At 35.6% G+C, this 139269-nt stretch overlaps 8 protein-coding genes and 2 pseudogenes across 12 annotated transcripts; 5 read left to right on the top strand and 5 right to left on the bottom strand.

Moving 5' to 3' along the window:
- Nucleotides 1-2233: 2233 nt before the first annotated feature.
- LOC105058362 (exocyst complex component SEC6) lies at nt 2234-16224 on the top strand (the record flags this gene model as incomplete). The annotated part of the gene is given in 13 exon segments (XM_073249368.1): nt 2234-2342; nt 2533-2673; nt 2761-2940; nt 4756-4839; nt 4930-5016; nt 7595-7639; nt 10547-10625; nt 11308-11377; nt 13778-13859; nt 13965-14060; nt 14317-14433; nt 14615-14677; nt 15576-16224. Coding segments are annotated over 13 exon segments (1288 nt in total), but the record flags the coding sequence as incomplete, so codon positions are not given.
- Nucleotides 16225-21237: 5013 nt separating this feature from the next.
- Nucleotides 21238-60045, top strand: LOC105058364 (protein HEAT INTOLERANT 4). The gene is made up of 14 exons (XM_073249449.1): nt 21238-21617; nt 22086-22124; nt 22278-22331; nt 22464-22527; nt 23003-23061; nt 24459-24583; nt 24683-24742; nt 26527-26585; nt 57523-57596; nt 58379-58417; nt 58614-58676; nt 58933-58980; nt 59096-59224; nt 59567-60045. The coding sequence occupies exons 1-14, from the start codon at nt 21402-21404 to the stop codon at nt 59612-59614; spliced, it is 1077 nt and encodes a 358-aa protein (XP_073105550.1). The 5' UTR covers nt 21238-21401; the 3' UTR covers nt 59615-60045.
- Nucleotides 60046-62259: 2214 nt separating this feature from the next.
- LOC105058365 (nuclear transcription factor Y subunit B-1) lies at nt 62260-63405 on the bottom strand. Its single transcript, XM_010941269.4, has one exon. The coding sequence runs from the start codon at nt 63300-63302 to the stop codon at nt 62583-62585; it is 720 nt and encodes a 239-aa protein (XP_010939571.1). The 5' UTR covers nt 63303-63405; the 3' UTR covers nt 62260-62582.
- A 4043-nt stretch (nt 63406-67448) lies between these two features.
- Nucleotides 67449-73797, top strand: LOC109506670 (putative MYST-like histone acetyltransferase 1). Of its 5 annotated transcripts, none has more exons than XR_012137089.1 (5): nt 67449-67743; nt 68715-68784; nt 69141-69197; nt 69729-69884; nt 73232-73783. XR_012137089.1 is itself a non-coding variant. In XM_073248978.1 (4 exons), exons 1-4 carry the CDS (start codon nt 67616-67618, stop codon nt 69804-69806), a joined length of 333 nt encoding a protein of 110 aa, XP_073105079.1. In that variant the 5' UTR covers nt 67449-67615; the 3' UTR covers nt 69807-73797. The 5 variants fall into 5 exon arrangements, 2 of the variants coding, with proteins under 2 accessions (XP_073105079.1, XP_073105078.1); XR_012137088.1 differs by having other exon boundaries at nt 69701-69884; nt 73232-73782; XM_073248978.1 differs by having other exon boundaries at nt 69729-73797.
- A 2187-nt stretch (nt 73798-75984) lies between these two features.
- Nucleotides 75985-85796, top strand: LOC105058366 (LRR receptor kinase BAK1). The gene is made up of 11 exons (XM_010941270.4): nt 75985-76325; nt 77836-77968; nt 78069-78140; nt 80172-80315; nt 82016-82087; nt 82189-82260; nt 82353-82462; nt 82982-83116; nt 83198-83539; nt 84063-84457; nt 85312-85796. Exons 1-11 carry the CDS (start codon nt 76232-76234, stop codon nt 85624-85626), a joined length of 1884 nt encoding a protein of 627 aa, XP_010939572.1. The 5' UTR covers nt 75985-76231; the 3' UTR covers nt 85627-85796.
- A 7773-nt stretch (nt 85797-93569) lies between these two features.
- Nucleotides 93570-99462, bottom strand: LOC105058367 (uncharacterized). Its single transcript, XM_010941271.4, has 6 exons — nt 99251-99462; nt 98628-98760; nt 98340-98443; nt 95206-95377; nt 94977-95117; nt 93570-94900 (listed from the first exon to the last, which is right to left on the bottom strand). The coding sequence occupies exons 1-6, from the start codon at nt 99298-99300 to the stop codon at nt 93860-93862; spliced, it is 1641 nt and encodes a 546-aa protein (XP_010939573.1). The 5' UTR covers nt 99301-99462; the 3' UTR covers nt 93570-93859.
- An 894-nt stretch (nt 99463-100356) lies between these two features.
- On the bottom strand, nt 100357-100827 carry LOC140853985 (secreted RxLR effector protein 161-like). Its single transcript, XM_073249106.1, has one exon. The coding sequence runs from the start codon at nt 100825-100827 to the stop codon at nt 100357-100359; it is 471 nt and encodes a 156-aa protein (XP_073105207.1).
- A 2608-nt stretch (nt 100828-103435) lies between these two features.
- On the bottom strand, nt 103436-109478 carry LOC109506659 (receptor-like protein kinase THESEUS 1; annotated as a pseudogene).
- A 12-nt stretch (nt 109479-109490) lies between these two features.
- On the bottom strand, nt 109491-110054 carry LOC140850784 (receptor-like protein kinase THESEUS 1; annotated as a pseudogene).
- A 23527-nt stretch (nt 110055-133581) lies between these two features.
- On the top strand, nt 133582-135009 carry LOC105058368 (transcription termination factor MTERF8, chloroplastic). Its single transcript, XM_010941272.3, has one exon. It carries the CDS (start codon nt 133616-133618, stop codon nt 134834-134836), a length of 1221 nt encoding a protein of 406 aa, XP_010939574.1. The 5' UTR covers nt 133582-133615; the 3' UTR covers nt 134837-135009.
- Nucleotides 135010-139269: the final 4260 nt, after the last annotated feature.

A 139269-nucleotide genomic window follows, 5' to 3' on the forward strand; every position in this document is an offset into this window, starting at 1 on the left:
TCTCTCTTCCTTCTCTCTCTATCCCCCTCCCTTTCTCTCTCTCTCTTTTCCTCTCTCTCCTTCTCCAATTATTACAAGTGCTGGTACTGGTATTGCATACCTTGGCTAAGCATTATTTTCAGAATCTTAGGACGTAAGATTGAGATTTAAGTATGATTTTGATCATAAATCTCAGTCAAAATGATCCTAACTTATTTGGATCTCATCATCATGGGATCTAGATCGAAGAGGATCCTAGGATCTAGATTGTTCTCTTGAATCATATGATTTATTAGATCACAGGATCTAAGTTGATCATGCTATTAGCATATTAAACCAAGTGGAAGGTACAAATTGTAATATTATATGTTTATGTTTTCAACTTTTTGGTATTTAAATTTTTTCATTTATTATTAGTTAGCCTTGACATTAAATGTTGATGATTCTTTTGAGTCTTTTACTTCTAAATGTTGAAGGAAAATAAATCTTGGAGTTCATGGCACCAAAGGAAGAGGTGAATCTTCTCATTCTTGCAATTATTTGTCAAAGTATGATTTTTCCCTAAATAATTCTAGTCAAAGAAAATAGAATTTGTACATGTGGAGTGGTGGTATATGAGTATCTCTAACATCTAGACATGACATTCACTCAGTTTTATGTGATACATGTAAGGTTGGGATGAAATTTGGCTTCTTATATTCATATATAATTTTTAAAGATTCTTCATTCATCTATTTTACAATTGGATCCTTTTTCTTTTACATTCCTTGCCTTATATTTTTAATTCTAAAAGAATTCAAAATATTCTTATAATCCATTATCCAATCCAAACACTTCTATGGATTATGATTTAATCTGGTTTTGACATTGCTGGCCCTTAGCATTGTCAATTGGCCAGGGTTGCTACAGCAGCACAAAGACCTGGTGGTAGAAAATTTGGGCTAGCATGTTTCAGTAAAGTCCCATAGTTTGAAGTTCATGGTGAGGATATCTAGAAAAGTTGAAGTTCATGGCGAGGATATTGAATAGGATCGCACTAATGATGATGGAAACTACAACTTTACTCCATGAAGAGAACTTCTGATATAGAACATTGAAGTGCAGTTGTGAATGATGATTACAAATTTACAATAGAATCTTTTGAGCAAGGTTTGCAAAATCAGTACTGTACTTATATGCTATCGGTTCGATACAGTATGGTGTGCACCTCCATATCGACACATGCTCTAATAATTTTTCTCACTCCTACCTTGGAGGGTCGATACCGGGCAGTATGAGACAATTCTGCTTGGGTCAGGCTGATACGGACCACTTTGGCTCATATAGTGATCCAAACCTCGGTACCATATGGTTTGGTACTATTAGAAGGGGTCAGTACAGCAAACCTTGATTCAGATATTTTAGTTGCAGTTGAATCCCATCAAGTTGCATAGGAATTAGAATGAAAACGTATATTTATTTCTATCTTGCATGGGGCAAAAAACCAGGATTGTCAACAAATATTATATCACAATTAAAACACATACAAAAATGCTATACAGGTACATAGGTATGTGTTTGCATGTGCATATATGTACTGAAGGTTTCGAATACGAGTACTGGATCTCATGTCAGTTTTCTGCCACAACAGTACGGTATTGAGTATTGACAGATGGTATGGACTGCATCCCATAACCTAGCATACTTACTGGTGCTGGAAACATGCTGGAACAGTATGTTACAATTTGTATAGTCCCATTCTGGTGGTATTTGAAAGTTGAAACCTTTGTATGTATCTGTGTGTGCATGTGCATTAGTGCATATGTGAGAGAGAGACTTTGACCCTTAGTTTATAAATGTGGAGCCTTTGGTATCAAAAAGCATATACTGCATCCTTAGTTGACTTTATACGAGCACAAGTTTGAGGCCAATCGTCTCAATTTTTGAATGTATTAAAATAATTTAATTTTTTAATTGGAACACCAATTAATGCCCACCTTGATGTTAATCATTGTAATTATAGGAATTGCTTTCGTCTTTCAATATGTTGATCAGCAAGCATTTATTTGATCTATTCTTGAATTAACATACATTTGCTCACATAAGATAGTTTTAATTGGATTTTTTTTAGATGTCTTCTTTGAGATTGTTGTTTTCATTTACCTTTGAGTGGCTATGTGGCTTGTCATTTTACTGTGGCAAAATATTGAAAAAACCCTCCATGGATTATTTGCTTTATTTTCTACCACCTTTATAATTTCTTTCTTGCTTGCAGATATGAAATTTTCCAGCTCATGGTTAATCTGTATACTGAAAGATTTATTCAAATGCTTAGACAGCTCAGTGACAGAGCAACTACATTGACAAATATAGAAATCTTAAAGGTAAAGAAGCTTGACTGGCTCAAGAATCTTGCTCGTCCAATGTTATCTCTTCATGACATGGTGTAGTGACATGGCCTATAAAGCAGTATGATATGGTTCTTCTGCTTATATCATTTGTTGAGTACTACCATCAAGGAATTTTGAGTTCTTTTTAATGTGTTCAAAACTTCAAATAGTTGCTTTTTTGCAGGTAACCGGTTGGGTTGTCGAATATCAAGATAATCTGATTGGTCTTGGTGTTGATGAGTCATTAGCTCAAGTTTGTTCTGAAAGTGGTGCAATGGATCCTCTTATGAATGCATATGTTGAGCGAATGCAAGCAACAACAAAGGTAGTTTTCTGCCATCTGCCTGTAATTTGTTAAAATTGATATTTGGAAAAGTGTATACTGGTAGAAATTTCATTTTATTTTTAATAGAAATGGTACACCAACATCCTGGAGGCTGATAAGGTACAACCACCCAAGAAAACAGAAGATGGTAAATTATATACCCCAGCAGCTGTGGATTTATTCAGAATTTTGGGGGAGCAGGTGCAGATCGTGAGGGAAAATAGCACAGATCTCATGTTATACCGAATTGCACTTGCAATAATTCAGGCAAGCCTTAAATTTGTGATCTTCAATAATTATGTTTAGTATGATGATCTCTCCTATAACTAATTTTTTTGGCCTTGTCTTTCCACTGCAGTTATATGGACCCAAGTACTTGCTTTAGTAACATATGCAGACATTCGTAACTGCTTGCACACTGTGATAGTCATGTATATTGTTATAGCATGTATATCCCATTTGAAGCATGCATGGTTGCATACCTGTTTATCTCATTTGAAACCGGTCATAGTAATCTAAATGCACAAGAATTGGCACTGATATAAATTTCTTTTGGGAGTACATGTGCATCAAGACTGGTGCACAAGGGTGGTAATCTTAAACATGTGAAAATCCCATCAAATTGTTGCCACAATCGTGATGCATGTCTCAGGCCAAAAAATCGTTGGTTTCTTAATCAATGAAATAATGAGATGTGCGCATTTGCTACTCTATAATTTTATATTGTAATTTTATAATGACATGTTATTGTTATCCTTTTAATTGATCAAGTTACCCATGTCCTTGGTTATTCTTGTTGTACTAAGCTGATCTTCTATGAAACTCGAGTCACAAGAAATTGCATTACCTAGCTGTCTAAATCTTAGATGAGCTTGTACGGGCTTAGAGAAACCTCTTCACTCTTGGTGATCCTCCTCCATAATTACTTGGAAGCTTTTGGCTGTTAAGCTTGTGGGTGGAACTTATCAGGAAAACATGTATTGTCCTTTATAAGATGATAAAAGGAGGTAAAGAGTTCAATCTCTGAATCACTTTTCACATTGAATTTTGCAGTATTACTTGGCTAACTAGGAATGGTAGATTCTTGACTTTTAAAAAAAAAGTTAATTAAAAAAAAAAGAATGTAAGAAGTATACTCTTACATATTGTGTATTGTAATTATATTCACCTTTCAACAATTTCCAGTATGTGTATCGGCTTATTTGCATATTAGTAGCTTTGGCTTGTTAACCATGCTATGCCTAACACCATTATATTTCATAACAGTAACTAGCAAACAACTGTTAGCTTGGTTGGCACCTCTCCCCTGAAGGCTTGACCTTGGTGGTGAACCCTGGGTACTGCTTGAAAAATTTGTAATAGAGAGATAAGGGTCGTACGCAGCAGGTAGAGCGAGTAAACTTTTTCAGTCAATGTCCATGCACCTGAATATTTCAAGTTCGGCATTTAATCAAACAGTAAACTATAGATTTTGAGACTACCTGGAAATGAAGTTCTTGTGCATCTTGAAAATAATTTTAAAGAGGTTTTAAACACCCTGTGTGATCCTTTAAGAGGAAGGTTGCCTGAGGAGGGAACTTGTCAGAAAAAATCTGTAGGAAGTGAATCTATACCTTGTGCATCTTAAGCACAGTTCAAAGTAGCCTGGAGATACTCGAATGTTTGAGAAGAGAGACAATGAATGCAGAGGAAATCAGCTGGAATGACACACAAAAATAGATTAAATATTTCAGGAGAAGAGTAAATGTTGAAAAGATAGGGGAGAATGAAAGTTGAAAGATATCATGATATATTTTATAATTTCTTTCTCTGATTTGGCTTTGACATGATGAAGAAACATTGAAAATGCAAGATAGCTGAAAATATGGTGGATTAGATGTGCTTCACCATTCAACCCAGTATTTCCTTATTGCCATGTGTAACCATCACTGGTGATAATTTATAGAATGAAGATGTTGTTTTTGGCACCACCTGGAAGCTCTGAAGTAGAAAAGGATCTGTTTTGTTAATCTGTATGCATACTTGATAAATCTTTGAATCATCTTATCTGTTATCTTCCTTTTCTCCCTTGTCCATGTCCAGGTAATGATTGATTTTCAAGCCGCTGAAAGGCAGAGGCTTGAGGAACCAGCTTCTGACATTGGCTTGGAGCCTCTGTGTGCCATGGTTTGTGGAAATTATAGTATCAACAAGCTTTCTGAATTTTCTGCTTTATAGTATGCAGTATGAATTAATGTATGTATTGTTTGATATCAGATCAACAACAACCTTCGTTGCTATGAGCTTTCATCGGAGCTCAGTAACAGCACAATGGAAGCTCTTCCACAAAACTATGCGGAACAGGTGATAATGAATAGTTAAATCCCAATTTGTTATTCCTGTTTCCATGAAGAGTTTTTTCAATATTTTTGTTCAATGGATCACCTACCATGCATACTTGACAGATTGCATTATAGTTCTCAGTTGCAGTTTCTCACTCTTGCTCTTGTACACTGCATTAAAATATTGAGTAACATGAGTTGTTGTGAGCATGATTATATTGGTGCAGATTTATACACTTGGTTTTTACTCATGCCATATCTGGCCTTTGTTATCTCCATTGGTTTATAACTTTATATAGTTTTTCACATTTACAAATTACATACCAGATAGCTGCACTAGTCAAAGTATTAGATGATATAATCCTGTCTGAGAATCAAGACATTGTCAGATTATAGTTATCTGAATTGCACTCATCCTAATGATTGGGTAGTTGTCATGTTTCAATATTACTTTGACGTCAAATACACTGATTGTTCGCAGTTGTTTGAATAGAAAAATAACAATGAGAAAATTACCCAAAGATAGGTAGATGGGTCAGTTAATTGAAGAATTGCCATCTCTTATTGAAGGAGAACTAGAAATCAATGTGGTCTTCAAGTGATCATGGAAGACACACCACTTCCTAGAAGAATAAACTGGAATTGTCAGTAACCCAAGATTTTATAGTTAAACTAATATTTCTCAAAGAGGAAACTTTCTTCAATAAATTTCTTCTATGCATTCAATAATCCAGAATGCTCGATGCCATATGCTTGCTCTTTGTACATAGTTTACACTGAAAGAAAAGCTAATCCTTCCTAGCCATCATGAAAAAGGGGAATATAACCAGCAAAATTGAAACTGAAAATCCTAACTTACCCTATACTTCACTGAAACAAGGAGCCTAAATTCCAATTTGTTACAGTAAGAATGATCTCAAATTTAGGCATAATACTAAGTTTCATATGGCAGCATAGGCTTATGTTATTTCTAATGGTGTCAATGGCAAATCTATGGTTTCAGCATAATTTATTCTCAGAATGGTGACCAAAAGGTTTTTTTGCTGAGTTCTCAATTTAAGCTATTCAAGATATGCCAAAAATTGTTCTGACGCATGATTTGTTGGAAGTTTTTTCATTTTCAAATTCCATATCTTGCTAATTTGCTTAAGATGCCCAAATGTTTGTACTGATGCTATACAGTCCTAGATTTTAGTCATAAATCCACACTTCAGATTTTCATAATACCTGCTTTGATGGAAGTGCTGTATTCTTGTTAGACCTCAGGCCATTGGTAAACTTCACATTCATGTTTCTTGATTTTTTATGACTTGTGAATCTCAGCTTAATAGAGCTTAAATGACTTCTAGTTCTATAGCTTGCTCCTGTCTCTATCCCTTTGGTGGCCATGAGTGTTTTACTCGATATCAAATTTTTCTACACGATTTGTATTGCTCTCTTGTAGGTGAATAGATGACTAGTTGTTGGTTCATAAGAAAAAGCTAATTGCTAATTTAAAGTTTTAGACAAAAATCTAAGATTTGAAGCAAATACGTAAAAACCAGTAGGCTGAAAATAGAGTTTGGATTGCATGGAAGTAGAATGAAGATGAAGACCTGATCAAAAATGATTGGTGGGATTTATTAACTGTGACTGGTTTCTTTATTTGATATAATGTCCAAATGAATGGAATGATAGATAAAGACATATAATAATAGAGCAAGAGTTAGATGAAGTCATATATAATTTGCTTAGGGCTTTAGTGCATTGTGCTCATTATTGGGATTCTAAAATGAAATTTTCCTTGGTTAGGAATACTCTTGGATTAATCTATTTTATGTTAGGCCATCATAGGGATGGGTTGGGTCTAAGTATGACTTAGACCCACCAGGAGGTTTGGATTTAACCTAAGTATATCCTACCTATGCGGGAATCTAAATGGATGTATTTTATAATACAAGTCAGGCCTAGGTATGTTAAGACCCCTATGCTACCTGGTACTCATTAGGTTCAGGTTGGGCATGGATCATGTCTATGTCCGAGTCTGGGTCCCAAGCAGGTAGCAGCATTTGTAAGTTCAATTCATTCATGCCCTTGAAACAATTCACTAGTGACATAATTATTAAAGTATAATTAATCATTTTTATGATAAATGTGAAGGGTCTAGGAGGAAAGTTATACTCTGGATCCGTGCTGATCTATTGGGATTAGTTTGGGTTCACAAAGATCAGTCCCCTGTCCTAGTGTATTATGTGATCAGGTTGGGCTGAGCTGGTTTTATTAGACCCAGACCCTGACCCAAAATGTTTTATGGGTCTTTGAACCTATGCCTGTCCAATAGGTTTGTGGGTGTGGATCAGATCCAGGTTAGTAATCTTCTTGACAGTATATAATACTTTATGAACAAAAATAGCATATGTGGATCTGTTTTTTGAAAGTTTATTCATTAATTATTTGACATTTTACCACTCCCTCATTACTGTGAAAGCAAATACATGGATATTCTTTTTTTCCCCAAGTTTTCAACTTTCTTTCATTTTAGCATGTTTGATTAAATGCATCAATGTCCGTAAGATCATCAACATGGTTCTGTTCTAAATTGATGTTCTTTGCTTTAATAGATCAATTTTGAAGATACCTGCAAAGGTTTTCTTGAGGTCGCCAAGGTTTGTGACTCTGCAAACTTGTGAATAGTTTTTTCATTCTAATGCTTTAAAAGTATGTCACATTTTCAAGGCACTACCAGAAAATTTCTAAAATATAAATATTTTAAGTATTGGGCTGAAGTTGGAAAGACTTAATAACCAAATGCAACCAACCAGTCGTGGTTGAGCAGATGAAAAAACTTTGCAGTGGGTTTTTAAGATCTTGTATCATTTACAGAGATTTGAACTTTCTGGAATTGCAGAAGACTTATTTCATTCAGATTTGGATGTTGCAGAAATGATAATGTGCTATCATATGGAACACAACCTTTGCTATTTACTTGCTATTTAATATTAGAGTCAAGCTTTATAATAGATATAAAGTTTTTTTACTAGCAGTTATATAATGCAAATTGTTATTATATGGAATATTTATTTCAGGCTAGTTCATATAAATATTATTTTGTCCTTTACTAAGACACAATTTATGTGGACTGATGGAGTATGTCTTTTGTAAATGCAAAAATATCAAATTATATACAAGCAAACAATTTCATTAAGTCTTCAAGAATTGTTTGGTTGCAACATCAGATAGTATGAACACTTCATAGGACACTGAAGTTGAATTAGATGGGGCCCATTGATGAAGCGTACATCCTTGATACACTAGGGCAAAATTAGGGTGACTAGAGCCCATATACATATATTTTCATCAAGCCTCGTTGTAGGAACTGAGATTGAATACAGGCTGTGGCTCTTAAGATCTTTGAGAAGCTCATCAGATTTTTCCTTGTAATATGAAGAAGGAACTTTATTTAGAAAATAGTGTTGTAATGACAAGTTTAGCATGATGATACATGGATTTTATCTGGCAGTTTACATTTAGCTAGATATATGCAAGAAGGGATTTCTTTTGTTTATATTCTTGGGTCAATGAATATGGAAGACTCTTCAGCTAAATAGGGACAAGGTGAAAGTTTGTGGATGAAACAAGTCCAATTGTTCTCTAGTAAAGTTTTCTATTTAATTATGATTGAGAAATTGTAGGTTGATATTTTCATTATCTAGTGGCTATTTTTATGTTTTGATGTACTGCATAAGAATTGGAGAAGAGAGAGAAAGATTACAGGAGGCCGGATGGAAAGAAACTTAAGGCTACAGCAATTTCTTTTGAGCTACAATGAGGACAAAAGTATGATAGTGATCAGATTTTGCAATAAAAGATGGGTACATGCATGTAAAAGTGCAGTAGAGATGCAGTTGTTAGGGTTTTTTGTGGATTAATAAGAAAAGAGAATGGGAAATACTGAAGCATGAGTTGCATTGATATAAAGAACCCTAGATGGAAATTAGGGCAACTATTTCTATAAGATTTGCATGGAAAGCGGGTATAGCCCTAAATAGAAATGACTAAACATAACTCTATGGGCCTAGAATTGAATCAATGATAATTACATGTTATTATGACTTAAGATGAGTACATAATAGAAACAAAATCTAATTCAAATTAGAAACTGAATCCAACTGAGCTAGGCTGCTGGATACTAACTTATGTAAAATGTGATTAGCTTTTGAGGAAAATAAGAAACGTATGGTAAAATTAAGAATGCTGAGTAAGAATATATTCGGTGGAACATACCACAGCACAATAACATATAATTGAACAGAACTAACATGATTTAGTTACTTTATCTTGTGGAGGCATGATGATTTCACAAAGCAGAATATTTTCTTATAAAAAAACAGAGTTGTCTCTTTTTTAGAATAGAGCACGATGCATGAACAACTAGAACAATGTATATGGGAGTCTTAAACGGCTATCATCACAATCGTAAAAAGTGAAGTTTGTATATCTTCTTCTTTGGACTTTCAAACAAGATCCAGTAAAGTTTTGTCACTCTGTCAACAGTATATATTGAAGCAGTACCAGATTTAGCAAACTACCAAAATAATGTGATATTTCATAGGATGATCTAGAGCAAATAAAAGTTGGCTTTTCCAAGCATTAATTATTAGGCTAAGGGAGCATTTCTACTTGATGCCCTTACATAAAAAGCAAAAAACTTTGTTAAGCAACATGATAACCAAGGTTTTAAATCCTATGGGATGGGGTTGTCCCGGTTTTCCCATAGAATGGGATGCATCGCTGTTCTATCCTGTTCCGACACTTGGGACAGGAAATGTCCTAAGATGTTCAGATTGGGATGTTAAGGCGCCAGCGGGATGGCCTTGTCCCGACACATGGGACGGTACTCCGTCCTAATGTCCACGCGACGTCCCATTGGGATCTGAATCCTTGATCATAACTACATGATTGGAAGTCACTCTTGTAAAAAATTTTGTTTGTCTTCTATTCTTTAATTGCATAATATAAAACTAATTGAAACACTTGAACAGATAATAGTGTGAATGAGCTTAACAATTCTGGATCTTCAGTCTATGTTAATGATTGGAAGATATCAGAGAAATGGCAATTTTGAACTTAATCTCGATCTTGCTAAATGCTTCATATGAGGGTGAAGTAGCATTATTATAGATATTAAAATAAGGTAGAGTCACACATTAGAGGGAAACTACATTGGAAGCCTTAGAAGTGTATTATCAGTGTGCCGGTGGTGGAAAAGATGATGGTGAGCAGAGCAATTAGGGGAGTGCTTGAAAAATTTTGGAAGTTTTGGAAAGTAGGAGGGTTCTGGAAAAATTATTTTGGGGGGTTGGGGAGGGTGTGAGGAGGTTTGAAATAAGTAATATTAGATCTTATGCAGGCAATAATGTCTCATTATAGTTACAACTTACAAGCTTTGGTTATCTTTTCCATTCCCTAAGGGCTATATTCTTCCTGGTTTTCATGGGAATTGCATATATCAAATGATATGCATGAGTAACACATTTAAAGTTAAAGAGTGTTAGACTTGTTTTCAAATGCAGGAAGCTGTGCATCAAATTGTTAATGTTATATTTGAAGATCCAGGTGTACAGGAGTTACTTGTGAAGCTTTACCAGAAAGGTATTTAGTAACATCTTTTACATGAACAGAAGCTCATTTTTCATCTTTCCTTTTAATGCGTAATCCCCAGTGTCAGATAATTGATTGTTATGGTAACCTTCCTCTCTTTGATAGCTTTTGTGCTCATACAAATGAATATTGCCGGATCCTTTGTTTGTGAAAAAAGTTCTCAACTAAGCATGTTTCCAGGTTTTACATGTATATTGAATGCTTGTTATCTTATTCTGAAAACTTAGAAACATTTGATTTCAATTATGTCAATCATGTGCAAGAAAATATTTGATAAATGTACTGGATTCACAATTAAAATTCAGAATTTAAATGTTTCTGGAAAAAATAAATTCAGATTTTATATGATCATCACAGAACAGCTTCTCATAAATTTTATGTGGTCTTGTCTTCTCTTTTGTGGAGCCTTGTTGAGACTTCGATTTTCAAATTGCATGCATGAATTTATGGATATATTGTTCTGTTGCAGTGCGCTTATTTAGATTGCATGGTCAATTGTCTAATTTTTCAGTAGTGAAGGTAATTCAGCTTCACTGGGACCCGTAATATGGTGACATCTTAAAAGAGGCACTCTAGTAATGAGCCCACCATGGATGTTGCAAACTTGCAATTATTTAAATGAATGCTCATTTTTTTCATTTGACTTACTGGGGATTTTTTTCATTGATTTCAGAATGGTTAGAAGGATTGGTCACTGAGTATCTTGTTGCAACATTTGGTGATTATTTTGGGGATATCAAGATGTAAGCCTTCTTTCCTTCAAATGAGAAGAACAATTGATGCAAATTTGACAATTCAATGCTTGCTCAAGTTCTTAATTACATGACAGTGATGTTGAAGACCATATTCAAGGCCTTGTATTGTCATATGATAATATCAACAAGGCTTGAATATCATAAATGTAAACCCTTGTGAGTCCTATCACTAACATTCGTTTATGTCTGAGGTATATCCGGTGTTTGCCAAACCATCTTGCACTAGATGGTTTGGGGTGTACCGAGCCATACCAGCGGCTGGCTAGTAGGGTTCTGGCAGTAAAAACGGAAACCAGGTGAGGAGGAGAGGGAGAAGGAAAAAGAGGAAAAGAGAGGGGAGAGGGAAGAAGGGGGAGAGAGAGGGCCTCTGGAGGCCATTGGAGAACAGCTGATATCGCTGCACACAATGGAAATTGGAGGAAGACGAGGGAGGGAAAAAAAGGGAGCGTGAGAGGAGGAATCCGGAGGCCATCGAAGGCCTTTGGAGGGCCAACAAGGCCGCTCTACCGCTGCCGAGGCTGCTGAAGGCCTCTGCCCCTCTCACGATGAAACAAGAGCTTTCCATATTATTATTTTTTTCGAGTGATTAATCACATGAAGTCGGCAACTATGTTGCCGAGGTCATCATTTTTTTTTGGTATTTTTGGTTGAGGTTGGCAATCCGATCGTCAACTTCAACCAAAAATACAAAAAAAAAAAAGAAAAACCAATGAAGTGGGCAACTACGTTGCCGACTTCACTTGATATAACTCGAAAAGAGGGACGAAAAAGGGGCCAAAGCCCTTGTTTTGAACTGACGCCCAGAGGCCTCCAATGCCCTCGGTGGGCCTTCAGAGGCCCTCTCCCCCTCTTCCCTCTCTTGCCCCCCCCCCCTCTTTTCATCTTTCCTTCTCGTCCACCCCCCCTCTCGCCAGCCCTCCAGTGGGCATCGCGGCCCTCTGACGGCCTCTGACAGCCACTAGAGGTTTTTTCTCTCCCTCTCCCTCTCCTCTCCTTCCCCTCCTCCCTCCTCTCTTTCTTTTCCTCTCTTTCTTTCTCCCTCTACCATGCTGTGTCAGTTTGAGCCCCGGTATGGTTCGATTCGGGGGCATACTGAACTGTGCCGCTGGCCGGCTGGTATGGGGTCGGATTTCAGTTCATTGATCCTTGGGTATACCTATACTTTTCCCAAAATTACAAGTCTCAAAGCCTACCAACTTGGTAGGTTTTTCATCACTGTATCAGCCGCCTGCTTCCTCTATCTCTTTCCCTTCTTTAGCTTCCTATAATTTTTCTTTACAGATAATCAGCATGTGGTGATCACACAGAACTCGATACATCGCTACCATGTTTACTTTGCTTGCGACATTTAGACTGCATTTGCTTAATTCCTCGTTGCTTTGTATAAAGTATCAGAAAGAAACAGATAACTCCAGTATAATCTATAGACTTTAGCGGTCTTATTTTCTTCTTGTTTGAAGCTTTTCTTCACCAGACCAATCTAGATTGACCATTCTCTTATTTGTTCCATTAACAATCAATGTTCAATAGGTAAATAAATACAACATTGTCATGTGACATCAATATTTCATCTAAAGCAAAAGGCAAGTAGGCAACTATTTGGCATTGCGCCAAATAGTTGATCAAATTTCTCTTTTTTGATGGCCACCAGTTTTGTAATTACAGCAAGATTTTCTTTTGTTGAATGTTGAAGCTGCCTAGTTCATATAGGATATTTGTTTCCAGCTTGATGCACCAAGGCCCACAAGGAGGATCTCGCACACATGGATTGAAGTGCTGGCCGCATTCCATTTACCAAGACAATGCCTTACCATCACTCAGCTCTGAAATGATACCAGCTCCATATCGATACTTGGCATGCCATGATGCCAATGCATGCCAAGCACTAGAATGACAGAATACATAACATATTAATGCCAAGATGGCTTGTCATAGGCATGCAGTACCTCAATCCTTCTCTCAGACAAGAACTAGCCACCAGGTCAAGAACTGGTACTTCAATCTAAGTGGATGCTTGTCATCTAGTATCTTAGGTCAAAACTTGCCATTTCATGTCCAAGCATTCATTAATGTTGGCATGCGAGTTATATGAATGATATCAATATTCTTTTTTTTTATCTAAATCGTTTGTCCTTATTCAGAAACATGTAAAAAACACTATTTATCATCAAGTCCTTGTAGACTTATGACAATTACAAAAGAGCAAAGCGGAACTTATATAAACTTGTACTGTACCATCTGAAGAAAATAAACTTTATTCCAATTTACTATCTGTAATGTTGGCTTTCTTTTTTTTTATTGACTCCACTTTTTCGTACTTTGACTAGGACGTAAATCTCCTTCTTTTTGATCAACTTTGTTGAAGTTCTGGTATTTTGTTTTCCTAAGGTACATTGAAGAAAGATCATTCAGAAGGTTTGTTGAAGCTTGCTTGGAGGAAACCATTGTGGTTTATGTTGATCATTTCTTACACAGGTTTAATTTGTCTTTCTTGATTAAGATGGCCTGTTACCAAAGAAGTTTAGATTTTCAATAATAATGCTCATGGCATGTTCAACTGTGGGTATCTTTTTTCCTGCAGAAAAACTACATTAGAGAAGAAACCATTGAAAGGATGAGGTTAGATGAAGAGGTTATTATGGATTTCTTCAGAGAGAGCATCAATGTAACAGTAAGTAGCATTTGTTCCTATTATATACTACTTAATGGGTTATTTCTTTTATTTATTTGTTACAACCTGTGTTAATATGTAAATGTTATTTGTGTGCATTGATATAGCTGGTTAGACTATGATATTTTAAGTTTCACCCTAAGTAATCCATTTGGCTGCTCTTTCACTGATCTTTTTATGATATATACTTTTCTGCTTTAATCAAGTCACGGTAGTTTGGTTTGCTGTTCACCTGTAATTTTGGGTTTTATTGCAGAAAGTTGAAAACAGAGTGAGGATTCTCGGTGATCTAAGGGAGCTAGCTTCAGCTGAGAGCTTGGACAGTTTCACTCTCATCTACACAAATATTCTTGAACATCAGCCAGATTGCCCAGTAATTTTTACAGCCAAATAAAAGCCCTCTGAATATTTTGACTGCCATTCAATTGTTCAATTACCAAATATGATGTCATAAGCTGAACAGGATATTTTTGTTGTTTCTGTCATTCAATAATGCTGTATATGTGAGGTCTTCTGTTACATTACCCTAACATGTGTATTATGCTGGCCTGCAGCCTGAGGTTGTGGAGAAACTTGTTGCATTGCGAGAAGGCATACCACGCAAGGAAGCCAAGGAGGTAATGTGGCTACCATTTTGCATTGGACAAACAGCAATTGCTCAAAATTTGTGCAATATTAGTTTGTATGACATTCAGAAAGCTATTTTAAGAGGATTTACAAAATTTCTATTTTAAGAGGATTTACAACATTTTCTTTATATTATTACATATTGAATCTTTTGAACTAGCATGAACTAGGACTTTGATTTCACTACAATCTGTGGAAATTTAAGTTTGCAATTTGTTTAGGATATAGATACTTATATTTTTATTGTTTTTTTTTTTTTCTTTCTCTACTTGATAGTAGCTTTTCCATCTATAATATTGGCAGTCACCCTATGTTTCATTGTTTTACCCTAATCTAAGTCTTGGACGCTAGATACAGCCTTTGTAAGTTTGGTTTTGATCACAAACATTCAAGTGCTACCTGTGAGGAGCAGTGCTATGCCTCCAAATTGTTCATGCATTGAGGGTGTGGCAAAAAGATGCTAAGATCACTACGTGACCGTATTTGACTGAGTACTGATTTCACATTGGAGAACTCTTCTTTCCAATAACTATTTAAGTAATAAGTAGGCATATACGTTGCAGAGTTGGAGATGCATGGAATTAACTGGTGTACTGGAAGATGTAGATAAGAAGTGACCAGGGAACTGAAAATTGAAATGTCGACCTAGTATAATGCAGTTTTGCCTTTGAGCATTGATTATTAGTGGAAAGCCATTAAGGAAGATGGTGCATAAAAGGTTAGATTTTATCTGAATACTCAGACAGATCCACAGTTTTTTGGCTGTGTTTGAAAAGGCTGCTAGTGTCAAGTGTGAAAATCAGTATTTCAAACACCAATTTCTATAGGCATTGGACAATCGAAGTTATTTTGTGAAGGCTTTGATATTAGTTTTCTTTCTTTGATCAGGTGGTACAAGAGTGCAAAGACATATATGCGCATTCCCTTGTTGATGGCAACCCTCCAAAGGCAGGCTTTGTTTTCGGAAGAGTGAAGTGTCTAGCAGCACCTAAAAGCTATTTGTGGAGGAAGCTTGCCCACTAGCAACAACCTTTTTGATGTTGTTGTGTGACTGAAAGAAATCCACTCAGTTTCAAAATTTTGCCTAGGTTTGGCATTGTTTGTTTGTTGTCTGGTGTAGTCCTCGTTTTCTCAAATGTTGGGGCTCCTCTGTAAAGGTAGATGATCTTGCAGGAGCTGTGATGTTTGTTGTGGATGAACAGTCAGGTTGAGTGTACAGGAAAATGAGTGTCTTTTTTAAGAAGAGAAAATAACAGTATCTTAATCTTTTGGATCATCTGGCTTTTTGTGAGCCTGGCAACCTTGCAAAATTATAGTCCGGAAGCTCGTGCGATTCTAAAGACTTGAAAGGTAAATTTGACGCCCCATGGTAGCTATTGTTGCTCTTTTATTATGTGAACCAAGACTTGGCATCTCAAATTCTCGAACTTATCTGATATTTGTTGGTGTCTGTGTCACCAAGGGCATGTCATTCCAGATGTATTACATAACTAGTTGAAACAGTACTTTGATATGTTTGAAATAGTTGAAAGGATCCCATCCTTGTTCTCCGACCAAACTAAAAATCATTTGATATTTTGTTTTATACCAGAGTTTTTATGCTAAAGGCAGTTCTTTTCTCCTGTCAATAAATTGCACTGGTAATAGAAATCATAAACATCAAAAAAAAAAAGGTCTAATGGCCTCGTGGTGGAGACTTGTAAGCATGATGAAATCTTTGTGATCCCGTCGTGGTAGAATTCATGCCAAACCCTTCTCCAAAGGATAGGATTAGATTGATGCAGCACGTCCGCCACTGCAACCGCTTTCCAAGCTGCCATTGCTGTTTTTATATGAAATTCTACACCACCAGCATCATAACAGGGTTTTTTTTTTTTTTTTTTTTCTAAATAAATATTAGAAGAAAATTGATTAATTTTTTTATTGACTAATTTATTCATATTTTAATATTTTTTAAGATGAATAAATTATTTTGTTATAAATAATATTTATCGATACAATGAAAGAAAATATTATCCATTTAAGAGTGACTAAATCATTTTTTTAATCAGCTATAGGCATTTAAATTTATTTTTAAATTGTTTCATCCTCATTTTCAATGTTTCTATCGTTCAATGTCCAATAACTCAATAATTTTTTTTTAATTTAAAAAATATAAAAAATAATATAAAAAATATGGATAAATTTTGTAACTCAATCAAGTAATGCAAAAAAATATGAGTAACATTTTGAAGCCATTTTTTCATGTGTAAAAAAATATAGATAAATTATTTTTTTATTTAAATATTTTTTAAAAAATATTTATCTACAAAAATATAGATTTCTATATAAATTTTATATCCACAAAAGAATGGAAGGTAAAGGCAAAATGATTTTGAAGGTACGTAATGATTATATTTCAATGTTGTTGTTTGCTTCTTGCATTTGTAATTCGATTGTGTGACTCATTTTGATTTTATATATGTATATATTTGCTAGCGTCCTTGTTCATGGTGGTCTGTATCTCGTGCTCAATGGTTTAACCTCTTTAAAGTCCATCCGGTTTGCTCAATAGAATATTTTACAAGTTTTCTTTGATGTTGGATTGCAGGTTTTAAGTCATTGCTGTCACTTTATATGAGTTCAACTTATAATTAATTTATTTGACTTGGATGTAGATTTGTTTGGGTACTTAAAAACGAGGTTTAAGAATTTGAAACGCAAAATTTCACCAATATATGTAAATATATCAGTAGGCAAACAATTGCCCAAAAGTATTATGGTGTATCTGCAGAACACTCACAGATGACACTACTTATCTGGGGAATATTAGATAACAAGTTGACTAATATTGAACTATTTTCAAATAAATTTATCCTTCTTCTTGACTTACAGCATTTATAAAATCAACCTGATGATTGAATTAAACTGTACATCGAAATATAAACATAGCAACATGGTTCTAGTAACAAAATTGTAAGATCCATCGCTCGAAGGCATAACATGTTGAAAAGAAAAGAGTTCCATGAGACAAAAAACCATCAAGATCATTAAAGGGAGGTTATGGCGGATATCTATTGAAAAACAACAAGGAAAGTTTTTTTCTCAATATTCCAATGAAAAGATAAGGAAATCATCTCAGGGATATAGCAACCGGCTGCCCATTGCTGTAAAAAGGAAATCATATTACAGAACATTTCCTTTCCCTAAAAGTTCAGAAGTTAAAGATAAATAGAAGGAATAACAGGCAACGGAACCAACGCAGATCCGAACTAAAAACACAATCACCATCCAAAAGAGGCATGCTGAAGGCTGACATATCTCCATTGCAAGATACATGATATACTGATACAGAATTCCGAAGATTGTCAGCCTACATTTTTTTTTTTTGGTCCTCATACGGTAACCAACCCAACAACATTTCCTTTCCATAGAAGTTCACTTCATTGCATAGGTCATCATTCAAGACATTTCTAAACTAAAGCCCTCGCTGGCCTTAGAGATTCATAATAAAGTTGTGCATGGAAGAAACCCTTCTAGAACAAAAAGGAACCATATATTTTAAGCAACTCACAACAAATGTATGGCGGCCATGTTTGATCAGAGTAAATGCTTCTATTCCCAGCAGCTCAAATATTTGAAATAAGATCGTGGCTTGCTGTCAGATGGTCCGCTTCCATTAAATAGATAATTTAGCTCGACCTATAACAAGTTGAAACAAGTTAAATGGGTTAAATGGTTAGGTATCGCCACCCTTAAAATTGAGGAGGAATAATTATAAGTCTAACACAACTGCTAGACATGAATTTAAACATTCCAAATCGAAGTGGATATTTATGGTTATGGTATTAATATTGTGCTAAAAACTAGATAACTGAAAGCATTCAGTGGAGTCTTTTGGTGAATAACAACCTACTTCTACAACAAACTAAAATATATGCAACAATAAATGAAAATTATTCGTTTAAGAGCAAACATTATTTTTCTTCTTCTTTGGATTTTTTGTGGACATCCTATTATTTTGTTCCTCTTCGGATTTTTTCCCAGCAAAACTGCCATTTTATGCTCCCTTTTGGTAGGGACAACATGGTTTGATTTGTATTTGAAGAGGGATTCAAACAAGCACTTTTAAGAGTATATTTTAATAATCTAATCTAATATATATATATATATATATATATATATATATATATATATATATATATATATATATGTGAAAGTAGAAATTAAGAGAAAATAAAGTAGTCAATTAAATTGTCCATGTAAGCAGCAAATTTTTATCTATGAATATCATATGGATCAAAATCAATTTCAATATGCTACATATCTAGTCTATCCTATCTAACAATCCTTCCAGCATTAAATGAAAGCATTATATCATTAATAGATGGAATTGAAATCCACTTATGTATATTTAATTATGCTATTAAAATCTGTCGTTATTGATATTAGGAATATGAATGGACATACTGTTACTATTTATAAAAAATATGTTTTTAATAAATGATCAATTCTATGATGTAGAACTTGCACACAATGCATGGGCTCACAACTAGTTTGAGAAGAAAGAGCAAGCATGGTTGACAGAATTAAGACATATCATGTGCGTCCGCAAATGAACGTATTCATGGTCTATTGGGCCCTCTAATGGAGAATTGCTACCAATATAGTAGTGTATTAACTAACTCGTGCTGGGCTATGATTGGTTGAATCAATTCATATGGCAAATCAAAATATGTCCGATGATAACTGGAAAATAATATGCCGATGCATAACGTGATAGGTTCATCCGTACAATTATGTTATAGCATATTTACTAAGGCTTTAGCCACGAATTTTCTAAGGTTGCTTTTTCAGAACTCTTTACGGGCCTCTTTATTCTTATACAGTCATGATATAGTTGGTGGTGGTGGTGATGGTTATAATAATATATGCAACAATAAATGAAAATTATTCGTTTAAGAGCAAACATTATTTTTCTTCTTCTTTGGATTTTTTGTGGACATCCTATTATTTTGTTCCTCTTCAGATTTTTTCCCAGCAAAACTGCCATTTTATGCTCCCTTTTGGTAGGGACAACATGGTTTGATTTGTATTTGAAGAGGGATTCAAACAAGCACTTTTAAGAGTATATTTTAATAATCTAATCTAATATATATATATATATATATATATATATATATATATATATATATATATATATATATATATATATATATATATATATATATATATATGAAAGCAGAAATTAAGAGAAAATGAAGTAGCCAATTAAATTGTCCACGTAAGCAGCAAATTTTTATCTATGAATATCATGTGGATCAAAATCAATTTTCAATATGCTACATATCTGGTCTCTCCTATCTAACAATCCTTCTAGCATTAAATGAAAGCATTATATTATTAATGGATGGAATTGAAATCCATCCATTAATCTATTAAAGTTTGCTGTTATTGATATTAAGGACATGAATGGATATGCTGTTACTATTTATAAAGAATATTTTTTTAATAAATGATCAATTCTATGATGTAGAACTTGCACACAATGCACAGACTCACAACTAGTTTGATAAAAAAGAGCAAGCATGGTTGACAGAATTAAGACGTATCATGTGCATCCACAAATGAATGTATTCATGGTCCATTGGGCCCTCCAATGGAGAATTGCTACCAATATAGTAGTGTATTAACTAACTCATGCTATGATTGGTTGAATCAATTCATATGGCAAATCGAAATATGGCTGATGACAATTGAAAAATAATATGTCAATGCATAACGTGATAGATTTATCCGTACAATTATGTCATGGCATATTTACTAAGGCTTTAGCCACGAATTTGCTAAGGCTGCTTTTTCAGAACTCTTTACGGGCCTCTATATTCTTATACAGTCGTGATATGGTTGGTAGTGGTGGTGATGGTTATAATAATATTTGAAATATGAAAATACATGAAGAGTGGCTAATGATTTCATTATTTTAGTATCAATTTTATGGTTGAGAAGAATTCATATATCAATAAAAAAAAAGGTTTTATCTTTCTTTGTACGAATTCATTATTGGATTATCTATTGATTGCTTTAACATCTGTGCAGATGGATGGTTCTTTGAGAGTCGTGTAGGTGGATGAACGAGGGAGTCTCGAGCACTTTCAAGTCTAATGCAGTGGGTGATCGAACCGTGGCTTCGAGCAAAGGAAGATGAAACACAACCCTGTGCCGACCCGTGCCCTGCACCTTAGCCCATATGGGGCCATTCCCCAGAAATAGGACCGGTTCAGCCGGTCCATCCTATTAAACTCGAGCCCGGTCCGCAGAACTTTCAAGATCTGGTAGAATCCCCCCACCTAGATTTATCCGGGTGCCAACCAAATTTTCAAATTTCGTCAAAGAGGCACGTGGCCGGCCGGCCGCACTAGCCGATTCCCCAACACCGCACAGATCAGACGGCCAAGATAGCGTCAAACTTTAGATCGGACGGCTTCGATTCCAGGCAAACCGCTCCTCAAGCCCTCCCTCACGCCCCGTTTGTCCTGCAAATTGGACACTATAAATAGCCTTATTTTCTCTCTCTCCATTCTTCAAATTCGGATTGCGACCGCGGTTTCTCTGCTCACAGATCTCCGTCATATCCCCTTCTCTCTCACTCTGTAGCTCTTATCTGTCTCCAACTCGCGCTTTCTTCTCTCCAAACCGTAACCCTAATCCGAGCCGTAATTCGTTTGATCGGAGATGAGAAGGCCGAGGGCGACGCCGAGGGGGAGGAAGAAGAAGGCTGCGGCGGAGGCGGCGGAGAGAGAGGAGGGAGGCAGCAGCAGCGGCGGCAGCAAGTCGCCGGAAGAACTCCCCAAGGAGTCCAAAGCTTCAACCAGAGGGAAGCGGGTCAAGGCACCCGCCGCCGCCAAGCCCAAGACGCAGCCCGAGTTCTTCCCCGAGAAGAGGAATCTGGTTAAGTTCCCTCTTCTGACCGACCGATTTTCTTTTTATTTTTTGTTTATTGATTTTCTGCGGATTTGGTGGGCTTGGGAGGTTAATGCGGGGTGATTGTTGGTTGGCAGTTCGTTGGATTTGATGTTGATTGGTTCTGGAGTTTGGGATTCCTGAGATTCGTTATGTTGATGGGGGCTTTTTTCTGTTAGGTTGTATTCCAGTTGTATTTCTTATATGGGATGGATGTATTAATAACTACTTCATTGCTGAGACCCTTTTTTCTTTTTTTTTTTTTTCCTTTTTGGAATGTCCAATTATACTCTAGCTGGCATGGATTTTTCTACTTTGATGTTAAGTTTCTTGTTGGCATCATGGCCTAAATTTCTCTGTAGATGTTGTGGTCTCATGTATTTTTCCCAATTATTTTAGTATGTTATGCTTTCTTACATTAGACTGTTGAGCTAAAGAGTGGTTGTTGTTATGCAGGAGGATCTATGGCAAGCTGCCTTTCCTGTTGGAACTGAGGTCTATTTCAACATCAAACTTTTATTTGACATATCTTAAGATAACTTTCGGAAGATGCTGTATCAAATAGGCATAAAGTAGCATGCTTGATAATCTTTGTTCTCTTTTGTTATCCTGAGTTGTTGCGAACCTTTGAATGTTTGTTGATGACAGTGGGAAAACATGGATAAAATTTGCGAGATCAATTGGAATTTTTCAAATTTGGAGGTATGATTAAGGGATCTTTTTAAGTATGGGATTAAAGCTTAGTCGAGTTAATATTAAGGGATTTGTTTTTAGAAGCTTTAATTTTGATCAATTCTGTTTGGAATGAACTGAATTCTGTTTTGTTATGAATAGAGAGCTTTTGAGGAAGGGGGACAGCTTCATGGAAAGAAGGTCTACCTGTTTGGATGTACCGAAGGTAAGTTGTTTATTTGGTGTTTGTTCCCTTTACGTGCACTTTATTCAACTTCGTGCTTCTTAATTACTAGTGGTGGGACACTACATTGTTAGCACTTAGCAGCATGAAGCCATAGGCATTGAATTTATATTAGTTCCCTATGTGATCTTCTGCCATGACATGATATCAACTTAACTTTAATTCTCTGCATTTTTAATCTGATCCTGGAACCTCTACTATGAGTTTTATTTGTGCTTATACATACCTAGTTGTTATCCGATGGTCAAAAATGAATAGATCATGATCATGAAGCCTTTGAGCTTGCATTTGCATGAAAAAACTCTTTCGTGCTTCCTTCTCTTTTTTATTTTTTTTTCTTTGAGCTTTGAGTATAAAGAATATGGAACTTGCATATGTTTTCTTAATTGCTTGTCAAGCTTATAAAAGATTACTGTCTATACTAATAAATTTACTTGATCATTTTTGCCTCTTTCAGCTCAGTTGTTGGTTGTAAAGGGTGAACAGAAGGTTGTACTTATTCCCATTGTGGTAGCTGTAAGTAAATTCATATTCTCTCTTCCCACACTTGGAGTTAATTTTTTGAACTTTTCTATTTGTTAGATTTTGGCGTATTCCATTGCTGGTTAAGCACATTGCCAAATGTATGATCTGAATCGCAATGATCCATCTGATTAATTCATAGGGAGATGAGAGTGGTTACATGTGAAATACAGATGTTCTTTGTGGGGCCTGCATATTTTTGGTTCATGGCAAACACTGCTGTTTGGTAATGCATGCTGATAATCAAGTACTTGATTTTCATGTGGGGCCTCACAATTGCAATTCTAGAAAACATTGGTTGGCCTAATATCAAATGTGCCAGTGTGCCATAGTCCCACATTGGTTCAACATAGTACTTTCGCAGTCCAATTTATTCCAGAAAATGCTTAGCTGAACATATTGTGTCTAACTCCAAAATAATGCAGTGATGGCCTTGGTCTGTAAGACAACTGCATGAGACAGTGGGCCCTGGGAAGGGCTTTGCTTGACAGTTCTAATGTGAAATGGAAAAAAGTAGGTTAGCTTACATACGAGGTGATTTGTTTATGAGACTGAGAAAGGGTCACAAGCAGCTGAAAATAACTGATTAGGATTTGTAAGGTGGGTTGTGTCAAGGTGGCTCAGTGGAGACATCATGTGCAGATGAAGCCTCTAAATGACCATTATTTATATAAGCACATCGATTTTAGGGACTAATATATTAGACTGGATGTGCATCCATTTGTTAACTATTCTAATTTTTGAGTTATACATAGAAATGAGTGTGTAAGAACATAACTAGTGCAACTTCAATGTTGCCTGATGGATGGTTTTTAGCTCTGCCCTTTCCAAATTCCAGCGTAGCAGCATATGTGCTTCTAGATTGACACTGTGGAACATGGTATACATAGTTATTTGTCTCCTGCAAATAGTTTCTGCTGCAATTGCAGTGTGTGTTGGCATTAGAAAGCTGCATTTTATGTTTTAAACAGCTTGCAGTTTATCACACCAGAATATTTTAAGCATGGTTTCAGAGCCACCAAAATGGGATTGTATGACCGGTACTGTACTGTTCAGGCATGAAACCTTCACTGGTGTGGGTGCAGGGATGCTGAAAGAGCTGTATATTTATCACTGGTCATGCTGGTCTGTACTGGTCCATCTGGTGCATACTGGCGGTACTATAGTGTCCGTGTTGATGGTATCGTATTTTTCAATTTTTTGGAATGTATCAATTTGGTATATAATGTTGGTACTGGTACTGTAGTGATATCATACTGTTCTGATTGAAAAATGGTATGCAGGTATTATCAGTATTGAAAACCTTGATTTAAGGCTTTATTGTTCATATGAATGGTGCTATTATAAATGGACAAACTTTTTACTCTTTTCATTAAAATAATCCTGAGCAGGTGATTTCTCCTATCCCACCATCAGATAAGATTGGTATAAAATCTGTTCAAAGGGAGACTGAAGAAATAATACCAATGAAGGCAATGAAAATGGCATGGGTTCCATACATCCCGCTAGAAGACCGGTACCACCGATTCATTCTTCATATTTAGGATCTTGAAACTTCAAATACGATTATACAAATGGAAGATTGTATTGCTTAGTTTGGTTCTCTCTTCGACAGGCAAAGTCGGGTTGACAGATTGAATACTCAAATATTTACCTTGGCCTGCACCCAGCGAAGGTACATCTGTGTTTTTTTTTTTTTCATTATTTTATATGGATTTTGTTCTGGTCAACTGCTGAGATTGCACAGGATTTTCCTTACATACCATCATTGAATGAATTCTATCCGATGTAAACTGTGTTTCTATTTACTATGATTATTTAGTATTTACGTTCCTTCAAGTGATGATCGCAAAATAGTAATATGGTAGGTCTATCTACGAAAAGAATAGTGTCGATATGATCGATTGTAGTCACTGGTGTCTATGCTGATCTCCATGAATCTAGACACCTTGCTAACAAGTGTTCATTTCAGGCAATTAATATTCAACACATCAATTGTTTGAAAAATATAAAAATTAGCATTTAACATCAATATAGTTCTTGTTATCTTATTGATTGTTATTTGCTTGTCGTGCTTCATTTGTAATGGCCTATGGATAAATTTTAATTAATATACGTGCTTCAAATAAAGTGGCATATGCATTTCTCAACATACATTACCATGGTATTACTCTTTCGTACAAATGTTTTGCTGTCACTTCCTATTCTATGTTACAATTGGATGCATGCATTTATATGCACTCACACCCTTGAACTTGATTTATATACCTTGTTTGATAATACATGTACTGTTAGTAATGGTTATTTCAGACTTATATAAGGGAAATTGCATTTGTATACCAGGTTCTATGATAAACTATATGAAGGTCATTGCCTATCAATTTAATTCTTAATCTTTCGCTTGAAAAATATTTTGATCCAATTCAAGTTTTTAGAAATTTAAAACATCTATCATGTTTCAGTGATTAGAAAGTAGACTTTGATATACAACTGAGTAAACTTTAAGCATGAAGAGCTTATACGATCTCTTATACGTTTCTGCTTTTTATTGCGAGGTGCTTTGTTTAGTTCAGGTTGTAACTACATATTAATTGATGGTTCTTACTTTTGTTTGATTGAATTGTACCCTTATTTAGTTCTTGTTTTCATATTACTTATCAACCAAAATAATTTATTCTCTTAATTGCACATACTTGACCAGCTTTCTTGCTTTTTTTTTTTCCTCTTCATCTCCTCACATTCTCTTCCTGTCAGCTATTCCAGTCAGATGTCAATATCCTAGCTGGTTATCATTGGTCTACTATTTGTTATCTCAAATTCTTGGTTGTGTGATTCAGGCATTGCTTTGGACAACCGTCCTCTTAATGGTTCTGGATCATGTGTTTCTATTTTCGTTTGTATCCATGCCTGTACCATGGGATTCTGAAAGCGTTTTTTTTTTTTTTTTTTTTTTTTGTGGGGGGGGGGGGGGTGTGTGGGACTATTTAAAATGTTGATTGGAATACATGTTGTTCAGTTTTGTGCTTGATTGGATGTGGATGTATTAAATGCTTTTGGAGTTATACACAAACATTTCCTTGATCTACTTTTTACTATTGGTTTCTTTCTTTTGTCTACCTAATTGAAGCCTGTCTTGCACTTTATTCAACATTTTTCTTAGAAGAACTTACTGGATATGTGAACTATAAAACTATGGTATAAATTTTGCATGGAGAAGCAATACTGGTTTGCTTGGCATTAGGATAATTTAGTTCTTCATGATTCTTATCATGAGTCACGAAATGTCTCATGTAGCTTTCTTTAGTATTTTTTCCTTTTCTTTTTTGGATTTCATATTATCATTTTGCTGGATGAAACTAATTACTTTTCTTTGTCACTGACCTCTATTAGATGCTTTGATCTTATCAAAACATATCACAACTTAAATTATGATTATATAAACTGGATACTATCATGCAGATCTGCTTTAAAACATCTGAAAATCGAGCGCATCAAACAATATGACTATTGCCTTCCTTGTGAGTTTTGTTTACCTTTTTATTTTTTCTTATTTTGTGCAAAAAGTTGTTGCAACCCTTTGAAATTTATACATTGACAAATTCATTTTGCAATGATTTTCTATGCCTCAACATCTTTTCTCTTACTATGTATGGTGGTCTGTGATTTGAGCTTTTGTTCCCTAATGTTGAATGTAAGATAGTTGCATTGAATATGAAAGCATCAATGTAGATTATTTTTTTATGGATTTTGTTCATCATCCATCCTCATCAAGGTCAATATGAGACCATAAGTGAGCTTTCTTAAAGCATTTCTTGTAGCTATATATCTCCCTGTCCAAAATACCTGATTGTCTTTGAGGTAGAAACGAGGTGGTTGCTTAAGTGGTATTCATGCCCGGTACATGTGAAGGGACTGAATGTTGAATCTGGTCATGAATATGTTGTGTGTTTAAGCATGTGAGCTATGAGTACTTGCTCAATTGTTCAATTTAAATTCTAGTAGATGGTAGGAAAACTAAATAAGCAATATATTTGAAAGGAGAATTTACAAAGTATTGCAATATTGTCTAAATATCTGAAGACAAAGACCGAAAACTAGGGACATCTTCAAGTAGCTGTAATTTTGAAGTGCTTAAAATAGTTAAGTATGATGTTAGTTTTGAGTATAGACAGTTAAGGGCTTTTCTTCCAAAAAAAGGATTTCCTATATACAACTTCAAGTTCTTAATTTGGTTATAGCATGAGCCAATCAAAATTTATTATAACATTTTGAGAATTTAACCATTATGGCCAGTGCTAAATTGTTTAAGAAAATGCATAGGATTCATGGACGCTAGAATCAACGTAAGGGGTGGGGTTAAACATCTTAATAGGATATCCTGAACATTGAACTTTATACATGTTGAAAAGTTATGTATGCATTTCTATTAGGTTGTTGACAATTGAGTCAAGTGACTGAGATTTTCCTAATACATTGGATAATATTATAATTAAACCTACATATACCATAATGTTATCAAAGGATAATGTTGAACAATATTTTGAAATCCGATCATATTCTTTGGCTGGCTGTGATGGCACCAGTTAGAGCTTCAGGCAAGGCTTCAAATTGACCTAGAGTACTTTCATCAAAAAAGAAAAAAAAATCTGAACCAAGCATTTCATTTAGGTATTCTTGATTGGTTTTGTTTAAGGAAACAAATGTGTACCAGGCAGCTTCCTTTAAAGAGCTCCCCAAGGCCATGCATGACTTCATTGGAACATAGACAGGCTGGGGATAGTTATAGGAGGGGGCTAGAGGTGGGTGTTGGGTGAGAGTGGGGTGACTAAAAGAGTATCAGCTAGGGGCTAGGGTGTTAGGAGTAAGTGAGCTAGGTACGCTAGTTAGGCGAGGCTAGGAATGAGGTTGATGAGACAGCACAAGAGGGGAGGACAGTGGATCATGGTAAGGGAACTTGGATAGAGGGAGGTAGTGTTTGGTTTGGGGAGAGTCCACTTTCCTTATTTGGTTTACACTAAGACGGTTTGATGGCCAACACAGTTGAACCAGTTTCGAGTAGTCCAAACACAAGCAGTTTGACATCTAGTTTAATTTTGTGGTTAGGTATGATAGGAGCCTGAATAATTACATAATGACTTCAAATCTACTCTCCTTCAGTGTCAAATACTTCATAAGAATCTTTGTTAGATGAAAATCCAAAGTTTTCCTTTTCTGATCTATCGACTTTTTTATTGTAACTGATCTAGTGACTTTGTTATTGTAAGGTCTAACGGTTCTCATATCTGTTTTTATATATGTATCTATGTGTGTATGCATGCATCAAATACTTCATAATAATCTTTGTTTGATGAAAATCCAAAGTTTTCCTTTTCTGATCTATTGACTCTGTTATTGTAACTGATCTAGTGACCTTGTTATTGTAATATCTAATGGGTCTCATATATGTATGTATGTGCATATGCATGCATGCATGCATGTTTGTACATATGACTTTCTTATATATGATATATGTCTTCTAGATCCTGTGACTATAAATTGAATATGAACTTCATAGATGCTGTTATGCACTCAATCCAGACTCCCAGATTACTACTCATATGTAGTTACATTCCAGATATCAGTAGCTGATTCATAATCTTTTACCATTTCATATTATTGCTTCTATCTGATTATTTTGTGAAGTTACAACTTCGATTGACGATCATGATATTAAATCTTGAACAAATGTTTGCTGCAATTTAGCAAAAATGATGCTCTAATCCTAAGTAAACTGTTGCGGAACAAGTCGATCAGGATATTCAATCTTGAACAAATGTTTGCTGCAATTTAGCAAAAATGACGCTCTAATCCTAAGTAAACTGTTGCGGAACATGATCGTTGACCATTTTATCATAAACTTCATCAAAATGACGTATCCCATGTTTTGTTTATGGATAATGATATTTCATTCAATTGAGACCTATGTAGATCAAGATATTGTCAAGAGTTTTTTTTCTTTTTTCATAAATTCAATATCATAGATCTCTTTGTGCTTTTCTTGGTCGTTGCACCCTCTTTATAGGCCCTTCAACTAGAGCTTGAATGCCCTCTACCATCTAGTGTTTGGTAGTGAGTTCTAGTATTTAGAGTTCTTTCCAAGTCCAAACCAGAATTCATCTCTATATCATTGACTTATGGTACTCCAAAACTCCAGTTTGCTAGTTTTCTTCTTCCAACTATCTTGCCTTCACCATACTTCCTCATCCACATGCTAATTTTTCCTATACATGTATGTATGCAATTTTTTGTCAAAACCTTGATATTCAGCCATACAACCTATCATTGCATAATATGTATCTCAATAACGAATTCATGTAACATTTTAATAGTGCTTTTTTTTTTTTTGTTCCATTCATTCGACTCCAGTTTTACTAGTAAAAGCATCTTTTTAATCTTCTTGTCCTTTTCTTGGTAATTTAGCATTGTGATGAAACTAATTGTTGTTAGCTTTCTATGGTATTGATTTGGACCATAATGCTATCTCACTGTATCTTTACAGCCAGGTTTTCATCTCAGTTAGATATTGGTTTGTATTAGATATCAGGGACCCATGGATATGGTTTATGTAAAATCTTAGCTCTTACTATATTGGATGAAATAAAATAATATATTCAAATATACCAGCTGATGCAATATTAACAGTTTGTCTGAGATTTTTGTGTCTTCCTTTTACTATCTGAACTAAATAAATATCAGATTCAAAGTCGAGAAACAATTGTTAACCTCAGTATTGTGAATTGATGATATTGTCTGAGATATTGATAGCTCAGTTTTTATACATGGGTTGAGGTTTCCAATGTGTCAAATATTTTCCATAATCTGCCCACCTTCCATCTTAGCCAAGATATTGATAACTCAGTTGTTATAAGTTGGTTGAGATTTCCAATATATCAAGATAAATCAAGATCTCGGTTCATATAATATTGATTTCTCACCATGATGGCCAGCATCTCATGGATTTGAAAAACCTTGCTTTCATCACCATGCCAAAAAAGAGGAGTTGCTTTTCACCAAATTTGTATTGTATGCAAGTTGACTTTTCCATATGCTTATCCAAGACTATGCACTTCAACACTCGTCCTAGATTTTTGGCGATAGTTGGGAGACAAGTGAATCATATTGGCCCAATATATAACTGGTTCATCATCAACATTCCACTGGCTTGCCACTATGATTTCATGAACTACCTGTCCAGGTTAGCACAGTTGGTATTTAGGTCTCAAACTTCTCATCTAGTTGGAGCAAGCAGCCATGGCCAATAAAAAGGCTATTTGACTTGTTTCTGTGGTCAGATTGAGTTCAAATGTTGAGATTAGGTAGATAATCATCATAGGAGGCTCATATTGTGAAATTATTCCCTAGCCAATCCAAATATAACATATTAATAGTTGTACGAAGTTGTTAATAGGGTTATTAGGTCCTTTCTGTGAAAAGTAGTAATATGCTTTTGTTAAGCACACTTTTGATAGCTGATGTTAGTGTAGTGGAGATACGCATAACAACCAAATACATGAGCTCTCGGCTTCCATTTAATGTGCCTAAGTGACATTGTTTATTGCACAATATATTTGTTAATCATTCAAGGGATTGATAAGCCCATGGAATACGGATATTTCACTGGATTACCCATGTTTGTATCCAATACATATCTGATTTACGCTTGAAATGTCATGATCTACAAAGCATGGAGACAGATACGGCATATGGATATGACAGGATATAGATATGCTGACACATCAAAACCTTAAAAAAGTAGGAAACCATACTGCTATATATATATATATATATATATATATATATATATATATATGTATGGGTCTTACCGGAACTAGGGTGAAAGTTGGGTATTTCATAGTAGAAAAAAACAAAGTAAAGGTTAAATAATAGTAGATTAAACTAGATCTTTTAGTTGCAAATATATTTTTTATCATGTTATAGTATTGCAGGGCATGGTTGCAACTATGAGCCTTGGGTATACTGATACCATGGGGGACCGGCAGGATCGACGGGGGGAGCCTCCTGGTTAGAGGAGGAACCGTAGTATACCTAATCCTAATCTTAAGGTTTATGTACTGGAACTTATGAGTTGGATCTTGCTCATTCTAAGATAACAGAGAGCGAGGCCTGCTAAGACACTACTAACAGATTACAGATTAACTATGAACTATAAACTAAACCTTTAAAGACTAAGGCCCAAGTTCAGGACTTTCACAGCCATTAGTCTCCTGAGGTACAGTTATAGTACACAGTTCAGTTAATCTAGATTAGCATACACTAAACTATCTATATCTATTCTAGATCTATATTAAGACTAACTAGCTAAATCTATTCTACCAGAACTTATATTATAATTCTAATCTATACTACTATGGCCTTATTTATCAGAACTAGGACCCTACTCTATGAAGACTTATCTAATCTATCTATATTATCTAATAAGTTACTTATTCTATGGTTATCTAATCCTAGTTGGGTTGCCTAATCCTAGACTGTAGGTATTAAGGGTGGGCTATGGTCATACTACTGGGTAGATACTGGACTATAGCTCTTCTAAAGATAAATCTAAAGATAAACTCTAAGGTTGGACGATACTAACACCTAAGGTTGGATACTATGGGTGAACCTAAGATTGGTCTATACTATGGGTGAACCTAAGGTTGGTCTCTAAATTTGGACACTATGGGTGGATGGACAACACTAAGGCTAGACACCTAGGGTTGGACACTAAGATGGGACACCTGATACTATTGGTGAACACAGAGTGGAAGCTACTAGGTGGGCACTATGGTGGATGACAGAGTGGATGCTACTATGGATGCTATGGTGGGCACTATGAGGTGAACACTGTAAGATGAACACTACGGGGTAAACTCTACAGATTGTCCTAAAATACCTAAGGGTTACCTATCTAAGGTTACCTATGGTCACACTATGGGTTATCTAAGGGTGACTCTAAGGTTACTTACAACTAAGCTACCTAAGGGTGGTTTCCTAAGGTCATGCTAAGGTTTCCTATGGGTTACCTATGGGTTTCTTAAGGGTTACCTAAAGGTTTACCTAAGGTTAACTAAGGGTTACTAAATTACAAACTAAGTTTCCTAAAGGGTTAACCTATGGTTATACCAAGAGTTATATTATGGATAATTACGAGTTAGACCTAAGTTATCTAAAGTTTACTTAGCTAAACTATAAGTTACCTAAGGTTACTTATTAACTAAGTTATCTACAGGTTATCTTTTTTGATTTTTTAATTTTTAATTTTTTGTGTTTTTTAGTAGTGTTTAATCTATGTTCAACATTATTTATTCTATTATTTATGTGTAAGTTACCTACTTACTACAATTTTTTTATAATTTTTTTAAATAGTAATTAAATAGTACTGAAATAGTTTGCAAATAGTATTTTTGAAATAGTATTTTGAAATGGTGGGTGGTGAGAGAATGATGAAGGGAAGAATATGAAATATGCAACTAGTGTTTCTACTATGCAAATAGTATGTAAATAGTATTTTGCGAAATAGTAATTCCGCAGAAACAGTAATGAATAATACTATGAATAGTAACTATGAATGCAGGATACATGCAACGATGGAAGAGGATGAAATTAAAGTTTATTCTAAAGGTAAATAACAAATACTAAAGATTTAAAACAACATTTAAACAGAATAACACAAAAAAAATAAAGAAACTAAAATTTTATTAAAACATGCATGGGTATGTACATATGAAAATACATGGAAAACTTACACAATGAAGGAAACAAAGAAACATATGGATTTACAGATGGAGATATCTTGCGGGGGCTTGTTTTCTTCGACTATGGACTACTTGATGCAAATTTTAAATTTTTGTATAGGACTCTTAAAAAACACTCAAAGGACTATACAAAGGACTATACAAGGAACTATACAAGGGGTACAAGATAGGAGGAAGAAGAGGATTATTTGGTAGAACACTCCCTCTCTGGCTTATAACTTTTACCTGACATATGATCTTCAATAAGCTCTCCAGGGAAGCCACTGGCTCTTAGGATTGCTCTTGAAGCACTGTCGAGGCTCTCTTTCAATACTGGTATTTGGGATCTTTTTATAGAAGCTTTGACGGCCATCTTGCTTGGCGGTGAAGTAACTTGGTGCGAAAGTAACTTGGTGATTAATCAACTTTGTGGGACGAAGCAACTTACTGGCGAAATAATTTGGTGAGGAATCAACTTTGTCGATGAGGTGGCTTACTGATGAAGTGACTTGCTGGTAAAATATCTTTGTTGGTAAGATTGCTTGTTTGGTGGTGAAGTTGCTTTTCAAAAAAAATAGTTGAGCTTGTCTTCTTGTTGAAGTATTTTTTTTTGAGTATTTGCATACGGATGTCACTTGATGATGGTGAGTAGGTAGTATTTGTCCAGATGTGCTATTTTTTGGATATTGGAGTCTTTGGACTTGATTTTGGACGGGATGATGAACTTGTGCTGGATGCTGAATTATTGACTTGATTTGGTTGCTGTGGTGGTGTGGTTTTTCTGCATTCTGACTTGCTTTTATAGACATCCTCAAATTTAGGAGGAACTAAGGGGATAGGTGATTGGGTGACTACCAATCGTACAACCACTGTGCTTCTCGGACTAAGCTAAAAGTTTTTACCAAAACTCTACTACTCGGACCAAGCCTGAGCGTCTAGATTGAGGCCCCTACTGCTCCTCAAATCGAGATCTTACTATACTTCCCCCATGGCTCTGAGGAGCACAGGAATTTTCTCTTCTATTCCTCTTCTTATTCAGAAAAGATGGATTTGTTTAAAAGTGAAAGAGGTGGAAAACAAACTTGTTTTTCCTGGATTTGAAGATGTCTATAGAGGCAAGCTAGGATGCAGAAAAACCACACCATCATTGCAGTCAAATCAAGTCAATAATTCAGCATCTAGCACAAGTTCATCATCCAGTCCAAAATCAAGTCTAAAGACTCTAATATCCAAAAAAATAGCACATTTGGACAGATACTATATATATCATCAAGTGACATCCATAAGCAAATACTCAAAAAAGAAAAAGTATTCCAACATGAAAACAAGCTCAGCTATTTTTTCTGAAAAGCAACTTCACCACCAAACAAGCCACCTTACCAACAAAGATGTTTCACCAGCAAATCACTTCATCAGTAGGCCACCTCATCGACAAAATTGATTTTTCACCCAATTACTTCACCGGTAAGTCGCTTGATCCCACAAAGTTGATTCATCATCAAGTTACTTCTGTATCAAGTTACTTCACCGTCAAGCAAGATGACCGTCAAAGCTTCTATAAGAAGATCCTAAATGCCAACATTGAAGGAGGAGCTTCGACAGTGCTTGAAGAGCAATCCTAAGAGCCAATGACTTCTCTGGAGAGTTTATTGAAGATCATATCTCAGGTAGAAGTTACAAACCAGAGAGGAAGTGTTTCACTAAATAATCTTTTTCTTCTTTCTGTCTTATATCCCTTGTATAGTTTCTTGTATAATCCCTTGAGTTTTTGTTCAAGAGTTCTGTACAAAAGTTTGATGTTTGCATCCAGTAGTCATAGTCGGAGAGAAGCAAGCCCCCGCAAGCTATCTCCATCCTCTGTAAACCCATACTATTCTTTTGTTTCCTCCATCGTGTAAGTTTTCCATGTGTTTTCATATGTACATATCCATGCATGTTTTAATGAAGTTTTAGTTCTTTGTTTCTTTGTGTTATTCTGTTTAAATGTTGTTTTAAATCTTTAATGTTTGTTATTTACCTTTAGAATAAGATTTAATTTCATCCTCTTCCATCGTTGCATGCATCCTGCATTCATAGTTACTATTCATTACTGTTTCTGCAGAATTACTATTTCACAAAATATTATTTACATACTATTTGTATAGTAAAAACACTAGTTGCATGTTTCATTTTTTTTCTTTATCATTCTCCTGACCATCCACCATTTCAAAATACTATTTGCAAACTATTTCAATACTATTTAATTATTATTTAAAAAAAATAATAAAAATTATAAAAAATTATAAAAAATTATAGTAAGTAGGTAACTTACACAGATAATAGGACAAGTAATGTTTAACATAGATTAAACTCTACTAAAAAGCACATAAAAAATAAAAAATTAAAAATAAAAAAGATAACCAGTGGGTAACAAGTAACCTTAGGTAACTCATAGTTTAGTTAAGTAAACCTTAGATAACTTGGGTCTAACTCATAGTTATCCATGGTATAACTCTTAGTATAACTATAGGTTAACCCTTTAGGAAACTTAGTTTGTAATTTAGTAACCCTTAGTTAACCTTAGGTAAACCTTCAGGTAACCCTTAAGAAATCCATAGGTAACCCGTAGGAAACCTTAGCATGACCTTAGGAAACCACCCTTAGGTAGCTTAGTCTGTAAGTAACCTTAGAGTCACCCTTAGGTAACCCATAAGGGTGACCATAGGTAACCCTTAGATAGGTAACCCTTAGGTATCTTAACCTATAAGCAACCTTTAGGATAACCTATAGAGTTCACCTTGTAGTGTTCACCTCATAGTGCCCACCATAGCATCCATAGTAGCGTCCACTCTGTCATCCACCATAGTGTCTGCTTAGTAGCTTTCACTCTGTGTTCACCAATAGTATTAGGTGTCTAGCCTTAGGTGTCCAACCCTAGGTGTCCAGCTTTAGTGTTGTCCATTCACCATAGTATTCAAATTTAGAGACCAACCTTAGGTTCACCCATAGTATCCAACCTCAAGTGTTAGTATCGTCCAACCTTAGAGTTTATCTTTAGATTCATCTTTAGAAGATCTATAGTCCAGTGTCTACCCAGTAGTGTGTCCATAGTCCACCCTTAGTACCTATAGTCTAGGATTAAGCAACCCAATTAGGATTAGATAACTATAGGATAATAGCTTGTTAGGTAGTATAGATAGGTTAGACAAGTCTTAGTAGAGTAGGGTCCTAGTTCTGGTAGAATAAGGTCATTGTAGTATAGATTAGAATTATAATATAAGTTATGGTAGAATAGATTTAGATAGTCTTAATATAGATCTAGAGTAGATATAGATAGTTTAGTGTATACTAGTCTGGATAGATCTAGAATAGATATAGATAGTTTAGTATATATTAGTTTGGATTAATTAAATTATGTACTATATCTGTACCTCAGGAGACTTATGGCTGTGAAAGTCTGAACTTGAGTCTTAGTCTTTAAAGGTTTAGTTTATAGTTTATAGTTAATTTGTAATCTGTTAGTAATGTCTTGATGGGCCTCGTTTTCTATTATCTTAGAGTGAGTAAGATCCTACTCATAGGTTCCAGTACATAAATCTTAGGATTAGGATTAGGTATACTATGGTTCCTTCTCTAACTAGGAGGCTCCCCCGTCGGTTCTGCCGGTCCCCCATGATATCAGAGCCCCGTTGGTCCCTTATGGTATCAGAGCCATGGTTGATCTAAGTCCCCCGTCGGTCCTGTCAGTCTGTCGGTCCCTAGGTTAATTATAACTATACCTATGGAGGACCGACGGGAGGTGCCTCTTGGTTAGAGGAGGAACCGTAGTATACCTAATCTTAATCCTAAGGTTTATGTACTGGAACCTATGAGTAGGATCTTGCTCGTTCTAAGATAACAGAGAGCGAGGCCTGCCAAGACATTACAACAGATTACAGATTAACTATGAACTATAAACTAAACCTTTAAAAATTAAGGCTCAAGTTCAGGACTTTCACAGCCATAAGTCTCTTAAGGTACATATATAGTACATAGTTCAGTTAATCCAGACTAGTATACACTAAACTATCTATATCTATTCTAGATCTATATTAAGACTAACTATCTAAATCTATTCTACTAGAACTTATATTATAATTCTAATCTATACTACTATGGCCTTATTCTACTAGAACTAGGACCCTACTCTATGAAGACTTATCTAATCTATCTATATTACCTAATAAGTTACTTATTGTATGGCTATCTAATCCTAGTTGGGTTGTCTAATCCTGGACTATAGGTACTAAGGGTGGACTATGGTCACACTACTGGGTAGACACTGGACTATAAGTCTTCTAAAAGTGAATCTAAAGATAAACTCTAAGATTGGACGATACTAACATCTAAGGTTGGATACTATGGGTAAACCTAAGGTTGGTCTCTAAATTTGGACACTATGGGTGGATGGACAACACTAAGGCTGGACACCTAGGGTTGGACATTAAGGTTGGACATAAGGCTGGACACCTGAGGATGGACACCTAATACTATTGGTGAACACAGAGTGGAAGCTATTAGGTGGACACTATAGTGGATGACAGAGTGGATGCTACTATGGATGCTATGGTGGGCACTATGAGGTGAATACTATAAGATGAACACTACAGGGTGAACTCTACAGGTTGTCCTAAAGGTTGCTTATAGGTTAAGATACCTAAGAGTTACCTATCTAAGGGTTATCTATGGTCATACTATAGGTTACCTAAGGGTGACACTAAGGTTACTTATAGACTAAGCTACCTAAGGGTGGTTTCCTAAGGTCATGCTAAGGTTTCCTACGGGTTACCTATAGGTTTCTTAAAGGTTACCTGAAAGTTTACCTAAGGTTGACTAAGGGTTACTAAATTACAAACTAAGTTTCCTAAAGGGTTAACCTACGGTTATACTAAGAGTTATATTATGGATAACTGAGTTAGACCTAAGTTATCTAAAGTTTACTTAACTAAACTATGAGTTACCTAAGGTTACTTGTTACCTACAGGTTATTTTTTTTGGTTTTTAATTTTTTACTTTTTGTGTTTTTAGTAGAGTTTAATCTATGTTAAACATTACTTGTCCTATTATTTGTGTAAGTTACCTACTTACTACAATTCACCATACTTACTACAATTTTTTATAATTTTTTATAATTTTTTAAATAGTAATTAAATAGTACTGAAATAGTTTGCAAATAGTATTTTTGAAAGTGTTTTGAAATGGTGGGTGGTCAAGAGAATGATGAAGGAAAGAATATGAAACATGCAACTAGTGTTTCTACTATGCAAATAGTATGTAAATAGTATTTTGCGAAATAGTAATTCCGCAGAAACAATAATGAATATTAACTATGAATGCAGGATGCACGCAACGATGGAAGAGGATGAAATTAAATCTTATTCTAAAGGTAAATAACAAACATTAAAGATTTAAAACAACATTTAAATAGAATAACACAAAGAAACAATGAACTAAAATTTCATTAAAACATGCATGGGTATGTACATATGAAAACACATGGGAAACTTACACGATGAAGGAAACAAAGGAATAGTATGGATTTACAGAGGATGGAGATAGCTTGTGGGGACTTGCTTCTCTTCGACTATGGACTACTGGATATAAACTTCAAACTTTTGTACAGGATTCTTGAACAAAAACTCAAGGGACTATACATAGAACTATACAAGGGGTACAAAACAGGAGAAAGAAGATTATTTAGTGGAACACTCTCTCTCTGGTTTGTAACTTTTGTCTGGCATATGATCTTCAATAAGCTCTCTAGAAAAGCCACTGGGTCTTAGGATTGCTCTTGAAACACTGTCGAGGCTCTTCTTTCAATGCTGGCATTTGGGGTCTTCTTATAGAAGCTTTGGAGGTCTTCTTACTTGGCGGTGAAGTAACTTGTCGACAAAGTGGCATAACTTGTTGGTGAAGTAAAGTGACTTTGTCGGTGAAGTGGCCTTCTGATGCAATGACTTGTCGGTGAAGTATCTCCTTGGTGAGGTGGTTTGTTGGTGGCTTGGATGTCTTGCTGGTGGAGAAACAATTTTTGTTGGTGCAGAATCAACTTTTGATGGTGAAGTGACTTTGCTGGTGATAAGGTGAAATGTTCTGGATGGAGCATCTGCTAATTTGGACGGAATCTCTACTAGTTGATGAAGAGACAACTTTTGTTGATGAAATGTATTCGAATTTGAAAAGTTATTTTTTGTTTTGGCTATTGGAATGCGTCTTTTGGAACTAATTATTTTGGAAGAAAGATTAGCATAGTCTTTTTTTTCCTTCTCTTGATTGGAAGAAAGATTTAGCGTAGTCTTTTTTCCCTTCAAATATTTGATTGTAATAGCTTTAAGAATGTTATTGTTGAGGTGGGAGTCGGAGATGATGATGATTTGCTTAGAGGAAGATAGAGAATAAAGAATTTCATACCTGTATAGAATGATATCTCCTTCTGATAATTCTTTTGGTCAGAATTTGTGGATGGATTTGGAAAAACTCTTATATGGAATTTATATTTATATTCATCTTGTTCCTCAAGGAAGGTCATGGTAGAAAGGGAAAGAAATTTGTTTGTGGAAATCCTTTTTCGAAAGAGATTTTAAATAAATGGAAAATGTAAATCTTGTTCTAAAATTCTTCCAGTATTTCCTTCATCATCTATATAAAGTGGCTTAGTTAGGTTGAGAATAGTGTTCCTAAAATTACTAATTGATTTAGATTTTTTACTAAAATGAATGAAGTTTGGACATCAATATTATCATTACAGATTTTGACATTTGTTAACTGATAATCTATATTGAGTTTTGAGCCACTAGCAGTTCTTAGATTTTCATTTGTTTTTTCAAAATACTTTGTTGATATCTATCCTTCATGGATACAGTTTAGATCAACTCCAGAGTCTATTAGTGCTATGGTGTTGAGTTTAAATTTATTTTTTATGACTAGACTTATTTTGATACACTATTTTTACGTATTTATTTGGTTTAAAATTTCTATATCACCTTCTATAGGTCTTTTGTCATGGAAATTCTTAATTTGTTTCTTTGTTTGTTCAATTTTTTATTTTAAAAGATTAATTTCTATTTGGAGTTCTTGAGTGGTTATTTCTTTTTCTTTTGGTGACTCAAATCTTTTTAAAATATTGCTTAAGTTATAAGTTGTTTTTATTTCCTTTACAATAGTTTCTTCTTCTAAAGTTTCTTTGAGTTTGGCTAGTACTCTTTTCTTTGTTCAGGATCTTCTATTTTATCAATGAAGTCTAGTAATAAGTTTTATTCTTTTGTAATTACACAGATTTCTTTTTTATCTTCAGATTTTGAGGATAATTTAGCATCATCTTCAAAATCTTGAGAGATATCAGACTCTGAATCTGATTCTAAGAGTAAAATTTTTAATTGGTTTTTTATTGATTTTAAAAGGTCCGATTCATCTAATTCTAAATTATTTATTTTTTCTTTTATCTTACAGTTTCGACTAAAATGTCCCACCTTTCCACATTTATAACAAATTGGTGGTGATGTTTTTGTTCTTGGCCAACTAGGTTTTTTAGGCTTATATTGGGGTAGCTTAGTTTTCTTATCTCTTGTTAGAGATTTTGGTTTTTCTTTAAGGGATTGAGTTCTTTCTTTGTAGCAATCGTTACAAAGCTTTTTAAATTTTTTAGGTTTTTGGGTTTTAAGAGGTTGAAGACCAAATGGTTCACAGAAATTTCCTAACTCTTTTTTAGACTTTAGCTGTTCTTTTTTAATTTGTTGTTTGAGTTTTAGGTCACTACAAAGTAGTAATCCTTCTTCATTTATGATATTAACTAGGTCTCTGCATGTTAATTTATCATAAGGAATTCTACCATTATTTTGATTTCTAAGTTTAGTTCTAATTTTTTCAGAAAATACGGTAGGGAGTCCTGCAATAAATTTTTCTTTCAAAAAAGGTTGGTTGCAATCTTTTCTAGTCGTTACTTTTGTTAAGAAAATATCTTTATACCATCTAAAATCTTATAACTTTTTGCATCTTAGATTTGTCAAAATTTCTGTAGGCCTATCTTTTAGTTTTGATGGATCTTCTAGGAAATATTTGGCAATTGCAAAGATATGGGTGGGAACAGCATCCTGTATGTCTGTTCCTTCCTCATCTTTGAGGATTGTTCCATCTGCAATCTTTCTAACTGCAGTAAGGATCTGATTTCTATCCACATCATCTAACTAATGATCCCAGCAACCCTTCAACTGGCCAGTGAAACCAGCTACAAGGTTTTGAACGATAGCATGGTCAGGTGTATTTTTAATTTTGTAAGCATTTGACACCATGGTCATTTCTTGAAGTATATTTTGGATGCCATATTCGGTTACTCCATCTATGTTCCATTTATAGATGGTATTGGCCGAATATTGATTTTGGCTTATTTGTCATTTTTCTTCTAAGAATAAGTCTGGAAGGGTAGGCCTTGGGTAATACATTTTTTTAGGATAACCTCTCTAATTGGTAATCTTATTTACTTGATGTTCTTCTTCACTAAAAATTTCACTTTCTGATGAAGATGAAATGTGTTGGGTCAAGGTGGCTACTGTTCTAGGTTTAACACTGTTCTGGGGTATCCTCTATTCTTTGGATTCCTTCTATTGCTTGAAGTCTTTTATTTATTTCTTCCATAATATCAGTGTTTAATTCTCTTAATTGTTTTTTGTTTATTTCAAAAGGTTTAAAAATGGGTAAAGAGACTTTATCTTGAACTCCAAACTTTTCTTCTTTAATCATTTTTTTCTACTCTAATTAATTGATCACCTAAAGTTTTAAGATTTTGATTTGTAAAATTGTTTTGTTCTATAATATTTTTAATGTCTCTATCATTTGGAGTTTCTGGTGGATCTGTTTTAATCTTGAATAGAGAGGCTGTTATTTGAGTTTCTTCAACAGGTATTCTAATTTCTTGAAGAGGATATATTTTTTCAATGACTCTTCCTTTTCCATCTTGCCAGGAGATTATAATTTTTGGTTAGATGGTTCTGGGTTTTTAATTTCTTTACCGTTTCTTAAAATCATATTAATGTCTTTTGAGTTTTCTTTTATAAGTGTGTACCATTTAGAGGATGATATTTGTTTTCTAGTCATTTTTAGAAAGGTGTAGTATTCAATTTGTAATCTATTCATTTGTTCTTTGGAGTGGATTGCTAAAAGTTTATTTGCATTTTAAAATTTTCTAAGTCCTTTCTTAATGTTGGTTCAAATTCAGTGCTAATCACATATAATTCTCGGTCTTTTTTGTCAGTCATTTGGAAATAGGTAGGAGAGGTAGGTGGAGATTGAAGTTCTTCATATCTTGGTTGAGGGATTTTTGGTTCAAAGTTTATATTACTTAATTTTGAAGGTGAGGAGCTGGAACAACTATGTCTGGATGGGTTTATTTGGATTTGTGCAGGTTCTAACCTATAACTTGAGCTTCTTTGAGTTTCTCTTTGAAATCTAATAGAAACATCTCCTTCAGAATTTGTAATAATTGTATCTAATTTACTTTGTTCTTTTCTGATAGCTGGTACTGATTTATTTAGTAACCAGTCATCAGGAAGCTTGATTTGATTCCAAACTAAAGTTCTTGAGACAAACACATTTCGTTTAGTTGGATCTATTTGAAAATAGTCTGTTGATCCAAAGTTCTTTTGTTTACAACTCTTATATGCTCTAAGGTGTTTAGGGTTTTGTAACATACTCTAATCATGGCCGTAGCTGGGCATGATCCAGGTAAAATATTAAATCCATCTAGCTTTATTTCTAATTTTAAATTTCTTAGAATGTTTTTGTCCTTAGTTTTAATGGTGAGGTCTACATTACAATTGAAATAGATTGGACCATCAAATAAGCTAGATTCAATCATACCTAAAAGGGCATTCTGAAAATCAAGAAACCTGCCATCTTTTAAACATAAAGGAATGGCATTATTAATTCCTTTCCTAATCAATGGTTTTACTGCCACTTGGACCGGGCTTATATGGATAAATTCAAATTTGGACTTTTGAGCATATTTAACTATTTCTGATGTTATGATTGGAATTAATTCATGTTCTTTTTCTATTGGGACAGTGAATTTTATTATTTTAATCCTATTGTCTGGTAGTAACCAGTTTGTAGATTTGTAAATAGAACTTCTAGGAACTTTTGGGATTATCCATTTATCTAGCTGTTTTCTAGAGAGCTCTATAAGAGCCTTGTCAGATCCTTCACCTTGAGAAGAACTAGTAGAAGAAGATCTTGACAAGAAACTCATGTTTTAAGATTTAAGTATATTACAAAGAATGAAATTCTTATTTAAAGTTATCTACTTTATAAGGTTAGTGTCTAAATATTAGCTATGACTAGGTTAGAGGTCTAATTACAAGAAGAATGAAGAATGTATCTAAGAAAATTTTTAAGTAACTATAAAAGAATAAAAGAATAAGATTCGTAATTACTTATCTAAGTAATATACAGCTAGAGACTATACTATAAGGAATATAAAAGTGATACTTAATTGTAGAAAGAATAAAAGACCAATAGAAGAAGATACTTAATACTATTACTTGGGATATTCTATCAATACGTTAGACTCTCTACAAGATCTTTGCCACAACTCTATGATAACAATTCCAAAGGTGGAAAGACTTAGTAAAGGAAGATCAAGAAAAGATACCTATCTTAGGAGATTTAACAGTATTATTAAAGTAAGAGATCCTTTCCTTAGGAGATTTTACACAGCAGGATCTGAAATCGTACCTTCTTTGGAGACTTAACATAGAAGGATCTGAAACGAGGATCTGAAATGGTTACTCAACTAGGGTGCCATAGGAAGGGTCTTTCTGCGATCTTTACTACCTGCGCCGGTTAGCGGCTCTCCTTGGCCTTTCATCGGCAATGACATGTCCTGAAGCAGCCCTACACTTGGAGGTACATCTGAGTTTTCGTCAGTTATACAATCCGCCAGTCGTACAATACTTATGCTCTCAGACCAAACTTAGGTGACTACCAGTCATACAACCACTATGCTCCTCGGATCAAGCTAAAGATTCTTACCAAAACTTTACTGCTCGGATCAAGCTAAAAGTTCTTACCAAAACTCTACTGCTCCTCGGATCAAGCCTGAACGTCTAGATTGAGGTCTCTGCTGCTCCTCAAATCGAGATCTTTCTATACTACTCTCTCCCCAGGCTCTGATACCATGAGGGACCGACAGGACCGGCGGGGGACTTGGGTGTTATCCTGGTTAATATATTTCTAATAGTCGCTAATATTTCTAATAGTTGCTAATATGATTATATATATATGTGTGTGTGTGTGTGTGTGTGTGTGTGGTCCACACACACATACATGCATATATAATTGAATATATGTACGTATTTTATATACAGATGTATACATACACAAATAATAAACACGTATGTGCAAAACATCCATAGAGCATGGTAGGTTACTAAAATAACAATCAACTTTCACAAGCTCATTATTTAGTCATCAATAAAATCCATAGACTGCAACACATACTTCATATTTTAATAATAACATCGTAGACTATAAAATTAACCATTCATTATCTAAAGGTTAATATTAAAAAAAGAGCAAACACCCTCTCTCATGTTAGAATGTATTAGGGAAGTATCTCAAGTGTATGAAGTAGACTATTTTTTTATTTTTGAAAATTAGGATACTTTAAATTAGTAAGGAACATGTATCTAAGTATTTAACAAGTATCAGTATCTACTATGTATTTGATACGTGTATGGCATGCAATTTGAAGTATCCATGCTTCCTAGGGCATGATATATGCTAAGCAATTCTTTTAGGTATCCATTTATTTAATTTTAAAAGTAAAGGTATTGGATATGGAGAGGGCCTTTTTTGGATACATCTGAGATACACATCTTAGGTACCTTAAATAATGGTTTGGAATGTTGTTGGCAAGCAACATCTGGATCACTATATTTAAGAAGAAAGACTTTTGGACCTCATCATGTGTGCTCTAGCTGAAATAGAAAGAGAGCCCATAGGAGTTTGGAGTTGTAGAACTTGCATGACTTTGATGAACTAAATAAAAAGGGCTTGTTCAGATAGCAGTTAGACCCTTAACAAGAAGAGGTCTCAACATTGCAGTTCTTGGCAGCCTAAAGGTTGCCGAAATCTCATATTTGTGGACTCCTTTTTAGGGCTCATAAAGGCTAGTCTAGGAGATGGATCCGTATTCTTCAATATTGATCTTGACTTTTAGTTTCATTAACTGACCCAAATATTCTAGACCGTCTCACTTTTAATATGCAAACCTCAGGTTATGAGATGAAACGAACGAAAAACATAGCCGTTATCTATGGAGTCTATTACAAAGCCATAACCACTATTAGTCCGGGGTAAAGTTGACTACCTCGAAAGAGTGGACTACTTTATTCATAGCCAATTCGAAAAATAATCATTTGACCCCTAAGAGATTAAAGTGGAAGAAGTAATTTTGTCAGAAAAGTGGACTCTAGAGCAAGTAGTTGAGCCAAGAAAACAATAAATACCAAGGTAGAAAGAATCATGGAAACTCTAAATGAAAATGTAGAGATACTCTTCTCATCTAGTAGGAGAATCACTATGATAGAAGGTTTTCTATTTTAGACATATTGACTACTATAAAGGATCAATTCAAATCCCAAAAGTGGCATATGCGACTTACGAGCAGACGTTTGAACCTTTTAGTTCTAAACTAGAATTGAATGTGATAGAGTCAACAAAATTTTAGATTGATAAAGAACTATTGAGGAAAGATTTCTATGGATTAAAAAACATAGAAAGAATTTGGTTCTTCGATACCTATGATAAAGAAAAAACTTTATCAGGAGGTCTGGTATAAACAAATGAATGTCGAAGAAAGAGCAATCCTTTTTTTGAATGGTTTGACCAATACTACACCAAAGGCCTTGAAGATGTAAGATCCGAACTTCAAGTTGCTATGTTTAAGATCATTTTCAAAAACTGAAAAACTGTTAGGGGCCAGAGGTAGAATTTGTACATCCACCCTTTGAACCCATCCAAATAAAAGGAGTATGGGCCATTCCTCTGAAGAAATTTGATAAAGGGCTTTGTGAAATGTCTAGAGTGGAGAACCTATGATAGGTTGTGGAGCAATAGAACTACACAAATCTTGCCCTTAACACCATAGGATAGTAGATAAAGAGAATCAAACCTTTTGGATAAAAAAGAGGAATCCAAAAAGGTGATAAGAAGATTGCCTCAGATCAAACAAATCAAATCATCACAAAATAATGATGATAAGGCATTCTCCTCAACTTCTAAAATTGTTCATATGTTTAACTTGCATGAGATGGCATCATGAGTCAAACTAGGACCCTCTTTCTCTAAAGAATTCATGGACCAACTTGCCGCCAAAATGTCTTCCTTGAAACTCAAAGATTCAATAAACTTTTTGTCCGAAGAGTCCTCTGGAGAACCACACTCCTACAAGGAAGAAGAAGGCTTTCATCAGAGAAATTTGATAAAGAAATATTAGAAAATTTGATGAAGAGATAAGTAAAATTCCAAAAAAATTCGAGGATAGAGATTAGATTAACAAAATCTCTAGGTATAAATAGATAGTACAGACATCTAGGATTAAAAATTATTATCTAGATAAGATTTCAAATCTCGTGGGATGGGGCTGTTCCGATTTTTTCATGGAATGGGACGTGCCGCTGTCCTGTCCCGTCCCGACACTTAGGACAAAGGATGTCCCAAGATACTTATATGGAATGGTACCCTATTCTGATATCTTGTGGGATATCTCGTTGGGATCTGAATCCTTAATCCTAGACCTACATATGTAGATTTGCAGTTGGAGAAAACCCTTGATATTATAACCGTTGTCTAAGGATAAAAGTGGTATGGATATTATCGTCTGGATTCATTTTCGTATCCGAATTAATCTGGATATGGACAGAAATTTGAGGATCTGACTAATATTCGTATCAATCGTATCCGTATCCATATCCATTAAAGAAAAATGGATATGGATATGGATAGACAATTATCCGATCCGTATCTAAATATCCAAATTTACATCTAATCCTATATAATTTTATGTAGCACTTATTAATTTTTAAGAAAAATGTACAATCATATAAACATGTTATTAACTTGATTTATCATCTATTTAGTAATATCTTTGATTATGTGGTTATAAAGTTTAATTATCTAAGTAATATCCGTAATTATATCCATATTTCAGTATCCGAATTGTATCCGTATCTGTTTAAAACAAATATGGATATGATTTTTTGCATGTGAATAATAGCTATATTCGTATTTGTACTTGTCAGACAAAACAAATATGGATATGGATATGATGGTATTCGATATGGTTTCAACCCTATAACTTGGTGGGAGAATAAGTAATCCAATCTACTCTCAAACTTATCTCTCTTTACAATCTTTGTGGGTTGAAAAGACGCCAACGATGGTTAAGTTAAAAAGGCTTGACTGTTAGAAAAAAATTTAAGAAGTTCTAATCTTTGAACTTCTTGAAGATATCCATCAGAGGGCAACGCTGTCCAATGAAACAAAAGAGCTTCTTAAAAATCGAAAATATTTTTTATAGATGGCTAGATGTATCCAAAGTCTTTCTAGATTAATCAATACATTCAACAGATTAAAGGAGATCAGAGCATTTATAAAAACAATCTCGGTAGATTGTTCATTAGTATTTGATATTTTTTTGCCATTATCACCACCATACTATATGACTTAGGGAAAATCAAGATTTTCTTGACTCCAAGATATGCAGTGGGATAGATGCAAGAAAAATAAAAGACATTGAGTATCCTTTCTAAATTTAACATATCGATGTTGTTGATGAAGACAACTATGTAGGATTTCTGATGGAATAAAATAGAAGTGGAAAAGTATCACCAAGAGACTTTAATTTCAAAGTCTACGAAATAATATCATATTTAGAAGTTTATTGGACAACAAAGAAGCTACAACAACCAAAATATTGGATTGATAGGAGAGTCTGGGTGACAACCAACCTTCCAACAAGAACACCAGCACCAAGAGATCCAAAAGATCTTTAGAACAAAGAACTATATTCAAAATGATTTACTATTCTCAATCTTGAAAACTATTCTGAAAAGATATGGAATTAAGCACTATTTCAAGAAGAATTAATGCATGCGTAAAAGTGAAGAACAATATAGTGAACGTTGCGGTTAGATTCAAGTCAACATCCAATTCAATTCAAAAGGTTGAGAAGTAGAAAACCATCTCTATCAAATCAATGGTAGAAATTTTTCTTTGCAGAGTGATTTTACTCTTAAAATATAAGTAACGATAAAAAATCAGAAGATTAAGATAATGAAATCAAGCTAAGCCAGCAAGATTTGTAGATCAAAGCAATAGCAAAATAAGAAAGATGTCTCTGATAAAGAAAGACAAGACAAATAACATCTATAGTAAGATACTTTATAACAGTAGACAAGATGTCTACAATAAGATTCTTTGTAAAAGTAGATAGGATATCTATATGAGCCAGATTCCAAAACAAGATAATTTTCGGACTCCAACTCATTTGAAATCCACGGACTTCAAATCAAATGAAGTCTACCAGCCCCTTCCTCATCTAAAAATAGAGAGGAATGGTTCTGTTTAAAGGCATTGGTTGAGAGAGTTCACCCATCTTCCAACCATCTTCCACCATTCATCTTCTATATGTTATTATCCATCTTCCATCTTCCATCTTTCATCTTTCACTTTCCATCCTCTATCCTCATAAGCCTATGTACATAGTAGTGTGTGAACTAGTAAAGAGTGTTTATAAAGGTTTGCTTTCTAGTGTATAAAATCTCTTCTTTGCAAAGTTGTTACGTAAGTTCATTTTCTTTAGCAATAAAATTGTTATATATTTTGTTCTTTTATTTTGTATATTATTCTTGCATTCTGCATTTCAAAAATTCGAAAATTGGATTCTACCTATAAATCTGAAACATGTATTAGCATTCAGTATCGTAGCAGCTCCTGTAGAAAACATACTATAGCGGCTATTGCAGCTGTCACGGTAACAAACTAAGATGGCTATTATAGTGGCACTGTAGTAATATTGTAGTACGAAAGAAAATTTTTTTGATCGTGCATGAGCTATATTGAACAAACAATACAGTTCTACCTTTACAGTTTCTATTCAAAAGCTACCTATCACCTCTTCCCTTACAAAAGAACTCCTTGGCTCTGATATCAATTTAAGTACAGAGGTAGGGGTACCAGATCGTCCGCTCTGATACCAAGAGTACCTCACATACAACTCAGGGTAAAGTCTGAATTTTTTGAATTTTTTAATAGATAAAGCAAACCGATAAGTCGACAAACAAATAAGACAAACAAATAGGATAAATTGTATAGGTTAGACAAAGCAAACAAAATAGGTTAGCTGTAAAGCAGATGAAAGCATAAGCAAAGAGATAACTTTTAAACAAAGAAAATAGATACAATAGAAACTATAAAGGTAGAGCTATATTGTTTGTTCAGTATAGCTCATGCATGATTGCAAGATTTACTTTTCGTGCTATAGTATTGTTACAGTTCTGCTATAGTAACCACTATAGTATGTTTTATACAATAGCTGCTACCGTACTGAATGCTAATCCGTATTTTAGATTTGTAGGAATCTGATTTTTGGATTTTAAAGATGCAAAATGCAAGAATAATGCACGGAATGAAAGAACAAAGTATATAAGATTTTATTGCTAAAGAGAAGAAACTTACGTAGCAGCTTTACAAAGGATAGATTTTGTACACTAGAAAGCATACCTTTACAAACATACTCTTTACTAGTTTTTACATTATGTACATAGGTTTATTAGAATGGAGGATGGAAGGTGGAAGATGAAAGATGGAAGATGGATGGTGAAAGGTGGTTGGGAGATAGGTGAAGTGGTTTCTCTCTCAACTGATGTCTTTAGGTAGAACCCTTCCTCTCTATTTATAGATGAGGAAGGAACAGGCGGACTTTATTTGGTTTGAAGTCCGTGAATTTCAAATGAGTTGGAGTCCAAGAGTTGCTTTGTTTTGAAATCCGGTTCTTGTAGATGTCTTGTATATTTTGGTAAAGAATTTTATTATAGACGTCCAATCTGGTTTCTATAGACATCTTGTCTATTTTTCCAAAGAATCTTACTATAGATGTTATTTGTCTTATCTTTTTTTGTCAGAGATGGCTTTCTTGTTTTGTCATTGCTTTGATCTTCGAATTTGCTGGCTTAGCTTGATTTCATTGTTTTGGTCTTCTGATTTTTGATCGTTACTTCTATTTTAAGAGTAAATCATCATGCAAAAAAAAAAATTCTACCATTAATTTGATAGAGGTGGTTAGTATAAATTTTTTTTTTCTTCTTCTAACTTTTTGGATTGAATTGGATGTTGATTTGAATCTGACCGCAACATTCACCATATTATTTTTTAATTTTTACGCATGCATTAATCCCTTCTTGGAATAGTGCCTAGTTCCATATCCTTTCAGAATAATTTTCAATCTTGAGCATAGTATTTCATTTGAGATATGGTTCTTTGTTCTGATGGTCTTTTGGATCTCTTGGTGTTGGTGTTCTTGTAGGAAGGTTGGTTGTCACTTAGACTCTCCCATCAGCCGAATAATTTGGTCATTGTAGCTTCTTTGCTGCCCAATAAACTTTTAAGTATAACATTATTTCATAGATTTTGGGATTAAAGTCTCTTGGTGATGCTTTTTCGCTTTTGTTTTGTTCTGCCAGAAATCCTACATGGTTGTCTTCATTAACAGTACTAATATGATAAATTTCGAAAGGATACTCAATGTCTACTATTTTTTTTGCTTTTATCCCATTGTATGTCTAGCTTCAAGCAAATCTCGATTTTTCTTAAGTAATATAGTATGGTGGCGACAGTGGGAGAAAATATGTTAAATGCTAATAAGCAGTCTATCGAGATTGTTTTTACAGGTGCTCTTGCCTCCTTTGGTCTATTGAATGTATTGATTAAATGTAGGAAGAGCTTTGGATACGTCTAGTTATCTATAAGAAATATTTGCGATTTTTTAAGAAGTTCTTTTGTTTCATTGGGTTGGATTGCCCTCTGATGGATATCTTCGAAAAGTTCAGGAGTTAGAATTTCTTGGATTTTCTCCAATAGTCAAGCCTTTTTAACTTGACCATCGTTGGCGTCTCTTTCAACCCACAAAGATTGTTAAGAGAGATGACTTTGAGAGTATGTTGGATTCCTTGTCCTCCCACCAATTTAACGTATTCTTTGATGGTTTTCAAAGAATACTTCTTTTCTGTCAGAAGTTTTACCAGACTTGTCATGATTTTCTTATACTCCCTTTCTTGATTAAGAAAATGGGCTTCCCATGCTTCATAGATTATGGAGTATGTCCCATAAGGAAGATCTAGGTTGTAGAATGGTGGAGCAGTTAGATCTTTATTTTGATCTTTTGTCTAAGGGCCATTTTTCGTTTCCTCTCTTTTGAATGGTCCTTTTTCTATCGAAAAATAGAAAGAATAGTGTTAGTTGATTTTATTTCAGAGTTGATTCATATAGCTTTATTGACATATGAATATTATTTTGAGGTTTTGTTTCTAGAGCTCTTCGAGGATTTTTCTTGAGCCTAGATTTCTTATCGTCTAGTTATATGAACTCTTTTGTGATAAGATCTTCCTGTCATTCAAAAAAACATTTACAAGATTTAAAGAAAATAGTCTTATAAGGATTTTGTAAATTTTTTCAATGTTGGTTAATAATGTGCAGAAATATATACGCATCTCTGTACACAATCAAAGAATGAGAATGCATAATCAAAGAATGAGTGTAGGGAAAGAAGATTTCTGTGAGACTTTGTAGAAGGCTGATACAACTTCATGAGTAAGAATGTGAACCTATAGAAAACATTAGCTTATTTTTTTATGAAATATGAAGGAAGAATTATTTCTTTGGTTTTGGATGATTCACTGAAGAAAATTGGGTCGCGATTTTCTTCATGTTTATTTGGGATTAGATGTTTTATCCATTGTAATACTATAGAGGTTTGTAGTTGATTATTTCCCTTGGCATACCTCTTTCCTTTTGCACCATGTTTTCGATGCAAAAGGCTGCACAGCTCCATGGTGAAGAGCTTTTGAAGTTAGGATTAGGCAGGGTTTGGTTTATCCTAGAGTTCTTGATTTCGTGTGATAATTCATTTATGAATTTTCTTTATACTCAACAGTTTCTTTTAGCTGATTGAGAAACACTTCCTCTGGTTTGGAACAGAATTTAAATATTATCTTTTTACTATTCACTTGAGTGGTTATTCCTCCTTCGATGATGATGAAAGGTTTGATTAGAGTTAAAAAGAGATTTCCTAATACCCTTGGTGTAGGGTTTCGGAAATGACCTCTCAGTTGTCATCCTTCTTTTAGGATTCTTCTAAGTCTTTCTTCCAAAATATTTTTCCCTATCTTTCTTAGAGATTTTTTGTCTTTTCTAGTATCGTTTTTTTTAGCTGAAGTCCAAACTGTTGGCAAAAATCATCTAATTCTTTTCTCCCAAGCAATCTTTATCTCTTCATTTGATCTCTGATTTTTAGATCATTGCAGAGCTCAGATTCAACTAGTTGTATTTTTTGGGCTATTTATCCAATTGACCATGGTTTATGCTACCTTTATCTTCTTGCCTTAGGTGGGTTCTAACCCCTTCGGCGAAGAAGGGAGGTAGTCCAGATATAATTTTTTTTTTCCAAAACTTCTGGTTTGGGTCTGGAAGTTGGTATAACTTGGATAAAAAGATATACCACCTAAAATTAGACATTGTTTTACATCTAAGATTTATTAGTTGTTCTCTAACATCTTCGTAAATATCAGTATAATCACCTGTAAGGTGATAAATGATATTTAAGACTAGGATTAATAATGCATCTGAGGGATGATTTAAAAGATAGTTTCCTTTAGGATCCCTTTTAACTGAGTTGAGGATTTTTTGCTTCTGATAGTCGGTGAGGTAATTGTCCTACCAATCTCTCAGTTGTCTTGAGAAACTTGATACGATCATAAAAATGGTTTGTTTCTCTAAGTTTCCATCGACTTTGTAGGTATTCACATCTTCATTTGATGACACATGACAATTATCTGGTATTCTGAAAGTTCATCGAGGTTTCATTCTATTAGGCTTCTACCATCAAATTGGATAGCGGTTGTCGTGTTAGGGGTTTCCTCAAACTGCAAATCTGCATATGTAGGTCTAAGATAATAGTTTTTAATCTTAGATGCCTGTACTGTCTGCTTATATTTAGAGATTTTGTTAATCTCATCTCTATCCTTAGATTTTTCTAGGATTTCATTTATCTCCATCAGATTTTTCTGATATTTCTTTATCAGAGTTCTTCGCTGAATAGCCTTCTTCTTTCTTGAAGGAGTGTGGTTTTCTAGAGGACTCTTTGGACAAATAGTTTATTGTGTCCTTAAGTTTCAAGGAAGATATTTTTTCGGCGAGTTGGTCCATGAACTCTTTTAAGAAGAAGGATCTTAGTTTGACTCTTGATCCCAGCTCATATGAATGAAACATAGGAGCAGTTTTAGAGGAGATTGAGGAGGATGCTTTATCATCATTGTTTTGTAGTGGTTTGATTTGTTTGATCTGAGGCAATCTCCTTATCATCTTTTTGGGTTTCTCTTTTTTCTCCGGTAGGTTTTCGATCCTCTCTGTTTGCTTTTCTATGGCGTTGAGGGTAAGGTTTGTATAGTTTTGTTGCTCCACAATCTATTCTAGATGCTCCACTCTAGGCATTTTATGAAACCTTTTATTAAATTTTTTCAAAGGACTAATCCGTACTCCTACTTGGATGGGTTTTAAGGATGGATGTACTGACTCTACTTTTGCCCCCCTAACAGTTTTTCAATTCTTGGAAATGATCTTAAGCATAGCAACTTGAAGTTCGAATCTAACATCTTCAAGGTCTTTGGTGTAATGTCTGCAAAACTATTCGAAGAAAGGGATTGTTCTTTCTTCGGCATTCATTTATTTATACTAGACGTCTCTGAAAAAATTTTGTTTTTCTTTTATGTTTGGTATCTAAGAACCAAAACCTTCTTTATACATTTTTCAGTCTGTAGAAATCTTTCCTCAATAGTTCTTTGTCAATTTGAAATTTTGTTAACTCTATGACATTTGATTCTAGTTTAGAACTAAAAGGTTCATAAGTCTGTGCATAAGTCGCATACGCCACTTTTGGAGATTTGGATTGATCTTTTAAGGTGGTTGGTATGTTTGAAGTAGAAAGTCTTCTATCCAGAGTGATTCTTTTACGGGATGAGAAGAATATTTCTACGTTTCCATCCGGAGTTTTCATGATTTTTTTCTGTCTCGATATTTATTGTTTTCTTGGGCTCGACTACTTGCTCTAGAGTTCATTTTTCTAGCAAAATTCCTTCCCACTTTAATCTTTTAGGGGTCAAATGATTGTTTTTCGGATTGGCTATGAATAAAGTAGTCCATCCTTTTCAAGGGTGGTCAATTTTACTCCTGGACTAATGGTGGTCATGGTTTTGTAGTAGATTCTGTAGGTAACAGATATGTTTTCTATTCTTAATTTCATCTCATAGCTTGAAGTTTGCAGGTTAAGAGGGAGATTGTTTGGAATATTTGGATCAGTTAATGAAATTGAGAGGTCAGGACCAACATTAAAGAATACGGGTCCATCTCTTAGACTAGCCTCTATAAGCTCTAAAAGGGAGTCCACAAATCTAAGGTTTCAGCAATCCCCTTAGGCAGTCAAGAACTGTGGTGTTAAAACATCTTCTTGCTAAGGGTCTAACTGCTATCTGAACAAGTCCTATGTGCAGATATTTGTAGGTGGATGGAATTTCTTTTAAATCTTTTTGACTCAAAAGTTGGATTGTCTTTTGAGCTGAATCCATTGAGAGAGTTCTCTCAATAGTTTGTATATAATGACTACATCTAGAAAGAAAACTTCTTTTATGATATATTTCATAAGTAGATATCCTAGGTATCTCTTAATTATCTATATTATTTTCTATTTCTTCAAAACATACAGAAGATGTATTTTTTATGGACATCATCTTGATGCAATAAGTCACCTCATTGTTCTTAGGCCTAGTGGCACTTCTTGTGAGCGACTTGATGATACTAGCCATAGGTATGACGTTGCTCAATCCGCAAAGGATTCCTATTTGCTCAAAGAAAATCCTTCAAACATCCTCTCGGCTTAACACGGGTATGAACGAGCCATGCCATGAGCGTCCTATTCCAAAGCTACCTATCACCTCTTCACCCCATAAAAGAACTCCTTGGCTTTGATACCAATTTAGGTACAGAGGTACGGGGTACCAAATCGCTGGCTTTGATACCAACTAAGAGTACCTCATGTACAACCTAAGATAAAGTCCGAATTTTTTGAATTTTTTAACAGGTAAAGCAAATAGATAAGTAGACAAATAAATAAATATGTATAGGCTAGACAAAGCAAACAAAATAGGTTAGCTGTAAAGTATATGAAAGCATAAGCAAAAGATAAGCAAATTGATAACTTTTCTAGAGTTAATACGTTTTCTCGGAACTTAGGATTAGATAGGGTTATGTCTATCTTAGAGTTCTTGATTTCGTAAGATAATTCACTTACGAATTTTTCTTTATACTCAATAGCTTCTTTTAGCTGATTGAGAAACGCTTTCTTTGGTTCGGAACATAATTTAAACATTACATTTTTACCATTTACTCAAGTGGTTATTCCTTCTTTGGTGATGGTGAAATATTTGATCAGAGTTAAAATGGGATTTCCTAATATAACTCATTGTCTTAGGTTTTTGACTAATAAGAATGAGGTTTATAGGCAGGTTTTTCCTTTACAAACATGAATCTTAGGGATTTTGTAATTTACCTTATGTTCTTCCCCATTGGCTATTTGGATTTTATGTGTTGATTTCTCAAAGTAAGTATCTATCTGTCTGTCTATCCCTCCATTGGCTGTTTGGATTTTATGTGTTGATTTCTTAAGGCATCTATCTATTTGTCTGTCTCTCTCTTATCTCTATCTATCTATCTATTTTTCTATATGTCTCTCTCTCTCTTTCTCTTTCTCTATATCTACCTACCTACCTACCTATCAATCAATCGATTGATCTATCTATCCATCAACCAATCGATCCATCCATACATTGATCCATCCATTTCTCAAACCACACCATATCCTTATGATAGGTCTATCCATTTCTCAAATTGATCCGTGTCCTTATGATAGGTCTCGGTCTTTGTAGGATTGAGAGCAAAGCAGATGCGCACCCGTCACAAAAGTTCGGGCTGCTAGCGAGGACACATAAGTTCGCTTGAGGAGGTCCTTTAATCCCTCTCTTTTCCTATTAAATTGAACTTCCGTTTTTGCTACCCTCTACTTATGGTCGGAGCTTGGTTTACAGGTACAACTTTTGTAACTTCATGGTATACCAATAGGAATTGGCTAATCCATGGGTATACCACGAAGTTACAAAAGTTGTACCTGTAAATCAATCTCCGACCCTAGGTAGAGGGCAGCTAAAATGGAAGTTCAATTCAATAGGAAAAGAGAGGGATTGAAGGACCTCCTCAAGCGAACTTATGTGTCCTTGCTAGCAGCTTGAACTTTTGTGGCGGAAGCGCATTCGTTTTGCTCTCGATACTACAAAGACCGAGACCTATCATAAGGACGGATGGATGGGATATTTTCTAAACCATAGTTTTGATGGGTAATCTCAGCAGAAATATGCTACCGCAGAGAGATACATAATCGGGCACTTTAAAATGCATCTTTTTTCTCTGTTTTTTGTTTTTATTTTCCCACACTTTGATATGCATCTTTTTTCTCTGTTTTTTGTTTTTGTTTTTATTTCCCCAAAATTTACTTTAGCACAAGGATCAAACTAACATATTGTAGTCATTGGATGGATGGATGGATATTTTCTAAACCATAGTTTTGATGGGTAATCTCAGCAGAAATATGCTACAGCAGAAATATACATAATCAGGCACTTTAATATGCATCATTTTTCTGTGTTTTTTGTTTTTGTTTTTATTTCCCCACACTTTAATATGCATCTTTTTTCTCTGTTTTTTGTTTATTTCCCCAAATTTACTGTAGCACAAGGATCAAACTAACACATTGTAGTCATTACTTGGCTGTCTCCTATGTTGCCATCTTAAAATATGACGTTGAGTGTTTTAATATTCAATGCTGGCTTAGAGCTTGTAAAAATCGCTACCCTGGGTTATCATGTCAAAGTCACAGTCCTAGCCCTGTTTCTTGCACAACATGATCAGGTTTAATTAATATTATTTGTTCTGCATCTGCATGTTACAATGAAGAAGTACTTGAGCTGTTCGTTAGGCCCAATCACATTTGATGCCTAGATTTGTCATGTTTCTTTTTTGTGGTCCATGGTTTTGAGCAGAAAAAAATCTTCAAATTTGTTTAGTGTATTACTACAAGTGGAGAGCCTGTTGATTACTGCTTGCTTATATTTAATCTACTGAATAAAATTCTTCTTTTTTAACTGTTGCTGCCATTCTTGTTTTTTGAATATTTGTTTTGAAAGATATTTTAAGCGTCACTAGAAGATGAGCTATATGATTTATAAGTTGTTTTCCATTTACATTGTTGGTAATGTCGTTCTTACAAACCCTTGCATGATTTTTTTTACAGATTTTCAACCTTTGAAAGCTGATGAGGATGAAGATGACACAGTTGTTAATATTATGTTTCCGTTGGAACCACCAGTAAGCTAATTTCTAGCAATAAGTTTGGTTTTGATTGGCTAATAACTGGTTCTTCCTTGACTTTGAATGATTGTGGTCTATTTTTGTCTGCTTTGCTGTCAGTTTTTTCATTCCAATATTTTCTCCATGTTAATAGCTCAAAATGAACTTAAGTAGATGCTTATGATATCTGAAATTAATTGCATTCTGCAAGAATTTTACATCCTCTAGGGATTGACTACCAGATTTGCAAAACACTATATAACGGTTGAAATATTACACAGGTATCTTTATGCTGATCCTGAGCAGACCATTCTAATCTTAGCCTCTTATTGCTAGGATTCCTGGCTGATCTTCCAGCCTGGTTATCCCTTTCGGACACCACCTCCACCCCCACCCCCACCAAAAGAAGAAGAAGGAAAAAAAGAAAAAAAAACTGCCCAAAAACTAAACCTCCAATCCTGAATTTTTTTTTTTTTAAAAGAAAAAGAAATCCTTGGCTTTGTTGTTTTGGTAACAGAGAGCCGACAATAACCTTTTTTTCCAAAAATTAATAGCTAATTATTTGTGAATCTTTTGAAAATTTAGAATTTACTTAAATTGCCTTATATTTAGCGGCTCCCTCTTTTTGTACATGCACTATAGCTAATAACCTTAACTATTTCTATTTTCCACATATACTGTTATATGCAGATATCGGTATAGGAGGCAGAAGTACTTCCCCAGAAATTTTTTTTTTTTGCTCAAGAATCAGTTTTATGGTTTTTTCATTGTTTTGATGCCTTGACTATTTACTTGTGTAGGTTGTCTGTGATTTTGACTGGGAATTGGATGATCTTGAGGTATTTAGATACCAGTTCTTGCGTTATATTTATTTTTTTGCACTTTTTTCAGCCTTCATTACCATTGTGATTGACCCTTTGTAGTCTGGAACAATCCAGAAGAATAAAGGCCCTATTTTTCTCTTTGTTGTTACTTGAGTTGTTGCTCCTGCTTTTAGCCTTTTCATCTGAATTAATGGTTTCATGATATCCCCAGGAATTCACTGACGAACTCATCGAGGAGGAGGCATTACCAAATGATCAGAAAGATGCGTTCAAGGTATGTGAACAAAAATAAGTATTCTCTCTCTCTCTCTCTCTCTCTCTCTCCCCCCCACACACACACACAAACACTCATACATATTCATGTCCACATGCTTGTCTTCCATGTGCACACCTAACAGACAGGGTATGTTCGATGTAACCTGCAAGTCTTCATACCACTTCCATAAGATAGTTCCCTTAACTCATGCTAATGGAGAGTCGAGGACTGCTTTCCATAATCATTAACTATAAAACATGACATGCTTTGTCAGGAGTATGTAAAGGAGCAGGTTAGAGAACAGAAGAGAGAACAACGACTGGTATGCTGATCAAAAAAGAATTCCTTTTTCTTTACCCATGGGCTCTAGGCAGTTGGCATTTAATAATAATGGTTTTGGTGAGCACATTAAAAGCTTAGTTCTCGTGTCTCTGCAGGCAAAGGAAGCAAGAAAGAAAGCCATTGAAGATATGGCTCCTGAGATGAGAGCTGCATTCGAGAACATGCTGTTTTATAAGTTTTACCCTGTACAAACACCAGATACACCTGATATAAGCAATGTGAAGGTATTTGCTGATTGTATTTGTGCTTGCACAGGTGTCATGCATATTTAGTGGGGCTGCAATGGTTCGTGTTCCGTGTTCTTGTATATAGGTTTTTTCCTTGATAATTTTCATATATTGGCCTTCCTGATTTCACTACTGGAAAATAGTTTAATTCATAAGTTAACTATTTGCATCAGTCTTCGCAATTCATTTTCTAGTTGCCATAGAATTTCTGGCTCCTGCACTTGTCTCCTTGTTTTCCAGGCCAAGATAAGACATTGATCACTAGCGTCATATGATTTTTTTTTCCTGATGTGCTTCTTCTCTCATGACTTTGGGTTTGTCTCTGGTGGTGTTGTGCAGGTACCGTACATAAATAGGTATTATGGTAAAGCTCATGCTGTAATGTAATGAGAACTCTGTTGAGCAGCTTTGCTTAATATTTGGGAATCTCAATTCTTGACCGGATCTGCTTGTGGCTTCTACCTTGAAGAGACCAGAAGCAATTTTGATTTCTGAGGAGAGGAGAGTGCCCTTTTTATCTTATACAATTGGATCAAGGATCTAACAGCAGTAGCTTGGTTCAATTTTTTGTCTTCTGATACTGCCAGTGGGTGAGATTCGTTCCTGATCACCCTCCTATCTTGATAGAGATAATCATTTTTTTTTCTCTCTTTTCTATCTATGATGGCTCATGTTAGAAGTGGAAGGCGGTGATGGTTTTATTTACATACTGAGAAAGTGCCTGTAATTTGTAAAAATATTTCCTACGATGTTGCAAGGCATTTCCAAACATTTTCACAAATTGTGGAAGTCAATAAAATTAGCTGTGACCTTCAATCCTTTTATCTGTTGGCAGCCTTGATATTAGACTCAATTAGCTAGCTGGTGCACCCTTCTTAACTTCTGCTGCATTCAGCTGGTGGTGGATGTCTCAACCTACCGTGAGCTGGATTTCTGTGTACCCAAATAAATCCTGATGTAATTCTACCAACATTTGAATTTTCAAGTGTCTTGTTACGAAAGTGAGCAAAGCTCCGAAGGAACTTAGCATTGCCTGCATTACGATCAGCCAGATGCGATGTTTATCTTCTATTGTTGCAAGCTTCGAGGCTGTTAGCAATTTTTTTCCTCCTTTTTTCTCTTCTTATAATATACAAACACACCGCACACGCACATGTATATATATAGCGAGAGAGAGAGAGAGAGCAACCAGGCTTTACCTCCCCTGCGGAACATAAGGTTCTCTGACAGTGGGTGAAAATGAAACGCTGGACCTCTATAACCCATGTCAGGTGCATTCACATGCAGGGAGATAAGAGGTCCGGCCTGACTGGACATCCTTGCCTCGTAACTTGCTCCTTGTTTTTACTCATCATGGCTCAGGGAAAGTTTTCTCTCAAGTTCACCCTTGTGCATAATTTTAATTTTTTTAATAGACCTCGCATAATTTGGCTTCACATACTGTTGTTTACTTTAATGGCTGATTCTCCTGGTCTTCGAGTGGACCATGATGTCTCATGGTTCTTGTTGGACGTGTCATGAAGGCTCTGGCTGAGGTATCACTTCTTATCGGCACTGGGGAATTATTGATATGATCGCATATAAATAAAATTTAAGCCCTTATTTTATTATTATTATTATTATTGTTTTTAAACGCTAAGTTATTAAGCCAAGTTTGTTACGGTGCCATGGTCATGATCCAGTGGCATTTTAATTCCTCTTGTTTATCATGGATATGCTGATTTCTCTTTGATTTTGCTCTATTTTCTCTTTTCTTTCTTTCCTTACATTTTTTATGGACGTAGGACTGATGTCTTTGGCACCTTGAAGAAAACAAGAGGAAATTATTCTAAAGTCAACGAGTCTAATGTGCACTCCCACTTTGATTTCTTTAACCTATTAAAATAAAAATCAACATATACACTAGTTGTTGAGAACTCCTTTAGCCTATCAAAATCTGACATGGCACAAGCTAAAGAGAATTCCTACAACTTTGGCTGTAGAAGATCCCTTTAGCAATATTATTCCATAAAAAGAAGAACAGTAATATACTAAAGGTAACGAATCCTCCAGAGCCTAAATTATTGCAACCTCTGAGTATGTGACAGATTTTCATATGCCAAGAAAGACCCAAGTTACTACAATTTCTATCAACATAACCATATAAAGATATGTTTTCAAAGAACGAAAACAAAGAAAGTGGAAATATAACCTCTTTTAAAACTATAAAAGTGGACACGTCCACTCGAATTATGAGCTTGAGGACGTCGACGTAAGATTCCGGCCGGCATCTCTAAGTTAAGATACTAGCAATCACAATGAGTGGACTTCACGTGGCCCAGTGCTCTACCGCCTGACAGCCAAAGGAACCCAATGTTTGGGTATCATCTTCCAGCCTAAGAAACCCTTCGAGGGGATGTGGTCAGCGGGAAACAGGTGATACCCATAATCAATACAATATCAAACTTTAGTCTACTACTCTTCTCTTGCAGCTGGATAGACATGACACCTTGAAATATGCCACTGCCACCTGTAAAGGAGAAGCTAGAGGGAAAAAATGCTGCATTCTCTCTCCTTTATGACACATAAATACAAGTCCAAGAAAACTATAAATCTGGTTGGATGAAATAGAGGACTGTGATTGGTGAGACATGAGTTATCTCAAGCTGACATCCAAGTGAGCAAGAGAGATGGACTGTATTGTGATGTACATAACAATTTAAATGCATGCTGATCATGGAGCAAGATGACCTAGAATTGGCTGAACAGGCTAAATGACACATGTTTGTTTCAGTCAAGCAACCAAAATAAAAAAAGAAAATGATTTTTTTTTTAAACTTATATTGAATGTTGTATATCCCAAACTGTAGAAAACTTCTATTGTCAACACTTTCATGTAATATCTTTTACTAACACATTCTCCAGACAGAAGGAAAGGGAGAAATGTTCTCCATGAAGAAAAGGGGATGTCTAATTATATGTCTCATCTCTTTCTCTGAAACATTATTCAGGAAGTAGGAGAGGGAGAAATGTTCTCTATGAAGGGGGGGTGTCTAATTATTGCATGAATCTCGAAAAGCAAAAACACATCAGAGATTTTCATCATGCAAAGAGCATTCCATATTCATATAAGACTAAGGCACCCTTTGCTCTAGATTCTCCAAGTGCTTAAACACAAAGTGAGATATATAATATACTTATATATAAAAGATGCATAAATTAATACACCTTCCTTCTCTTATAGACATTCTCCCTTCGATCTCTTTAACCATATGTTGTATTAGAGAAAGAAGGATGCAGGCGTGCAACTACCCGAAAGAGAGACCATTTTCCATCTCCAAAGGGAGAGAAAACAGCACTATATGCTATTTATTTATCACCATTGAACTCCATGAAGCTGGCTAGGCAAAACTCTACCACCATTTCCATCCCCACCTTCATTGACCGTACCCATGTCAAAATCATTCATCTTGGAGTTCTCTCCAAACCCCATCATCCTTCGTCCTCCCCCTCCAAAGCCTTGTGGAGCCACATGAGGTGGCCCGGCAGAGTAAAACCCACCAGCAAATCCCATAAGGCTAGCATTGGAAGTCACAATACTACTATTAGCCATCGGACCAACACCACTTGCACCATGAGTAGAACTTGGGTTGTGGTGCCCCTCATCAATGGAGGACTGCTCACCCTGCCTTGCCATGGAATTCTTCTCGCCTTCAGTCTCCCGGTACTTATTGAGGTAGACCTTGAGGGGCTCTATGTAGTTCTCAAAGCCGAGGGTGGTCATGGCCCAGAGGAGGTCGTCCCCATTGATGGTCTTCCTCTTCTCCCTCTGGCACTTGTCGGAGGCCTCGCCTGTGATGAAGCTGATGAACTCCGACACGCACTCCTGCACCGTCTCCTTAGCTTCCTTCGATATCTTGGCGTTCGCGGGGAGAGACCGTTTCATGATGCGACTCACGTTGGCGATGGGGAGGAAGCGGTCTTGCTCCTTTGGGGACGAGTCGAGGCCATGACCCACAGCGATTGCACCACCAGACTCGGTGTCGGAAGATGGGCTTCCTACAGGGCTAAGGTGGTGGTTCCTTCTTCCTTTCATGGAGATGGGAGACTAGTGGAGGGAGGAGAGAAGAGGGAAGACAGTGATTGGAGAAGGCTTGAGAGTGCTGAGGGAATTGGAGCTTGTGGTTTCAGTTTTAAAGGTAGAAAAAGAGGGGGTGGAGATGTGGGAAGGCGGTTTTGATGTAGACACAAAGTAAACAAAATTCTCCTGGTCTCAAATAGATAGAAAAAGAAAACAAGTCAAGAAGGGACAAACCATGGTTAACCATGCTAGAGATTGGACTTAAATATTCCATCAACTGCATATGTTAGTATAGGTGTCAAGTGAGTCAACCCAAAACAAATCCAGTCGACTTAGATCTCCAACTCTTGAAGCAGGTTGAGCTACAAATCTAGGTCTAGATTTCTGGTTAGATTGTAAGTATTGATAGACATAGAGCAAACCTGTTCTAGACATCACCCAGCACAACAAGATTAACTTTGTCAAGGAATATTGTTCAACATATCGGATTGTATCTATGAAATTGAGACCCAAATCGAACTGAATTGAGATTAGACCAATCTAATTGCAGCCCTTGATGTTGGGAATGGAGGGTATTTAACTATGACACCAGATAAAAGTAGAACAAACACATGTAATAATCTCATTTGGTCAATGATGCCCGAGCCAACTTGTTGAGTCACTTTAAAAGCATCCCACAATAGTTTTGGATTTCATTCTTGAACTTGATCGAGAATGCCCTACAGCAAATTGCTGGTTGTGATATTAAGACAAATGTATTATATGTGCTGCCCAACACACTAAAGTTACCTTTAATGTTTCCAACAAAATGGAATAGATGTCTTTGATGCCAAGGCTTGCGGTTTTTTGCCCCCTTTTGTAACATTAACTTGTGATCAACCGTAGAAATCCTACCATCCAACAAGGTATCTTGGGCATTTAGAAAAGGAAAGGAAATGGGGTTGTGAGATGCCTACCATCCTCTCCTTTTGCTTCAAGTTCCTCACAAAGATTCTCCACATCACATCCTACAAAAAACAAACAATATCATGACAATAGATTCAGTTGTAGAAGTTTATTAGGACAGCTGGAGTACTCTGAAATTGATGAAAGCTTCTTGGTCAAATTAAGGTTAAACTATTTCTTTTTGTATGGTTTTGGCTCAAGAGGCATGTTTCTACTTTGCAAAAGCTAGCAAGATATATCGAATAAAGACAATGACATGGAACCAAATGGAAGGCATCAATAGCTTAGGACACAGCTAGATTCGGTGCCAAGACCACAGTAATGTGACGCTTGATACCTCTTTCTTCTTTTACCAAAATCATCAGATATAGACAAGAAAACATAACTCCTATGCAAAGTTCAAAAAGCAAACGATCGAGCCCATACTAAGTCTGGGTATGGTATGCGTTAAACCGAAGATTGAACCACCAAAGCGAACCATTGGGTATGCATGGGTATGTCTCAAATACCTTTGATTTGGCCTTCTAGCCTCCAAATTCTAATTTTGGATTTCTTATGATGTTTTATTGTTTTAATGTTATATTTTCCACAGAAGAATATATGGGTACGTACCACTGCATTTGTTATTTCATGTACGTGTTGAAGATAGAAATTAATGTATATATCTATCATATAAATAATATAATAAACACTCCAAATTACATATATAATATATAAGCATTTATCATAGTATCTAAAAAGCAACTAGATTACTAGAAACCACAAATCTATATTTAAGGGCTAATAGATTTATCAGAGTACCAAAGAAGACGAGAAGTAAAGCTAATTATTTGAGAAAATTTTAAATAAAGATGTATGTATAATAGCATTCAATAATAATATCATATTCTTCAAATCTTCATGCAGTCCCTTACCTTAATGATGGTACAAGTGCCTAAGTCCTAACGGGTTCGTAGATTTTTTGGCCAATCATGAATTCAATATTCTGTGCCTATTGTAAGCAAGCTTGATACTGCTCCAGTGTCCTATATGAATAATACTGATCATAATTAGTCCCTTACGTAAATATGGTTTTGGACTGCCCAATCAACCTATGTGATCATCATGAGAGTAGTACGCTAGCTCTTAGCAGAGTATGCCAAAAAGATATGTGTAGCTGTGCCACCAAGAATCTTGCTATACCCTCCATTATTCCATATCTTCTGGACCTTGGTTGTAGGTAGTATCAGATGCATGCTCTAAGTGTATGCACCATATTAATGTAAACCAAGAGTAGGAGGTAATGTGGTATGGATACTGATAAAATGGAAGAGGAGGAAGTCAATAGAGAGGATTGGTCATCTCGATCTGATTACCAATCAAGCTGACCCCTCTGTGATCAACTACTTCAAATAAGAACCCCATTTAATCTTACTTTAGTTTCTTTAATCCTTCTTTAATTTCGTTATAATTGAATATTTTGGCATGGGCCATTGTCATGGGATAATTATGTCATGGAAGTGCACAGTCTTCAATATTGTAATCTGTATAGTTGCTGTCATTTATAATTTATGCAATTTTTAGTTCAATTTTGTTCTTAGTAGATAAAACAGGATAGATACATATGCTGAATTAGAATATATTTATGAGATTGCATAAAAAAATTAAAATATTTAATATAACATGGGATAACTCACTTACCCACTTAAAGAGATTAGAAAAGAATCACAAAATAAAACGAGGGTAAAAAAAGAAAAAGTAAATAGGGAAGAAAAATGGTTTTTAAGTCCTTTTTGGGATGGCTTATACCTTCCTGTGCTTGCAGAGAGAAAAAAAAAAGTACTTGGAAAATAAAAATTGCAAAAAAGGTATTTAGAAAAATAAAAACTACAATCTAGATCAAAAAGTTGACACGATTATAGTTATAGGATTTTTATTTATTTTTTTATTGACTCCACATGCTTAACTTGCTTCAACCTCTACGGCCAAGTATATGATGGGAGATTTGGACCAATGAAAAGGATACTCTAAAGGTCCAAAGGCCGGCCATTATGCATTTTGTATAAATCACTTTCAGTACTTGTCTTATAAAGAGTCAAATTTTGCGTAATTTTAAGGATGCATTGGACCTTGATTGCATTACAACTAACTTTTGGTCTAGATACCTAAGAATAAATTGGTATCAAACAAAGGTGTGGTTTATAGATAAATAACATATTCTTTGTCTGGCCATATGCTAGCATGTTTCAGATACTACTGAGGCATAAGGCCATCAAATATCTTCTTCGTCTTCTTCATCATCTTGGTCATTAGTTCTTATTGGACTTACCTTGAACTTTGACTGCATGCAAAGACTAAAATATTAGGATAATACCTCAATCCTACATGTCCAAACTCATGCTTACAATGAGTCTTTTCCTTTTCCCTTTTTGAGCTTAGATGGTGTGCTTGACTGCTAACCGTTGAAGATAGCCAAGGAAGCTTTCCGTTCTTGGATGGCCTGTTCTTTTAAAATATACACATTATTTCATAATCCCCATTAGTTACTGTTTTGATTCTAATTTTTAAGACCCACCCAACCCTAGGTGACAAGTAAGTCAAGCCATTAAATTAAAGCCTAGAATCCAATACTTCTGCCAATCAAATTCAAAAATAAATCATCACTAGGATAGATTGCACCTAGGACAATATAGCTGGCTCAGTTTAAATATATTATATTTTTAATAAATTTAGTATTGTTTACCGATATGGTACCACTCACAAACCAATATATTGGACTATAATATAAATATAATTAGAATCATATGGTACCACTATTATTAGTTATAGAATCATTATGATTGGCCGGCTAATGACAACAACGACTTCTTGCTTCATGATGTAGTTTTTTTAGGTCAAGGCTTTGAAGAATTCAAATATTTTTATAAACAGATAGGAGAAGAAACTCCTTCCAAAAATTTCAAATATTTGCATTATCTATGTAATGGCATAATATCTCACTATATATTTAAAAGTACATGTTGCTAACTAGATTTTAAGATATGTTACCAAATATATATTTTTCTAGCAGTAAAATTGTGCTCGTCATGCACATATTAGATCTAAAATAACATATTTTTATCCAAAATTATTATTATTATTATTATTATTATTATTATTATTATTATTATTATTATTATTATTATTATTATTTAATGATAACTTTCATCCAAAATCATCATCATGTCATCCCAAAAATCTCCTCCAACCGTCTCGGACCCGCGAACCGGCCCAGTGAGATGAACCGTTTGTAGGACCAACCCCAACCCCCGGGGAGCGCGAAAGCGAAAGTGGGGAAGCGGAAGGCAGCGGCCGGCGGCAACGCGGCGTCTTCCACGGCGCCGCTGAGGGCGCTGCTGCTGAAGATGGGAACGCTGCGGAAGTGCCGGTGGGAGGACGCGGAGCCCCACTCCGTCGAGATCATCGAGAGCCGGCGACGCCGTCCGGCGAACCCACGACTTCGAGAACTGCACCCACTACTTCGTAATCTAGGGTTAGGTTGGGAGTTCGTTTCTTTCGTTATTTCCCTCCTCCTTCGAAGAAATTTGGCTTAGGATTAGTGGGATAACAATGTGAGTAAAGAGAAGCAATGCTTTCCATGGTTTATATATAGAGATATTTTCTTTAATTCATTGTAAAAAGTATGTTCTTGTTTTGGTTTCTTGGATTATATGGAGATTATCTCGATATGGTTTTGAATATGATGTTCTCTTGCCCGTGTGTGTTGGGTTTTCTTTTTTTTTTTTCTTTTTTCTTTTTCCTTTGAAGTTTGTGTTTTGGTTGTTTCATGGAAAGGTTGGGGTTTCAAGGCTGGTTTTAGATTACATTGGTTCATTACATTCTTTTGTGTACCCGGATGTTTTAGCTTCGGGTGGTGGAGGTAAGTTTCAAGGCTGGTTTTAGATGAGAACACAGGATAAATATTCTTTTTGATGATATTTGCAGTGGTTTTCTTGAATTTGCTTTTTTTTTAAAAAAAAAAAATCTTGGTTTTCTAGTGTAAAGTGGATTTGTGCTAGAGTGACTGGACAAAAATGGAATTAAATATGCCTCTTGCTAAGGTAGCTTCATGTTGCTCAAACCCTTACACTTGGCATCCCTGATTTTATTCTTGGATGTATCAAAAACTCTTTCTTTGCTGTCAATGAATGGGAGCTCTTTAAAACTTTGAACTACATTAGCTGTTTTGAATGCCCTTTTACCCATCAAATATATTTAAATTAGTTCAGGGCCGACATAGTAAAGATGTTTTGGCACCCTAATGTGCGGTAAAAGCTGGTAAAATTTTCATTGGAATTTTATCGAATGTATTGTTGTGTCTCACTCTTCCAATGTATCCTTTACAGTTTCGCATGGTTGCATGGCATACATCTTTTTTTGAAAAATATTATGAGAAAATTTCAAGTTCACCAATTTGCTCTGCAGTTGTTTTAACATAAAATTATTCCATTTTGCACTTGATAGGAGGCTTGATGAATGGGTTAAGCTTGAGCAGCTGGATCTTAGTTCGGTGGATACTGATGTGTATGGAGAGGTATGGCATCATCTTAGCATTAATCTTAGTAACAATAAAAACTCATTGCATGTGGGACTGTCACATGCTGCTCCTCCTTGATTTCTGGATTTGATAAACAAATGTTTGTTCTTGAAGGTTTGAGTTGGAGTATGAATATTTGAAACTCCATAGATTGATGTTTTTTATGCTCGGTCGTTTCCATGTTTGATTGGTTATATAGGGCTACTTTTCTATAATCTGATGTTTCACTTTTGTCCTCATCTATTAATGATGACGATCCTCAATTATTCATATTTTTAACGTTCACAAATATAAGAGATAGACATCTAAACATAGTCCAAATTGATCGAAGTATATTATGTGATGCTTTATAGGCCACAAGAATGAGGACACAAAACCAGAAACGGAAGATGGAGGAAGCAAGCACTGAGGTATGCTTAACTGAAATCACAATCAGTTAACCATATAGTAACACCATGGACTTAGAAACATCTATAATATAAATCACTTCTTTCATTCTTTTAGATAAAGCCGATATGATATTTGATTATTGTGTTTATTATTTTATACCTTCATTAATTTGTCTTGGCCCTTTTCATGAACAAAATTTAAGAAAGACTATTCATGCTGAAGCAGAGGTTTTTCCAATAATCTTAAAATTTTTACATTGATGAGAAATAAAACAACCATTTACTTCTAATGGATGTACTGTGATTAGCAGTTACTTTAAGTTACACCACATCTTACTAGGATAGAAAAACATATGTCTAATTGCTGTTGGATTTATTCATATTAGCTCTAATTATGTAATTTTAAGATAATTAGCAAGTGCAGTTCAAGTAAGCATTCAGTAATAATTCAAATAAGATATAAGATTTTTCTTGATAATTTTGAATATTTTGATTAAGAGGACAAGCCTTGGTGCAATGGTAAGTTTCCTCCATTGCGACCTGGTGTCACAGGTTCGAAAAACAGAAGCGGCCTCTCCATTCAGCATAGTGGGAACACCAAAGAGAGCACTTTCTGATCTGGGACAGTGAAGCTACTGGTCATACTGGACTAGGGTTCTTTTAAATGCGCTGAAAGAGCACAAAAGTGACACTGATATCTCCATCAGTGTAAGATCCTTTTGCACTTTCATTCATGTTCATTTCTTTTTTTGGGTAAGGATGTTCATTTTTTATTTTTAAAACTTACTGTTTGTCCCTTCTATTCTAGAATTAAACTAAAGAAATTATTTTTGACTATATCAGGATATTCTATTTCATAATATAGCAATGATCACTAACATTGGATTTTGTTAACATTACTTCTACCATTATTATGCAGACCATTGAATTTTGAAGTTATGTAAATGCATTAGTCATTTTCTGGGATATATTTGTAGCTTGTTTTTGCCGCATCAAGTGTAGTCTCTTATTCAAAAAGTCAAGATTGGTCACAGCCAGTTAGGTGGACCTTTCCACCATATTGGGAGGCTTAAGTTGACAGTGGCACATGCATACCATAGGCCTCTCCCTTCTCTTTTCAATTTGTGGAAATAATGTTTATATTAAAAATTGTGATCAAGTATCAAGTTTTTCCACTGACTTCTTAGTTAAACATGTTATTATTTTTTAACTTTTGTCATCACATCAACCTAGAAAAGTACAGGGCAAACTGATGCAGAAGACTAGAAAAAGTATTAGTACTGCAGGCAACTTTGGGTGGCATGTATCAGTGAAAGGTCTGAAAATTTGATTTCTTGATGCAATTGAATGATCCCTTGGTATTCTAACAGAAAACTAACAAATATTTGCCTATATGTAGTATGTGCAGCTCTATCACAGACATTTATTAGGAAATTATATTACAATTAATGTGGTCCCAGAGCTTAATTTGTCAAGTTGAGGCTGGTTCCAGGTTTAATAGTTTTTTAATCTATTGATTGGACAATATAAACAAGACTTTCAGGATGTATTCAGATAATATCTTTTTTTCATTTTCTCTACATTCAGAAATACATAAATTCTGTGAAGGTATTATGTAACCATGAGAACTATGCAGCAATGCTTAGGATATAATGGAATATCAATATCAATGGAAATGGAAATGAAAATAGGCCTTGATCAATATCGATGGACAAGAGATACCACATTGTGCCCGGTATACATTATAGAAAAGAATAGATAGATAGATGAAAAGCATATGTAACAGAAATGGAGCTGATAAATAATTTGGAGGGATGCTTTTGGGGTGTTTTTCTACCAGTGCATCCCTTGAGAAGACTTTTGGTTAAACAACAATAAGGTGCACAATGATGCATGACTCACAATGATGGGCACAAATGTCCAAGCAATTGATATGGATGTAGTAGAAGCAAAAACATTGAGATAGGCTCATAGTGAACTATTCTAATCATTAGGTTGGGACAAAGAGATGGTAAACCAATAGAGATTTTATTAGCATGTGCAACAACAATCTGACGAGGCAGTGGTAAGAAGAGGTTCTTGATTATATATATATATATATATATATATATATTGAAGATTCTGGAAAGGGAAGTAGAAGACTAAAGCAAACATGGATAGAATCATAAAAAAGAATGTCAAAAGGCTAGAAATACCACCAGAGATAGCCCTTAATAGGAAGAATTATTGATTGAAGGTTTCTGAAACTCACTTCTTATAGTTCAGATGGGGCTTGATGGTTGTAATAGTGGTTATGGCTTGTCCTTTCGACAAGGAACATTTTGTGCTTGTATGCTTTTGAATGAAATCTATGACTGCTATATTAGATAATGTAATTGCATGGAGATGGATCCCTCTTGTTCATCTGTAGGAACTCAGGAAAATGATTGCCATAAAAAACTGATGACATTTTGAGCAGAGTAATGAGTCTGCACAGTACAAGAAAAGGAGGCAGGTCCTTGATCGCCACTCGAAGGCTGCTGGTAGTGGAATTCTTGGGGTTGAGATTAGCAAATTGATTTTGATTCCTTACAATCTTAGTGAATCATAATCAATTGGTTGAATGTTATGAGTTGGGTCTTTGTTGACATCTGTGCCTCCTGGTTGTGAAGGGATCCTACAGTCTAGCACAAGCTACAGAGTCAACTCTCGTTGGGTCATACTTTGTGACATGGCCTCGCCTAATGTAGCCATATAATGGAATATTCAAAGATTAGGCCAGCTGTGTACCGAAAAAAAGAAAAAGAAAGAAAAAGAAAAGATTAGGCTAGCTGCGTGAAAAGAATTCTTCCAAAACTTAGGGCCAGTGGTGGTCCTCGTTGCATATTCAGACATCCCTGGCATGGATTTTTGGAGCATTATGATTCTTATTGGATGGCCCTTGTTAGAAATTGGTGCTGGGTCTTGATTTTGATATTATTTCGTGTTGGAGATCTTGTTTGACCTTTACCAGTGGTTCAATTTGTGATGTGAATGATTATTTTGTTTATTTGTCATCATATTATAGATGGATAATTACCAGTGGTGTTTTGATTGTAAAGCTAGGCAGGCAGAGTTATTCCTCATCTTGGTAGGAAATGTTGGCAGATTGGCTGAATGGGGATGTTGGTTTTGGGTGAAATCTGAGCTACTTATTTGCTATCCTACCTGAAAGCGTGTTTGGTGCTTGAACACTTGATTTACCTCCTGGGCTTTTCATTATTCACCCGGGGTGTGGCGTTGTGTTCCTGATGGTCGTGGGGTACTCGGGCATCACCATCACTCATCACAACAAATTCCATTCTCGAGTTTTTATTGGCGTAGGAAAACCTTGTGAAATTTTAAAGACCTTTTCTCAGTTTCTGGACTGAAATTTCTCAAATTATAATTGTCTAAGATACCCTCCATAACTGTGTATATCAACTGAAATAAGTAGGCGAACATTCAGAGGTCACATATATCGATAATTTCTCATTGTAATATCACAATAACAATAAAGGATTATAAAAGCACAAACTCTTTCTTTTTGTCACCAACAAAAAGGAAAGAATTTGTAATCGGGCTTCTGAAAATTCTAGAAATTACTGAGAGATGAAAATGCTGGAGCGATTTGTTATTAAAATAGAAGAAAAGAGGAGGAATCGGATTGCCATCGGCGTTATGAAATCTCTCTAATTCAATTAACTAGAACGTGGCTACGGATGGATTTGATCTTGTAGTTAGAAGTGCTTCAATGTTCGGATTCAGTGATTAAAGAGAAATTGCCAAGTTCCATCCGATCTTCAGTGTATATATTTGTTTTGGACTATATATTTGTTGGAACCGAGTATCAAGATATTTTATTTATTTGGGTTTGATGACCGTATGGTCCACGGTCAATAATTTTGGTATTATTCTTATACCGCGTGGGGCTTCTTTTGTGTAACATACCTGTTCCACGTTTCTAAGTAAAACTTTTCGGCATCAGTTAATTGGTCCGGAGTCCGGACGCAACTTGTCAGAAGATCGTGTTATGGTTTATTGTTTCCCGTTCATAGGGTACAGCAAATCAAAGTCGATGGGCCCTTTGCAGCTCCTACTTCAAGTGTCTCCTAAGTGGACTCGTGGAGTTGAAACGGTCGTAGTAGTTGCAGTAATAGTAGTAGTGGCGAGCTATACAAATCCAGCAAGCAACTGACGGCAGTCATGCAGCCACGTATCAGTGGCGCACGCGCGGCGCAACTTCCTAAGCGCGTGGGGCCCCATGACACAATTGCCCTCGACCGGCTCTCCCTGGTCCAATGGGTTGTTTTTTTCTTTTTTTTTGTCAAAAAAAAATTATTTTCCAGACCTCAGATCCCGAACGGACACATTGGATGTAGTTTCTGGTCTCTGGTTAGGTGGTTCGTTGATTGCATGGAATAAAACAGGTGATTTTCAGCGTAATTTTAGTCAAATTTGGCTAAAGGAGAAGTTTCAAAAGTGGGATTTTCTGGCTTGTGGATGACTGGTTGACCGTCTGGAATTTTTAGCCTTGCAAGCAAAAGGCGAAGCCCAGAATCCAAACTCACTGTAAATTTACATACTGGATAACCATATTAGTGTATATCTCTGATGCTATACATCAGCACTTAAACTCTGAAACTCTGTTGCAAGGAGATTACAAGATGGCTGGTTTCTCTTATTTATCAGGTTGCAACTTTGGATGGCCCATGGAATATTACTTATCTCGCAAAAATAATGGATGGGATGCGTGTGTAATATGCCAGCCTTGCATGCCCTCTCCAATCCAAGCAGAGGAATTCACGTCAGCAGCATTTCCCCACAAAACAATGTTGGAGTATATTTAACTGAGAATACAAAACTAATGACATGTAATAGATGGCCAGGTCCAGTCCAGTCTGGGCTGTGACTCGGTCCTTGCCGTCCGTTCTCCACATGCGTTGATCTAAGCTGAAGATATAGGCTTCACTGAGGTCTTGTATTCATGGATGTGAGTGAATCACATTCCGCTCACACATTTGACCGCAAGCAGTAGATCATGGCTGATCATAGGCCACCTCTGGACACCAATGTCAACCCGACAATCAGAGTCGTGTGGTGGCGCCGGACTCCACCACAAGGGACAAAGCCTCCTCGATTTCTAACCCGGAATCGAGTATTTTACTCCATACGGAACATTATCTAACGAAGTCGAGACATTCTTATGAATACTAAATTGTGTTAGATTGAGAGGGTCAAGTTGGAGTTGAGTGGTGGACTAGACAAGGTTGATGGAGAAACGTGATTTGTTAAACGTCTTTTAGTACTTAACAAGCCGAATCTCGATAGACTTGGATCGACCAGAGGGGCCTTTCTCAGTGCCAACGATATGAAACAAAGTATTTTTATTTGTGACTTGATCGGCCTTCCTTTTTTTTTTTCCTTACCAAAAAAAAAAAATCCCATGCATATAGAAATACCTTGCGATGTATAAGTTGAAAACTAACCCGAATTACAACTATTGGGATAAATCTCGGAGGATAAATTGCCCACAACTAAATTTTTGTAGGGCGTGTAATTGGTAAAACACATCCCAATAATGCAATGATTGTTCCTCTAGTGTACGTATGCAACTACTAGACATGCAACAGGGGCCTCTTCTAAATTTTTCTCTACATGTCCCATAATTGCATCAAAATTTAGTTTCAAACTTTTCATTAAAAAAAAAAAAAGCTTCAAAGTTAACAGCTTTTATTGTCGAATGGTTGTTGCATGAGGGAACAAACCTCCAACAAACAAAAAAAAAAAAAAATAATAAAATAAAATAAAATAATGGTATTGCTTACTACACCGAAACCCAAACTTGCACCTGGTGGACCAGTTCTCTGCTTTCTCTGCCATTTAATGATTCAGTACAGTGATAACTGCATAAATGCATGGAGATGCATAAGATTCACATTAACGTGTGCATCGTGTGGGTACAGCAATTAATACTTTTGATTAAAAAAGGGAGGTGAGCCTTAACCCGAATTCTAACGAAGACTAGGACATAAAGACCATCATAAGTCACGACCACCAAGTCACGATAGTGATTGGATCTTCCGAATTTTGATTGATTGATACCTCTTTGTTAATTTAATAAAGAACTCCCTTCTTGCCGGATGGGGAAAAAGATGGGACATGGTGGGACTTGACCTAATCCGACGTGGCATGGTGGGCCCCGTGGTGTCCTTGACCGTAGGCACTTCGCGGTTCCGTCCCTTTCTCTCGTGGCTCCTTGTTCTACTAGCATCCTCTCCGCCATCTCCTCCCGCACACCACACACCTTACGGGTCATATGCTGACTTGCTTCACTGCGGGACCCGCACTGCGTGCCGGCAACTTCAGGCTTATATAGCTGTTTCCTGTTTGGTAAGAGACAGCTGAGCCGCTACCGTTGAACGGAGGCGTTTTGACCGGTCCCGGGCAGCGGGCAGGCCCCCTCCCGGGCAGCTGCAAATACCCGCACGGGCTGTCGCTCGGCTGTCTCTTGTTTGACGAGAGGACAGCATTTATTGCTTACGGGGCAACTCTCCATTGGTTTCCTTCACATGGGTCCCAACACGTCACCAACTGCAACCTTCCACGTAATCAGTGAAGGCTGTTTTGCGTTCGAGAGGCGACAGCGGAGGCTCTCCCCCTCCGCATGCCAGGTCCCTCCCACTCCAAGCCCTCGCTCAGGCTGACCAGAAAGACAACAAAAAGATATCCGCGATTTTTCTCGGAGAAGAGAGAGGAAAATTCTTGATAGTTTACGCTTTAAAGAAGAACAAAAAAAAGGGGGAGAAAAGGGAAAGAAGAGAGAGAAAGGGGAAGGAGAAGGATAAAGGGTGCTCGAATCTTCGTCGGATCGCTTTCGAATATCTAATCAGTTAGGCGTTGGTAGATTCGAGCTCCGATTCGGATCGGATCGGTGGTCTTCTGGGTGGAAATGGTGGCAGCTTGGGGAGTCTGCTGAGGGTCGGAAGGTGGTGGGGTTGTTGGGAGCGGGGATTTGGATGCATCTGGTGGAGTAGCGGCGGCTTTTGCGTGGAAGAATGGCGACCGTGGAGCGGGATGCGATTGTGCTTTGGTTTCTATGTCTGATCCTGGTGTTCCACCCCGTCGCTAGGGTTCTTGCCAACATGGAAGGTATGTTAAAATCTTTTGATCTTATGCTGTCCTGTTGCTGTGACCGATGCTTGGGTTGGTTGAAACGATGGTGAGTGGAAAAGGATCTGGACATTTTTGGTAGCTTAGGCTATGTTGGTAATTAGATTATCTAGATCTGTCTCTGTTTTATTTGAGACGTTTATGAGCTGATGGAGGTGAGAGGGTTTGAATTGAGTGGAATTCTGTGAGAAAGGTGGTTATTTGATCCATTTAGCTACAGTTGCTTTGGTCTCACAATGAATTTCTAAGCCTATAGTTCAGATAATTCTATATTTTCTTTTTCTTCGTGTTTTACTGTCCTGATTTTCCTCCGGCATAAAATTGGCGAGCTAGGACACTGGAAGTTAAGTGTTTTGACTGAACTGTTGGAAATTGGAATTCAAGACCCTGGTGCACGTTAAGGCTGGTAATTGACTTCATTAGGGAAATTGTGCTATTAGACTTGGAGAAGACTTTGGTTTGTAGGTTTTTTTGCTTCAGCAGGTGGAATTTTCTTGTGCTTTTTCTTTCTTCCGGAATGAGTTTCGTCTATGATAATTCTTACTATATATGGTAATTTTGTGCTATATGCACATTTATTGTATTTTTTACATTTTTTTCCCAGCTCATAAGGTGAAATATGATAGAATAGGATAGATTTTCGGATCTCTTTAAATGCTTCTTATTGATAAAGATGCTACTTGTTAGGTCTATTAGTTATCACATAACTTTAAATGAAATTTATCCAATTTGGACATTAGCTTTCAGGAACTTGGTGGGTGTTGTAGACCCTATGAAGTTGGAGTAGCCATACAAGAAAGGATTAGGCATGAAGTAACGGCCTCGAAGTTGCCAATTTCTTTTGGGATGTTACGTGATTGATTCATTCCTTTAATGGCTTAAGAAAATATGATGTATTGTACCCAAAAAGAAAAAAGAAAATATGATGTAAAATAACCAAAATGCATTAAGTTTAGTATGGTCCAGAATCTTCCACAACAGAAGTCTAGTTAAGCAGGATGAGCATGGTAAACATGAAAATATTAAAGTCGGTATGCTGTAAAACTACGACTGGTAGGGTGAATAATGGATCTATTTGAGGTGAAGAAATGGGAAGACCAAAAGTTACATGGATGAAGATGAAAAAAAAAAAGGAAATGGAAAATCCTACGGTGAGACAAGACGTAGTCCTTATAGAAGCGATAGTCAAAGAAGTTTTCATGAAGCTTACTCCAAATAGTTGAGATGAGGCTCAATATTGGTTAGATTTATGGCTTGCAATTTATCAATTGTTGAGTCATTCTTCAAATGGGTGTTTTTTCTTAATTATTATCACATATGTTAGTTTCAGCAGCAGATTGTCTACTAAAATAATGTATTTTTATTTATTTTTTTTATTTTTTATTACTGACCTTGTTTTTGGTTCTACTTTTTCATCAGTATATTTTACTTTTAATACATAACATTTTTTAATCAGTGCCTGATGATTATTGGTTTTTGCCCTGAATAGGTGATGCATTGCATACTTTACGGACCAACCTCAATGATCCCAATAATGTGTTGCAAAGTTGGGATCCAACTCTGGTCAATCCATGCACATGGTTCCATGTTACATGTAACAATGACAATAGTGTTATTAGAGTGTAAGTGGGTGAATCTCTATTGCACGTCTTTAAACTCTGTGTGACAGCCTTTTGATTTGCTTAGTGCTCATTGTAATTATTGTTTTCTATGTTCCCCCAGTGATCTTGGAAATGCAGCATTATCTGGTACATTGGTCCCCCAGCTTGGTCAGTTAAAAAACCTGCAATACCTGTAAGTTATGGATTGTATTGGGGGATCTCTGGGTGATTTATTGATTGTTGAGTAACACATGAAGCAGTTTAATAAGATTATATTTGCATTCTTATGTAATTCAATATAACCATGGACAGTATATTCTACACAATGATGGTAAGCTAGGCATGCTGCTACCTGTTTGTTTATTTTTATGTGGACAGTATTTTTGAATGGAAAAAAAGAATGAAAGGTATAGGTGGGGCTACAGATCTAGTTCCATTTGTCAAGAGTCAACATAGATTGTTTTCCTTCTGACTGACATGTTATCAGGGCATTTCCAATCTTGTTTCAGCTGGAAGGCATTGCTCAAATTATTAGCATGGTTGAAGTATACATCTCTTAATTCATCAAATAGCACTAGCAATCTCCATGGTCCTTTCAGACCACTGACCAAGTGATTGTGCAAGTCTTGTTTTGTGTAAAATGGTTCAAAGCTATGCTTAATGGATTTTTAAGTCGCTAACATTATTCCTTAGCAAGCATTTTGCTGGTTATATCACTACTTCATTCCGCTAAGTGAAAACTGATACACATTATGATGATATAGTAGTATGATTTTTGTGCTGTTATTGTACCATTTCTTGAATTCTTGGTAACAATATAGGACATATGAGTTTAGTGCATTAAACTAGGATCTCCTTGGTTTTTAGAACATTTGTTTCTACTGTTTTTTCATTCAATAATTTATATTTCCATGACTAGTTTGCGTTCTGTACATTACGTATGCTTATTCCCAGTTTTCAAGGCTAGTTAATTAGTTTGACATGCATAATTGGAAACGATGTATGTGAGCATGTGATACAATAGAACAGTAAGGTATCCAACTATCCATTATTCATTGACCTTTGCAAGATCAAGCAAAAGGTAGAGAAGAGGAAGAAAGTCAGGGAAAAACAAGAGGAAAACTGAAGAATCCATTTAAAGTTTTCATGGAACCCAATATAGGATAACTGAATTTTGATGGTTCTCATAATTTTGGCATCATTTCACAGACATATTAGACCACAAAAACAAATCTTTAATCAATTTTACAACATCCAATCATACGATTTAATGAGGTAACCCTACTAAGCCTGCTAATTTTTTCTAAAACCACTTAACAATAAGAAACTTTGTTCCCACTCTTGAGAATCATGATGACATAATTGAATAAATTCATTGATCTCTGTTGGAGATTGAGTCCATCCCTGGAAATAATATGCTAAAAACTGGGAGCAGAAATGATATTTATGTAGGAAAATATCAGCTCAAAGTAGCACCAAGAAAAAGGGTGGTAGAATGAGCGAGATTGTGTTTTGGGATGGGATCGATACTATAAGATCTCCGGTTCTCACTTCTAAGCTAAATAATGTTTAAAAAGTATATTGCCATGAGATAGAAATGAACATTTCATTATGAGGGTATGGCAGAAGATTATAATGGGTGGGGATCGTAAATATGGCTAGGCATATTGTTTGAAGCAACTTTATTATGCTCACTACATGAGAAGTTTTCATTTTTGTAGATTATTAAATTTTTGGGAACTAAAGATGTATTCCCATGAATGTCACCAATATACTATATCTTCAGTAGGCACCCAGTAATTCCTACCTAGTTGCCACCTCTGTGCAACTGCCAAGTTTAAGATTACAGAATTTAAAAAGTCATGCACGTGATACAATGTATATAGTTGTCTTTCTGTTCTCCAACTTTGAGTTTCCTGTATTTATCATGAGATGCTTATTACTTGCCATAAATTTCTCTTCTCAATTTTAACCATAATTCTTTAGTTTTTCGTAACATGATACTATGTATATAGTTGTCTTTCTGTCTCCAAGTTTGGTTTTCCTGTACTTTTCATAAGATTTCTATTACCTGCCATAAATTTCTCAGTTCAATTTTAACCATAATTCTTTATTTTTTAGTCAATATTTATGTTAGAACTTGAAGATCACAATCTCTTGAAAATATTCTTGTCTTACTAATTTTAGCATGAATAATTGAGCTTACAATATTTTTTCTTGACAGGGAACTGTATAGCAATAACATTAGCGGAACAATTCCTAGTGAGCTGGGGAATCTGACAGAGCTGGTGAGTTTGGATCTGTACTTAAACAATTTCACCGGGGTGATACCTGACTCACTGGGAAATCTTTCAAAACTTCGTTTCCTGTAAGAATCTTGTCCTTTATATTTCTGTTCTATGATTGTCGTTTACTTCTGCTTTTCTTTATGAAACTGTTGGCTTTAAATGCTCAGTTACTTCCTTATCATTTGATCATTTATAGAGAACTATTAATGAGTGTAAAGTTCCTAATCTGGGTGAATATTACCCTTTAATTTCTGCATATGTTCTTTGTAGATCATGATATTTCAGAAGACTAACAAGTAACAACTTAGTATACCAAATTGATATTGATGACAAAGTGCATTCCCATTTGCTTGTTTGAGATTAGCTTTTGTTTGGATTAGCCTACAAGTAATCCTACTACTGATCGAGAAAAGTAGAAATGGGTCTCTCACTGCTGCACAATATGGGCAATGATGTATGCTCCATAAGCATTGGTCCTGACATTGGATGGGTGTATAAATTCCAAATCATTTTTTCCCCCTTTGTTGTTTGTCTAGAACCATTCCACTTTAAATCTGGTTACCTATTTCTTATTTTACAATTCTGTATCAACCAATTTATTTGGGGATGCTTTTATTAGAAAAACCTTCTGTGTTGTGAGTTTGCAGTGTAGCCGGATATTACAAACTGTTTTAGCATCTTCATTGACAGTCCTATTTCCATGTGCTATGCTTTTTATAATGAGAATCTGAAAATATCCCTTGTTTTTTTTTTTCTTTTGGTGGGGATGGTGAGGTGGTGGGTTGGGGTTGCCTGTGGGATGACATATGATTGCTATGTCTTTGGGACACAAGGAAGATATTCACAGTGCCACGATAGGGTAATTGATGTTGTATGGTAAAAAAAAATGTAGGGCAGTCATGAGGACATTTGTACTTTGGAGATCTCCACAAAGGCAAGAATGTTGCTGTTGATGCATTTTTAAACTAAGAAGTTGTCTGGGAAACAGTTATGCTGTTTTTGACATCTTAAATTTCAAAATCATGTTATTATCCTATTATTTAGCTCTATTTAGATTCTAATAGATGATCCTATAGTAGCTGTTTTGGTGGTTAAAAGGTGGAAGTTCAAATATAAAGTTGAAAGATGATAGTCAGGAAAAAATTATGACCTTAAAACATTTTATTCAAATTAGAGATTTCTAGGTCCAGGATTTAGAGATTTTCTAAAAGACTATTTTACGTCCAAACGCTCAGTTATTTAAATAACGGCTTTTAATTTTAAAAACAATGGTCACATAATATTAGTTTTTTTCTAATACATCCAGATGGTTAAGGTAGCATAGGAGTTATAACAATGGATAACTAAGCTGTGGGTAAGCATATAAGGTGAAAAAGGAAGCAAAATTAAAGCCAGCTTTTCCTGAAGTTGTATCAAAGGATTTGAAAGGTTTGTGTTAAGAGAAGAGATGGCTCTTCATATTCATAATTAATGTGTCTGATAAAAGGGGAAAAAATAAGTAGTTTGGGAGAAGCATAACTATTATGTTTATAATCATAAATAAAGTTAAACTAGTTTCTCTATGTAGTATAAAAGTTTGTTCTTTATTAAAATTTATGCTTTCCTTCTGTAAATGATATCTTTTTATGAATCAAAAATAAGAAATATTAAAAGTTTAATGATAAAATGACAAATAGTCATGGAGTTTGCAGACCAATTATTTATTTATTGTTCTTTAAATATATGTGTTGAACATCCACGTTTATAATTTCTTGATTCTTGAATTTTTTTGGAAGGATAGCCGGCTTAACAACAATAGTCTGTCGAGTCATATTCCTCAATCATTAACCAAGATCAGTACCCTCCAAGTTCTGTAAGTCACTGTCCTTTATATCATGCAATAGTCTATTGCAAAATTGTTCTTTCTTAATTATATGAACTAGAAAGAACAATCAGTTAATGATAAACATGCAGGGATCTGTCAAACAACAATCTATCTGGAGAGGTTCCATCAACTGGCTCTTTTTCACTATTCACCCCCATCAGGTTTCTTGCTGATAAATCTTGTCAACTAATTGGAGTTTCTGTGGCCTTAGCTGGATTACTCTAATACTCACCATGGAGACTTTATCTTGCAGTTTTAATAACAATCCTCTATTATGTGGCCCGGGTACAACAAAGCCTTGTCCGGGTTCTCCTCCATTTTCTCCACCTCCTCCATATAATCCAACACCAGTCTCATCACCAGGTAAAACTTTGATTATTCTGTTTATGATGTGAAACTCTTGCATGAAAGATCTGGTCAACTTTTGTTTTGTTTTTAATGGTGATGCTTCAAAAGACGGTAATCCACTTTATTATAATCCTAATGCCTTGTTCAGCAGAAATTGGCCTACAAAATTATTTCATTTATAAAGATATCTTGGTGGGAGACGCCCAAGTAAGATGTAAGGTATCTCTGCCAATGGGTAACCGAAACCTCTCCTATGACTTGGCCAAAGTGTTAGGGAGTTTACATTTGGTTTTGGTTTGAAGTGGCAGTCTTTTAGTTTTGATTATTACAATGACATATTGAGTGCTCAAAGTAAACTATTGGGGCTGTCATGTTCTTTTCCTTTAAGTTTTGACGTAATTCATCTAAGGAAGCCCCTTTGAGTTACATGCATTACACTGCTTTATGATATGCATATTTGTGACATGGGACTGGCTAAATCATAGACAACTGTGAGTTGACTTATTCTTACATCTGCTTCTGTCATCTCAATAGGAAATAGTGCCTCTAGCACTGGTGCAATTGCTGGGGGAGTTGCTGCAGGTGCTGCTTTGCTGTTTGCTGCACCTGCAATTGGGTTTGCATGGTGGCGTCGTCGTAAACCACAAGAACATTTCTTTGATGTACCTGGTTGGTACCATGATGGATGTTAATAGATCATACACAAAAATATTATATAATTTTCTTCTTCTTCTTTTTTTTTTTCCTCAGCTGAGGAGGATCCTGAGGTTCATCTGGGCCAGCTTAAAAGGTTTTCTTTGCGAGAACTGCAAGTTGCAACTGATGGTTTTAGCAATAAGAATATTCTTGGCAGAGGAGGGTTTGGAAAGGTCTATAAAGGACGGCTTGCGGATGGTTCGTTGGTTGCAGTAAAAAGACTAAAAGAAGAGCGCACACCAGGTGGGGAACTTCAGTTTCAGACAGAAGTTGAGATGATTAGTATGGCTGTACATAGAAACTTGCTCCGTCTTCGTGGGTTTTGCATGACGCCCACAGAGCGGTTGCTTGTCTATCCCTATATGGCTAATGGCAGTGTTGCATCATGCTTGAGAGGTACTCTATTATCCTTCTATTACTTGCCTATTTTTATGCCATGAGTGCCTTTTGGACTTCCTGCCCTCAGTTCCTTTTCTCAGTTACTGGTGAGGGCAACAAGAATTTAAGGAACTCTCCCTATTTCACTTTTAGAGGGTGAGCCTTGGCCGAATGTTAAGGTTGCTCAATTGTGACCTGTCGCAGGTTCAAAACATAGAAACATCATCACTGCATGGGGTGAAGCTGCATATATCTGACCCTCCTTAAATCCTACAGCAACTGGAGCCTTCTGGACCGGGCCACCCTTTGTTTTCCCTTATTTCACTTTTATTTAAATGCTTTAGAGACTATTTTCTACTTATTTGTGCACAGACATGCATTCACAAAGCAATAAACATGAGAGCATTGTCCCATACACCCCACAAATGCAAACTTGCACCTATACACATCTACACTTCTGTATTCAGGTATTATTTTTTAGGATATTTGGTGTTTTTGGTCATCTGAAGTGTCCTAAAAGTCTCCTACTGGTAATTTGCAGAGCGGCCTCCATCTGAGCCACCACTTTCTTGGGCAGCTCGAAGAAGAATTGCACTAGGGTCTGCAAGAGGACTGTCTTATTTGCATGATCATTGTGATCCAAAGATTATTCATCGTGATGTCAAAGCTGCAAATATTTTGTTGGATGAAGAGTATGAGGCAGTTGTAGGAGACTTCGGCTTGGCCAAACTTATGGACTACAAGGATACACATGTAACAACTGCAGTCCGTGGAACAATTGGGCACATTGCTCCAGAGTATCTATCCACTGGAAAGTCTTCGGAGAAGACTGATGTTTTTGGCTATGGAATCATGCTTCTCGAGCTCATTACAGGGCAAAGGGCATTTGATCTTGCTCGCCTTGCAAATGATGATGATGTGATGTTGCTTGACTGGGTAGGCACTCTTCTTGCATCTCATATGGTAGCTTCTTGAATTCTTTTCTGGTTTTATTTGGCTGAGTTCCTTTTTTTTTTTTTTTTTTGATAAAGCGAAGCGTTCAAATTGATGATCAATTTGGATGAGTTCCTTCAAAGAATAGGTTTTACATAAAAGTTAGAGCAATTATCGGTAACTATATCAAATTGGTGATCAATTTTGATTTCGCACACATTTTTTCTACACTGTTAGGCGTTAGCATGTGACCTTTGAGATTTGGGAGTTCATATAGAAACTTTTTAAAGCATGTTTATTTTGATTCTCAAGTGAGTGCTGGTAAATATTATGTCGCCTGTTTCTCATTTAATTATTGTTTGAAATTTAGTGGAGCAATGCCAGAGTATTGTGGGGAAAAAAGAATCAAATTTTAACTGACCAGGTGCCCAGTGCATGGGGGAGCCTCCTCTTTTTTTATTTTTTATTTTTTATTTTTTGATTGTAAAAGGTAAGATGTGAAATCAATGCTTAAATGTCTAAGTTCATATATTTTTACTTTGGATTGCCACCATAAAATTTCTCGCAAAAACATGGTCAGTGTCCATGGGATCTGAGATTTGCAGAAATATCTTTATGAATAAATAGATGATCTACGGTAGACTCAAAAGTTGAGCTCAGGTGAGGCAATGAAGCTATGGATGCTGAGAATGGACTCCGCACCTCCATGATAGAACCATCTGAAAGAACTTAATGAATTATTCACGTTTTATATTGTGGAAGACCAGAAGGGGAAATAAGCATTAATCATACTTCATCTTTATGAAATGCAGTTGGTGGTCAACTTGATTTTCGTGTAATTTATGTTCTGCTTGCAGGTAAAAGGACTCCTGAAAGAGAGAAGGCTGGAGATGTTGGTTGACCCTGATCTACAGAACAATTATGTAGAAGCTGAGGTGGAGTCGCTCATACAGGTTGCCCTTCTCTGCACGCAGGGATCCCCAATGGACCGGCCAAAAATGTCAGAAGTGGTGAGAATGCTCGAAGGCGATGGCCTTGCCGAGAGATGGGAGGAATGGCAGAAAGTCGAGGTGGTACGTCAGGATGTGGAGATGGCCCCACATCGCAACTCCGAATGGATCATTGACTCTACAGACAACCTAAATGCGGTTGAATTGTCAGGTCCAAGGTGACCATCAAAATGAATTCAAAAGATATTATTTACAGCTTCTTGGCCCCCTTGTGTCTTCCATAAGCCCATCCTGTATCCAAGTGAAATTCATATATTTGTGCGTATGAATCTCGGGCCATTGTATTATTTGCAGCAATTTGTTGATTGTGAAATGCTCTCTTTTTCCTTTGTGATGCTGCGTTGCTAGCAACCTTCTTGCGGGTAGCAAATTGCAGACTTTTAATTAACAAAGCTCGTTGGTGATGCACGGTGAGAGCATTTTGTACTCTGATGGTTAATGTATGATAATATATATTGACGGCAAGGGAGATACTTTGTGCACTGTGGGTGGTATAGAAAATCTGACGTGAAGCGTAACATTTTATATGATTGGTTTACATAGCTATCATTTTTTAATATACTGTTATAGCCCAAAACCCAAGCTCATTAAAAAAAAAAACAAAACAGAGAAAAAATTGGGAAGAAGATTTTCGATAGGAGTCTTCTTCTCCGGCGAGATCCGGACAAATTGGGAGTTTTAGGACCTCTCGAAGTCCTAGAGCCCTCTATAAGAAGTCTCCCCCTTTTTCTAGAAATCCAACATCGGCCTCCTTCTTCTCTCTTTCTTCCTGTTTTTTTCGATCGGAGCCGCAGACATCGTTTTGATTCTCACTGTGATTGTCCGTTGGTGGGGTCATCGGAGGTCGAGGTGAGTTTTCCTCTCTTCCTTCCCCTTCCTCCCGTGTCCTTGTGCGCGGCTGCCGGCGACGAGAGTCGTCGATTTTCAGTCGGAAAAAGGGATCTCTGTTTTGGTCTCTTTTTTTCGTAAATTTTTCGGCGTCGGCGATCGATGCGATCGATCGTCGGCCATGCTCCTCTGTGATCGGGGGAGTGGCCCCCCCTTTGTCGCCGGCCTCCGCCGCGGCGGTCGTGGTCTGAACGGTCTGGCACAAGGAGGGGACCGTCGGTCCCCTGTTCGGCCTGGAAGGAGTCCGAAGAAAAAGAAGAAAAAAAAAAGAAAAGAAAAAGAAGAAAAAAGAGAAAAAGAAAAGAAAAGAAAAGAGAAAGAAGAAAAAAAAAGAGAAAAAGAAAAGAAAAGAGAGAAGAAAAAGAGAAAAAGAAAAGAAAAGAAAAGAAAAGAAAATAATAATAACAAAATATATATATATATATATACTTATATATATATAAATAAATGAATAAATAAATAATAAATAAATAATAATAATAAAATGATGAGAGAGAGAGTTTCTCTCTCTTTTCTCTCTTCTTTCAGTCTGAACCCTGACTTTCTCTCTCTGGAATTGGATTTTCTCTCTCTACTTTCTCTCTCTAAAATTTTCTCTCTCTAGGTTGTTTTTTTTCTCTTGATGGATTTCTCTCTCTCTAAAGTTATTCCTCTAGAATTAGCGTAGTGGAAGGCTTCATCTGATGATTTTGATCGAGTTTAGAGAAGAGTCTAATTTTAAGTGAGGTTTTGATTTAGGATTTGTTTAGATTGAATTTTGAATTAAAATTAATGTAAAAATATAATTTTGGATAATAGGCACGGAAGAATCTCCTAGAAGTTAGTCGATCTGTTCATTCAGTGCTCCGTGAAAGGTAAGTAATGAATCATCTTCTCAAGATATTCTATATTTATTCTGAAAATAAATAATTATTCTCTGAAATTATGCATGATTTATGAAATTATGTTTTGAAAGAAAAGTGCTTTTGAAATATTATGGTACGTCGATTTATGCACATGTTCAGTGAAAAATTATGATATATTATGATACAAAGTATTTTGATACAGATCGAATTTATGCTCTCCGCCTAACTATGTTTCAGTGGGCCCCGTCAATGGGGATTATACGTTGGTACTCAGTGAACCCTGTCAGTGGAGGTTATGCGCTGGTGTTTGTGGACCCTGCCAGTGGGGTTGTGCGCTGGTATTCTGTGGACCCCGCCAATGGGGGTTGAACGTTGGTCATAGTCAAGGCTATTGAGTTACGAGTGTTTTTAAATCGAATCGGATTTATGATTATATTATATATGAATATTTGAAAATATTTGATTTGTATTAAATCAGCATGAAATATACTCTTATGTTTATTTGCAATATTATTCTTAAAAATTATATAATATCTGAATTATCTAGTTGAGATATTTGTTACTTACTGGGCTGTCTAGCTCATTACCTTTCTTTCTATTTTTCAGATTCAGATAATTAATTTCGAGCGTGGGAAGAAATATTGGGACAGAGCTTTTAGAGGCGAGATTTAGCATTGTCAACTTCATTGAACTTAGATCTATTGTTTTATTTTTAGTAAAATTTTATCGGATGTAAGATATTTATTTAATTACTTGAATTAAAGTTGAATAATAATTATTTGAATTTATTCCGCTGTGATGCATTGATATCGTGATGAGATGCCTTGCATGCTTATGGAGAGAGTTCTTCATAAGTATGCGGCGGTTGCCATGATTTTCGATTCACAATCTCGGATCGGGGGCGTGATAATTAATATGGTATCAGAGCATAAGTGGATAAATTATGACACATAGAATTTGACATAGTATGAGTGTAGGTGGGTAAACATTAGGAATATTGGGACGTTAAAGTATGAGCATCATAATAAATCTATCCTAACAAATAGATAAATGAATCTAATAAGGTTTTACTGCTACAAGGTTACCATGCCTCCCCGTAGAATGACAAGAACTACTCAAGGAATTGCAAGAGAGACATCACAACCACGGGATGGTAGCACTCCCCATCTGATCAGTGGCACCCCTCAGGAGGAGGGAGTCGTAGATCCTAATGGGAGTACTTCGAGAGCACGTCAAGAACCAGATATGGCTTAGTTAATGCAGACCCTATCAGAATGGTACAAGCACAACAACAAATACAGCAGCAAATGCTTGAACAACAGCAGATACAACGAGATACACAACAACATCAGCATCCACCACCACAACATGGAGAGCAACCAGTACAACGAAACAACATTTCAGAATTTAAAAAGCTTGCTCCTCCAGCTTTCAAGGGGACTATTGAACCTTTGGAGGATGATAACTGGATAATGGAGATGGAGAAGGCCTTCGCTGTCCAAGAGTGTCTTGATGAAGAAAAGATTCGATATGCAGCTTATTTACTACAAGGAGAAGCATACAACTGGTGTCAGCGACTACAGTGCAAGCATGAACAAGACGGAGAAATACTTACCTGGGAAAGATTTCGGGTTGCATTCTACGATCAATATTTTTCTCGGAGTATAAGGATCCAGAAAGAGCAAGAGTTTATTTATTTGAAGCAAAAGGGTATGAGTGTGACTGAATATGAAGCAAAATTTACAGAGTTAGCAAAATTTGCTCCGAGATTAGTGGATGGTGAGCAAGAACGTGTTCACAAGTTTGAGATGGGACTGAGAACTGAGATTTAAAAACAAGTGGTTCCATATGAATTGACAACTTATGCAAATGTGATAAACAAAGCACTGATAATTGAAAGAGAAATCAATGAAGAACGTATGGAAAGGGAAAGAAAGCAAAGAAAGAGAGCAAAATCAAATGATACACAAGGGCAGAATAATAAAAACATCAAAAGATCAGCTAAGGGAGCAGTAGACAATAAGACTCAACAGATTGATGGTGAGCCGTGCTCCAGATGTGGCAAAAATCATGCAGACAAGGATTGCTATTGGAATACAGGTGCTTGTTTCAAATGTGGTCAGATGGATCATAAAATTGCTAGCTGCCAGCTAAATACTGAAAATCAAGTTGGCCAAAGAACTCATGAAGGACAACATAAGGGTGGTGGACAGATTTTTAAAACCCAGGAAAGAGTTTATGCGCTTACTCAACAGAATGCACAGGCTTCCAATACACTGGTGACAGGTATGAAAAATTTCGAGGACGAAATTTCTTTTTAGGGGTGAAGAATGTTATAGCCCAAAACCCAAGCACATTAAAAAAAAAAACAAAACAGAGAAAAAATCGGGAAGAAGACTCCCGATAGGAGTCTTCTTCTCCGGCGAGACCCGGACAAATTGGGAGTCCTAGGACCTCTCGAAGTCCTAGGGCCCTCTATAAGAAGCCCCCCCTTTTCCTAGAAACCCAACATCGGCCCCCTTCTTCTCTCTTTCTCCCTGTTTTTTTCGATCGGAGCTGCAGACATCATTTTGATTCTCGCCGTGATTGCCCGCCGGTGGGGTCACCAGAGGCCGATGTGAGTCTTCCTCTCTTCCTTCCCCTTCCTCTCGTGCCCTTGTGTGCGGCTGCCGGCGACGAGAGTCATCGATTTTCAGTCGAAAAAAGGGACCTCTGTTTTGGTCTCTTTTTCCCATGAATTTTCCGACGCCGACGATCGCAATCGATCGCCGGCCATGCTCCTCCATGACCGGGGGAGTGGCCCCCCCTCTGCCGTCGGCCTCCGCCGCGGCGGCCGTGGCCTGAACGGCCCGGCACAAGGAGGGGACCGCCGGTCCCCTGTTCGGCCTGGAAGGAGCCCGAAGAAAAAGAAGAAAAAAAAAAAGAAAAGAAAAGAAAAAGAAGAAAAAAGAGAAAAAGAAAAGAGAAAGAAGAAAAAAAAAGAGAAAAAGAAAAGAAAAGAGAGAAGAAAAAGAGAAAAAGAAAAGAAAAGTAAAGAAAAAAATAATAATAATAACAAAAAAAAATATATATATATACTTATATGTATATATATAAATAAATGAATAAATAAATAAATAAATAATAATAATAATAAAATGATGAGAGAGAGAGTTTCTCTCTCTTTTCTCTCTTCTTTCAGTCTGAACCCTGACTTTCTCTCTCTGAAATTAGATTTTCTCTCTCTACTTTCTCTCTCTAGAATTTTCTCTCTCTAGGTTGTTTCTCTCTCTTGATGGATTTTTCTCTCTCTAAAGTTATTCCTCTAGGATTAGCGTAGTGGAAGGCTTCATCTGATGATTTTGATCGAGTTTAGAGAAGAGTCTAATTTTAAGTGAGGTTTTGATTTCGGATTTGTTTAGATTGAATTTTGAATTAAAATTAATATAAAAATATAATTTTGGATAATAGGCACGGAAGAATCTCCTAGAAGTTAGTCGATCTGTTCATTCAGTGCTCCGTGAAAGGTAAGTAATGAATCATCTTCTCGAGATATTCTATATTTATTCTGAAAATAAATAATTATTCTCTGAAATTATGCATGATTTATGAAATTATGTTTTGAAAGAAAAGTGCTTTTGAAATATTATAGTACGTCGATTTATGCACATATTCAGTGAAAAATTATGATATATTATGATACAAAGTGTTTTGATACAGATCGGATTTATGCTCTCAGCCTAACTATGTTTCAGTGGGCCCCGCCAATAGGGATTATACGTTGGTACTCAGTGGATCCTGCCAGTGGGGGTTGTGCGCTGGTGTTTATGGACCCTGCCAGTGGGAGTTGTGCGCTGGTATTCTGTGGACCCTGCCAATGGGGGTTAAACGTTGGTCATAGTCAAGGCTATTGAGTTACGAGTGTTTTTAAATCGAATCGGATTTATGATTATATTATATGTGAATATTTGAAAATATTTGATTTGTATTAAATCAGCATGAAATATACTCTTATGTTTATTTGCAATATTATTCTTGAAAATTATATAATATCTGAATTATCTAGTTGAGATATTTGTTACTTACTGGGCTGTCTAGCTCATTACCTTTCTTTCTATTTTTCAGATTCAGATAATTAATTTCGAGCGTGGGAAGAAATATTGGGACAGAGCTTTTAGAGGCGAGATTTAGCATTGTCAACTTCATTGAACTTAGATCTATTGTTTTATTTTTAGTAAAATTTTATCGGATGTAAGATATTTATTTAATTACTTGAATTAAAGTTGAATAATAATTATTTGAATTTATTCCGCTGTGATGTATTGATATCGTGATGAGATGCCTTGCATGCTTATGGAGAGAGTTCTTCATAAGTATGCGGCGGTTGCCATGATCCTCGATTCACAATCTCGGGTCGGGGGCGTGACATATACATTTTAATATATATTTAATACTTACAGTTTTATTTTTTTATTGAAAAATTTTAAATGATAAAAATATTTTTATTTTTTAAAAAAAATTATGATATCTTATGTCCATAATTTTGATGTAGGATGTCATAATTTTTTTCAAAATACAGAGATATTTTGGTCATTCAAAATTTTTAAATAAAAAAAAACTGCAGGTATTAAATATGCATTGGAAAGTGGTTGGATAAAAATATATTTTCTATATTATGACATTCTGTGTCATATTATGATATCCATCATGCAGGAAGTCATAATTTGATGTAGGATGTCATAATATGTCACAGGATATCATAATTTTTTGGATCATACTATGACATTCTGTGTGTAGGAAGTTATAACATATCACAGGATGTCATAATTTTTTTTAAAAAGTAAAGATATTTTTGTCATATAAAATTTTTAAATCAAAAAATAAAATTACAGGCATTAAATATACATTGGAAAGTGATGGCTATGTAAATTAATTACATAAAATGGTGCGCTATATGTTGGATTTTCTATATTGTTCATGATGCATAAAGAATTTCTCATATTGACAAGCAACAAATTTGTCAGTAAGGTGTAAGTACCCAGCACTTTTGGTCTTTTGTGATGAATATTGGTAGTCAATGTTTTACAAGGGGAAAATTTTTTGTGCACTGTGGGTGGTATAGAAAATTCGATATGAAATACATCGCTTTATGTGATTGGTCCATATAGCCATCGCTTTTTAATGCGTATTTAATACATGTAATTTTATTTTTTTTATTTGAAAATTTTGAATGATGAAAATATTTCTGCTTTTTGAAAAAAATTATGACATCTTATGGCATATTATGATATCTTGCGTTAAATTATAATTTTCTGCATGCGGGATGTCATGATATGGTCAAAAAAATTATGACATCCTCTATATTATGACATTCTGTGTCAAATTATGACTTACTGCAGCAAAATGTTATAAGATGGTCCAAAATGTCATAATATAGATGGAGCATTTTTGTCAAACCACTTTTCAATATATATTTAATATCTGTAATTTCATTTTTTGATTTGAAAATTTTGAATGATGAAAATACCCATGCTCTTTAAAAAAAATTATGATATTTTGTGACATATTACAACATCCTGCATCAAAATTATGACTTCATGTACGCTGGATATCATAATATGGACATGAAATATCATAATTTGTTAAAATTATGACTTTCTACATGCAGGATGTCATAATATAGATATGAGATGTCATAAACTTTTTCAAAGTACAGAAATATTTTTGTCATTCAAAATTTTCAAACAAAAAGTGAATTGCAAGCATTAAATATATATTGGAAAGCGATGGTTATATGAACTAATCACATAAAATGGTGTGCTCTATGTCGAATTTTCTATACCACCAATGGTGCACAAAGAATTTCTCTATTTTACAATAGCTGTTCTTGGGTTAGGTTGCGCATCCTAGAAACCTCTTCGCTTTATGCAGTTATTCGTATTTGAGATGTACGCTTGCATAACACAATTTGGTTGTCAGCTTACAGTCTATTGGGCTGGAGAACAAGAGCTAATTCACTGTAGCCATCAGTTTTTTCCATTTTTATTGTTTCTCCCAATGAAATGATATTTCTTTTTCATAATCCAAGTTTTTCACTCTCTAAAAAACAATATTTTTTATTTAATAAAGAATAATTTGGAAAATAATATTATTATTTCTCCATTATTTCTTATTACGTTGTGTCATGGTGTCGTTATAGCCGTTATGAAAGTTATCATTTTAATGCTAAAAGTTTGAAGTCGCATATTGTAGTCCAAATGCTAAAATTTTGAAGTCACACATTGTAGTACAGATACCGACAGTTATAGCCATTTTAACTATCAAATAATGGTTCAGCACGGGGTCCATTATCATGGTAAATCTCATCATTGAGAGCCAAACGAGAGCCAAACGAGATCAAGCAGAGCATTTATAATACAATAGTCAAAAACCGTTCAAAAGATACATCAACCGGACTTACTATTAAAAACAAACACCACTTTTATTCACTATACATAAAGATCGCCTGCAAAGACAGGTCTGATAATCCTATGCAATCGACTTGAAGAACCAATTCGCCTTGTAGCTTGTAGGGAAGAGAGGCTGTCCCTAGAAACACTTGTTGCTCAGCTTGCATGAGCTAAACTGGCTACTCCTGATATCACACTCAGAACTCATAAGCAGAACTCGAATGATCTATTTAACTATGAATACTTGATTTTTTGATCTGAATCCTGTGAGGTGAACAGGTTGGGGTACGAAAAGTATGGATCATCCTCCAAAGAGGTGGACCGCTGAGGCACAGGAGCACACTGATGCTCGGGCATTTGTTCCTTTGAAAGAGATGACTCATCTTCCATCCCAGGCACTTCATGAGAAGAAAAAGATGGTCCACTCAATCCCCACTTTGACTCAAAAATGTCATTCATATGATCAAAAGAATCTTGATGATCAAATATTGATTTCCCAGTCAGGTCCTGTTGATGAGTACCTTCCTCCTTGAATTCATTTTCCAAACTCCGGCTGTTCCTTTTTGTTACAAGATCTGTGATTCTAACATGTGCAAGGTTTGCGGCAGCACGTGCAGCTGCTGCAGCTCGTTCAGCAGTTTCAGCAGCAGCCTGAGCAGCAGCCAATACATCCTGCAAGTCTACATTGCCCTCGCTGTTACTCTGGGGAATGGAGGAAGCTGGCTCACTTTTCTTTGCAGATAATGGAGCAGAAGAAAATGAGGACAACGGAGCTCTATCACTTTGCCTCTCTGATACTGTAACAGATGAAAATACTGGGGGAGAGGATGCAGGCTCAGTTTGCTTAGCAGACACTTGATCAGAAGAAAATGATGGACAAGAAACAAATGGGATGAACTGTTTGCCTTCCCTTGAAGCAACTGAAACATCGGGCTGGGTGTAGGGGGAAGCAACTGATACCTCAGGTTTCTTTTCTCCAGGCTCCACTTGAGGAACATGTGACATCTCACTAGAAGTATATTTGTTGAGTTGATCAAGTTCAAAGTCATGTGGTGGAGAGGATGGTACAGGTGGAACCATTTCTGGAGCCGAGGGAATATCAGATGTTGAACGGACAGAAACTTTTGGAACTTCAGGAAGATCCAATGAATCAAAGCCTGCATCCAAATCTGATTCTTCACGAGATTCTTCTACATGGTTGGAAGACAATGCTTCATTGTGTTTCTCTTTTGGAAGAGGCAATGTAGACCCATTGGTAAAGTGGTTTGGTCCATTCTGATGAAAAGACAAAATCTTTGTATCAGATAGAGAAGAAATATGATAATAACAGAACAAAAGCGCTTCAACTCACCAACAAATCCTCATGTGGTTTAAGAAACTCGGTTTCAGAGGCAGATGGATCCCAATCTAACTCATGCTCTTCAGCAATTTCCTTCAGCAACTTCAATTTTGCTTCCACTGAAGGAGCTCGAACCGACAACAGTTCAATTATCTGTTGGAGTAACTTGTTAGGAAAAATACTGCAACAAATCAAAAAGGATAAATGGAAATTTGATTACTGGCACTTAAGTTCATGTGACCTGGCGGTTGACTCCACAATCAGGCATGAGCCCGGTGGCAGCTGCAACAAATTCCTTGCCATATTTGGCTGCAAACAACATCTGAACTTGCTGCAACTCAGGTAAATCTGCACATCTTGGTGCAGCAAAACAAATGCTGGAAATTGCTTCTTTAAGGTCAAGAGGACATTCCCTGAACAATTCTGCGGCAGGTTAGACGAGAAGCTCTATATTGAATATGAATATAAAACTCAAACCACAAAAAAAAAAAAAAAAGGAGGAGCAAACTCTATAAATAATTGAAAGAAATATTCAGCAGATATGTTAATAGTATCTTTGTATTAACTAGATGGGATCATCCAGAAAAGAATTCTGCCTCTCAACTTAAAAAGAATTAAGTAAGAACTTTAAATAAAAGCAACTTTGTATTTGTCCAGCAGATTAGTTTGAGGTATATAATACATACAACCTAACTCTGAGTGACAAGGAAACATGTAAAATTACCACATGGTTCTTCCTTTTCGTTTTCTTTTTTCTTTCCGTTTATTTTCCTCTTTATTATTATTATTTTTTTTGGGTGCTGGGGTGCATCTTTACCAGCATTGATACTTAAAACCCCGGTTTAAAGATTTGATGGTGCCCATGAAGATCCACCAACCATGTTTGGGAACAAGTAAACAAAATGCTTTCCTTGAAAACAAAATGCTTTCCTTGAAAATGTACCAACCATGTACTGGAACAAGCAAGACTTTCCTCTTTTAACACCAAAGGAAGCAAGGTTTCTCAGGGCACATTAATATCAATCACAATTTGCAAAATTTTCAAAGTGAAAGATTATGCTGATATTATGTCAAACATGCAAAATTTTTGGTAACAGGATATAACACATCAGATAGAAATGCAAAAGACGCTAAACCAAATTTAAAGTTCCAAGGAACCCTATTTGTTGGTCACTAAAGCAAATAAAGTTACTTTTCATCAAATTTTATAATATTTCATACTTCTCCGATTTCATAAAATGAACATATCAATATGATTGTCAGTTAAATGTTCCATGTGTTAGACCTGAAAAAAACTGTATGGATGGGTATAGTAGAGGTGCTGCTATCTATCTATCTTGTTATAGGTAAGCAACATCAGCATTTTTTTTGGAACCCTATTTGTTGGTCATCAAAGCAAATAAAGTTTTTTTCTTTCAAGTTTTATAATGTTTCATACTTCTTCAATTTCACAGGATGATCACTTCGATATGAATGTCAGTTATATCAGACAGAGCCTGGCAATGTTCAATATGTTAGACTTGAGAAAATCTGTATGGAAGGGTAATAGAAGAAGTGCGGCTGATAAGGACACTAGGCGAGCAGCTGATAAGGAGTGTCAGAGGATTTGGATTGATTTGGACTCCCTAACGTAAGACTTGCTCTACTCTCAAGATCCAAAAGTCCGCAGCCAAGGAAAGCTTCTTCCTCATAAGATCACCAAGGTACTTGCTAGTTTTGAACATTTTCAAATCTCTCATACTTGGAGAGAAGCAAACCAACTAGCTGGTTTTATGTCAAGCTTTGACTGTGGTTGGTGGTAGACATATCTTCACATTTTCCCTTCCATTTTGTAAAGTTAATTGAAGAGGATAGATCCAGTTCTAATGGATGTGCAAATTGTTTATATATATATATATGGAAACCAACAAAATAATATAATCACATTAAATTATCCCTTACGATTGATTCTAATGGAAACATCATTATAATAATAACACCCACTAATCCTGCATATCCAAAAACAAGTAACACATTTAGACCTTCATTTTCAGTAACACAGAATTCCACAAACATAATCACTGAACACCAATCATAAGTAATCAGATTAAAGGACTACATAAAAAGGTTCTGGGGGTATACATATCCAATTACAGACGTAGTTTTGTCTTTGAGGATATGTTTGGTAGCTTGGGAAAGATCTTGAAAAATATAAAATTTGGAAACTTTGAAGCTTCTAGCTGTTTAGATGGTAGGAAAACTAAAGTAATACAAAAATAGATTCCCAAATCTTGTTAGGCTTTTCCATTTCCTTGGAAAATATTTACCTTTTTCTTTTCCTTTTGCATGGTTTTCCGAGCAACCAAGCATACCCTTAATAAATGACATAAATCATGCAAAATGCTAGTTTACCTCCCAACTAAGCAACCTTGAACCATAAATGAAACATTTTGGGATCAAACCATGATGACAAAATTGGATATGTATCTGAGGCTTATCATTATCTAAAAAATATGACTTCCTTGGTAAGCATGGCATATCAGTGCATGATAACATATTCCTACTGCCTATTATTCATTTTCAATTTTATATTATTTCCATCAAAGCTACACATCTCAAACTCCAAAAGTATCGAATGCGACTCTTCAAGGAACCACCCCCAAAAAAATTGACAGAATTTAATACCTGCTACCTATCCTATTTGTTAAATAGGACACAAGATTTTGAATTCCAACTCTCAAATAATGAAACTTGTTTAGTAATTTAGCAAGAATTCATTAAGTTGAAAAAGATGTTAACAAGAAAACTATAACCACCTAGGACCTCATCCAAAAAAGTTAGTCGGAAGGTATTATTTGAATTTCTTGGTCCTGTATAAGTGCATAAGATCTTTTAAACGAATAATCGATGTGGGACAAAATACACGCCTATACAAGTTCTCACATATTCCCTCCCATTTAAGCCCTGATATCCTCACTAAGCTAAGGGTTCAAATTCATATATCCATTCGCAAACACCACCATCGGCTCATGGTCAGCCAATGAAACCATGCTGCAATATCCCCTAGTCCATATAAGTTATGAGCCGGGTCTGCTATGATATCATTTATAACAACTCAAGACCTTATCCAAAAAGACTAGTCGACCAATATTATTTGGATGTCTTGATCCCATATAAATACCCAAGACCTTCCCAGCAAATAATCAACGTGGAACTAAAAATATGCTAGGACGGGTGCTCACAAAAACATTTGCCAACAAAACCAATTATAATTCCTCGCAATAAACAGAGTTAAATGATGACACAAACATAATTATACAATAAAAGAATAAGAACATACACACATACATGCATGCATGATGGACAAAAAAAAAAAATTATAACCAACTAACCAACCTCTGCGTCTCAATTATGGGAAGGCGGACAGCAATTAGCTCACAGAACAACTCGATGATCTCCTGCGCTGCCAACATGTTCTCCTCCCGAACAATATGCTCCACCTGTGACCAATACCAAGTAATCAATCATCAAAATATATGGGCAACAAACAAACACCTCCTTCTAGTTTGCTCCATTTATTGGCTAGACCCCGTAGCGTAGTAACACTACACAAACCATTAGAAGAGAAAAGATAAGTTTGTTTTCACTAATAAATTAAACCAAAAAAAAAAAAAAAAAAGATACCCGAATCCGGGCAGTGGCTTCCTGCCCATTCTCAAGAAGCTTTGCAATGTCTCTTCGCATCTGCTTCAATTGAATCTCCCTCCGATTCCGTAGCAACTTTATTCTCGGAATCGTCAGCTTCAGCAGTGTTTTGCTGATCACATACAAAATTAAAATAATAATGATAATAATAAAGAATCAATTCCCTCATTATAAGAAAGACTTATAACTTCATCCAAATAAAGCTTTGCAGCAAACCATTTAAACACCGACCAAACAAAACAACGATGATATCAAAAGCATCAAAATTCCCTAAAATCTTAATGTTTATATTATAAAAAAACCAGAGTTTCATCAAATTACGAACTTGATGCCATCATTTGAAAACCCTTGAATCAAAAACACCAATACATCAGAGACACTAAAGAAGCCTCCCCTTTTTTAGCATCCAAAAAGCCGAATTTTTTTCAAAAAAAAAAAAAAAAGAACTGAAACACCCACAAGAAAAATTGGAAATATAAGAAGTGAAAAGCGACCCCAAAATCCAAAATTCCCATCATCAACCAAAAACAAAAGGCGAACCTGATACAATACAAGATAATTACATACAACTGAAACAAAGAAATCAAATAATTTTAACATACCATTTGGCTCCTTTGAAACCCTTATTGAAGAAGGCATCAAGCATCGACATCGCGAATCAAATTTCTATCGATCAAGCCTTCCTAACTTCTTCCGGATGGAGATTATCGACAAAGAGTAGATCTTTTAGAATTTTTTTTTTCCGAGATCTAACCAAATGAGAGAGAGAAGGAAAGAAAGAGAGAGAGCGACAGAAAGAGAGAGCCTTTTTGTCGTTGCTGTGGAACCTTAGCGAGGAGAGTAAGAGGGGTTGGTAATTGCTTGTCGCATAGAGGTAGTGATACGGACTTATTTATCAGCTGTTCGTTTTGTTACTCTAGCGATCATGTCTACCCATTTACGGCGTTCGGGCCAGCAGGTAATTCGAGGAACCGCGACAAGAGGGTTAGGATGGAGATATGGAGGGAAGACGATATGTCCGCATAGGAATTGTATAGGGCATCTAAGCACCCGAGTTTTCTCGGGCTGACGCGTTCCTTCGGCTCGAAGTTTCTGGCTTTTTTTGTGTTTTTGCCCCTGCGGAACGTTTCGGATCGACGGAGGCCTTACGCGGCTATCACGCCCGACGGCGTTCTTGATACAAGACAAAGATTCAATAATGCTACTAACTGCGCTGGTTTCTTTTGTTTTAAAATTAAATAAATAATATTTATATTTTATCTCAACTTATAAATATCTTCGATTACTATAATATTAATTTTATATTTTTTAATTTATTACAATATCCCTAATTGACTGTCCAAATTGAGATAGAGCTCACAGCTACTACTTATGTGATGAAATGGTATATTATATTTTATTTTTTTCTGAATGCAAAAGACTGTTTATATAGCATGTACAGATATTTATTTTTAAAATATAATAGTTATTGTACATAAATTCAAGTTATGATTATTGAAATAAAAAGAATCTCTATAATCTCTCTACAAAATCTTTTGTGTAACAGCTCGTGACATGGGAAGCATGGGCAACAGCTTATGCAGATTGATTTTTGGATTCTTACCAACACCCTCTTTCAAGTTGGTGCATAGATGTCTCCAATGCCCAACTTGTCCGGTGATTTATAAAAAATCTTGTTTGAGACTGCCTTTGTAAGGATGTCTGCCAACTATTCTTCTGACTTTACAAATGGGAATTGAACTATCTTAGCTTCGAGCTTTTCCTTAATAAAATATCGGTCCACTTCAACATGTTTTGTCCGATCATATTGAACTGGATTTTGTGCAATCTCTATAGCCGCTTTATTATCACAAAACAGATTCATTGCTGAATCGGATGAATAATCAATCTCTTTCAATAACTCCTTTAACCAAAGAAGCTCACAAAACCCTTTAGCCATGCCTCTAAACTCAGCCTCTGCACTAGATAATGCAACCACTTTTTGCTTCTTACTTCTCCAAGTGACTAGGTTACCACCTACAAAAATGAAATATCCTGATGTAGATTTTCTATCAGTGATACTTCCAGCCCAGTTTGCATCCGTATAACCATCAATTTTTAAATGATTATATTTCTTAAACATGAGCCCTTTTCTTAGAGAAGACTTCAAGTACCGTAGAATTCGAAGTACAGCATTCATATGTTCCTCACTAGGATTATGCATGAATTGACTTACCAAACTCACAGTATAGGCAATATCCGGTCGTGTATGTGACAAGTCAATCAATTTGCCCATAAGTTGTTGGTACCTTTCTCTATTTTGTGGGTATCTGGTTTGAATATTCTCTCAGTCCATGATTTTGAACTATTGACGTATCTGCAGGCTTACATTCAAGCATTCCCATTAAGAAACATATTTTTTACGTCGATCTGATGTAGTGGCCAATCTAAGTTTGCAGTGAGAGATAGTAATACTCTGACCGTATTCAACTTTGCTACTGGTGAAAATATCTCTTGATAGTCTATGCCATATGACTGGGTATATCCCTTTGCTACAAGTCTCGCTTTGTAGTGATCTATCGATCCATCTGCCTTATGTTTAATGGAGAACACCCATGTACATCCCACTGCTTTTTTCTCTTCGGGCAGCGGCATAAGCTTCCAGGTATCATTCTTCTGCGGAGCTGTCATCTCTTCAATTATTGCTTGGATCCATTTGGGGTCGTTCAAGGCCTCTAGTACTGTATTTGGAATATATTCAGAAGATAGCTTGTGCACAAAGGCTTTGAGGGGTAGTGATAGTCTCTGGGTACAAACATGGTTGGCAGTTGGATACCTCGTCTTCTTTTCTTCATGGTTTGGTGAGTATCGATTTGGTGGCTTACCACGATTATATCTGAAAGATAATTTATAGTCAACAGAATCATCTATAGTATTATTGGAAAAAGAGCTTAGAGATTGTACCTTAGGAGTATTCTCAGGAGAGTGATCATTTGGTACTAAAGTATGAGGGGTGGACTGTTCTTGTTTGGTGGGCTGCTCTTGCTTACTTCTTGTTTCATCATCACCATTCTCTTCTTTCAATTCCGTAGTTACCATCATTGGCTCCATAACCAGATCACCTTGAGATTCTTCAAGCCTTGGTTGAGTCTCAACTAGAATAGATGGTAGTAGTTGAGCTTCATTAGATTTAGTCATGCCATCGGGTTCACTTATTTTTAAGTTTGTATCTTCAAATCTTGGCCAGTTTTTCCAACTATTCACATTTTGTTCTTCACCGAGCAGCTCCCCTTAAAGAGAAGAATGAGAGTCTGATTTTGGAAAGAAAGTTTCTGTTTCAAGAAAGGTGACATCCATTGTGATATAAAGGCGCCTGCTAGTGGGATCATAGCATTGATAGCCTTTCTTATGTGTTGCGCAGCCCAAAAATATGCAATAGATAGCACATGGATCAAGTTTGATTTGCTGATTTTTGTGAAGATGAACATAAGCTACACATCCAAATATTCTAGGCAGAAGCATCAAAACAGAAGGCAATGGTACATGATGAGCAAGAACTTGCAATGGAGTTTCAAAGTTCAAGACTCGAGATGGCATTCGATTTAGGAAGTAAATAGCAGTAATAATTGCATCTGTCCAATAGCATCGAGGTGCATTTGCTCCTATTAACAGAGCTCGAGTTGTTTCGAGGATATGTTTATTTTTTCGATCCGCAACACCATTTTCTCTCTCACTTTTTTTTTATATTTATTTTCTTTCCTCTCTCTTTCTTTGCTTTTATTTTTCCTTTCTCTTCCAAGAATAGCTTTCAATGTATGTATGTATGTATGGCAGTGAGGGAAATAAGAGAGAGAGGGATAGGAAAGGAAATAAATAAGAAAAAAAGGAGTGAGAGAGAAAATGATGTTGCAGGGCCAAAGTATAGAAATATCTTCGAAACAACTTGAACTCTGTTAACAGGAGCAAATGCACCTCGATGCTATTGGATAGACGTAGTTATTGCTGCTGTTTACTTCCTAAATTGAATGCCATCTCAAGTTTTAAACTTTGAAACTCTATTGCAAGCTCTTGCTCATCATGTACCATTGCCTTCCGTCTTGATGCTTTCACCTAGAATATTTGGATGTGTAGCTTATGTTCATCTTCACAAAAATCAGCGAACCAAACTTGAACCATGTGATGTCCGTTGCATATTTTTGGGGTACGCTGCATATAAGAAAGGCTATTGATGTTATGATCCCACTATCAGGCACCTTTATATCACAATGGATGTCACCTTTCTTGAAACTGAAACTTTCTTTCCAAAATCAGACTCTCATTCTTCTCTTCAAGGGGAGCTACTCGATGAAGAGCAGTATGTGAATAGATGAAAAAACTAGCCAAGATTTGAAGATACAAACTTGAAAATAAGTGAACCCGATGGTATGACTAAGTTTGATGAAGCTCAACTACTACCATCTATTCTAGTTGAGACTCAACCAAGGCTTGAAGAATCTCAAAGTGATCTGGTTATGGAGCCAATGATGGTAACTACGGGATTGGAAGAAGAGAATGATGATGATGAGACAAGAAGTAAGCAAGAGCAGCCCACCGAATAAGAACAATCCACCCCTCATACTTTAGTACCAAACGATCAATAATATCCTTGCTGAGAATATCCTAAAACAAACAAAACTTAGGATAAATTAGTGCATAGCAATTCAATTCCTCGGTCGCTTGGCCTACAGACAATAATCTATTTGAAAGAGATGGAACTAATAAAGTATTTGGTAGTGAAAAGGAGGGTGAAAGTGCCACTCTTCCAGGCCCTAAACTGGATATGTCACTCCATTAGCGTTGGCAATGCACGTTCGTTTTGGTTGAGTGGTTTCAAGAAAATATCCTGGATCAAATGTCATGTGATCAGTCGCCCCTGAATCAACAATCCAATCATGGTTACCTGAATCATTAAGAACCATAGATTTGTTTGTCACAGCAGGCGAAGAGTCTTTTTGTGGTATAAGGGAAAGTTGAGATTCAGGATTTGCTATAGCAGAAGGAGAGTCTCCAGTTTTCACAAATACGGCTCGACCAGCTTTATATTTCTTTTTCGCCTTGAGTTCATGCCACCATTCTGGATAGCCATACAGCTTAAAACAGATATCTCTAGTGTGTTTCATATTCCCACAGTGTGTGCAAACCCCTTCTCTTGCTTAGGACTTTGGCTTCGTTGATGTATTAGGCTTTTCTTTGGATATCAGATGAAGTGAAGATTGCTGCTGAGACTTCTGTCCTCCTTTTGAGATCATAACAGCACTAGGCACTATATCTTCTTTTGTCAACATCACTATTTGTCTCAGATCTTCTCGACGAACATATGCATAGGCCTGTTCTACTGTAGGAAATGGTTGAAGTTGAAACACATCTCTTCGGATCTTGTCAAGACGGTCATCTAATCCATCTAGAAATGTATAGACTCTATCTTCTTATAAAATAGAGTGATACTTCTAAATATCAATTTCACATTTCATTGGATTGGGACGACGGAAATTGATTTCTCTCTATAGGCCTTGAAGGTTGTTATAATATGTCTCAATAGATCATCTACCTTGTTTAAGCCTTGTCACCTTCCTTTTGAGATCATAAACTTGTGAGATGTTGCAGCCATCAAAATATGTTGCAGCAATAGCGTCCCATACTGCTTTTACCGTCGAGAATCTGATATAGTTACCGATCAATTTTGGATCCATAGAGTTGATCAGCCATCCTTTCACCATTGCATTTTTTGTTCTCCATTTTTTGAAACTAGGATCTGTCTCATGGGGTTATGGAAGATCCCCATTTATGTATCCTAACTTGTCTTTGCCTGAGATGTACATCTCTATGACTTGAGACCAAAGTCCATAATTGGTGTCATCTAGCTTGATGCCAATCTGTGTAGTGATAGATTTATGACTTGCTGTGGTTGATGTTTGGTTCAACATCTGTGTTATTCTAGATGTTAAGTCTGCAAGGATTGAATTTTCTCCTTGAGAATTTTCTGTTGAGGGAGTACGTTCTTCCATTGCTCTCAATCTCTCGTATTTTTCTTTTCTTTCTTTCTACTATACCACAAAAGAGACTCACAGGTCCTAGAGTTATTGCTCTGATACCATGATGAAATGGTATGTTATATTCCATCTTTTTCTGAATACAAAAGATTATTTATATAACATGTACAGGCATCTATCTTTGCAATGTAATAACTACTATACATAAATTCAGGCTATGATTATTGAAATAAAAAGAATCTCTATAATCTCTCCATAAAATTTTCTGTGTAATAGCTTATGATGTGGGAAGCATGGATAACAGCTCATGCAGATTGATTTCTGAATTCTTACCAACACTATGTAGCCAAAATAGATTATTTAGAATGTTAAAATAGATTTGTTGGATCATTTTAAAATATGATAGAATATGATATATATTTAAAAGAGATAAAAATATCAAAATAACTTAGGCTTCTGTCTTGACCCCACCTTCTTCTCTATCCTTTCTCTTTAAGACAATCATACAACTCTCATCGGCGATTTTCCAACCACCGATGCTGCCCCCATTTCTCCTACCACCCCCATCCTTCCCTTTCTCTCTTTTTCTTCTTTGCCCTCTCTCACTCTCTCTCTTTCCTCCTCTCTCTACCTTCTCCTCTTCTCTCTTTGTCTTCTCCTCTTTCCAAAACTTGAGAGAAGAAGATGAAGAGAACCATCAAGAGTTTTCTGCTCTCTTCTTTATATGGCTCTTTTGCCACATACTCATAGGCCAAAATCATCTTAGGGAACTCATCATAATAGCCAATAAATGAGATCAAGTGGTCATGCCAGAGCTTGGATAACATCTCAATCTCAGTATGGAATTTAGCCAGCCCTTGCTCAAACCTTGAGTTTCTTCTATTGATAGTAACTTTAGTGTCGATCTTCTAGTGTCCCCTTGTAGACCTTTCTAAAACCACCTACACTAAGAAGCAAGCTCTTATCAAACTTATTCATTGCATCCATGATCTCTAGAAATATAAAGACATTTGTAGAGGCTGAAGAGATCCAGGTTGCTATTCTGCTCTTCTGAGAAGTTGTCGAGATCTTGCAAATTATATATGAGTTTCCATACAAGGGCAATAGTAACTAGACTTGGGCACTGGGCCATGCTTGGCACGGCCCGGCCCAGGCCCATTGGGCCATAGACTAAATGGACCGTGCCTGGCATGGCCTGATTACATCGGACCCTAGCCTGACATGGCCCTAGGCCCGGAGAGTGACAGGTCGTGCCAGGCACGACCGTGGCCCATCAGGCCCACAGGCCTGATGGCTCGGCCCTTTTATTTTTTTTAAAAAAAAAATTAGCCCAAATGGGCCATGCCTAGCATGGCCCGTTTGAGCCCGTTACGGGCCGGGCCAGGCATGGCCCGTTTAAGGCCATTATGGGCAATACCTGGCATGACCCGTTTGAGGCCGTTACGGATCAGATCCTGCCCGTAACAACTAAATTTTTTTTTTAATTTTTTTGGGTTATAACAGTTATATTTGAAAAAATGATCATTTTGACCCCTCCAACAGTCAAAAAATGATTAGATTGAGGGGTACTTTGAGAAAATAAAAATTTTAAAATTTTTATAAATAGGATCCTCCTCTTTCATTCTCACCATACTAATTCATCAAACAAATTCTCTCCCTCTCTAATCTCTTTACTCTTATTTATTCTCTCTTCTAGAAATTCTGCTCTCTTCCATTCAATATTTAGCAAGTAGCAATTATAGTATAGTAATTCAAGAGTTATATAAGAGGAGGAAATGTCTCCCTTTTAAAGGTCAAAGTTCAAGAGGCAGCTCTTCCGATTCTACTCTGTCAGCTCTTCTTTTTCGATCCGATCTTTTTCTTCCGGCTCTCCAACTCTTCGCTCTACCTCTTCTTCTTTTTTGACTCTACTCAATTTTCTTTTGCTGGTTACGAATTAATTTTTATTTTTTTATATTTTCTCAATTTAGATGGCAAATTATGACAATGAGAGTATTATCGCCGCACAATCCGACTTTCTCCCTATTTTTGAAGAGGAAGAAACTTTTTCCACTTCCTCTAAAGTCGCTTCTGTTGAATCTCTTTCCGTAAGAGGACCGACGCTGTATGAAATAATTTTGATAGAGTTTTAGTTGATGGAGTCTATAAGATAAAATATAAAAAATATATCAAATTATATGGTTATACCAGTTCTGAAGAAACTGGCCATTTGAAGAGACATCAAGAGTCTCATAAGATAAGCGATTCTCATCTTCAAAGGAGGTGTCCTTGTAGAAATTTTTGCTTATAATCATGAAAATCAAAAAAAAAATTGTAAAATGGATAGTTAGGGATGAATTACCTTTTAGTCTATGTGAATCTTTTCATTTTGAAGAGTATGTTCAATTAGTTTTACAACCTGCTTACAGAAGAATCAGTAGATGTATATTTAGAAAAATCGCTATAACTAATTATTTAACAATGAAAGATAATTTGATTAAAACTCTTTCTGTCTTAAATATAAAAATACTATTAACTTCTGATATATGGACTACATCTATAGGTAGTATATCTTTTATTCCTATCACTGCTCATTATATAAACAATGATTGATAATTAAATAAGCATATTCTTACTTTTCATTCTTTTGATTATCCTCATTCTGGCCGACAAATATCCAATGCTATTTATCAAACTGCAGCTACATATAGTAATAGTAATAAAATTATATCTGTTATATTTAATAATGCATCTAATCATAATGTAGCTGTCTAGTTATTGAAGGATTCTTTTCATCCCATTCTTAATAAGAATTTATTTTATATTAGATGTGCATGTCATATTTTGAATCTTTCTGTTCAAGCTAGAATAGATATTATTCAAGATATAATTACAAGAATTAGGAATGTAGTATCTTTTATTCAATCTTCACGAGCTCGATTACAAGAGTTCAAATAATTATGTCTAGACTATGGTAAATATTTCAAAAAATTTAAACTTGATGTAGTTATCCATTGGAATTCTATATATATAATGATTCATGATGCATATATATACAAAAATCTGTTAAGTGCATATATAAATGATCGTAGATTAGGTTTTATTTTAACTGAAACTGATTGAAAAAAAAAATTTAGTTAGTTTATAATACTATAAATACTCTTTCTGGCATTTATTTTCCAATCTCTTGTATATTTTTATAATAAGCATATATAATTTATAGTCAATTTGCACAATATAGATATGATAATATTTTAATACCTATTATTCATAAAATAAAAATAAAATGAAATCAATATTGGGATGTGGTATGTCCCATGCATAACTTAACTACTTTATTTGATCCATGGATTAAATTAATTGGCGTACATATTTTATTTGATGAAATTATTAAATATATGAATTATGATTTTGAAGCATCTAAAGCTGAGATAACTTAACTATTTTATGATATTTTTATATTATATGATGAAAAGATTCATGAATCTAGACAGTCTATATCATCTTCACAACCCACTTTTAGTACCTCTCATTCATCATCTGTTTTTTCATTTCTTGTACATAGGAGATATTCACATACATTTTCTTCATCTTTAAGCAATAAATTAAAATGTTATTTATGAAATGAAATCTCTTCTATATTAGATGAAAATCAAATAAAAATTTTTGATGTATTGGTCAGGTGGAAGAGTATAAAAAATCAATATCCTTTTATATCTAAAATTGCATAAGATATTTTAGCTGTGTCGATATTTACAGTAGCATTAGAATCAGCTTTTAGTGTAGGTCGGTACGTTCTGGATGAAAAGAGGAGCAGAATGATGGGCGACACAGTTGAGATGCTGCTCTGCTTCAAAGATTGACTGGATAAGGAGATGAGACTTCAAGACAGAGGAAGACATGATACTGAATCTGATGATGAGGATGACACAAACAACATAGACAATTAGTAAGATTTATTTTTAATTTTTAATTTTTTAAAATTATATATTTTTATTTTTTATTTATTGAGGTGAGTCATCTCTATTTTCTTCTCTCTCCCCCTCATTGTATTTCGGAAGTCAGGCCTAGCCTCCGTCCCTCTTTTGTATAATTTTGATTTATATTAATAAACTGGTAGGAGTCTATGCCAAACCCTCCATCATTATAAGGTGATTTTTACTTTTACAAAAAAAAAATTAATATCTCTTATTTTTTTATTTATCCTCCAAGTCTCCAACCTATTTTTTTTATAAAAAATATTTTTTAAAATAAAAAATTTAAAAACATCCTGTGCCAAATGGATCGTGCCATGGCCCTTGGCACGGCCCATATAGGCTGGCATGCAGGTCGTGCCGGGTCTGGGCACGTGCCATGCCTTGCCTGGCACGACGAGTCGTGCCGGGCCTAGGCTGCGGGCCACCAAACCCTCAGCCCAGCCTGGCCCTTAGTATTGGCACGACCCACTATAGTACTTGGTGGGCTGTGCCAGGCATGGCCCAGTTTGTGTCGGACTGAGCTGTCATGGCCCGCTACAGTACTTGACGGACTGTGCCAGGCATGGCCCAGTTCGTGTCGGGCCAGTCCGGCCCAATGCCCCCCTCTAATGGTAACCATGGGTGACTATATGGGGGCTAGTTTTTGATCTGCGAGCCATGAAATAGCAATATTGTAATACCATTAACCCAACAGCAACTACAAATCCCATAACTATTCCAATTATAGTTTCCAACTTGTTCTGTTCTGGGGGTGACTTAGGCAAAAGATCTTTAACAGCATAGAGTCCATCTAAGATTTTGACATCACTACTAATCTTCATAATCTCCAAACTATTCATGATTGCATGGGTATAGCCAAGGCTTGAACATTAATCAATTCAATATATAGGAATCAAGATGATTTCGGTCCCATTCACAAATGAAACAAAGCCATTTGATGGAATGAAGGTAAGAACCAACAAGTTGGAGGTTGCATTCACTAAATACTCCTTGAACAAATATGTAAAGTTGGAATTCTTGATAGTGAAATTGTTCATGAGGACAAACTCATCTATGATGACTGTCAATGGGGAAAGCTCAAATCATACCAGAATTTGGAAGAGGGTAGACATGAAGGCAGATCGAGTGCTGACCCGAATTCCCAATATCAAACTTGCAATAGCTCAGTTCGAAGAAGATATGAAGGGACTGATATATGGGTGATGAAAGAGCAGAAGTGGAGGTGGAAAAGGCACTATCTCCAGAAGTTTTTTTAGAATAAATGAAGACTACTATAAAAATCAAGAAAAAGATTTGCCTTAGATCGAGATATTTTGGGAGGAACCACAAGCAAATAGGTTGTTGTTGGCGGGGGTGAATGCAGTAGAAGAAACATCAATTAAGAAGGTATTGAAAGTAAGAGGAAAAAAAAAAATCTAGCGCAGTAGTCTCATCTCCTTCATGTCTAAGACCTATTAAGATAAGTACCATTGAAGAGTACAATAGATTGCTCGAAGATCTCCTCAAGCAAGAAGAAAAAACTCTCAAAAGTACTTTTCATCTTCTTTGCCCAAATTTTTGAAAGAGACAGAGAAGAGGAGAAGAGAGAGAAAAAAAGAGAAGAAAAGAAAGAAAGAAGGAAAAAAAGATGAAGAGAAAGGAGGAGAGGAGGGCAGGGGTGGGGTCGACGGTGGTCGAAAGAATGGGGGCAGCAATGATGATGGCCAGGGGGTCGCCGACAGGAGTTGTATGGCCGTCTTTGGGAGAAAGGATGGGGGAGGATATGGGATTAAAGTTAGAGCTTGAGTTATTTTGGTTTTAATCTCTTTTTAGTTCATATCATATTCCATCCCATTCTAAAATAGTCCAGCAAATACATCTCAATATTCCAAGTAACTTATTTTTGCCACGTAAGCACCAGTGGTGAGTTCTATCCCAAATTTGATTGTTAGTGAGAGACATTACAATAAATTAGAAATATAGAATTGACATTACAGTGATTGAAGATGCATCAGGATATTTGCAAATCAAGATAAAATGTTGGATGTTATTTAACTTTTATTCTCTTTTCTTTAATCTAATTTCTTGATTCATTTAGTCTGGAGATTTACATTAATAATTTGTTACTCTTTCTTTCCTAATGCTAAATAGTAAGAATCTTTTTGGATGATTGAATCTAAAATTTTATAGAATTCGTAGGTTGGATCAACACAATCACCTAAATAAGGTTGAACTAGACCTATTTTTGTAAATACCTAAGACCAAGAGCCATTAGAATGGGCCAGTCCGAATCCCATAGGGATAAAAAGAAGACCTGTGAAGGACTTCTTTTCCTCCCTATGGGATTCAGGCTCAAGCCAGCCCATGCTAATTATTCTCTAGATTCTTATAAATATAGGTCTAATATAGTCTGACTTGGTTGTCTTGATTCAATCCATGAATCTCATGAGACTTTGGGCCTAGATATCCAAATAGACCCTAAAGATGTACATGAAAGAAAAGAATACATAATTCTTTGCCATTTAAGTTAGATTTTTTCCTAAAGAAAATAGAAGTGACTACCCTACCCACCAAATGTAAACAAGATTCAATTTCAGATCATTAAGTATTATAGCTTAATGACTTTATCAAAACATCTATGAATTGGATTAAAATTGCATTGGAAAAGTTCGAGCATAATGCATTGGCATGGAGTGGGACATCTCGAGGTTGGTTTTGATTTGGCTCAATGGTCGACTCAACAAATGAAAATCTTCTTGTACATGCACCAAAGGAGATCATATGGAGTGCAACAAAGGAAAACCTCTCCACACGAATATGTGCTGGCTCTTGTGGCTTGAAAAAAATTCAAGAGTTTTCCTCCACAAACATTCTTCCATCAATGCCAGTCTCCATAAAGCTTTGCTTTCCTTTATTGAATGGGAGCATCTTTGTTGGAATTCAGAGTTTGATGCATGCATATGTGTTTCAAAATTTTACTTTCTAAATACCGCAGCGGAGAATAAGATCAAAATACTTTTAATTTGAATTATGCATGCATGAAAACATAAAATCACATGGATCTATCTCAGATGCTAAAATTGATATATGCTGAAATTCATATTGTGATCAAATCACATACCTGTTTTGCAATCTTTTTCTTCAAATCTGAATCTGGAAGAGAAAAGATTCTCTCTTAGCCGCACAAGTATCCGACCTCTATGAGTATCCACTCGAGATCAGCCTGAAATAGTCCTCTTTAATCTGAATTTTTGTTCTCCAAAATTTAACCTGCTGAATCTGAACGAAGCCTGGATCACGATCAATGCTTGATCTCTTTTCTTGATCTTCATCTTTTCCTCTTCTCTATGAATTTCTCTCCTTGCTATGTGCTACTACCAGATACTAAAAACTAGTAAAGAAAAGACATCCAACAGCCTTTGGATGTGGGAATCCTTGGGACTCGCATCCTAAGAGAAAGGGGGTGTGGGATGCCCAAGGGAAGAGAAAGGGAGAGGAAGAGAGGGCATGGGACATCTCTTTTGGTGTATTGGGTTGCTGGTTTTAATGCTCTAGAGATCTTAAGAGAGGTCCCTTTAAATAGGTACAAAGATTGAATCCTCTTCAATCTCATAATACAAGTCCTACTTGCATTGGATTTCCTATTAACTTAAGTTATCCAACTTACTTTAAAAGAGCCTTTAGGCGCCAACAATTGAAGCCCTTGCACCCATAATTAGACATCCTAAAATACACCCAACAGACATCCCAGAGGAGAACTAAAAGCCCTCTAATCAATGGACATACCCAACTTGATCAAATCAAGGTGGCGCCCAAGAATAACAATCAAAAAAATTAATTAAGAACTTGCATCCTTAATTTATATGATCCACAATCTTAGACACCCAATAATTAGAGTTTCATGAATCTTATTCATGTAGGTTATTAATAAGTAATTAAGTTAGAATTATCTTATCAAATAAAAAATTCTAATGAAAAGATAAATTGGATCCAACCATGTGCTAGCAAGGTTATCATGAACCCAATGAATTTCTCTAAATCTAATTGACACTCCATAAGCTCAATTATTTATTCCAAACCTAATCTCTTTGTTGTGTGACCCCATAGGTTCAATTTTATCTGGTAGTGAGATATACAATGATCTCTTATCATTGTGTCATTGAAACTCTTTTTAATGGATTAGAATAATTTCACTCTAACTCAGTAAGAATTGTCGATCCGAAATAATTTTAGTGAGCTCCATAATCCACCAGTGACATCTAGCAGTATGTAGTGGCAATCCAGTAGAACTGAAATAAACCTTTAGGTGTAGTTAACGTGTGATTCAGTCCTTCTATCATGAGTTCCGACTAGATTGCAGGTTATAGATAAATTATCAAACCTCAACATCAGTCATATAATAGATTCGATTAGCTCAAGTCCAGTTGTGACTTCTATGAAAATTCTTTTTCATCAATCATACTGCTGTAGCTACAGACTCAAGGACTTAGCCTCTCAAATCTTATAGGACTACTCCTCTCTATCAAGTTTGATAGATCCTATCTTAATGCGCACCCTACTCCTATAGTGGACCAACTGTCGCCAACATCCACTATAAGGGCTCATTAAGATCTATGTTTATGTGTTAGTCAAACTCCAGTAACCTCACTGCGAGTAGCAGTACCATCTCAAGTCGAAGGATCAGTCACACAATTATAGCATCGAGATAATCACTGACGATCGAATAGAAATCTAAGTGATCTCTCGTATGGTCAAGCTCAGTACTAGTTATTTTCTAACAACTATCCATACTCGTCATCGTGTGTCTCTACACAGTAGACCAGAGACTCATTTATCTCAAAAAAAAGATTTATGCACTAGTCTATCCAGATCAATTACCATCCTCATGATGATCTTATGACCGAAAGTATTTAGAAATTAAATACATGTCTATAATTCTAAACACCTTAAGAATATATGTCGAAACTAATTTCATGGATGATTCAAGGACACATCACACTTGAATAAAAAAAATTTATCCTTTCATTGATCATATCAATATATTAAGTATAAAATTGTATCCTAGAATTATTACAATATGTCAGCCATATTGGTTTTTAGGACAAACATTTAATAATCTTTCACTTAGACTAAATTGGCCACAAATCTAAGTCCCATCTTCTCAAGGTAGACTTTCATATTTGGTTGGCTCAACTGCTTAGTCAGCGGGTCTACCATGTTGTCCGCGGAGTCTACTCTTCGTACCTCGATATGACGTAGTCGTATACACTGCTGCTCTATGTGTTTGGACTTCTGATGAGACCTTGGGCTCTTTAGCAAGGATTATGGTGCCATTGTCTTTGCAGTACTGTGTCAGGGCATGACATTCAGTTCTATAACTAATATTAAAGCTAGAATTCGTCCTATACATCTACAGTATATTCAGCCTTCATTGATTGAATATTCAAAATCCTTCTAATATATCGAACAAGAATACACCCTCGACTCACAACTCAGAATCCCCTCAAAAGATCAAGAATAAATCTTTAGTCCTTCTCAAGTACTTAAGGATGTTCTTCACTGCTATCTAGTTCTCCTCATCTGGATTCGACTGATACCTGCTCGTGACACTCAGGGCAAGGACAATATCAGGTTGAGTATATAGCATGGTATACATGAGGCTCTCTATGATCGAGGCATAAGGAATCCTACTTATGTGCTGTATCTCCACAGATGTAGTTGGACACATCATCTTGGAGAGACTAATACCATACTTAAGAGGTAAAAGACCTCTCTTGGAGTTTTTCTTGCTGAACCTCTTTAGTACCTTCTCTATGTACAACTTTTGTGACAGGCTAAGCATCCGTTTAGGTCTATCCCTATAGACTTTTATTTCGAGTATATAGGATGCTTTTCCTAGGTCTTTCATAAAAAATTTCTTGGACAACCATCTTTTGACCGTGGTCAGCATAAGAATATCATTCCCAATGAGGAGAATATCATCCACGTCTAATATGAGGAGGATGATCGCACTCCCACTAACCCTCTTGTATATACAAGATTCTTCTTTATTTTTTATGAAATCAAATGATTTGATTGCCTCATCAAAATGATGGTTCCAACTCCGAAAAGCTTGCTTTAATCTGTTTATGAATCTTTATAGCTTGCAGACTCTATGATCATCATTATCAGATGTGAAATCCATAGGCTGCTCTATATAGATATCTTTCTCAAGATATCCATTCAGGAAAGCAATTTTTACATCCATCTGCCAGATTTCATAATCATAGTAAGCCGCAAAGCAAGCAAAGTGCGGATGGATTTCAGCATGACTACGGATGAGAAGATTTCTTGATAGTCAATACTCTTACGCTGACTATACCCTTTAGTCACAAGCCTATCTTTATAGATCTCTATCTTATCATCGACACCTATCTTTCTTTTGTAGATCCATTTACACCCAATGGATATAATACCCTCAAGTGGATCTACTAAAGTTCAGATTTGGTTCGAGTGCATCGAGTCAATTTCTGACTTCATAGCATCTAACTATTTCTCAAAATCGATGTCAGATATCATTTCGTCAAAGGTATTATGATCATCAGTATGACCTCTATCTCTCATAAGAAATATTTTCTTTACTTCCTCTGTAACCATACCCATATACCTTTCAGGAGATCGGGAGACCCTACTAGATCTACAAGGTGGTAGAGGAACATCAACTACTGGCTCATGGACTATGGGTTCCTGAGAATCTATAGCTCTAGGCTCTTCAGAGAATTTCTCTTCGAGCTCCACTAACCTCCCATTACTGTCATCCTAGATAAACTGTTTTTCTATGAATACGATATTTCGACTCACAATCATATTATGGTCTTATGGAAAGTAGAAATAGTATCCCATAGATTCTTTTGGATATCCTATAAAGTAAGCTATAATAGATCTATCATCTAACTTATCCATCATCTATCTCTTGACATAGGCCGGACATTTCCAAGTCTTGAGATAACTCAGTCTCAATTTTTTACCGAACCATATCTCATACGATGTGGTAGGAACATAATTTGATGGAACCCTATTCAATAAGTGAATGGCAGTTAACAAGGTATGTCTCCAATGAAATATGGATAGATCAGTGAAGCTCATCATGGATCGGACCATATCTAATAGGATATACCCCATTGAACTGAGATATTTCAGGAGGGGTCCACTGAGAGACTATGCCATTATTCTTAAGATATCTCAAAAATTTTTGACTAAGATATTCATCTCCTCGATCAGATTGAAGAACCTTAACGAGTTTGTCTATCTACTTTTCTACTTCATGTCTAAATTTTTTGAACTTTTCAAAGGCCTCAGACTTGTGTTTCATGAGATACAGATATCCGTATCTAGAGAAATTATCAGTAAAGGTAATGAAGTAGGTATAACCACTCCTAACCTGCACATCAAATGGCTCACACATATCGGTGTGTACCAGGGCAAGTAACTCAGTGGCTCTTTCCCCATGACCTACAAAGGGTAACTTGGTCATCTTTTTTCGAAGTCAAGATTTATAAGCTGGATATGATTCTGGGTTAAGAGAGCCAAGGATCCCATCCTTTTCAGTCTGTTTATCCTGTCCTCTCCAATATGGCCTAGTTTATGGTGCCACAAGTATTTCTGATTAATTTCATCTCTGGATCTCTTCTGACTTATGGCACTCGCTATTTGCTCGTTTAGGTTCACATTCGCATCAACATGCAAGTGATAAAGACTGTCAATTAAAATACCTTATGCAACGAATTTATTTCATAAATAAATGGAACAAAAATTTTTATTGAAATAAATTTCAAAACCTTCTTGTGCTAGCGCAAATACAAAAATTAAATTCTGACTAGCTACAGGAATATAATAACAGTCTTTCAAATCTAATCTAACACTAGACGATAATTAAAGAGGATAAGTGCCAATGACCTCTGCAGCAACTTTTGCTCCATTGTCGATCCGAAGGATCATGTCACCTTTCCCCAACCTTCTACTTTCTATCAGACTTTGCATTGAGGTACATATATGAGCACTCAAGTCAGAATCCAATATCTAACTAGAAGTAGAAGAAACTATAAGGTTAGATTATATTATGAGTATACCTTCGGAAGGTTTATCATTTTTTTGATCTTTAGGCTCTTCAGGTATTTTGGACAGTTCTTCCTCCAGTGGCCTTCAGTATGATAGTGAAAATACTTTTCCTTTGCCTTAGCCGCCTTTGGACCATCCTTCTTCTGCTTGCTCTCTTTTTTCTGCTTCTTCGCGGATTTAACCTTCTTTCTTTCAGTAGACATTCTCTTGGAAGAAAAAGTCTGCTCTACGGTGAGAACAGTGCCCTTTGAACTCTTCAAGGTATCCTCTGCAGTGACCAATATATTGACAAGTTCGGAGATAGTGCAGTCTAGTTTGTTCATATGAAAATTCATAATGAATTGACTATATGAACTGGTAAGGGATTGAAGGATCAGATCCATCTGTAATTTTTTTTGCATATCTAGCCCGAGCTTCTCAAGCTCCTCAATATCCTTGATCACTGTCATACAGTGCTCATAAACAGACTGCCCCTCGCACATCTTCAGATTGAAGAGTTTCTTACATACTTCAAACCACGCAGTACGGCTCTGCTCACTATACAACTCTTGTAAGTAAGTGATCATGATCCGGACAGTGGGCATATGCTCGTGCTAGCTTTGTAACTCATTTGACATGGACGCCAGCACATAGTACTTGACCCGACTATCTTCATCCGTCCACTTCTCAAAAGTAATTTTTTGCTTAGTAGTAGGACGGTTTGGTAGCATTACGGGATCTTGATCGAGAATATGGCTTAATTTTTTTGAGATCAGGATAATTTTGAAGTTTTTGAGCCAGTCTTTAAAATTATTACCGATCAAATGATTGGTTCAAAGATGCGGACTAAAAGATTTGAGACTGACATGATGATTTAACTGTGAGAGTAGAGATTCCAGTTAGACTTTTGTACTTAATATTTATATTTGCTTTTAGGAACTTTAAGATGTAAACAATGACTCCCACTAATTTATCGGATCCTTTCACTCTCCGAGAAGGAAATGAAAATTCTAACGCGATAAAGAATTCTTAGTGCGTGCTGCAGTCCCACCAATGACATGCACCTCACCTAACAGTTATTGATAACATGCACACCGATGCGTAGGCAATTCTTTATCTAGATGCTTCTCTAAGCATATTACAGCGACTTGATCTCTAAGTCATGTGGGCTCACCTAACAGTTATTGCCCACACTTCTTAATTAAGGCTGACCTATCATTCACAAGTAGGTGTAAGGCCATCATTGGATCACTCACCTAATAGTTATTGGGCCCAACCTCATCCTTATCCTAGAGCAATTCTTTGCTAATAAAGTAGTTGCATATTTTTGATGCAACTGAACCACTGTAACCAGTCGAGAATAATCAACGTCGGTAGCACGCCTGTATATCTACAACAGTGGAAGATCTATGGACTTAATATTTGTGAGAAAATTTAGGTTTAGGTCTCATCTAATCAATCATCATATGATCGATCTAAATAGTATAGGCTAAACCAAACCGCTAAGCAACCTAATTCAAGATCCAATCTTTCAAATTGGCCAGATAAGTGGAGATCGATGAGGGTCCCCCTGTTGCCTCCCTTAGATACCAATAAATTGATCAGGTCAGCTAATGAAATCAATTAAATAATCATGTCTTATTAATTTGTCTTAGACACCAATAGATCGATTGATCAGAATTGATTAGCTCAAGCGAATCAGACTCAAACGAACGAGCCAAATTAGGTCCTTAGGTTAATCGATTCTACATATGGGATTCAATCGATTTGATCAACAATAATTATATAATTATTAACTTAATTGATCTGATCTTAATCAACACTTGACTTGGTTTAATCAATTATTTAATCGAATAAGATGCATATGACTCAAATCAAAAATCTTAAATGCAAATCTATTACATGACCTAATTAATGATTTTTTCATGACCAAAACCCTCATGTATAAATATAAATTTTAGATTCTAAAATCATATTTTAAATCAAAATTTATTACATAAAAATAAATTTTAAAATATAAAAATAATTTTCAAATTTTAGTACACAAACATATATCATATATATGCATGTAAAATCAGATCTAAACAAAATTTTAGTTCTCAGCATGATTTCATATATCTCACATACTAATCATAGATCAGATTAAAAATAAATTTATGATCGAAATATGTAATCATATATCACATATGTGAATTAAAATTTAGATCATATAAAAATTATAGATTTTATGCATGTATCTATGTATCACATGAACATGAACTAGAATTCCTTCTAGATCAAAATTCAGATCTATGCATGCAATTACATATCAATAATATATTCAAAAATTAAATCTAAAATTAAATTTTAGATTTGAAGATCCATCTATATATCTCATGTATCAAAAAAAAATCTAATTTTAATTTTTTTTAAAAAATATGTATATCAAAATTCAGCATATGAAAACCCGTGGCTCTGATACCACTGTTGAAATTTGAGATTTGATGCATGCATATGTATTTCAAAACTTTATTTTCTAAACACTGTAGTAGAGAATAAGATCAAAACACTTTTAATCTAAATTATACATGCATGAAAATATAAAATCATATAGATCTATCTCATATGCTGAAATTGATATATGTTGAAATTCAGATTGTGATCAAATCATATACCTGTTTCGCAATCTTTTTCTTCAAATCTGGATCTGAAAGAGAAGAGATTCTCTCTTAGTCGCATAAGTATCTGACCTCTATAAATATCCACTCAGGATCAGTCTGAAACAGTCTTTTTTAATCTGAATTTTTATTTTTCAAAATTCAGCCTACTGAATCTGAACGAAGTCTGGATCGCGATCAACACTTGATCTCTTTTCTTGATCTTCTTCTTCTCCTCTTCTTTAGAATTTCTCTCATTGCTATATGCTACTACCAGATGTTAGAAATTAGCAAGGAAGAGGCACCCAACAACTTTTGGACGTGGGACTCCTGGGGACTCGCATCCCAAGAGAAAGGGGGTGTGGGACGCCCAAGGGAAGAGAAAGGGAGAGGAAGAGAGGGAGTGGGACTTCTCTTTTGGCATGTGGGGTTGCTGATTTTGATACTCTAGAGACTTTAGGAGAGGTCCTTTTAAATAAGCACAAAGATTGAATCCTATTCAATCTCATAATACAAGTCCTACTTGCATTGGATTTTCTATTAACTTAAGTTATCCAATTTACTTTAGGAGACCCTTTAGGCGCCAACAATTGGAGCCCTTACATCCATAATTAGACACCCTAAAATACACCCAAGAGAAGCACCATAGGAGAACTAAAAGTCCTCTAATCAATGGACACGCCCAACTTGATCAAATCAACATGGTGCCCAAGAATAACTATCAAGAAAATTAATTAGAGACTTGCACCCTTAATTTATATGATCCATAATTTTAGATACCCAACAATTGAAGTTTCATGAATCTTATTTATGCAGGTTATTAGTAGGTAATTAAATTAGAATTATCTTATCAAATAAGTAATCCCAACGAAAAGAAGAATTAGGTCCAACCATGTACTAGCAAGGTTATCACGATCCAATGGGTTTCTCTAAACCCAATTGACACTCCATAAGCTCAATTACTTCTTCCAAGCCTAATCCCTTTGTTGTATGACCCTATAGGTTCAATTCTATCTGGTAGTAAAATATACAATGATCTCTTATCATTGTATCATTGAAACTCTTTTTAATGGGTCGGAATAATTTCACTTTAACTAAGCAAAGATTGTCGATCTGAAACAATCCTAGTGAGCTCTCACAATCCACCAATGATACCTAGCAGTATGTAGTGGCAACTCAGTAGAACTGAAATGAATCTCTAAGTGTAGTTAACGTATGATTCAGTCCTTCTATCGTGAGTCCTGACTAGATGGCTGGTCATGGATAAATCGTCAAACCTCAACATTAGTCATATGATAGATTCGATTAGCTCAAGTTCAGTTGTAACTTCTATGAAAACTCTTTTCCATCAATCATACTGGTGTGGCCACAGACTCATGAACTTAGCCTCTCAAATCTCATAGGACTACTTTTCTCTATCAAGATCGATAGATCCTATCTTGATGCGCACTCTACTTCTACAGTGGATCAATTATCACCAATATCCATTATAAGGATTCATTGAGATCCATGTTTCCATGTCAGTCAAACTCCAGCAGCATCACTGTGAGCAGCAGTACCATCTCAAGTCGAAGGATCAGTTATACAACTACAGTATTGAGATAATCACTGATGATCGAATAGAAATCTAAGTAATCTCTCATATGGTCATGCTCAGTACTAGTTATTTTCTAACAAATATCCGCACTCGTCGCTCTGTGTCTCTACACAGTAGATCTGAGACTCATCTATCCCGAAGAAAGTGATTTGTGCGTCAGTCTATTCGGATCAATCACCATCCTCATGATGATCGTATGATCGAAAGTATTTAAAAATTAAATATATATCTCTAATTCTCAACACCTTGAGAATATATATCGAAACTCATTTTATGGATGATTCAAAGACACATTACACTTGAATGAAAAAGAAATTATTTTTTTATTGATCATATCAATATATTAAGTATAAAATTATATCCTAGAATTATTATAATGTGTCAGCCATATTGATTTTCAGGACATACATCTAACAATCTTTGCTTTGAAAAATCTAAAAAAAATCATCAATTAATGCGGAACCTTCTGGGGTCTCTCTTGATCAGATAACTTTTAGGTTCTTCGATCCATTCTTCTTTCTATTTTGACTTGCAATCTAAAGCTTTGTTGTGTTGAAGATTGCTCATCTAATCTGTAATCTTTACTTTATCTCTTCTTTATATATTCTTTACCTTCTTAATATAGCTGGGGGAAGCTAACTGCTTCTTCCATTTTACGTCAAAAGAACAAAGAAAAACCTCTACATATGATCTCCTCTAATATGCATACTAAAGATTTTGGTTTCAAGTCAACCTAACCTGCTTAGATTGCAACCTTGGATATGATGTTTTAAAGAATACTATGACATGATTGGTACTCTGCTTAGTTTTATTACATCTGGTCAAGAGTTGATGAGACAAACACATCAAGCTTCTTAGAAAGAGTCCAAGACTGGTTAATTTATGGTAGACCTGTGATGGGATTAGGTTGTGATTAGGAGAAGCATGACTCAACTATAACCTAAATTTTCTGAGTTATGATTTTATACTGACCTAACCAATTTATCAATTAGGTCGAGTTAGGTCTGTAAAAAGTTTTTAGAGATCGGATCAAGTCAAGTGCAACTAAAATCCAACCTCATATATTGATTTCAAGTTGGGTTGATCAAGGTTCAACTCCAACATGAGAAGTGCACTAGTAATCATACATGTAGAAGAAAAATTTAATAATGACATAAATAGTATCTAAAACTCAAAAAATTTGTTGTTGCGGAAGTATTATCAATATAAAGAGATTGTACCATATAATTAAAACCTTTATTTGGATGTGCCGCAAGATTGTGATATTTTGTGAGACCACCTATTCTTACTATAGAAAGTAGAGAATTATAATAGAAATTAACTTATCTCTTATAGACCTAAATCACTAGGTCCAAAAAAATCATCTCGATGGATTACATATCATTATTCTTAGTGTTCCAGTCATGTTTTCAATTATAAAATAGAAAGAAAATAGTTGTCACAACCTGAATTGTCTCTTAATCACTTAATGTTGCTCCTTTGTATATGTATATTTTTTTACCGTGTTCTTTTCTTCTTGTTGTGGAGAGAAATAACATTACTTTTCTCTTGTAGGTTATTCTTCAAGAGTTTCAAAGTAATTCATTTAAAATCAAACTCCCTCTTTTTTTGTATGGGAGTTATGGGTTTATGGGTGGTTTAGTAACCACTTACCACTTTTTTGTATGCAATTTAAAACTGCCCATTTCTCTTTTGTCTTTAAACCCATAATTGGGCATACATATTTTACATCTCCCACTTGTACAATGATGGGCTTAGCAATGTTTTCAACCCAAAATATAGTCCTTTTGATGATCATTCATACAGAAATTTAGACCGTGTGATCAATGAACACTCTTGGTATATTACTGTGCACCTATTAGGGATATCATAGCTATCATTTGTTTGCAATTGGTATAGAAACATTTTCTTGAGTGTCACTTTTTATCCTAGATGCATTGATACATACACCAATAATTAACACATACTCAATCCCTCAAGAGTCATATTTAATTTTCTTTCCAAAATATATATTTATAACTATAAATAGAAAGCTACCTTTAGCTAACATATATATAACTAGTTGATTGATGAATATATACACACTATTGGTGTAACCAATGGACTTCTTTTCCTACTCATATCCCTTAGTTTTAGAGCAATTGTTTCTTAACATGTCTCATAGAGCTAATTATATTCATCACCATTGAAAACATATTAAGATAGTAAATATTGATCTCTCACTTTAAGACATAGTCGAAAGTCCATAAGAGCAATAATGAGGCTAAGATTTATTTGTCTCAAGAAACTCATATAGTGAGTTTCCTAAGCTATCCTCAATATAGCCATAAAAATGTAAAATATATCCTAAGCTAACAAGAGCTTTCATGGAGATTGAATTATGCTTTGTGCCCGGAGCATAGAGGATATCACAAGATTCTTCCATTGTGTAAAGTCAACTTACATGTTCTAATGTCTTTGACCTCTAGTCTTGCATTATTATCTACATATATCTATCTTGTTCCTGTTTAGATGCGATGGTACTCCACGAACACTTCTTGGTCTCCACTCACATAGTCTATGGATGTTGAGTTTACAATGCATATAGGATAAAAATCAATGAGCAATATTATACTGAAAATACAAATAGTACGTTTCAAATCAATATGAGGTGTTATCTTATTCTGCTCGTCACACTCATGAGCAAAATAGCCCATCTCTCTATAACTAAAATACTTTGTCTTGAATTTATTCTTCTGTTTAAATTATTTGTCTTTCTTATTTTTTTGAAGTCCTTCTTAGGCCCATGAGCAATTTCTTTTGCTTGCTTGCTCTTTTCCTTTCACATCTGACCCTTGCCCTTTTTCTTCGAGCTCGAAACTCCCTTTGAACCTGATCCAACTAGGAAGACCCTCTCAATGCCTCTCTAAGATACAAGGCGCTCTTCCTCGAGCTTAAGATGTCGAGTAATATCTGTGAAGATTTTGATATCATCACTATGGATCAGATTGAGCTTCATATGCTTCCAGCTATTATGAAGAGAATGGATCACTGTCTGGATTTGCTACTTGTCTATCAGGACATGACCAACTGCTTTTAGCTCCTTAGTCATCTTTGGCATTTCATTCAGATTCCCACTTATGGTGTAATTAGGGCACTCCTTGTTTGTGTCAAATTTAAAGGTCAGCTATCTCAATTTGATCATAGTTGTCCCATCAAATTTCTCTTTCAGGTGCACCCACATCTTATGAGTAGTGGAAAACTCCTTGCACTTGATGAACACTTGAATTAAGTCACTAGAGGCACATAATTCTATTTAATTGCTCTTTATTTACTAAGAATTTGATACTTTTTGGTCTATTTATAGGTGATTGAGAGTTTATATTCATATGATTCAGATTGAACTCAAATCGGATCAAATTTGAGTGAATTAGGCAACCAACTCCTACTCTAGTGTGAACACGACTTATTCATGAAGGGATCAGATACAAGCTTAAGATTCAACGATCCAAATTAAAAGATAACCCTTCACATAAAATCAAGTGTGAATATGACTTAAATATCAAGGGTCTAGATTAAAAAATTACTTTTCATGAAGATCCAAGTGTGAACACGACTTGTTGATTAACGAAAGAGAAGCAACATGAAGATCTAATAGTCTCTACTCATGCCACCACTCTTCTTATGAAACCCTAGAACATATGTGCCGTCCCAACTCATTTTTGGCGTGAGATTTTCAGATAAAAAAAGAAAAAAATAGATGTGCCACCCCATCTCAAGATCTCACACCCTCTCTTTTTATTTCCTTCTTTCTTACATCCTTTCCCATGCCAACTTCCTTCCTTTCTTTATTACATGCCACAACAAAACCCCTTTTGCACCCCATCTCTTTTCATGCACCACAATTCCTCATGCAATAAGAAATCCCAAACCTCTCCAAACCTTAGACGCCCACTCCCTTTTCTATAAACAGAGCCTCAATGCCTCCTCCCAAAAGGCATCAAGCCAATGCCCCAAAAGCCCTCTTCAAGCTGCCGCCCCCCTCTCTCTCTCTTTCTCTCTTCTCCATAAGTCTAGTGGAGGTACTAACTCTAGCAACTCCTCTTTTTCTTCTTTACCACCATCACATTCTTCCATAGATCCCTTCTCCACATCTCAAGAAGTCTAGAGGAGGTCCTAACCCTAGCATCCCTTCTATCAAATTTATAAGAGGTTTTAATCCTAATACCGATGTCCTTCTTTTTCATATTTCCATGCTTCTATCTACCTTTCTTCTTTGGAGTTTCTAGATCAAGCTTTCTAGTCATCCTACTGCTGTCTGTATAGAGAAAAATAAATATTTCAAGGAGTCTCATCTACCATTGGACGTAGCTAGAAGATCAACCTACTTAAATTATCTTATATCATACTTTTATTTCTTTTTCTTTATATATGCCTCTTTATTTGATCAATGAAAAGTATTTTTATTATAATTTTTTAATTTTTTTCTTAAAAAATTTATAATTTATTATTTTTTTATATTTTTAAAATAATTAACTAAGATCTTTGCAGATATGATCCCAACTCTCCCTATTTATATAGTAGTGAGTAGGGTTAATTTTAGTGTGCTATAATATGTATCAAATTTTGACACCATTATCGAAGATCTTAGCATGATTATTTAAAAAAAAATAAAAAAATTAAAAAAAATTAAAAAAAATATTTTACTGCTTTCTAGGTCTTTATCTCTTGCTTTAGATTGCTTTACTTCTTTTTTAGGAAAATATATTTTTACCTTTTAATTGACTGCTTTCAATAATAGAATTGATTTCTTGCTTTAATCGTAGGATACTTAGCTGCTTTATATTTTTAACTCAATTTAGTTCTTTTTTTAGGCTCTCTAGATCTTCTCATACCTAATTAATCTAATTTAAAACTTATCTCTTATTTCTTCTTGCTTAAAGATAACATAACATAAAAAGAAAATAAAGACACCATATAACACTTAACTAAAATAAAGAAACTAATTAAACCTTAAAAGCTTATTACTTATTTTGGATATTTTCTCTTTTTGCATTACATATTTCCATAAGACATCTTAAGGGCATAACCTATAAACAACATAAAGTGAAAATTTCATCACTCTCTTTTAGCCCACAAACCACCATCCTACATTCGCATTAACCTAAACCTCTTAATTAAAATTAATTAGACGTCAGCCCCTAAGTAACTCGAGCTCAATAAGACAAGTGACCTCAAAAGGTGAACCAGGTCGGGCCTAATTGATCAGTTGGTGTCTAGAAAAGTAGTTTAGAAATTACGTCTCGAAGGAAGATGATTTTTTAATTGATTCCTTTCATTGATCTGACCAACTTAGTTGGTGTCTAAAAAAAATAGCAGGGGGATCCCATCAATCTTACACTTATCTGATCAATTGGTTGGTTAGATTCACACTTGAAGTACTTAACGATATATTTGAAACAATTAAGAGCTGTCTAGTTCTAAGATAACCTCAGGATACAGAGTCAACTGTGTGCTAACTTGATCGCAATTAATATCTAATCATAACTAATTCTTCTCTCTCTTCTTAACTTTAGGACTCCTTAGGTTCTCTTCTTTAGAACTCTTTTCTCTCTTTTTTCTCTTTTTCTCCTCTTCTCTTCCAAAAAAAAATTATTGAAATTAGAACTCGATGAGATCTTTTGGGTGTATGCTAGGATGCCGATCATTACTACCTGATTACATCTACTAGACCTAGAACTAGAAAGAACGATTTGAACAAACTGAGTCAAAATCTTGAACCCAAATCAAGAAACTGACCCACTATGGCAATTGAAAGAGTACTTTACTCCTTCAACCTACACTTACTCACCATGTATCCAGCCTCCTCTTGTGGAGGTAGTACAATACAAAATCAAATCCAGTATTATTCAAATGCTACTATCTTTCTATAAACTGTTGAACAAAGATCTATACAAGCATTTGGATGAATCTTTTGAGATTTGTTCAACTATCAAAATCCAAAATTTCTCGGATGATGTCCTTAGGTTAAAGCTATTCCCATTCTCTCTTAAGGATAAAATCAAATATTGGCTAAACTCGTTGGACTTGATTACCATTTCAACCTAGGATCAGCTTCAACAAGAACTTCAAAAAGTATTTTCCTATAGAAAAAATCAATAAGATTAGAAAATCCATAACCAATTTTTTTCGATGGAGGGGGAGATATTCCATGAGACCTGAGAAAGGCTCAAAGACCTCATCCGAAAATATTCTCACCATGCTATTCCTAAGTGGCAACTTGTCTAGTATTTTTCTGATGGTTTGATAGGAAAGCACAGACAAATGGTTGACTCATCTTGTGGTGGGATGTTCATGCATGAGGCCTAGCAGTTTTTTGAAATTCTAAGTGAAACTTCGTTGTATTACATGTCTAGGAAAGCTCCTACATCGAGACCCAAAAGAGATGGGTTGTATGAAGTTGGCCAATTAATAGATATTCACAACAGGATGGATGAAATAATCTCTCAGAAACTCGATCGACTACTGTAAGATTGTCCAGCCGTATATCAATTTTCTAAGCTTGTTCGAGAGTAAGCCCATCAATCCCAAACCCATAATTCTCATAGATCAATAAACAATCTTTATTCAAATACTTACAATCCCGACTAGAGGAATCATCCGAATTTCTCTTGAAAATCACAAAATATGGTCAATCCGATCCCACAGAGACACAATTATCAAGAATCATGGTATAGGAATCTATCCTATAGCCAGCATCAGCATACCTCGCAGCTTGTACCCAATTACAGCTCTTCTTTCAAGAAAGACATCTGATAAATCATTCGCTCCCACACTTAGACAATTGCAAAGCTAGAGATCCAAATAGATCAACTAGCCACTGCTCTTAGTAGAGAGGAGGAAGGAGAGCTGCTTAATCAGTCTGAGAGTGATCCTGAGGGACAATATCTAGCTAAAAATTTTAATATCCATATAACTTTTTTTGAACAAATGATTATGACTCTCGAAAATGAAATGATCATGAAACAATCCTGTACAACCAAAAAGATCAATACAAATAAATTGACTAAGGTAGAAACGAATAGGAAGAAATTAGAATGATGGAACGAACCAATTCCATTATCATCCTACTTATCTATAGTCCCATTCCCTAGTGCCCTAGAATCATCCATTTCTTTTAACGGGAAGGGACGATAAATTGATGAGATGATGAAATTAATTGAGACTTCCCAAGGACTATAAATGCATAACACAATGAAGGAAGCTACACTCATAATTCTTCCTCAAGATTTATTAGATCCCTATCTAACTCACTTCGGGGTGGATGAATTTGACGTAGATGGGTATATCACAGATGTAAATGACCTAGTTGATATGTCCTATCCCAAAATCACCCCACTTTGGATCAAAAAATATGAGCCATCATCTAGCCCTCCAATATCTCTCTTATTAGAATCACCATCTGTTTTAGAACTAAAGTCACTTCCTGACACACCTACTAACACTCTTTTAGTGAGCCCTAATCAGAAAGCCAACCTTGTAGGTATTCTAAAAGCACATAAAGAAGCTATCGTATGGGATATCTCAGCAATGATAGATAACGATATTAAAATTTTTATGACTGATCTTTCTGTAATCGGTATTACTTTCGATGACTGTCTCCAAAATCTTTTTACGATATTAAAAATGATGTATGGAGATAGATTTAATATTAATTTAAAAAAAGTATCATGATATAGAATGAAAAGAGATGATGTCGAGACACATTATATCCGAGAAAGAGATTACGGTAAAACAGGATATAGTTGAAGAAATTCTTAAGCTACCATCTCCAATCTCAGTCCAATAAATACAATCCCTTCCTGATTATTATAAAAATTATGATCATATTTTTAGACCCTGATATTGCATGCTTGCCCAGTACACTCTATTGATCTGAATTAATCATCATAGAGTATTCTACGGATGTTTTACTGCCATGATGATAAGACCTCTTGATTGATCTTGTTCTTTTGAAACCTTGAAGAATGTACCCAAGTTGGTTATAACTAAAACTCCATCATAGCGTCCAACTAAAAATATTAAACTTAGCACTTATTGGGAGGCAACTCAATTTTTTAAGAATAGTCTTAATAAAAGTCTGGTTGAAGACGTTAAACTTAGCACTTGTTGGGAGGTAACCCAGCTTATGCAATATTTTTTAAATTTTTTTTCATTTTATAGGAATCTCTAAAAAGATAATTAGCTAAGTTGGATCTTTGAAGTAGAGTAGATGAGTGATGCTACTAGCCAAGTTGGGGGGAGAGCCATGTTCACACCAGCTAGAGTCAAGAGCACACCATGTCCAATAATGAAGGATCTCTCAACAATGAATACACACATCGAACTTAGGTGGTATCCTTCCTTGTTATGTTTTATTATAAGTCTCTTTTTCTATTGGGGATAATGAAAATTAAGTTGAGAGAGAGAATAACTAATTTAGCAAAAAAAAATAAGATGATTTTTAGCATTGTCTCACTGAGTAATGAGGCCTCTTCGCCTAAGTAAGCATTATGATTCGTGTCAAAAGATAAGAATGCCAAGAGATCTAGTTTAGAGTCAGTCTCATTTTGTAGCTTTTTTTGAACTCAAACCAATAAGCTCAAGAGATGTTCTACATCTAATGCCCTAAAGCTAATTGGTTTGAGAGTCATTGGCTGAAAGCTTGCTACAAGGATCAGTCAGAAAGCTCAAGAGGTTAAGACATTGCACTAGACTCTTTTTTTTTAAAAAAAATATTTCTTTTGAAGATAATAAGAGGATAAAATTATAAGAAGATAATAAATCTAGCTCATATCAAGTTAGAAAATTTAAAGAGTAGAGTTGAGAGTTGGTGAAAGAAGATCTCTAATAATTTCTATGGCTAACACTCAACCACTAACTAGATCGAATTAGTAATCTAATGAAGTACCTCTTTAATAGTCTAGTCAAGTATCCACTACCATTAGAAATGCTTAGGATAACTTTCAATTCAAGGATAATTTAGTGCATACTACTAAAATATCTATTTTACTCGATGATGATCAAAAGCTAAGTTGGAGGATGTGATGAATACTTGAATTAAGTCACTAGAGGTACATAATTCTATTTAATTACTCTTTATTTATTAAGAATTTAATACTCTCTAGTCTGTTTTGCAGGTGATTGAGAGTTTGGATCATACGATTCAAATTGAATTCAAATCGGATCAGATTTGAATGAATTAGACAGCCAGCTTCTATTCTAGTATGAACGCGACTTATTTATGAAGGGATCAGATGCAAGCTCAAGATTTAAGGGTCCAGATTAAAAGATAATTCTTCATATAGAATCAAGTATGAACACGATTTAAATATTAAGGGCTTAGATTAAAAGATCACTCTTTATGAAGATTCAAATGTGAATACGACTTATTGATCAACGGAGGAGAAGCAACATGAAGATCTAATGGTCTCTATTCATGCCACCACCCTTCTCATGAAACTCTAGAACATATGTGCCACTCCAACTCATTTTTGACGTGAGATTTTCATGTGAACGAAGAAAAAAAACAGATATGCCGCCTCATCTCAAGATCTCACGCCCTCTCTCTTTATTTCCTTGTTTCTTACATGCTTTCCCATGCCAACTTCCTTCCTTTCTTTATTACTCGCCACAACAAAATCCCTTTGCACCCCATCTCTTTTTATGCACCACAATTCCTCACACAATAAGGAATCCCAAGCCTCTCCAAATCCTAGACGCCCACTCCATCTTCTATAAATAGAGCCTCAGCGCCTCCTCCCAAAAGGCATCAAGTCAACACCCTAAAAGCTCTCTTCAAGCTGCCACCCCTCTCTCTCTCCCTCTTTCTCTCTTCTTCGTAAGTCTAGGAGAGGTACTAATTCTAGCAACCCCTCTTCTTCTTCCTTGCCCCCACTATATTCCTCCATAGATCTCTTCTTCACATTCCAAAAAGTTTAGAAAAGGTCCTAACCCTAGCATCCCTTCCATCAAATCTAGAAGAGGTCCTAATCCTAGTGCTGCTATTCTTCTTTTTCATATTTTTATACTTCTATCTATCTTTCTTTCTTAAAATTTTTAGATCAAGCCTTCCAGCCATCCTGCCACTGTTTGCACGGAGGAAGATAAAAAATTCAAAGAAGCACATCTACCATCTGATGCAGCTAGAAGATCAACCTAATTAAATTATCTTATATCACACTTTTGTTTCTTTTCTTTTATGTATGCTTCTTTATTTGATCACTGAAAAATATTTTTATTGTAATTTCCTAGTTTCTTTCTTGAGTTTCTTGCAATCTATTACTCTTTTCTTTTGTGTTTTTAAAATAATCAAATAAAATCTCTACAGATATGATCCTGACTCATTTTATCTATATAGTAGTGAGTAGGATTAATTTTGATATGCTACGATATATATCAGCACTCATCCATGAGCTCATCTACCATTGCGTTTGACAGAATACCATGTGCGGTGGTATTTTTTGTATTCCGAACACGATCAGCCTCTTGATCTTTGCTATTCTGAGCACCATCCTTCTCACCAGGATAAGCCATGGCATGATTGATGGCTTCCAAAGCTTTTTATTCCTCAAGAACATAGTGAATCTTAGTTTGCCAAATATATGGTTCTTGCCATCTAGTTTTTTGCCTTTGTTAAGGTTAGCAATAATGTTCTTTGATGCCATCCCAAACTATATAGACATTTGGTACAAAATGAATGCTAGCATATTTCCACCGAAACATATTTTTGTTTAATTTTGTAGCATACATAAATAATGATACTCTTAATATAAATAACGAAATCGAAAGTTCACTTTGTTTCCAATCATCTTCCATATCTTATATTAGAACACTATTATTTATCATCTACTCTTAATAATATCTTTAGAACAACACATATGTTATTCATTTAACTATTGCTCCTACTTAATCAAATATAATTGAATAGGTAAACTTGCATTAATAAAAGAATTTAACTATACATGAGTCAACACAACATAAAAGAAAACATGTATACATACAAATATATTTACAGATATGATTCAAATTTAAAACAGCTAGAAAATATAAGTAAAAATATTTCTAGCTACTATATGTCTTGCTCTACGAGGATCAACACTATTTTGCCTAATAGTTGACCTAGTCACTAAAATCCTATAAATCAGAAAGTTTGGCAACTAGCTGCTCATAAGTATATACTTTTTTGTATTTCCAATATTCTCTTATTATTTTTTTCCAAAAATCTGATATTGTGTCACGTAGGAGTTCTATTTTATGAAATTCACCCATTGCATACTCTCTTCGAAATCTTTTTATTATAAAATCATCATCAAGTGTACTTCTAGGTCATTGCCTTTCATTTTATTGGATTTCAAATCATTGAACTTGTTCTTTGCAAATAGATCCTCTAATAACCTTCTTAGATGTAATAATTATCATTTTATCTGTCAATAAATTAAACAAGTACTATTAGGCTCATACTCAATTTAGTATTTTTCAAAAGTACTAAACATGCTCAAAAAAATAATAATAGCACCAAGTGACTCCCATTAGCTCCCATTTGATTAAAACTTAGTTGAAAATAATTTTTTATAATTAAAATTTATTTTTTGAAAAATTTTATTAATTTTTCAAACACATTTTATTAGTAAAAAATTTAGAATAAATACTTATTAAATTTTAAAAAATTTTGAAAAAATTACCAACAATATTTCACCAAAAAAAATACCAATTTATAAAAATTAAAGCTGTTCTGACCACTAGAAGAGGTCCTATGCACCATAGATGTTGTGTGTACTCCACACACCACCTTCCCGGCCTCCTCTTCCGATGAAATCGATGGTATTCATTTCTCTTTTTTTAAAAAATAATGGGAAGTTGATATCAGGTTTTATATTTACTAAATCTCATTTCTAAATTGGTGTTTGGTAACTCATCCTAAATTCAAATTTAAAAGTCCAAATTTTTAGATTTTAAGCTGATTTTTTTTATAACTTTGAAGATCTATAACTTTTTATCCTGAAATCTAAAGTATATCTATAATATGTCATTTTAAAGCTCTACACCTCTACTTTACAATGACATAAATTTCAAAATCTAATTCAATATATTCAAAGAGATATAAGCCTTGAAATATATTATTAATTATTATTTGAAACATAATTGAAGCATATAATATATAATTTTATATTTAAATACAAAAATATACATTTAAATATATCTAGAATCAAATTTAATTCATAAACCTTACTTTGATACCAATCTGAAAACTAGACAATTCTAATGAAAATTGACTCTTATAGGCTCAAATCATTAGGTCTAGAAAAATTAATTTGATGGATTAAATATCATTCTTTTTGGCATTTCAATCATATTTTCGATCACAAAATAAAAAAAATTATCATAAAAGTTTTTTATTTTTTTATTTTTTATTACATTCTTCTCTTCTTGTTGCGGAAAGAAATATAAACATGTCTCCATTGTTTTGTTTTATTTTATTTTATTTATTTATTTTTGTACATTCAAAAAATGTCTTTTTGACGAAATCAGTACCAATTTATGTTAAATCAATATCGTTGATTTAAAAAATTATAATATTTTAAATATTTCTATTATTTATTTATTAAAAAATCTCCTCACCCATTAACCCTCCCACCGGATTAGGTAAGAGGAATTCAACTTGAACCAGACTGTCCGGTTCATTTAACCGATCCGCATGAAAAGCATAGCGCTTGGAGGGGAAGGGGATGCGATGTCGCTGGCCAAGCTCTCCTCCGCCTTCCTCCGCCGTGGCGGCACCAACAGCCTCCTCCCCCTCCTCCACTGCCAACGCCTCGGTGGCCTTCTCTTTTTCTCCTCCGCCATCACCGGCGCCGCCTCCGAGGGACATAACTCATTCCACAGACCCCATTTTATGGTTGCTTATCTTGTCAACTCCTGTGGCCTCTCCTCCGCCGAGGCGTCCAAAGCCACCAAATTCCTCGCCCACCTTAAATCCACCGAGAGGCCAGATGCGTTCCTCGGATTCATGAGAAACCGCGGTTTCGACGACGCCGGTCTCAGAAAGGTCGTATCTCGCAGACCCAGATTTCTCTGCTGCGGCGACGCCGAGAAGCTCCTGGCCCCAAAATTCCAATTATTCCAGGAGCTGGGCTTCTCTGGCTCCGACCTCACCCGTTTATTCCTTTCCAATCCCCACATTCTTAAGCTCAGCCTCCACCGCACCATCCAGCCCCGGTTGGAGTTCTGGACGGCCCTCCTCGGCTCCAAGGAGCACCTCTTGAAGGTCCTCAGGATCAGCGCATGGTTTCTCAATACCAGCATTGAGAAGATCGTCATGCCCAACCTCTCACTGCTGCGGGAGTGCGGCATCTCGGATCAAAAGACGGCTTTGGTGTTGCGCAAGTCTCCCTTGTTAATCCTCCGAAGTCCCCAAAAGCTCAGAGCTTTGATGGAGCGGGTCGATGGGATGGGAGTACCCCGCAGCTCGGGGATGTTCTTGCGGGCTCTCCAGGCTATCAACCGCCTCAGTGAGGCTAAATTCAATGCTAAACGATGCCTCCTGAAGAGTCTCGGGTGGTCAGAGGTCGAATTCTTTGCTGCCTTCCGCAAGGACCCACTATTTGTGACAAATTCTGAGAAGACGTTGTCGGTCAAGATGGCTTTCTTGGTGAAGGAAGTTGGTTACGGGCCATCGGATGTTGCTCTCCGCCCGAAGCTCCTGATGCATAGCTTGGAGAAGAGGTTGAAGCCTCGGCATCGAGTCACGCAGATGTTGGAGGCGAGTGGGTTTCCTAGTGGTAAATATGAGTTCACCACCATTATGAATTTTTCAGATAAAGTGTTCATGGACAAGTTTGTTATCCCACACAAGGAGAAGGTTCCAGGACTGTTAGAGATGTATGCTGCTACATGTGGCAAGATAGGAACCATATAACTTTGGGTGTTCTTCTAATGTGCAATGACTTCTTTGTGTCCGTCCATGATTGCGTTAAGGTATTACGTTTGACTTCTTGTGTGATTACTTGAGCAATGCTGTCATATGAACATGTGGCTAAACTTGTATAATTCTTTTATCAACTTCATAATGTGTGCCATTCCAATGATTTATGAGTCTAGCTTTGCATTAGACAATTGTATAAAGGAGAATACAAAAAGATTGTAGTTCAACAGATGATTGAATATGCTAATGTTGGCACCTGTAACCAAAAAATATCATTCGTTTGAAAATTTTAGGATTTTCAATATCAAATTTTGCAATGCGATATCAAAGGTCTGTAGCTGTACTTTGTCCAAATAAAAGGGGAAAAAAAATCAAGAGAAAGCTACTTTGGATGAGTTACATACCAAGTATTTATATATGTTTTTGGGGATGTAACATTAAAAATCATGAAACTTATCCTGTATTGTTGTTATTTGAGATTCATGCCTCATGGAAGTTCCAAGTTTACAATATAAGCTATCCATGAGCGCTCTTGCATAGGAGTGGGCCCAACTCTCTGTTCAGAATACATAACATGTTTAAAAGAGGCTTGTTTCAGCATTAGTTTTTGTGGAACACCAAATAACTGCAAACTTATGTTTGATTCCAATTGTTCCAAGAAACATGGATTATGCTTCCTAAAAAGGAAAAAAATTGTTATATGTTGCTGTTTCTTTTGCTTCATGTTGTTCTTTGGTTATAGCATTTTATGCATCATGGAACCCCTTCTGTATGTCGTAGTGGCTGTTTTTTCCTTGTTTCCTTATTGTAAGATCACGTTTGGTGGATTAAATAATCCACTTATTGAAGGTTGGTGGAGTGGTGTTCTGCTTTATTGAGGAAAATTAGTGAAATTGTGACGGCAAATAAAAGAGTTGCTGGTCCTAGTTGGACTAATCAAATCTAGATATATAATATAACAGGTTTTTAGTTTCTGATGTATATCTACCTACGGTATTTTTTGACTTTACTGGTACATATTAGCAAGGAAAACAAAGGAAACCTTATAGTTGAGAAGTGTGTATATGTGGTTATACTGCTAGAGCCAGCTTCATGTGAAATGAAGTCTGCATATACTCTTGAACGATATATTATAGAGCAAGTTAGTTCTTTTTATAGTTATGAAAAGTTAACGTCCACTACCCTAAATGTCAAGGTTTTAATTGGAACTAGTCTATATACTCTCAAGCCTTTGCTCTTGGTTAAATTTGAAATTCAGATCTTATTTAATTTTTATGGCCAATTCGAGGTTAAACCGATTCTGTTGACTAGAAGGTGATCTTTATTCATATAAGGATATATAAGGCAAATATATATCTTCAAAATAAATTAATTTCATACTAAATGTTTCCCATATATTCCTTTTCTAAACTAGTTAAAGAGATTGGATTTCTTTTATTTTATTTTTAATTTTTGAGATGGTGAGCTCCTCCGCCCCAAGCGCCTTAAAAAGAAAATAAAGGAAATCCAATCTTCCCTGGTTAAAGGTGGAATAACTGGCATCATGGTAACTCTTTGAATGGACTCACTGCCACCTCAAAGTAATGCCTTTTTGGAAGGGTTTGGGTTCACAATGAAAGCATCAAACATGTTGAAAACAAACCATCCCAATCCCAGGATAGTGAACCAATTACTGCTGGACTGGAAAGAGCTGAACCAGATGATCATTTTACTGGAATTTTTGAGGAGCTTTGGGTGTTTGGAGGCTGAGGTTTTGTCCCAGTTCTGCAAGAGCCTGGTTTTCTTGACAGTTTTTGAGGTGTTTTCTTCCAAGACTGAATTTTGGTGAAAGAAGTCAAGGGCAAGCAATCGGACATCGCCACTGAAGTGAAGTTTCTGGTGTATAGCTTGGAGAAGTCATTGATTCCTCGGCATCAGGCCATGCAGATGCTGAAATCCAAAATGTTGCTTGTCAAGGATTGCTCAGAGAAGTATATTCTCCAGCACCAGGAGAAAGTCCTAAGACTATGACAGATGTATATCACTTTCTGTGATACTGGTGGTTCCTGCTGATTCAAGTTCTTGATTTTCCCATGGCCTTTATGATCTCAGTTCATGTATTCCATGTTAATCTCTTAACAATTACATGACCAGTTCTTTTTAACTTGTATGAGCAGTTTTGGTAACACCATGATATTGTGTAAGGGCAATTGACAGTGATTGATATTTTGGTTCATAGCATCCTTAACTAAATGGATTGGAGAATGTGTCAAATTTGCATGATTAGTTTAGCCACTGAAGTCTATATGAATGATCTCATATATTTAATAAATCAATGAAGCTTGCTGTTCTACTCCTGTTGAGTGCCAAATCAAATAGTATACTGTCTCCATATATCTGATTGCTGATATTGTTTTGTATTTCTGCTGGATATTTTCCAATTTGATGCATTTTTCTGCCTCCATAATGCTGGATTTTTTCTTAATCTGATAGTGTCGCTACTCCATGGATAAAATAAAGGCTACTCAAGCATAAACTTGGATTTATTTAAGCTTACTTGCTATTTGCATAGAACTATTTGATATATTCTATCAGTGGCTAGTTGATGCCATAGATCTTCCATAAGTTGCTTGTCCTATATAGGCTTGAGCTCTTTGGTGAAGACATGAAAAAGCAGGTCAACTAAAATCTATTTGAGATGCCATTTGGTTTGATCATGGATTTGACTATTAGATTTCAATGCACTGTTTGTTCAAGATCTATTAAACCAAAGTTGTTTGAATCATTTTGTCATGTTGCTCAAGCGGTGCCAAAATTAAATGCTTCTTGCTGAATAATGACATCCTATTTGACATAAACAAAATTCAGTGAGCATATTTTTTTCTCTGTTGGGGCCACTTTGACAACTAGATCATCATGAGTTGGAGATAGAACCAAAAAGCTTGTTGATACTTGCTGTTGTTGTTAGGACAGGTTCCATTAGGGGATGAAATCTTCCAAGGGTATAAATTCATACTCTCAGAAAACCATCCACTTATGTGCATGTCATGCTTCAAAATTATTGCAGTATTATGTATGAGTTTTCCTGACTTGCTATCAATCAGAGCTATCGGTGATGTTGTGACTGTATCTCTTTCTGATATTTTTTTCAATTCTGATTCTAATGGTGCCTGGTATACTGAATCCTCAAGTTGATCCCAGATCCACGTAATCCCAAGGGTGTTGTGGACCTTCTTATTTAGGGTGGATGCATTATTATACAAGTTTATTTTTGAGGAAATCACGTTCAATGTAAACTAGTACAGACCTACAAAGAAAGGTAAGAGTTCTTAAACTAGTTGGACTGCTAGAGATGTATACCACTGCATGTGGCAAGATAGGCACCATATTCCTGTGGCAAGATAATGTGCAATGACTTCTTTGTGTCCTTCCATGATTGCATTAAGGGATTACGTTTGACTTCTTGAGTGATCACTCTAGCAAATGTGTCATCTGAACATGTTTGACTAAAGTTGTATGATTCTTTCATCAACTCCATAATGAGTGCCATTCCAATGATATATGTGTCTAGCTTTGCTTTAGACAATTGTATAAAGGAGAATACAAAAAGATTGTAGGTGAACAGCTGATCGAATATGCTAATGTTGGTGCCTACAACTGAAATTTATCATTCTTTTGGAAATTTCAGGATTTTCAATATCGAATTTTGCAATGCAATGTCCAAGGTCTGTAGTTATACTGTCTCAAAAAAGGAAGAAAAAATCAAGAGAAAGCTACTTTGGATGAATTACATACCAAGTACTTATATATGTTATTGGTAATGTAAGATTAAGAATCATGAAAGTTGTCCTATATTGTTGTTATTTGAGATTCATGCCTCATGGAAGTTCCAAATTTACAATTTAAGCTATAAATTGTAAGCTTGTAGTGTAGCCATTTCATGGAATATTACAACTTGAATAAAGGCTACTGAAGCATAAACTTGGATTGATTGGAGCTTGTTATTTGCATCGAACTATTGGATGTACTTTGTCAGTGGCCTCATGCAGTTAGGAACTAGTTGATGCCATAAATCTTCCAGAGTTGCTTGTCCCACATGGGCTTGAGCTTTTTGGTGAAGACATGAAAAAGCAGGTCAACTAAAATCTATTTGAAATGCCATTTGGTTTGATCATGAATTTGACTATTAGATTTTGATGCACTGTTTGCTCAAGATTTATCAAACCAAAGTTGTTTGAATCATTTTGACATGTTGCTTGCTGCCAAAATTAAATGCTTCATGCTGAATAATGACATCCTATTTTGACATAAACAAAATTCTGTGAGCATATTTTTTTTCTCTGTTGAGGCCACTTTGACAACGAGATCATCATAAGTTGGACAGAGAACCAAAAAGCTTGTTGATACGTGCTATTGTTGTTAGGACAGGTTCTATTAGGTGATGAGAT

This window comes from Elaeis guineensis, chromosome 15, assembly GCF_000442705.2.
Source record: "Elaeis guineensis isolate ETL-2024a chromosome 15, EG11, whole genome shotgun sequence".
Taxonomy (NCBI): Eukaryota; Viridiplantae; Streptophyta; class Magnoliopsida; order Arecales; family Arecaceae; genus Elaeis; species Elaeis guineensis.

Bases quoted from the DNA above. Each gene is read 5' to 3' on its own strand.
- LOC109506670 (XM_073248977.1), top strand. From the start codon at position 67,616: ATGGGAACGCTGCGGAAGTGCCGGTGGGAGGACGCGGAGCCCCACTCC. The intron at 68,785-69,140 runs GTATGGCATCAT...GATGCTTTATAG, and splicing joins ATACTGATGTGTATGGAGAG to GCCACAAGAATGAGGACACA. The intron at 69,198-69,700 runs GTATGCTTAACT...TGCAATGGTAAG, and splicing joins TGGAGGAAGCAAGCACTGAG to TTTCCTCCATTGCGACCTGG.
- LOC105058364 (XM_073249449.1), top strand. From the start codon at position 21,402: ATGAGAAGGCCGAGGGCGACGCCGAGGGGGAGGAAGAAGAAGGCTGCG. The intron at 58,677-58,932 runs GTATGTGAACAA...ATGCTTTGTCAG, and splicing joins ATCAGAAAGATGCGTTCAAG to GAGTATGTAAAGGAGCAGGT. The intron at 59,225-59,566 runs GTATTTGCTGAT...GGTGTTGTGCAG, and splicing joins CTGATATAAGCAATGTGAAG to GTACCGTACATAAATAGGTA.
- LOC140853985 (XM_073249106.1), bottom strand. From the start codon at position 100,827: ATGAATGCTGTACTTCGAATTCTACGGTACTTGAAGTCTTCTCTAAGA.
- LOC105058367 (XM_010941271.4), bottom strand. From the start codon at position 99,300: ATGTCGATGCTTGATGCCTTCTTCAATAAGGGTTTCAAAGGAGCCAAA. The intron at 98,444-98,627 runs GTATCTTTTTTT...TATTGGTCACAG, and splicing joins AAGCCACTGCCCGGATTCGG to GTGGAGCATATTGTTCGGGA. The intron at 95,118-95,205 runs GTCACATGAACT...TTACTCCAACAG, and splicing joins ATTGTGGAGTCAACCGCCAG to ATAATTGAACTGTTGTCGGT.
- LOC105058365 (XM_010941269.4), bottom strand. From the start codon at position 63,302: ATGAAAGGAAGAAGGAACCACCACCTTAGCCCTGTAGGAAGCCCATCT.
- LOC105058368 (XM_010941272.3), top strand. From the start codon at position 133,616: ATGAAAAGCATAGCGCTTGGAGGGGAAGGGGATGCGATGTCGCTGGCC.
- LOC105058366 (XM_010941270.4), top strand. From the start codon at position 76,232: ATGGCGACCGTGGAGCGGGATGCGATTGTGCTTTGGTTTCTATGTCTG. The intron at 77,969-78,068 runs GTAAGTGGGTGA...ATGTTCCCCCAG, and splicing joins GACAATAGTGTTATTAGAGT to TGATCTTGGAAATGCAGCAT. The intron at 83,117-83,197 runs GTTGGTACCATG...TTTTTTCCTCAG, and splicing joins ACATTTCTTTGATGTACCTG to CTGAGGAGGATCCTGAGGTT.